Consider the following 114826-nt stretch of genomic DNA (forward strand, 5'->3'; position numbering starts at 1 on the left):
GTAAGTTGTGTGTGGATCGCAGAGGGCAGCATGAGCCTCCACATGCTGGGAGTCATGCTGGGAGTGTCATGCACAACAAGCCATGTGATAAGATGCATGGATTGACGGTCTCAAAAGCAGAGGCAACTGAAACTTGTCCTCCGCCACCCGGATTGAGGTAAGTAACCGCGCCACCACGAGGACCTACAAAGTAGTGGGAATTGGGCATTCCAAATTGGGGAATAAAAAATACATGCATCATCTGATACAAGAGTGGGTGACATATGCTGATGTATTGCAGTAAATTTTACTAATTATATATTATAAGTGTATATGCAATGTGTATATGTAAAAAATGCTTTTTACAAGTCATATGATGAACACATTGAACACATTAATCTATTAACATGTCTAGACACTGCCATTGAACTTGAAACATGTCAGTCACATTTTTTTTCAGTCAAGTGTGACATTACATTTGCTTTAGTATAATTTTAGGGCGCATCTGTGATGTGGTTGTTCTTATAAAAATAAAAAAAAAATTAAAAAAAATCACTGAACACCTTGGCAACTGCATAGCAATGCCCCGGCAACCACTCACAACACACAACTCATACACATACTCTAGTTGTCTATGCTGTTGAGCCACTTTCTGTTGTTAATAGGCCCTATATTTGATTCATTTATTGAAGTGATTTTGAATTAGTCAATCAGACTCAAAAATGTTCTTCAACAGGACGTGGAGTGCTGTACTGGCCTACGATTGGCTGGATAAACTCTCTCCCGCCCTCTGTCTGAGTGAATAAGGGATCAGATTCTGTTTTCCTGTCTCCTCTGAGACTCCATCCGTTTGCCAGCCACAGCCAGAATGCTGCATTGGATGAATTTGTAGTAGCACCTCTGTCCAAGGGTGTAGATTAAGCTTGAACGTTGGGGGGGTTGCAGTGTGAAGAATTTACATTTTTCCATTGATCATGGTATAAATAATGGGGGGGGGGTCCCTCTGTCCCTCTGTCCCTCTGACCCTCTCCACTCTAATTCTTGAACTGAGCTTTCCTGAATCATCTAACACTGTGAGAAATGGCCAGCAGTAACAACAAATGAATAGAAAGTATCAGTTTACACTAGCAAATGCCATATATTCACTATGACATCATACTTCCATCTTATGCCGTGCTGACGTTATGTCGGAATTACCATAATTGGATGTTTCATCAACTTTGGGCTCTCTAAGCACTGTGACCTTTTAGAAAGCAGTCTCGTTGAAACATTTTTCACACTGTCACTAATTTTTGTAATTTGTCTACTTACAATGTCCTACAGTGTATGTACATGCATCACGATTTGTCATTTATTTTATTTTTTTATTTTTTGGAAAGTCATAAATTCCCACCACAGTGTTATTTCCAGGAAGTGACCGATCGAGCTTTTTTCAGGTTGATGACGCAAGATGCACAGCAAAAATGGAAATTTTCAAGAAATCTGAATCAACAACAACATACTTAAGCGACACTAAATGCAGACGATTAGCAGCCTGAGACCGACTTTGAAAAGAACGAGTTGGACTCATACAGGCTAGACAGCTCTTACGAGTTACTAGACCGTTTATTTAACCAAAGAACTCGTTCGAAATTAATGAATCAAACCTGTAGGCAGAATCGAAAGTCAGCTTTTCGGTCATGTCCAACTCAAACAAAACCGAATGAGCCGGTCCAGATAAGTCTGACTAGTGAGCTGTTGATACTATGAGCATGCGTGAACCAAGGACTTGAACGAGTCTGGGGTGAAATGTAAGTTTCATTAATAACAAACAAGATGTACTGTACATATGCTTTTGACTAGTTTTATTAAATAAAAGGTTTTTTTTAAACATGCAAAAACGTTTCAGATCAAGATTTAAGTCCTTTCTTTACTCTAAATCTCCACTTTCACTTTCACCTTTACATCTGAAAGTCACATGTGGTGCCTGTTTAGTTTCACTTTCACATCTGAAAGTGAAAGGTAAAGTGGAGATTTAGAGTAAAAAAAGGACTTAAAATTTTTCTGTTTCTCACCCACATCTATAATATTGCTTCTGAAGACATGGATTTACTTTTACAGTATACTGACTTTGTGTTTTTTGGACCTACAAAGGTCTGATCACCATTCAATTGCATCGTATGGACCTACAGCGCTGAGATATTTTTCTAAAAATCTTCATTTGTGTTCTGCTGAAAAAAGAAAGTCATACACATCTGGGATGGCATGAGGGTGAGTAAATAAGAGAACTTTCATTTTTGGTGAACTATCCCTTTAAGTTCACATTATAACACATTGTACACATAAATGCAAAATAAGTTATGCTAAAAAATAAATATCCACATTTCTCAGTAGAATCGATTTACTTTCATACATTATGGTTACTAAGCCAAATTTTGTTTTTTCAGTGCATTTACGAAATTCATGAATTTGATTGAGTTCGAAACTCATTTAACCACTGTGACATCATGTAAAAACTGCCAAAACTAATTTTAACTTGTCAATTCTGCTTTTCACTCAAATTGTTATGCTGATAATATAATTTCAAATGAAATAAAACTGTATTAAATGAGAAAAATGCTAAATAGAAACATTTTCACAGGTGGACTCATATGTTTGCACCTAACTGTATTTCTGTTCGATATGCCATTTTATTATATCTGGTGCACTTTCTTTGTTCTTAAATATTTTGCAAGTGCATATATAGGTGATTTTTTTGTAGTGATTTATTTATTTATTTATTTTGCCTTCAACAACAACTTAGCCACACATGGATCCATTTTGGTGTCATGAATGTTGCCATAGAAATGAACACTTTCTGAGGACATGGAGAGCTTTGAGTAGAATCTCTTAAGTACAGTAATTCCTACATGATGAGAACCCTGCAGAGTTTTTGTTACTAAATACAGACTAAACCTCTCATTATAGTGCAAACATCTGTCTGTTTCACACTTTCTTTAATCTGACCCATATTCGTTGAGTCTCTCCTGCTGTTGCATTATTTCAGTGAGGGGGGTCATTCTGAAGCCAATGTGGGTTTTACGTCCTGATTGGTTCTGTGATAGTATATGATTCTCCTGATTGGCCGGCTGAGTGAAATTAGGCTTTTTGATTGGTTCTTTGTGTGACTGGCCCAGGATATACCAGATTATGTACAATCTGCGCAAATCCTCCCCTCCAACCCTGGATCTGTTCATTGGCAACAGGAAAAACTAAAAGCAGTGCTGATCTCCATCTATCCACTAATGGACCATCAGTCCAATCCATCTGAGAGAATGAGTTTTCCATTTGTATCTCATTAAAGAACTGTCATTGTGCTCCACTGATGCTCCCAGTTTTAACCCATTGCCATGTCTATAACATACAGCAATCCACGGTTATTAATGGTGCTGGCTTAGGCAATCATCACTAGTAGCCTAATATTGCTCTTCCTAAAAAAAATTCAAAACTTTGCTGTGTCATTCATCCTGCACCAGTTGTGCATTGGACATGCATGATACCTCAAAACATATAGATTGTTGAGAAGAGGTGTGCTATAACTTTAGGCAATCACACTTAGGATATTTGCCTGGTCCTGGCAGACATTAAAACATGTGGAAAAAATACAACAGACTTGCATTGAAGGAGGGAACCGACCCAGAGACCAGAATATCAGAGAGACTTGGGCCAGTGAGCAACCACACCCAAAACACTGTAGCATCAACATTGCATCACCCTGTCAACAACTCACAATACCCTTCTTGCCTCATAACCGCAAATGTAAAAATCTAGTTTGAACAAAGCTGTTTGAATGATGGCAAACCAGAATGACCAATATTTTAACTATGTAGCCTATAGATCAGAGGTGCCCTAACTAGGTCCTAAAAACAGATAGCTGCAAGTTTTTTAATAACCATAAGATACAATGCCATATTTTGGCAGGTTATTAATCATAATCATATTTTGGAGTCAACTAAATTAATAGGCCTCTCAATTTGCAGAAATGTGTGTCGTAGCTTTTATTTCCTTTCATAATGGAATGCATTCAGCCTTTATCCATCGCCTCTTAAGAAGCAAAAGTACAATTCAAGTTTTTGATATCACAACAGGAAAACAGTTTTTATGTCAAATAAAAATAGGCTAAATGAATTAACTATGCAAAAAACATTTTACACCATTGTTTAATTAAATAATCCTATTACATTTGGCAGTCCCAATAAATGGTAATACTGCGTGAAATCCAGGACCATGTGTAGCTCTATGATAAGAAATATCATTAATATCTTCTTTGTCACAAAACAAAACAATGTCCTACTTGATAGTATTACCTCATGCCATTGTATCTTCATCTCTCCAAAACTGCACAGAACTACCATGTGTTCAATGTGAGGAGATGCGCTGTTCTTAAAGAGACAGTAACCATATTTTAAGTGACCCTTACATTTAGTCCTTTAGCAGACTTTTTATCCAAAGTGACTTATAAATGAGAAAGAGACACAACATACGTAAAAATTATATTGAAGTCAATGATGTGCATTGTGGGAGGACCCCACATATAGGACACTTGATGATTTTAATTTTAGAGTTCTGTGTGTTTTGCAGTATTAATATTTAATTTTAAAATAATACAGTTTGATATATACAATGTTTACTTCTGGCCCACTGCCCTCAATCAAGTTTGATTTTTGGCCCTACATAGGAAAAAGTTTGGGCACCTCTGGTATAGATGCATATGGTATTAGGATTACATTCAGTACATACACATCACTTGCAAACTTGTGGTTTATTCTTCAAAAAAAAAAAAAAAACATTTAATGGAAAACATATTTTGAATAATACCTTTTTCTGCCTTGTATTAGTTCAAGAGAAATGTTGTGAAATTTAGTAATGAATGATTAATTGGATGTTTCTTGTTTTAAAATGATCAAACGCCTCTTTGAAAAGAGAGTCACTCTTGCAGCAATTTGTGATTTATTCTTGCAAGCAAGAGAGTGTTTGTGTAGCCGGTTGATTTAAAATATTTCATTTTGTTTTGAACAATTTGATATGTCGTAATAATATGTTGTGTATGGAGTTAACTTCAGCAAAACTTGTTGATAATGTATGGGTTATTTATATTTTATTTTTCTATGGTTCCTTTTGGAGGTTCCTTCTGGTTGTTGTAGGTGGGTCTGTTATTAGTGGCAAACTCTAGGATGCTATACCCCTTCCTCACACGCTTTTGTTATCAGAAGCATGGTGGATGTTAACAGGTTAAGCTGTGCTAGTTTTGCTCTCATGTATATCTTGCATTTACTATTCATTTAACATGTAATCGCTATTTAATTGTGCTTATGATGCTATAATATTGTGCGTAAGCTCTTAACATTGAAATGCACAAATTTATTCAGCAAACTTTTGATTTGAATAGCGCTTTTTAATCATGCTATTTTTAGCATCTCATTTTCACGTGTATTTTTCCATGCAGGGATGAGAGAGTAGCTTTGCCAGTGTGGGTGTGTGCTAATTCTGCTTCATGCTACTTTTGTCAAAGGTATGTTGGTTCAGTTTACCTTTATTTAATCTGTTTGGTTGATTTATTCTCTGTGAACTTGGTTTAATAGTTCAGCACGAGTGTAACCTAGCTGTGACTAGGCCATGTTATGCTTTGTCATTCTATAAGCTAATGTGCTTTGTGTAAGAGAGCATGATTTATACATACAAATGCGTACGGTGTCATGAATTTAATACAATCTAATGTATATTTTTCATAAATTGTTTATTTTGCAAACCTTTCATAGAAACATCCAGGTTACATTTTGTGAATTCTTTTTGTATTTGCATATATACATTTAAAGTACACTGTGATGCTTTCGTGATCAGAAGCATGGTGGGTGTTAATGGGGGATGAGAGAGTAGCTTTGCCAATGTGTGTGTTTGTGCTAATTCTGCTTCATGCTACTTTGGTCAAAGGAAAAAATCCAAGTCTTCAATCATCCCCATCCGAGGTGTGGCTGTGTCTCTATGTTGTTCCATGGTTGCCACTTGGGGTCTGCTACATTAGCATATTAATAAGGATGCAAATGAATCATTTCCTGTGCTCTGCCTCACCTTTGATTAGACTTCTGCTGGCTTTTCAAGTGCATTGAACAAGCAGCATTAAGAAACATAAGACATGACTTGCACAAAAAAGCTTTGATTAAAAGCACAACATTGATAAAAGGTCCACTAAAAGATAAAACAAAAATTAAATTAAAAAAAAGTGCCACCAATGGTGTTATAACATCAACAAATATTTATTGGAGTAGTTTACCCCAAAAAAATCTATTCTGTCAACATTTACCCTCATGACTTTCCAAACATGTATGACTTTATTTCCTAAGTGTAACACCAAAGGTGAAATGTTGACAAGTGTAATGGTCACTGGTTTTCTATATAATGAAAGTGTATAAACATTTGGCATTCGAGCACCAAAAATAACAAAAGATCACCACTGAAAACATCATTAAAGAAGTCCATACATCTCATGCTCTAAATTCAAAGTCCACGTTATTTGATGCAAATTTTCCTCTTCACACTAGCTCTCGAATCTCATTCGGAACTGCACCCAAGACTTTCACCCACTGTTGCACTTGTATATATGGTTGAGTGACAATAAAGTGATTTGATTTGATTGATTTGATTCCTAGTGGTCAATCATCATTGAGGTCAAATCTGGTGTGACGCTGCATAGGCAAATACATTTATGGTGCTTTAGTCATTTTTGGAGCTTGACAGCCCCAGTCCCCATTAATTTTCATTGTATGGAAAAGTGCTGCCTGCCTCCTTTTTTTATTGTTTGGGTAAAAAATTCATGTAAATTACTCATGGATTGTGAATTCTCCTACTAATGGTGCCAGAACTGTCAACAAAGGTTTAATTTCTCATGACCAACACAAACGCATTGACACCATGTGACACAAAAGCCATCACTAACAATCCAGACAATCTAATGAAATCAGTTCATCATGAGGAAAAGCAAGAGAGAAATCTAACATAAAAAGAGAACAGAGAGAGTTGGGGGAAAGTTTGCATCAAATATTGATGCTCTTTTTTATGGTAGCATCTGCTGTATGGTGTGTACATTAAATATTAAAATGCAGCAAGAGAGAACCCCTGGAAGGAGAAAAAGAAAGAGAGACAGCAGAAATACACATATACTCAGTTGTAGTGTGCACTGTGAACGATTACCTCAAACAGGCCTGTCTAAATGAGAACCACCAAGAACAGCAAAGGAATGGATTTCTGGTGATAAAGGTCTCGATACAGTGTTGACCAAGGGCTAGAGCTGAAGATCTCTGGAGGGATTTTGAGATGTGGTTCACCCCTTATATAAATCACTCTTAACACGAAGTTTGTCAAATACAGTAGACGCCATGGGAACTCTGGTTTCACACCATTATCTCTGACCCCAGTTAAGCACACTGCTGTATTGCTTTTTTAGTAGTTTAAAGTTTGTAGCTGACATGGAGTCATGACTAAACCCTCCAAGACCCAGACCAATACCAAACCCTCTAAAAACCCATACCAAGACTAGACCCAGGGCTTAGAATCAGACCAAGATATCTCTTTATAGTATAGCTGGAGTCAAGACCAGGCCCTCCAAGACCCTGACTAATTTCAGACCCTCTAAAATCCACACCAAATCCAGACCCCCTGAAACCAAGACCAGTACCAGACTCTCTTGCACCCAGACCAATACTAGAGCAGTAATGGTGGAGATCCAGTCCTAGAGATCCCTTTCTAGCAGAGTTGGGAGTCAAGGCCTGAAACCTCCAAGACCCAGAGCAATATCAGACTCCCAAAGACCAAAACTAATCCTCTCAAGGCTGAGATCTCGACCAAGAGATCTGTTTCTAGGAGAGTTGCTGTCAAAACCCAGACCAATACCAGACCAATATGGACCACTGCTGTGAAAGATATCAAAGCAAAAACACATACTTTATGGAAAATGCAAGGTTATACTGTATGTCATGCTGTATACCAGATTCCTCTCGGAACAGCTTGTGGTTGCAAACTCAAGGACTCAAGGGCTCAGTAGTGGTTTTGTCTGATCGGGTAGGACAATAATTCTCTAAGTCCATTTGGTATCAGACCTAAAACCTTTATGATCATTCTAGATCTCCAGACTATGCTGGTTGGCAAAGTAGAGATTTGTAAGATGTTTGGGAGACTGTGGAAGGCTAATAATGTACAATTTAATTTGTTCCTAAAGAAATTCTGTTTTGGAGTTTAGCTCTGTCTGTTTTATGGTGTGTGTGTATAGACCTTAGTCAAGGTAGACCCATTTTTAATTTTACGCAAGTGAAAACGAGGTTTTGAAGGATACACAGATGTACAGTCCATTCAAAAGGTTGTTTAGTTGTGTACCTTAGTGTTGATGGCTCAAAAAAAAAAAAAAAAATGTTACCTAAGACCTTAAGCATGACATATTGAACAGACTACTTCTATATCTTGCAGCCTCATTTTTATTTGCATAAAAAAATGACAGGTTTTCACAATCGTTTTGGCTCATTTTTGGAAACAGTCTTAACATTCTCTAAACTGTAAGTGCAATTGTCACAACTGTTTTATGGGACATCACAACTCTACTACATGCCTACAAAATGTAGTAATTCACCCAAAACATTTAATTCATGCTTCAATACCTAGTTATTGTGTCAGTAAATTGGCCAGTGCCACCAAAATGAAAAGTGTTTTTTTTTTTGTCATCGTGTGAGCCATACTGGTCAAACTGTTTAAATGTTTTTTCACCATGGTAGTCAACCCTGGAAATGTTTGTTATATACAAATTTCATTTTTGTTCTACTTTTTTGTTGACACTGACTGCTTACTGTACTACACAAGAATGGCTGTTTTGTCTTGCTGAATGCTATTGTGTATCACACTGAGCTTTTAGATACTGATTTCAACAGTAGGTAAAAGTTTACTGGGAAAATTCAATACTGTACAATATTGTTGTACACAGAAAAAAGATATGAACATTTATATGTATACAGTAAATTTATTTTGTAGCAATGTGTTACATATAAACAGAATATTCACATTTGCATGTCCATTTTTACACATTTCTTACATGTAAAGTCATATATAGTGAACAGAACATAACACTACAAGTTCCCATCTTCTTGGTGGACATCCTGTCGCTCTTGCTGGTCTGGCCAGAGATCTAGCAGACATCACAAACATTCCATTTCATAGATATTTATGGATTATACATGTATGTCTGACAGATTTTGATAATTAAATGGATAATTTTGCATGTGATGGCTCACACGATGAAAGAATGTTTAGAAGCTGTGAAGAGTATGACAATTTCACTGAGAATCAACTCATCAATTTTGATCAGCAAACCATGTGCATTTAGTTACTGTGCAAACTGTAGACAATTGTACTTACTCTTTTCCACACATGTGCCAAAACACGGGCAGTTTGCTTAAATTAATAAGAAATTCAAATCTGGTGTGAACAAGAAACTAATTGTTCAGAGATTTGAATTAATTGTTTAGAAAAAAATAATTCTCATTCGAGAATTGAGCCATAGTGATTGAGAAAACTGTAATATGCTGTAGCTCTAGTAGAGTATGGAGCTAGCAATGCCAAAGGACATTGGTTTGATTCCCAGGGAACATGCATACTGAAAAAATATACAGTATAGCTTTAATGCACTGTAAGTTGTTTGGGTAAAAGCGCCTGCCATGCATAAATTAATAAAAATGTCTACCCTGACTATAGTCTTTTCCACAATGTAAGTTTTGGAAAAACACATGAAAGTTTATCTCTACATATATGGTGCTAATTAATCCCAGCACAAACTCTGGGGGAGGACAGAGAAATCCTAATCATGTTAGACTCAACTCAACTTCATTAATGCAGACATTCAAACTCTGATCACATACTTGCACTATTCCCCTTAGACACAGCAGCAGTTCAAAGAGGACAAAAGAAAAGTTCTTTCTGTAACTGGAAGATTTCCCTTCATCTTTCGGTTTTCTCTCTCTCTCTCTTTCTGCCTCCAAGTTCTACTTCTTCATGACACCCACCTTCCTCCATCATTCCTTCCTGTTTTTTCTGCAATCTCCTCATTCTCCCACCTCTGTCCCCCCACCAGACCAAGAGAGACATTTCTAAAAGTGTTGGAGTCCAGACCGGACCCTCCAAGACCCAGACTAATAGGCAGACCCCCATAGACCTCGGCCAAGACTACACTCTCGAGGCTGAGATCCAGATCCAGAGTGGTGTCAAGACTAGACTCTCCAAAACACAGACTAATACCAGACCCTATAAACACTAGACCAAGACCAAGATTATTACCAGACTAAAAGCCAGACATCCAGAGACCTAGACCAGGACTAGACCCCTTGATGCTTAGATCCAAACCAAGAGATCCATTTTTAGTAGAGTGGTGTCAAGACCAGACCTCCAAGAACCAGACCAACAGCCAAACCCCCAGAGACCCAGACCAAGACTAGACCCCTTGATGCTGAGATACAAACTAAGAGATTGATTTCAAGCAGAGTGGTTTCAAGACCTGACAATCTCAGATCAATACCATACCCACCCTTAGACCTCAACCCAGGCCAATAGCTAGAACCCCAAAGACCCAGACCAAAACCAGACCCCTCAAGGTTGAGATCCAGACTAAGGGATTTATTTCTAGCAGATTGGTGTCAAGACCAGAACCTCCAAAACCCAGACTCAGACCATTAGCCACACCTCCAAAGACCCACACTAGGCCCCTCAAGGCTGAAATCCAGATCATGAGAACCATTTCTAACATACAGCAACTGGAGTCAAAATCAGACCTTCCAAAACCCAGACAAAGACTAGACCTCTAAAGGCTGAGATCCAGACTATGAGATCTATTTTTAAAGCAGAGTGCGTTCAAGACCAGAATGTGCAAGACCGAGAACCAGACCAATAGCCAGAGCCCCACAGAACCAGACCGAAACCATACCCCTTGAGGCTGAAATCCAAATTATGAGAGCCATGTCTAGCAGAGTTATAGTCAAGACCAGACACTCTAAGACCCAGACACCCAATAACCAGGCAAATAGCCAGACCCCCAAAGACCCTGACCAAGGCTTGACCCCTTGAAGCTAAAACCAGATCAATGGATCTCTTTCCAATACACCCACCTTCCCTCTTGCATTCCTTCCTGTCTGTCTGTGCTCCTGTCTCTCCACAATCTCCTTGTCATCCCCCTTCTTGCCCCCTCCCTCTCTTTGCCACTCTGTTCCATTACTCTAATGAGCAGTTGAGCAGTGTCACTAAATTATTTAATGATCATGGGAGGAATTTTGTATTCTCTCTCACCTCAGTCTTGGAATACACTCTTGCTCTCTTTAGCATATCCTATCCTGAAGCACTCAAAACAGGGAGGAAATCTGAGGATAAATAAACCATTTGCTCATTTCGCTTTGTGAAATGAGTTTTTGACAATGTTCTCTTCCTCTTGGTCGTTCTGAAACAGAGAGTGACTGTGAACGTTAATGTTTGTCCATGAGCAAGAATGAAGAGATAAATGAATCCATCATTCCACTGTGATCTGGTTTGATCGGATTTGGAGATGCACAAGGATAGAGATTGCTCAAGGGATGTGTGTGTGTGTTAGTCTGTTAATGTGATTGCATTTTGTTTCCTCTGGAATTCTGTTTTCATGTTTTTCCAAATGCAAACAGGCAATCATGCAAATGCACAGACGTGTGCACAGAACCACATAAACTAGAAACAACTGAAATTTATTTATTTTTTTAAATCTAAATTAATTATTTATTTCTTCCAGAGAGACATTTCTGAGGGAAAATCACGTGACTGAATCTCTCTTCACTGAAAATCTGATCAAGATGACATACGCCTCTCTCTCTCACATAGACACAAACAATAGAATGAATATAAATGTTCAAATCCTACAACACCTCTGGACCATCGATCTCTGAGGGTGTAATACACCAACACACTAAATCTCTCTCTCTCTCTCTCTCTCTCTCTCTCTCTCTCTCTCTCTCTCTCTCTCTCTTTCTTTTGGTTTTCTTTGACAGTTTCTAACACTGTTTTTCTACATTCAGAATCTACATTGTTTCATACAACATTGATTTAGAAATGATATAGTGCATATTAAAATGTTCTCCCCTTTTAGGACTATATAAGGGGAAAAAATCATGTGTTTGGCTGAGACCATTGTACCAAACTTAATTAAACACACATAGCCTATGTAAGTCTCAGCTTTTTCTTACAGAAAAGAACTATGATATTACCATAAATTGTACCTTTGAAAACCATCACAGTAATACCGTGCTATAAGACAATACCTATCTATCGTTGCACAACAGTATTTTTTTTAATGTTCCTTGAAGTACCTATCTAGCTATCTACAGTGGCTATCACTATTTTTTTTAACTATCTATCGTTCTAGCTATCATTCTACAGTACCTATCGTTTTAGCATTCCAGCTATCATTTCATTCTATCTAGCTATTGTTTTAGCTTTCATTCTTGCTATCTAGCTATAATTCTAGCTATCATTTTAGCTACCAATCTGGGTATCTATCTAGATATCATTCTAGCTATCTATCATTCTACAGCATCTATCTAGCTATTGTTCTACCTATCTAGCTATCGTTCTAGCTATCATTCTAGCTATCTATCGCTCTATCTATTGCTCTATTATTTTAGCTATCATTATATCTGTTGTTGTATGGTTCTATCGTTCAAGCTACGTATCATTCTCTTGTTCTCTCTATCCTTCTATCTGTCATTCTATCTATCGTTTATCTATCTGTCCTTCTCTTTCTCCCATTTTCTTTTCTCACGCACATAGATTTAGCAAAAGCTGATCATTATAATATGTGAAGGATCTGCCCTGCATTTGGAAATATGACCCTCAATGAGCTACTGGGTTTTACTCTCGCAGACTTCAGAAGGATCATTATCAGGAAAATGAGTTATGGCTTTTACAGAATATCGTGTGGAATGGTCTCCATCAATCCTTTAATCTAAATCCGGCTTTATTTCCTAGTCTGGGCAGAGAGTTTCATGTTAACAAATCTGAGAAAATGTAATTACCCACGGCTCTAAGAGAGAGAGATAATGAGCTATGTAAAACACACACACACACACACACACACACACACACACACACACACACACACACACACACACACACACACACACACTAATTACACAATCAGGCCATTTCTCACCCTCTTCCCCTATTATTTTTAACCCATCAGGCTTTTTCTTATTTTCTCATAATAGCATATCCTAAATCAACACCACTCATATGAATCAAGGGTAATTTAAGGCTCATATGCCAAATGACACTGGGAGGAAAGAGAATGAAAAGGAGAAAACATAGTGAGCTGGCTACTTAGACAGCATTTTCTGGCTTCATGGGTGTGCTTCCAAAGTGTTGGCGACATGCTAATCTTAGAGTCTATTACAATCAAGTGTTAGAAGATGTTTGTGGGGTTTCTTGTGCACTTCATGTTAGAAGTGTTATTTGTGCTGTTAGTGAAGGACTGTTAATGGAGTTACTCTGCATGAAGTTTCAAAACAATCACTTACTTTGTTCCATTTGAGTTAGGAATGCTGCCTGAGAAGGTTGCTAACTATGTTGGCAGCAAGGTTGCACACTTGATTTTGAAACAGAACTGGATAAATTTCCTCTCTTAGGCATCTCCATTTGACTGTCTTTGCCTGCAATATGATTCACAGGGAACTTGTATAAGTGAGAGAAAGAGATAGATATGGAGAGAGATTTAGTGGCGTATTGGAGAATAACACTGTGAGAAACGGATGGACCGGAGGTGCTAGCGGAGGAGGACATTTATATTCATTCCATTTGTGTGTGTGTGTGTGAGAGAGTGGAAGAAAATGGATGTGTGGGCAGTGTCTTTCAACACTCTGTGAAGGTTGTGTTTGTGGCTTTCGCCAAATATTAAATAATTTGTTTTAAAAGCATCTTTAAAAGTCCTGCATTGTTTAGGGCAGTGTTAATTTTTTCACAGTTTTTTGTTTTAGTTATAGTTTTAGTCTTTTGATGAAAATGTCCTTTAAATTTAGTCAATATTTTGTCATGTCATATTCATTAGTTTTAGACAGTTTTACTCTGATGAAAATACCATTTTATATTAGTCAGTATATTTTATTATTATATGAAAATATTTTAGTTGTCATTAAGGTGCAAAATGACAAACGTGTCAAACTGTCACAGAATAATATTTAATATCAATATTCAAACATTTAGAAACACATATAGGGTACAATGGGGCAAAAGGCACACCTTAAGGAAAATTTGCTTTTTTCTGGTCACGTGTATCAAGATTGAAAAAAATACTTTTCTTTTTTATAGAATATTTTTAGAGCAGAATAATTTGTGTGAAAAGAAATAATTACAGAAGGTTGTTTTCATTAAAATTCTTTTTTTTAAACAGGCGGCGAGGGGGCCTTTTACCCCACACTTGGGCCTCTGGGGGGTTTATAGTGATACCTTGTAGATATAGGGGCAAAAGTCATAGTGCGAAATTTGTCAACTCATGCAAATACTTTTGAGACAGCAAGATGCTTTTTGAGTTAAAATTAAGAAAATGCTTATTCAAAATATCCACTTCAAAAAAGGATGCACTATTTCCTGTTCATTTCAATCACATTTTATAACATCTTAAGTAATGTATAATCAAATTCATATCTCTTGTGATTGGATGAGTATATGTGAGCCCACTTTGAACATTCTTTATAACAAATCTATTCCCCCCACTGAAGAAAAACAATGTGTTTACTGTAATAGGGGCCTTTATCCCTATTATTTGCCCCAAATGCTATCCTTTCACTTAATGGACAGTTATTGAAAAACTTTTGATTTAATCACCTTGAACAAAACTGAAAATTACAAATGACTATTTTGTCTAAAAATAAATGCGATTATTAGCTACAATAATATGCAGAAGTTTAAAAACTATTTAATATTAGATCAAATTACCTCAAAATCAACTTTTAGACATTACATGCAATACTTTAATGGACCAGGATAATTTTGCAATGTATAGTGACAAAAAGGTGTTTAGGAAAGTGCTGTGGTAGTTTTTGTTGCTATTTAGTGTTTTGGGAGAAAATCAAATCAAATATACCTTTCACCGCAGGAGCAAACATAGGCCTATAGCCTAACAGATACAACAACATACAATGTGAAAACTCAGAAACTGATCTCCAGAAATAATGGCATACAATGACTGAAGTATTAGCTACTTTCACTGTATTCTGAACGCTTCATAGTTTAGAGACATATTCATTTTCGTGTTTTAGCCTGATTAGTAGATTGCATCGCGTGTAGCGCATTTTTACAGAAACCGCATATTCACAACGCAGTGTTACGTGTTCTTTCTAGCGCATAATATAACTCAAGTACACCTGTTCATTCACTTTATTGTCTGGCCAGCCACCAGATGTAATTTGTAATATTACATACATGTTGCGTATGTAGTGTTTAATCTCATGAATACGTAACTAGGATGCGTTTGAGTGAGATAACCCGTTTTAAAGTGCTTCATAATGCCGACCGTGTTTAACTCTTTCTGTTAACGCAGTTCAATCGGGGAAATCGCTAACATACTGGATTATTGGACTATATTAATTCATTCTTTCTAGAAGTTTTTTCTTCTGTTTGTGCGCTTTCTTACAGTGTTATTTTTCACTCGTCATATTTTCGTCAACAGTATGCTTAAATTAAATCGTTTACTTCTCGTCATGATGCTATTTTCATCTCGTCTTCGTTATCGTAATCAAAAAACCCTTTGTCAACCAACATTTTCATCAGTATTTTCGTTGATGAGATTAACACTGGTTTAGGGTTGTGTTTATGACTAATGAATAGCATAAAGCTGTAATAAACTGCAATAAAAAAAAATCTGTACTCAACAGAATGCCCTTCTTCTGACCTCTGCTTTGGTTGGAGAGGTCAAGCTGAAAATTCAGCCTCATCTCACAGTAAAATCGGAAAGAGCAGGTCGACTTTTCTTTAGCAAAAAAAATGGTACATGCTGACCGAAATTTAAATCACTGCCCCCAGTGGCCAAAGCGGTAAGTGTTGTGGGGCATATAGGCACATGTGAACTCCATATATGTCCAGTAGAGGACACCAAATGCTAGTTGTGAAGCGAGATCTTTTCAGCTATACAGGATTTGTATACTTTACCCACCAACCCAAACCTAAACCTAACCATTAGTGGAGAAAATATGAAATGTTACGGGGAAAAGAGCGACCTCCGAGTCATGCTCAACAATGAATAAGTGAACGCGATTACTTCCTGGTTTCAACATGGATACGAGCACAGGTCTCTCACGCTGCTGAAACAATGCACTGCTGGTCGAGCCACGTGGTAAGGTAACACCCTGAAACTGATGCAAAAATGTCTGGTGGGAAATGCCGCATGTCAGTGAGTCGGCATACTGTTGCCGATCCTAGGGTATTGGAACTTTAGGAAACAGCATGCTGACTGATAGGATTGTATAATATCTTTTAATTAATTAATTAATATCCATTTTAATTGTGTGGAAAATGCTGGTTCTGTTCAAAATCAATTTCAAAATGCATTTTCAAATATGTTTGGGAGCAAAAGTGTGCCGTCTTTTTTGTACATTATAGTATCAACATGCAGTAACACAGTGACATAGTAAGTGATGTATGTAGTCAAGAAATCAGACACCCTCCCCTCAACTAAATCCGATCACAGTCACAGGAAATGCATTTAAAATGCCTTTGAAAACTGGGTATAAATAGGACCTTATACAGACTTCAGTTCATTGCTTTTTTAACCTGTCTTGTCTGTTCTTTTCCCTCATTTTCCTTCAGTTCTGTCATTGTGAACTTCCTGTCTGACCCTCTGTTGTGTCACCATGCTTACAGCTCCACAACTTCTGCAACAGAACAGAAAGTTCAGATTTTATATATCCTTTTTACAGCAGTGAAAAGACCTCAGGATCATAGGATTTTCCTGCTGACTCATTTTCATTCTCTTTTATTCTTTCTTGCCCTCTCTTCTCTTTCTACGACATTTTCCCAGTGCTAATATTATAGAGCAATATCCTTTCATACTTCAGAATGAGAAAAAGAAAGGAATTGAAACATTTATTCCACTATCTCTCAGAGCAGGACTTTTGAAATGAGACATTGATGGTTTGTAGGTGTAATAGTGAGATACCACCACAGTTCTAGCTTTAAGGGCTGTAGATCTGCAAGATATTAATCAACATGGTGTCTCATATAAATGAATATAAAAATAAAGATATCTCATTGTGGAGATGGGGGCGTGGTCAAGCGATGTTCTGTGGAGAGCGAGGCCGGGAGAGGAAAGTGGTAAGGATTGACACCTGGGGAAAATTATCTCTAACAGCTGTTTTGTGTTGCAGTGAGAGCTGGAGAGAGATGTAAGGGCAGTCCAGACCGCCGGCAGGGGGAGAAGTGACATGCGTTGGATGTGTGTGTGTGTGTTTTTATGTGGACATTTTGGTTTCACTGATAAGTGCTATAAAAGTAAAAGACCAGAGAAGGTGGAAATTCGTTTGCTCCCGCTTCCTCATTTCTGGAGAGTCAAGAACCTGTTACACTCCTGTTAATACAGCAACATGTTCAAACAGACTAGATTGTTTTTCAAAATATGAATATGTATTAAGTCTTCATTGACGTTCGAAAATCTGAGGCCACATTGAAAATCAGAAATTCAAAATCTAATTTTAAATGGAAATAAATGGAAATATATATATATATTTCCATTTAAAATTAGATTTCGAATTTCTGATTTTCAATGTGGCCTCAGACTTTCGAATGTCAATGAAGACTTAATACATATTCAGGGAATACACACTTAATTATGAAATTTAAGCAATGTAATGATGAAAAAGAGTTAATAAAAAGAAAACTAATTAAACAAGATGCTAAAACAGAAAAAAGAGAAGTGTATTTCACTAAAGAATCCGAGGGTACAAAATAAAATTGAAAATAAGACAAAACGGGCATAGACAAGCAGGTGCCTAAAAAACAAGAAGAGAGTGAATAAAATGACAGAAGGTGAAGAGAGAGAGATGAACTGATACTGGGGTGTAAGCTATAGATATACACCCAGAGGGTTATATCCAAAACCACAGGTACATGTGTGACTGCATGAGGTAAACTGAATATGTGTATGAGCGAGAGAGTGTGATTTATTTATTTATATATGGCTCATAGTTTTGGACTTCCTTTCTCTGGCTCACGTTTGTTAAGAAACCTGTCCAGACAGACAACCAGACCGCTGCATGCTCGAATTTGGCAGTGCGATAGGCTCGACTTCCTGCAGTAAGCTCAGGGAGAACAGCAGTTATCCGGAACAGAGCAGACAGAGGTCAATGGTTATGATGGAATAAATAGACATCACTGGAAGAGCACAGCAAAAGAACAGAGAAAGGAGGGGCAGCTGGCATTGAACCAATGAGCGAGAACCTGTTTAGAAGCTTGGGTAATGCGGGATAAGACAGATTAGTGATGTGAGGATGTTACTTACTCTGTTACTTGATTTTAATTGTCATTTACATTTATTCATATAGCAAATGCTTTTATCCAAAGTGACTTGCAAAATAAGTGAAAGCACAAGCTATATATCATAAAGGAGCCAACAATATTAGGAATGCTGCAATATCAGCCTGGTCTCAAAGAAGCACGTTACTATACCTTCATTTTTTCAAGATGACTTTTACATGACTTGTTGAATGTATCGTTGCAGTTTCCTGGTACAATGAGCACTAGAGGTGCTAAAAAAAAAAATTCTGTAGTGTATTACTTGTAAGGAGGCACATTTGAACATTTGCATTAAATAACCTACATTTATAACTTGTTCGAGCGTGATTAAATTGTGCAGTAGCTCAAATAATAGAGTGTTGCACTTGCGTTAAGCGAGTTGACGTGGACCAAAATTGTCATAGATATACCACCACAAAATGATGTGGTTACTTTAGCAATTGCATTTTTCATCTCGCATTTGATTTATGACACTACAGTTTAGGTTTAAGTTTAGGGTAGGGAGGCAGGTTTTCGTTAGAGCATTTACCTTAAAGGGACAGTTCACCCAAAAATTCTCTCATCACTTACTCATCCTCGTGCCATCTCAGATGTGTATGAATTTCTTTATACTGCAGAACACAAATGAAGATCTTTAGAAGAATATTTCAGCTCTGTATGATCATGCAATGATGCATACAATGCAAGCAAATGGTTTCCAGAAATGTGAAGCTCCAAAAAGCATATAAAGGCAGCATAAAAGTAATCCACATGACTTCAGTGGTTTAATTCATGTCTTCTGAAACAAGACGACAAGTGTTAGGGAGAAGCAGATCAGTATTTAAGTCATCTTTAACTATAAATCTTCACTTGCAGACAGTTCTCCTATGCATGTTCATGCGAGAACATAATCTCATTTTTCTGTTAATACTTTTGTGTATTATTTGAGCTGTGAAGTTGTTTAAATCTGTGTTTTTACGTCGAGTAAATGTTAGTAAGCTATTTTTTTTTATACTTTATTTTAGTTTTTTCATTAAAGAAATACATGCATGTACAATACCTCAAGTACAGTTGCGAAGATAAGTCCTGTTCATCTGACCAATCTAAACAATATAATTGTACATGCTTATTGCATCAAATGCTAACAATGTATTGTAAACAGAATAGTTGATAGTCTCACCCCTTCATGTCTGTGTGTGTGCATTGTGGCTGTTTTTTTAGATTTTATATAATAAATAATGAAAACAAATCTGTGATTTTTAGTGTTTCCCATTCATTTCCTATGGTGGTCACTTTTGACTTGGAACAGTAAAAGTGTAACTCTTTTTTTTTTTTCAACCACAGACTGATAGTCAACTCCAATTTCTTTGTGTGTGTTCAGATATCAAATGGACAAAAAGTCACCAAGTCTCGTACCCATCAGATAAAGGAAACCGGTTTTATTGGAGAAACAAAATGTATTTTTGGTCAAAAATGGCCGAACAGTTTATGAGGGTTAAGAGTGACCTCGCTACCTGTTGATGTGTACTCTGTCTCCAAGTTTGTTACTAGAATGTCAATTTCAATTAGTTTAACTCTATCTTGTCTACTCTTCGCTGTTTGATATGCCTTCATCATCTCCCAAAGCACTGAATCAGATGCATCGCCTTTATCATTATTTTCTGAAAAGACTGCAATTTTTTTTGATAGATATTCACAAAATTTGACATCGTTCAATAGCATATTATCACATTTCCAAGCGTTACTGCCTCTGCTCAATTTAATTTTCAAATTAAGAGAAACTGGGGCATGGTCAGATAACAGCCTTGTATGATACTGTGTTGAAACTACATATTGTAATAGCCTTGAATCTATTAAGAAAAAAACAATTCTTGAATATGTTTTGTGGACTGAAGAATAATATGAAAAATAATGGTCAGTGGGATGCATTGCCCTCCAGCTATCTACCAGATTTAGCTTCTGCATATAATTATTCAGGGCAGCAGTCAATTTACTTGCATTTAGCACACAATTATAATCACCTGCCATGATGAAATGCGAATGTGTAAAGTCTGGTATGATTTACTCTCTGAAAGAATGAAGGATCGTCAATATTAGGACCATATAAATTCACTAGAGTAATGGATAATGAGTTTATCTCCCCATATACAATCAAATACCTGCCATACCTATCATTAGTAGTTTGCTTATGTTTGAAGGGAACCGTCTTTTTAATCAGTATTGCTACTCCTCTAGCTTTGGTAGTGTAATTTGACTGGTAAACTTGAGACATCCATGGAGCTTTTATACTTAATCTCGCTGTAGCTTTAGCATGCCTTTCTTGAAGAAAAACTATCTCTGCATCCAACTTCTTGAGATGAGCGTAAACCTTTCCTCTTTTCATCGGGCTATTAAGTCCACACACATTCCAACTTAACAACTTCAGTGTGCTGTCACCATGAGCATTTACTATGCTACTCATTGTTTAATATAAAACTTAATTTGCCTTTTGTACATTAAACATCCCAACTCAAACTTAAAATATTTAGCCTTCCCATAACCTGCAAACCTTGTGAACTAGAACAAAGTCCATTTTCCCACCCTCCTCCCCCCAACTTTTGCATCCCATACTACCATTATGGATGCACTCCTACAACAAATTAATCAGAATCAGAATCAGCTTTATTGCCAAGTATGCTTACACATACAAGGAATTTGTCTTGGTGACAGAAGCTTCCAGTGCACAAGCAATACAACAAGTTGAATATATAAACACAAATTACTTCTTTAGTTGCCCCCGCAGTCAAACGCCTTAACTTCTTTATTTGACCAGTTTTCCACTGTGTTGTGTAAATATGTTTCAACCTGTTCGGATGAATCAAAGACCTTGTTTCCTTGTCCCTCATGGTCACAATGAACTTGGAAGGAAAACGGAATCCGCATCTTACTTCATGCTCCGTGCATTTCTTTCATATCGTTTCAAACATTTGTCTCTGTTTTAAGATGTCAACAGCAAGGTCCAGGAATATGCGTATGACTTTGCCATCATACTGCAGGGATTTCGAGTTTGCCAGGTGCAGAATGCGTTCTTTCACTTGATAATGATGAACTCGGACAATAAGAGCCAGAGACCGGCCGTCTTTCGGAGGCTGTAATGATCGGTGTGCCCTGTCATCTTGAATTGGTCTGTCGAAATTCTCTTCACCCTACACCTGTGCCAGAATTTTCATCACAAACTCAGTAGGTTTACCATTTTCAGCTCATTCCTTTATGCCAATGATTCGAATGTTTTGTCATCGGGACCTTTATTCTAAATCACAGGTCTTTTCTTTGAGCCTCTCACATTTGTTCTCCAAATGCACACACCGTTTCTCCAGTGATTCGATGTGGGTTTCATGAATTTTTTTTTTGCCTCTGTCATGGCTACTGTATTGAGAATACTAGCGAATGATGCATTCAAGTCTGATAGAGTAGATGATAGGACCTCTAACTTTTTATCAAAAGAACTGCTCAGTTTCGTTATGGCCTCCATAATATCTGTGTTTGTCGGCACTTCTGCATTTATGCTAGTTTGATTAGCCGATGGCTCCTTGAGAGTGTTCGTTGTACTTTCATCCCCTTCCATCCTCGACTTTTCTGCTTTCTTTTGTCTTGTCGGCATTTTGCAGGATGGGCAGAATGAACAAATTTGTGATTTCTAAATGTAAGGAATGTTAATTTAAAATATTGGAGATTAGTGGAGAGCTGTTGAAAACACGCTTACTCCATTCAGTACCAGAACCATGAGGCCAAGCTACTTTATTTTGTACTGAACCCAGAATGTTCCTTTTAAGATCAATATTGGGGTTGTTCAAATGATGATAATGTAATGTAAGCCCTTTCAACCCACACACACAATCTGTAGGGTTCAGAGTCCACACACACACACACACACACACACACACACACACACACAAATAAACCTCATCACACGGGACAAGTTGTATAAAAAAAAATTAGCTGATATTTTCCGCCTCTGTAGATTGATAAACCCATTTGCAGGAAATGGAAATTTTATTAGATTCTCATCAATTAATTTTGTCAGCGACAACCACACTCACACACACACACACACACACACACACGTACCTGTATAGAGGAATGTAGATACTCTCACCTCATTATGTGAGGTGTGTGTGAGAGAGTTCACTCTATTCCTCAGGTCTCATATGAACAGATGGAGTTCACTGATTATTCATAGCCACAGATGGATGTGTCTGTCACTTTAAGAGAAGAAAAAGAGAATTGTGTGTGTGTTTAGATGCAGAGCACTCCTTTGGTGAGGTGATGAGATTTGAGGTGAAACCGTTATTAATAAAACAAAAAGGGAATTTGCAGACACACAGAAAGAGAAAGATGGAGATATATTCAAAATAAGGCACAATTTTGTGACAATTAAGCTATCAATATGATAAATTTATTATTATGATTTCAATAACGCAATAGGATGTTTTTATACTGTTTAAAATTAATTTCTTTAATTTTTGTCAAGCCAACGTAATGTGGATAGCATAGTTTATCTAATTTGGTCTTGGAAGAATTTAATGAAAAATATTTGAGTTCTTGACTTTGACTTTGGTATCTTGGTAAATCTGAGCACAATTTGAGACATTGATGAGATCTCTTCTCAAACCTTCGACTAACGCCGTTTCCATTAAATCTCCACTGAATCTCATCGCTCTGTATATTCAGATAGTATGCAGGGATGACAGGTGTGTATTGTGCAGTGTCATCTCAGGTCATGGCTTTAATCCTGATGTGGCATCAACATCCTTCATATTTCAGCTGCTCTCATCTGCTCTCTGCTGTGAGCCAGAAATCCCTCTCAACAGGTACGCGAGGGTCTCAATCTGGAAAGCCGTTGAATAATAAGGAGACCAGGTGTTACTCAGGCAGCAGTCTGGCAAAAACCATCATGCCGAGATTAGTCTGCCTGACATCTGGTGACGTGCACGCGTGTGTGACAATGGGCTGAATCCCAGTTCACACAGATCTACTAGAAAAGTATGAAAAGTATGTAGTACACTGGCAATGAGTAAAGTATATCTTTCTTTGAGATAAGCCAGTACGCTAGGGTGAGTAACGATGACACAATTGTAATTTTTGGGTGAACTTTCCCTTTAACATAAAATAAAGATTGTTGCCATTGCTGGGAAATGAAAGAAATGCAAAGAAGGAAGTAAGAGAGCGAGTGATAGAGGTAAAGAGAGTGGCAAATAGAAAAGCAGATTCTTTGCCCTCTTTGAGATGCAGATTGATTCAATCCAAATTACAGCATATTGTTTCACACACAGAGTGCCTGTTTTTTCACTCTGTATTGTTCAATCTCTTTCACAGATCGAGCTGCTCAGAATAGAAACAGTCATTTATTCATCGATTGAAACATTAAATGAGAGAGAGAAAGGGAAAGGGGGTGGGGAGGAAGAGCGGATAACAGGACGGACAGCTTACAGGGGGAAAATACATGAAAGGAGAGAAAGAGGGAGGGGTTCAGGAAACAGGAGGATTTAAGAGAGAGAAGGGATGGGACGAATTAGCAAATTGAAGATTTATCATTCTTCTTTTGAGATAGACCGTAAAGACCCATATGAGACAGATAAGAGCTATCTAAATAGGAAACGCAAGAGTAGAGGAGAGAGAGAGAATTGACACTTGACTTTTTAGAGCTCATTGCAGAAAGAGAGCTAGAGATATGAAGGTTTTCAATTCAGAATGCAGAATGCTTTTTTTTTATTTATTTTTTTATCATATTTTTATTTGGGTAGAGGGGTTATTAGTCTTAAGCAGACAGCTTACAGTACAAACTAAACCAGCTGAAGACCAATTTGGCCAGGTTTGGTGAACAGCTTGAGCAGCTTAAACCATCTATGGCCATCAAACCATTCTGGAGACCATTGTCTAACTCTGCTGAAAAAAAATAAAAAAATAAACCCAGCTTAATCCAGTTTAAAACTGCTTTTCTGTCTTTAGATTATTTGCTGGTTTAAGAGGGGTTAGGGGGGTTTGCAGCTTGTTGATCAGCTAAACCTGCTGAAGACCAGCAACCCATACTGGGACCAATGCCCAACTCAGCCTAAACTGGTTTATATTCTCAGTTTGTCTCCCAACATGGTCAGACTGGTCTCAATTTAAACCTTCTGAGAGCAGCAACCAATACTGGAGACCATTGTCCAACCCTGCTTAAAAACAGCTTAATCCAGCCTAAGATGCTCTTCTGGTCTTAGCTTGCCTCTGAGCCTGGTCAGACTGGTCTAATTTGCTGGTTTTAGAGGGGTTTAGATGGATTTGAAGCTTGTTGATCAGCTAATTCAGCAGAAGACCAGCTTGGCTAGGCTGGTAGACCAACTGAGCCAGCTTAAACCATCTAAGACCAGCAACCCATACTGGAGACCAATACCCAACCCTGCATTAAAAACAGCTTAAACTGCTTTTATTGTCAGTTTATTTCCCAGCCTGTTCAGGCTGGTCTGGTTTGATGGCTTAAGAGGGGTTTTGGGGGTTACTGTAAGTGTGGTTTTCCAGCATATTCACCAACTAAAACAGCCCAAGACCAGCTTGGCCATGCTGGGAGATCAGTTGGAGCATCTTAAACCATCTAAGACCAGCAAGACCAGTGTCTAACCTTGCTGGGGGAAAAAACAGCTTAAAACCAACCTAAGCTGGTCTGGTCTGCTGTATTTTTTTAAAGGGTTTTGAGCAGTTTGGAGGGGTTTTTCAGCTTGTTGACCACCTAAACTAGCCGAAGACCAGCTTGGCCAGGCTGGGAGACCAACTGAGCCAGCTTAAACCATCTAAGACAAGCAACCCATACTGGAAACCCTATGGAAAAAAACAGCTTAAACCAGCCTTAACTGGTTTACGGTCTCAGTTTGTCTCCCAGCCTGGTCAGGCAGGTCTGGTTTGTTGGTTTTAGAGGTGTTTTAGGGGTTTAGAGGGGTTTCCAGCATGTTGACCAACTAAAAGAGCACAAGACCAGCTTGGCCATGCTGAGACACCAGTTGGAGCAGCTTAAACTATCATACTGAAGACCACTGTCGAAACTTGCTGGGGAAAAAAACAGCTTAAACTAGCCTAAGCTGGTTTCTAGTCTTATCTTGTCTCTCAGCCTGGTCAAGATGGTCTGGTCTGCTGGTTTTATAGGGGTTTAGAGGGGTTTTCCAGCATATTGACCAGCTAAAACAGCCCAAGACCAGCTTGGCCAGGCTGGGTGACCATTTGGAGCAGCTTAAACCATCTAAAACCAGCAAATTATCTTAGGCTGGTTCAAGATGTTTATGTCTGTTTGACAGCAGGGGATGATTTTTGCAAACCTTTGGGCAGAACATACACTCAAAGATCAATCCCAAGTGATGACATCAGGTTATAGAACCCCGGTTTATTGGTAAGAATCAATGTATTGCAAATACAACACACGTCCAGCTAAGCGCAAAAAGAATAAGAGCTGATATTAGCTTTATAAGACAGTATAATTGTTATAATGTCTACAATCCATATCAGACTGCTCAATGATTTTTCTATAGTTTAATATTCATATTTTAGACATACGCTATACTGTCTTAGAGACATTTTACATTCTGAAATCGTAATGGACTTTTTTTTTAGTTTGTGAGAAAAATGTGGCTTCCTAATGCCATCAAAATAAAAAAAGGACACTGAAGCATCACCCAAGCAGACAGTACTATATTACAAAAAAAGAAAGAAAAAAAAAACCTCAAACTATCTATACATCTAAAAAATCAAGAATGGGAGTTAAGAAACAAGCCACTCAAAACAAATGATATAAACAAGCATTTTTTTTTTTAAATTCCCATGTTTACCCACCAAACCTGTAAACTCCTTTCCGCGATATGTGCCCGTATACAACCTCCTCCCCCCAACCCTGATCCCATATAAGTCAGATGTACAGCATCATACAGGTAAACATTCCTTTGAGCACTCCTGCGCACATAGAAACTGTTCATGCAATATGAAAAAAATTATTTCACAAGAAATCACTAGAAGACACAAATCAGCATAAGATTCGACCTGAACCATCTGTTGTTAACACCTTGCACATTTGTTACGGACATGGTGTATCGTAGCAACTATGATGCCGATGTACGTCTATTTACAAACACAACAAGTGTGTATCGTTAGCTTGAAGGGTGATACTCTCACCGGAGAATGCTTAAAGACAACATTAATCAGTGTTCGCACCCTTTTTCCTTCCGTAATGTGACATTTTTCAGAGTGAAAAATTATCAATGAGAAAAATATAGGGCAGGACTTGATTTTATCTATTGCGAATTGACTTGATCATAAAAAAAGTTACATTCCAGAAAGGAGCTAAGTGGATGAAAAAGTAAAAGAGCATGGCGACATCACTTGCAAAGGAAAGCCGTTTCAGAGGTGGAGCAAGTTATTTACAAAGACATAAATTTTTTTCTTCAGATTAAAATGCACAGAATTGCTCACAATAAGACCAGGAATGTACTGTATATTATAATAAAGTAAAAAGGGGCAATTTTGATTCCATGTTGACTTTAAAGGCTCATTTAGACTGCCCCAACAAACGGCGACTTAATTAACATTCTGATCAAACAAAACCCAACAATCATTGGAAGTTGGTGTTTGTTAGGGCAGTGTGGACTCTCCAACACGGTCTCATGACAACTCGTAATATTTCGTGCAAGATGGTGAAATCGTGAGATATCGTATGACTTGGATCGAAGAAAAAGATACCACTTTTATTCCCATAGAGACTAACAAATTAGCTAATAGTATTTCCAATCGAAACAATAAAGGCATCAAATTTTAGCAACCCTCCTATTCAGCACTTTTTTTATACAGTACTTATACTTTATTTAAGAAAGGAAATGTCAGTGAGCAAATTTGGTTACTCATTCCTTATTTATTTATGCAATACAAATAATTGATGTATGTTAATAACCTGTAAAACTCTTCCCTCGTCTCGGTCAAAACCTGTCTTCCGTGGAACGCAAAAGTAATTTTCCTATTAAAATCATGGTTTTGGGTAAAGGGGGTTATACTTTATGGTTAGGTTTAGGTTTGGGTTAGAAGTTAAACTTAGGGAAAATCCTAATAACATTGTTCATTGTTTAGTTTGTTTTTCTCTATTGTAGTAAAAGTCGTTCGTTTTTGCACGAGCCAACCCTTACGATTTCTTAAGATTTTGCCAACTCGCACTAGTATTTCAATTAGTCATCAGATCAGGTTGGGATTTTTCACCTAAAGGGATAGTTCACCCAAAAAGAAAATTTTCTTATCCTCATGTTGCCATTTTACTTTCTTCCATGAAACACTAAAGGAGATTTTAGGCTAAATGTATGGCTCAGTCACCATTCAATTACAATACATATGCAATAAAAAAATAAATGGCAATTACAGGAATATTACCATCTCTAGGCCTGCAGCAGGTCTCCACGTGCCTGGGTCGCCCGTCTCAGGGGCGCTTCGAAGCCTTCCTCGGGTTCTTGGCGGCTGCCCGTGAGACGGGTGGCGTCTGCTTCCTGCGGGTGGCTCCATGCCGGTTCAATACAAGCCAAGCTCAATCGATAGCATTTGTGGCATAATATTGGTCACCACAAATATTTATTTTGACTTGCCCCTCCTTTGCTTTAAAAAAAGCAAAAATCTGGGTTACAGTGAGGCACTTAAAATAGAAGTAAATTGGGGGCAATTTTTGAATGCTAAAATACTCACTGTTTCAAAAGTATAGCCACAAGACATTAACATTATAGGTGTTAACATGATTTTAGTGTGATAAAATCGCTTACTAACCTTTTCTGTGTAAAGTTATAGCCAATTTTATAGCTTCATAGCCATGATGATGTAATGTCAACAAACCCTAAAACCTTTCAAATGACTGTAAAAATGAACTATTTAAACAACTTTACAGCTCAAATAATACATGAGTTTTAACAGAAGAATTAATGTAAGTTCTTTAATAAAATTATAAGCTTCATATTTCTGCCTTTAAACCCTCCAAAAATTGGCCCCATTCACTTCCATTATAAGTGCCTCACTGTAACCTCGATTTTTGCGTTTTTTCAAGAGAAAGAGGGACGAGTCGGTACACATTTCTATGGTAATCAATATTATGCCATAAGTGCTGTCGATTGAGCTAAACTTGTATTGAACCCAGAATATTCCTAATGTGCTACCTAATATCTCATTTTGTGTTTCACATAAGAAAAAATGACATTCAGAACAACATGATGGTGAGTAAATGATGACATTTAAATTTTTGGGTGAACTATCTCTTTAATAGCACGCTTTGGTCTGATCTCAGGTGCTACATTAATCATTATTAAATATCATGATATGGTGTGACCATGTCTAGAGAAGTTAATCGCAGAGAAGTTCAAGTAAAATCTCACGAGAGTCCTTTGAACAACAACAGAGCTATCAACAGTCAGCGCCTTCAGCCAATCAAGTTTTTTAAATTTGATTTTCATTATCGAAAGAATTTAGCTCTGCAAAGCACAAATAAGTTGGGCTCATGATATAGCACAGACTGCAGTAGCTGTCCATGTGAATTTGCCGAGTCAAGCACCAACGATTTTCCTGCACACGCTCGGTTAATGAGGAATGGGATGAGCATTCCATGTTGGCTCCTAGTCCGTAACTCATTTCCCATCCCCCACTACAATGCACAGGAAGCATAGACAAATGTCTTAAGTGCTACTGGAAAACATCAGATTGGAAAATCATCTACAAAGGAAAGTTTTTATGTATAAAAGAAAGGCGTGGCTTCATTTATCTGTTGTTGTTTTTGGCATTCCGTTCATTGTTTGGATATTTTATCTTTCATTCTTATGTCTATAGTTCCATAAATTAAATTTTTCCATTCAGCATAACTTTTTTAAAACAATCTGTTGAAGAACATTCCCAAAGACTGTTTTTGGGTTCAGTTTTTCATTCCTCTTTGAGATCCTCCAAACTAATTCCCAATCTGTCCATCAACGTTGGTTCTTGGACATTTCCCATCATTACATCCACTCTCCATGGTTACAGCTGCTCGGAGCGGATGACATGGAAAAGAGTGACGTTGTAGAGCACCTGGTGTCCATTGTTCCAGGCATATAGTGCGCGATCTCTTGGATTGTAGTCCAGCATCGAGATATGCGAGTACTTGTTTTGCAGAACAATATCAATGTACTCGTACGTCGAGGAGTTGGTGTGGTAGGCGTAGTAGACTTTTGTCCCTCCTGAGTAGCCGTTGGTCACGTACAACGTCCCGCAAATCATAAACGACTCCCCCGCACTGCGCCTCGGGTGATTGGTCGTCCAGGTCTGGATGACGTGTAGGGTTATCGGGTGGAGCTTGCTGATGACAATGTTGCCTGCATTCTGATTGGTGGCATACACGGCCCAGAGCCCGCCCTCGTCCACCATGAGGTCGATGTCAGAGTGTCCACCCCAGGCATAGTGGTAGGTGTTGCTGTAGCCGGCGTTGTCCAGACGCTGAGACTTACTGATGGTTGACGTCTTGAAGTCAAATTTTATGATCATGTTACTCTGGAATTTGTTGAAATAGATGGAGCCGTTGTAGACCACCTGACCGGTTCCAGACCAGGGGTGTGGCAGCCGATGAGAAGTGAAATTATCAGAGATCATGAAGTCGGCCATGGACTTGTACTCCCGCACGAAGCGGTTGTTATGGTAGCCGTCCATGTACCACACCTGAATAAAAGAGAGAGTAAGCAATTAATTTACTGTATATACATGACTGAAAAATAAAATGAGAAACATTCCTGATAGCACCTGTTGAGTGTTTGGTCTGTCAGATTTTACTACGACATTTAGCAGATAATTACGAGACATTTATGATTTCGAATGTATTATACGTTAATCTGTTAAAGTTTTTAAGATGATTGCAAGATGTTTGTGTACAATAATTATTGTTCGAATTGAATTAGCCAAATTGCTCACGCCTGAATTAAAATTTGAATTTGAATCACAGTTTGAGCAATGTTTTGCCCACACCCACATTGGTTTTCGACCATTGAAAATTGGTCAAATGTAACAATTTACATATGTAGCCTTGCTGAGTGCCCCCTATCTCTAAGATTTAACCATATAATGTAAAGATAAAGATACAAAAAGGAAAGTTTGTTCTGAACCATATTCTAAAAGGATATTAAGATATATTTAACACTTAGTTATAGGCATTCCAACTTTGGAAAAACAACATAAATGTATGATGATGTTGATGTAGTGACACTAGGGGTCACTCTTAGGAGCCCCAAACACCTCTGAATATGAAAAAAGGCAAATAGAAATTGGCGAGTGGAATTTGCATGCCACTCCCCCGAACATACGGGTATAAAAGGAGCTGGCTCGCAACCACTCATTCAGATTTTCTCTTCGGAGCCGAGCGGTTGTGTTCAGCGAGCTGAATTACTTTGCTGATCAATTCACCTCGAAAAGCTGTTGGATTTACAGCGCATTACAGCGGCTTCTCCCCCTCTTGCACTGGTGAAGTGCAGAGAACGCCCCTGGGCGCTTCAGCAGATAAAAGAGTATATTCTTCCTGCTGAAAGAGTATATTTTCACTTCTAAAAGAGTGGCATTAACAGAGAGCGTCTTTTTTAAAGAGACCTCTTCGTTTGTGTGTATTTCTTGGTTGCAGTTACAACCTCTCCGCTTCCGATGGCCACGATCGCGGTCTTATGTGCATGGGTGCTGCCCACGCGGTGACAACATTCGTGGACGGGTCATGTTCTCACTGCGAGAGCGTGACCATGGCAACGTTGCGGTCGCGGTTTTTCCTTTGTTAGAGGCCATGTCGGTTAGCACTGGGGGCGATTTGGGGACCCCAATGGGAGCCACTCCGCCGGGTAACTCCCCACGGACCTCCCATTCCCCAGTACGCTCGTTTGCCCTGCTGGGATGAGACCGCTGGCTCGTCTCAGGGCAAGTTCACGATCTCGTTTCGGCGCTTGTGAAGTGGATGAGCTCTCGATTGCAGCATCGGAGATAGCAGACGCCACCCGTCTCACGGCCGGCCTCCAAGAACCCGAGGAAGGCTTCGAAGCGCCCCTGAGACGGGCGACCCAGGGACGTGGAGACCTGCTGCAGGCCTAGAGATGGTAAGCAGACCACTCCATCCCCCGGTGGAGAGCCGGGAGGAGAATCCTTTGCCTTTTTGTTGATTTGCCGCATGCCCGAAGGGCTGCAGCACCTACACCTTCAGAAAAGGAGCAGTTTCCTCATTCCCTGGGTCACATATCCAGTGCTCACGGCTGTCGTTATCACGACCACCGGCCACCGTTGTCTTATGGCAGGTATGGCGCTCCAGGGGAGGCCCCCCCACCCCTGCGCACCCAGCTGTGGCACAAACACGCCCACACCAGGTTGGTTCCTCTACTAGGAGTGTGGTGGCCTCCTGGGCCCTGACCAATGGCACCTCTTTGGCAGACATCTGCAGAGCAGTGGGCTGGGCAACACCCAACACCTTTGTGAGGTTCTACAATCTCTGGGTTGAGCCGGTCTCGTCCCGTATATTGTCAGGTACGAGCAGGTGCGTTCCGGGACAGCTGGCCGGGTGTACCGTTTGCGCGTAGCGCCTTTCCCCTCCCCTGAAATGAAGACGTGCGCTTTTGACTCCCAGTCGTGTTCACAAGTTGTGATCCCTGGATGACTTTCCTCCTTAGCCCTGTGGCAGACGAGTTTGCGGAGAAACTTGCTGCCGGTCCAGTACATGTGCTAACTAAGCCCTGTACTGGGGTAGGTGCTCTTCCGTGGGCAGAGGTTCCTCTGCCCCCGGTCACCGTGTTTGTAGAGCTCCTCCCCCTTTGGGTAGGACCTACCATGTGACGTATTTCCACTCTAAATGCCCCCCCAACCCCCCCGGGATGTGGTCTCTGCGGTGTCTTCCCCTTGGGAGTGACACCCCCCCGGCGTAGACACTTATGGCCCCCAGCCGTTAAACAAAATTCCACTCTTTTGGGGATTAACAATAGGAAAAGAGGCCACAGCTGGGCTAGCCTGTCCCTATTTGTTGGGCAAGTTGACTTGTTCCCAAAGGACCATTCGACGCTCATAAGAGCGCTGGGGGAGGTTACGTGACGGCCTGGTGCGTTGGCTACAAGGCACACAGCGGTCTGCCCATCTCACACCGCCAGTTCACATAATACAGTTCAGTTTATTGTGGCGTTTCGTATAGGGACCCCTAGTGTCACTACATCGACACAACGTCGAGTGAGTGACAGATAGGGAATGTCCTGGTTACTTCCGTAACTTCCGTTCCCTGATGGAGGGAATGAGACATTGTGTCCCTCTTGCTACAATACTGAACTACCCGCTGAAATGGCCGGAACCTTGTCTCGGCTCCTCAGCACAAAACCTGAATGAGTGGTTGCGAGCCAGCTCCTTTTATACCCATATGTTCGGGGGAGTGGCATGCAAATTCCACTCGCCAATTCCCATTGGCCTTTTTTCAAAATCAGAGGTGTTTAGGGCTCCCAAGAGTGACCCCTAGTGTCACTACATCGACACAACGTCTCGTTCCCTCCATCAGGGAATGGAGGTTACGAAAGTAACCAGGACGTTATCATGTACTGTAACTACCAAACTTCCCAAACTTTCAATGTTCAATCAAAGTAGGTCAAGTTGCTCTTTATTTTCACCATGCTTGCATCTGAAATGTTGTCTTTTGGCATGAGTTTGTCAGCACAGCAGGACATGTTCGGTAAACTACAGCCCAGCATCACTGAAGGCTTAATTAAATTAGACTCTGGAGATGTCCATCCTGCCCTGACTGTGGCAGAACACAGTCTGTGAAAATTGACTGCTGGGATGTTGCCTTGTGCCAGGCATTATGAACCCTGTGGGGATAATTCCAGATCATTCCGGATAAAAGCCGACTCTGTGTGGTGAATTCCCAGCATGACTGGGGCTTCTGTCTCCCAGTAAGGGAGGGGTAAAGAGAGAATGGAAGGGTAGAAGCCATGCTCATGGAATTTTCCAGAGTGTTCCATCCCAGCAGGATATCTGTGTGCTCTCTATAGGAGGCACACAACAGTAAACAATATCTACTGTACATACCAACATAAACACACTCAAACTTCTACCTCCTTCTTCAATTTTAAACATGTAGAACACGATTTAACTCTTTTTTTTAAGTCTATAGTTGTTCACAGTACAAATGCAATTCAAGAAAAAAAATTTGCATTTCGTTTTTAACAATACAAATTGTTTCCAAAGCAACTATACCAAATACATGCTTAATAACCCAACAATGTATAAGGTCATGTAAATGCCTTTATTTCCTTTATCTTAGGTCATTACTTAAGGTCATTAACGGTTTAAACAAAAAAGATCGGCACATGTAGATTTTTGCCCATTACCCGTTTTTGCGTTGCATGTTTACACCTTTTACCGGCATTCTTACTGGCTGATCAAATGTCCTGTTTGCATATTTTTTTATGTTTTGATGTCAAAAGCAGAGGAAAAAAAACAGACGATTTAAAAATGTCATGATATTGCAATTTCCTTGCATTGTTGAATTTTTTCAATAAGTGATTCATGGCTGTTATCAGTGATTTGGTGTGCAAGTTACCACACTAAATGGCAAAGAAAAAGGCCTTGAGATGGTAAGAGAACAAGGAGCTGAAAACTAGGGAGGATCCAATACCCAACTGGGGAAATCCATTGTCCTCTGGTCAACACTACAACCAAATGGCATAATAACACCATAAAGAGAGATTTTTAAAAGTAGTTCAAAATGATACTGTAACATTTTCAGGTATAAGGTGTTCAGGGCAAGCTTTAAGGTCTTTTACAAGCTCTGTCTCTGAACAAAGAGGTCTGCTACACACAAAATATTATTAAGAATAAAATTATGTTCTTATTTTCTGACTTTCTTTTTCTTAAAAAAGTTAAGAAAATGTGGTTTCCCGAAAAGACTTCATAAAGGAATCTTCCAGGTTTATTACAAGTTAAGCTCCTTGACAGCATTTGTGTCATAAAATTGATAACCACAAAAATGAATTTTTACTTGCTCCTCCTTTACTTAAAAAAAAGCAAAAATCTGGGTTCTAAAGAGGCACTTACAATGGAAGTGAATGGGGGTCAATCCGCAAACATTACAATACACACTGTTTCAAAAGTACAGCTACAAGATGTAAACAATAAATGTTTTAAAATGATTTTAGTGTGATAAAATCACTTGCTAACCTTTTCTGTGTAAAGTTATCCACCTTTTCCCTACGTCCCATGATGCTTAGCGCGAAATGTGTGCGTTACTTCCATTATCAAGTAAGCACAGTTGTTGTTGCAGCGTATGTCCATTCATTCTTTTGTTGCGGTGTTGGTATTTTAAGAAGAGGGTGTCTGATTTCATGATGACATCCATCAATCACTATGTCATTGTGTTACTGAACAATAAGAAACTGCAAAAAATTCATACAGACAAAGAAAATGCGAACAAAACTGGCATGCTGTTTCTCCCAGATGCTGTTGGAATTTAACCTAAGCACAAACGAAATATCTCAAGAAAAATGATCCATTGTTTTAGTGGAGTACCTGTGTTAGTTCAGCGTCAGATGTGTGTGCTTGTCATCTTGTCACCCTACATGTTGATATCAGACAGACACACTTAGGAAGAGCTGTGAAGTTCTCGTCTCGTTCAAGTTGTCCGATCGGACAGTAATTTCCGTTTAAATCTACACGTAAGTTTAAACTTTTGTTTGGCAGGCCGCGGGTGATTGACAGGTGAAAGATGGTGCTTCACTGCCATCTGGGACACATCAGGACGGCTTTTAAATGTGATGTGACCACATGCTTTTTTGACTACCTCTGTTTGTGTTTTTTGTGATCCAATCACAAAAAGTTTTGCACCCCGTTTACAACTATATTTAACGCAGACCATTTGCGATCAGATCATCCGAAATGCATCTTAATACCAGCTGTAAACAGGGTCTATAATGACTACAGCTAGAGTTAGCGAATGCTATAGAATGACCTCCGGTGGAAGTTCTGGTCAGTTTTTCATGTACCGTATAACTTCAGGTTTACGTTGGGTTCGGGTGTGCGATTAAAGTTTGGCAAATGCTATTTGCACCCTGGTGCAAATAATGGTATACACTATTTACACCCCAGTGCAAATTGTGGCAGATATTAATTGCACCCCAACCCTGGTGCAAATAATGGTAGATACTAATTGCACCCTGGTGCAAATAGTTTCAGATACTATTTGCACCCATATTTAAATTCTAACATACAGGCTGGGCATCACTACAGTGTGTTTATTTAGAGTCCCACAGACCACACTACATTAACCTCTACCCCTAAACCTAACCTTACCTATACTTTAGAAAAAATAGCCTAGGTTTTACTACAGTAACCATGGTTTCACGCGGGAATGAGTGCGATCGACAGACCCCGCCTCTGGATCAAACCCTTCTCTGCACTCCCCGAAATTCACTGTGACCAAATCACTGCGATGAAATCAACATTTATATTAATTTTTATCTATTATTTTAAGTAGTATTAAATGAAATATTAAGAGTGGAAACAGGAAATCTAATGGGAAAAAGAATGAGACAAAAGGCGGATTCGAACCGCAGTCGCTAGGACAACAGTACACATTCACACACCAACTAACCAGTAGATGTCCCTGCAGTGGCGTGGGGCACTGCAGCAACATCTACTGTTTAGTTTGTCGTATATTTCTGTGGTTCCACCAGACTATTGGGGTGCAATTAACTGCACTGTGTGGCAGATACTATTTACACTGGAGTGCAAATAGACACGTTTTTCGATGGTAAAATTTGGTATTTAAATGTTTTTATTTAATCCCAGCTTAATATGCAGAGTCAACTAATTAAACCATTTGTAGGTTAGTTTCATCTAATAGTGTAACTGTGGTGCTAAACATTATTCTGTTTGCATGACCTGTTCAGACAAACACAACAACGTTGGCTCAACAAATGGCATGAGTTTGGGGCAGGACTATCTGTACAGCAAGAGTCTGAAGGGAAACTTTTCTGGAATCTGTTTAACAAAACTCATTAAGTTTACATGCACTTTAAATGTTTGATTTCAGTCAGACTTAAACAATAACTTGTCAATTTAAAGAGTTATGTAAACAATTTTGTCTGATTTTTGCAAAGTCGAACTAACCTAGATAGTGAGATTGTAGCTTGGTTTTGTCCAGCATTTACAGTATAAATGTTAATTGAACCACAGTTGACCTCGACCTCCGCTTGCTCCAAAAGAGAGCAGTGATGTGCAACATGTATTTATCCCAGTGTATTTGATGTCCTTCCTTTAAATACTCTATTACGTGTTGTGCCATGTATACAAGACAGCAGCTTGACTACACAAACACCTGCTTTGGCTCGATTACAACTGAGTATGTAAATGTACTGACTGATTATTTTTGCAATTCCGTTTGGTGAAGCTAGTGGCATAGAAATTACACACTTCAGCTTTAAAATTTGACCGATCAACACTGATTTGGCCAAGTTAGGGCTTCACCTTAACACATGCAGATCTAGAATGAGCTGATGTATCTCTGCTCGATATCTCTGCCAAAGCTGGTTATCTTTCTGAGCCAAACACCACTGTGAGATATTTTTCATTGTTCTCTCCTACACATACATGCGTGCCACACACATTCTCTATTTCCACGCTCTGTCTGTCTCGCACATACAGCCTACGTTCTCATCAATCTTTTAGATAAGTGCCTCCAACCCAAAGTATGAGAAAAACACATCGAGAGGGAGGGGACTTTGGCGGGGGAACCCAGGGCCTGTGAGTGTGAAGGAAGAGTTGTGTATTCACTAGCTAGATTTATAAATGCTGTATCATTTGTATGGTTTCTTTGTGTTTTGACTAAATTGTTGAAGGCATCATTTTAATGGTTGGATTGGATTGCAGGGTCGTTTAGTTTGTCGAACATCTAGAATGAGGGTTTGTAGAGGGTTTTAGTATCTTCTAGTTTGCTTGAGAAGGGTTTGAATTTATGAGTGTGTTTGTAGTTGTACTGGAGTATTTGTCCGGTGGTATTGTTATGTGGTCTTTCCACATTCAAATAGATAGAAGCTGTATTTGCATGACTGGCAATAGCTGTCCTGGACGTTGTCAATATGGCCACCTGTGTCCAGAAAAGACTTTGACAAACAACCCATCTGGTAAAACAACTCTATTCCAACTAAGGAAATTCTGCTTGCACAGAAACTTCTTGCAGCACTACCAAAGGAATATGCAGCATGCAGAGCTAGGATGCCAACTTCTAATTACTAATTTGTCATTTAGCAGACACTTTCATGCAAAACAACTTGCAGTGCATTTATTACAGGAACATCTCCCAGAGCAACCTAGGGTTAAGTGCTATGCTTAAGGGCACAATGGTGATGAATCAAAGTTCATGAATGAATCCTTGTTGGGTTTGAACCTACAACCTTTTGGATAACAGCCTGGGACTTTAACACCACCACATTTAACTATATAAAGGTCAATAGGCACAATCCTCTAGGGTATCTTACGTTAATCTTTTCGCAGGTGACCACAAACTGTAACATCATCAAAGACCCTACAACCATCATTCAGTCTCTTCACACTCGCACAAATGTCTGCTTAATGGTACCGAAAAGTTATATCAACGACATGACTAAGAAATAGGGATGCACCGATACCACTTTTTCTCTTCTGATCCGATTCCAATATCAGAAATCTCAGTATTGGCCGATACCGATCCCAAGCCGATACCAATGTTAATTTTTTGCATAATCAGTTTAGAATATCTTTACATTATTGTGTGGAACTAATTGGGAGTACTCTTTAATATGTAAAGAAACACAAACCTCTAACTACACATTATTTCAATATAAATGTATAGCTTATTAAGAAACACTTTATTATTAACTAGTATACTGGATAATGTAGCAGCAAAATTAACAGTAATTCCAGTCTTCAAGTCTTCAGAAGAAAAGAACCCAGTGTTTTATTTTTGCCTTTTTTTTTTTTTTTTTTCTTGCATCTGGACTTTAAAGGATTCATATCTCTTTTTTGTTCAATTTAGTTGTAAGACATCAGTCCACTTTTCATTCACACAGTTATTTTTTGGAACCCATTCAACTTAAATATTGTTATAAATTGTATCAAATATTAATTATGACAATAATAATAATAATAATAATAATAATAAATAGTTTTTAATATTATTATTATTGACTTTTAATTGTAATTTTAAATAAACCCTCACGCTTTTAATTTGACATTCTAAACACTCCAGGAAGTCCTGTATGTGTCTGTTTGTAGGCAAGTTCACAGTAGTTTAATTCGCTTCTTATTCAAATTCTGGTAAAATGCACCTCCGGTGCCGTTCTAAATGCATATTATAAGTGAACCGAACTATTGAGCATCTACATCTGAGATACTGTTCTTGAGTAGTGCTCAAATATTGCGCACCGCTGTGAAGGCTAAAAATAGCCACGTGTGCATCACCAGTCTGTGCTTGAGTTTGTGTCAACAGAGCAGCACCATTCACTAACACGCTGGTGCTGCGCATACTATATATTTACTTATTAAACACAGATTTTGTGATTCACAGAGCTATCGCGCATCTTCAAGTGGCTTTGAATAAAATGCACGAGTCATATGAACTGCTTTAATGGTGTTTTTATGGTTCTTTTATGTCATTTTTGGAGCTTGACAGTAACGAACATGATTAACACACAGTATCGGATTTGGATCAGGCTCGTCGGACCAATACCCAATCCGTCTAAAAGCTTCAGAATCAGAGCCGATACCGATCCAGGTATCGGATCGGTGCATCCCTACTAAGAAACTGCTTTACTCTCAGGCTATCATTCCAGGGAAGAGTGGAAAATTATTTGGACTTGCTTATTTCTCCTTAGTGCAGGTTTTCACAGCCTTTTGAAGTGGTACTACACTTCTAGATGGAGATACTTTTGGTTATGAATTACCACAGACTGTGTATGATGAGATGGGTCACTGGCACCAGCGCAGGAAAGAGTTCTGAAGTGTGGGGGTGGGGGCAGCAGAATGTGCTGATTGTGACGTCATCACCACAGCATTCCGCAGTCAATATGGACAATTTATAAAATAAATAAATACAAAAAAATAATATGGCCAATTTATTCTAGACCAGCTTTCAAGATTGTAAAAATCACAGTGACTGACTAGTTATTTATCAACATACACAGTTCGAATGCTGACATAATCTAATTAAAGAGATTCAAATCTGCTGCCAAGCTGATACAGAGAGAGACTGGCTGTACATTTGTCATTACATTCACAGTTCACCCATACATTTAATTCTGGATACTTCTAGTGGTTCAACTTGTGTATGGGTCCCTCTTTTTTTATGTATCTATTCAATTGTTTGATAATCTTTTATTGTTTGTGTCTGCGTTCAACAACGTTACACGAGCACAATATGCCCTGTTTTTTTTAAAGCAGCATATTGCATTCGACATTGTGTGACTTTTAGAGGTAAGAGATAAAGTTATTTCCTCATCCCCAATAACAGGATACAAAGCAATATTTGTTCATTATCCTACTTTGACTAATTCTGCTGACTATAAGACTGATCTTCGATATCAGTCTTGTCTTACTGTGAATTAAGTCAAATTTCCCTCTTGATAAAAGAATAACACGAAACCCACACAGGTTTTAAAACAGTTATTTTACTTGATAAGCTTGATAACATTGTGCAAAGAATATATGGCCATTCTACGACTATCATATAAGTCATATAATGCAAGTTATAACTACTTACATAAACATCTGGACTTGTGTATAACGGAACATCTCCTTATGGTTCTACACGCGTCTACAAACAACATAGAATGGCAGTGACAACTAGCCAGTGCGCCCTCATCCACTTTCATTCATTTCTGGCTTTTTTTATTCAGGTTCCGGGGCTTTTGTAGATCGGTGGTTGGATGGATCGATCAGACATCTGCATTGTTTCACTTTTCTTGGTGCAAAGGACAAAATGGTACGTTTACCTATTTAAATGAATACCAGATGCTAAAACTACATCGAATTATAGTCCTTACCAGGAAAAATACTTTAATGTCTGTTATTGTTTATGCTTGAGGACTTGCTATTGGCTGTTCTCACTGCATAATTAATAAGGTACATCTGTGCAGGTTGTGCGGACTGTTTGGGGGTGTTATTAATTAACATTTAAAAGTTATTGGGGGTTATAGTTATGTTTTAAGTTGCGTTTAATGTTAATTAAGTCGTTTTATGTTATGAAATGGGTTTATTTTTTAAGTACCCTGGGTGAGATTAGTATTCCTTTGAGTTAGGTGTGATTTTGTTTTAATAAATAGTAGCTATGTCAAGGTTTGTCAAGCTCTGAAGCAAGTGAGCAAAGTCATTTAAAGTCACTGATTTGAGTGGTTTGTAACAGTATTCACTGGTGACGCTTGCTGATAGAATCACATTATTTTTTCCAGTACGATGCATGCTGAAAAGCATTGGTTTGAAACAAATGCTTCGTTAACGCTACGAATCTTATAAAGATGCTCGTCTTAAGTGCCCATAACCTGTTTGGACCTGTTAATTGCTTGAGTGAGACTTCAGTTTGATCATTATTTTCTATCAAGAACATCATAGCAATGACTCAAAGCAGCAAGTAGTCACTTCTATTTAGTCAATTCCCATGCTATACTAATTTTAATGCATACGCCAGAAGTGTACATATTTTTATGTCAGCCGAAATTCAGTTGTGGTGTAGGCTAAAAGTGGGAGGGCCAGTTCTGGCACCCCTGGTCACTGGTATTCATATGAATGGGTGAAATCGTAAAGCTGAATATGACAGCTGTAGGAATGGAAGACCTGCCTTGCAGTTAAAAGAGCCAGTCATCTTTTTGATAGGAGAGTTTGCTTGACAGTTTACTCATTGAATGTGCATCTAGACCATCCTGAAAGATTATGTTGGTTTTGAGTGAACTGAACTCATGAAGCACAATTTATAATACGATTGACATCATATTTTATTGCTGATTTAAAATGTGCTATTGCTTGTTATCTTGACCAACCATTTTCAAGATTCTGGTCTTTCATTTTTCAAGCAGATAGGAGCTGGACTTCCATCTTTGATATAACTTTGCACAGATAGGGTTAGTAAGCATTCGCGCCTGTTTTGTGTAAATGTTATGGTTATACTTTTCAAACAATGTGATATTTGCATAAGAGGTCAACCTATAGTCTATTTTTCCGATACCGCTAACTAATGTGGTGGAAAAGGCCGATAACCGATTAATGGACCGATAGTTTTTTAAAATCTATTTATAGAATGTTAAAAATATATATAATTCTTAGTCTTTCCTTACTATGACGGGCACAGAAAAAGACGTAGTTAGTTGTTCATCAGAAATCAGAAAGATTTAGCGCATTGGACTTTTATCTATAAAAAGTCACACCCGGGACACTTATTTTGAAATTACAGAGACTTGGCCCCGTTACAATGCTCTATGTATAAGTATTAACTAAATTAAGGTTTTTATAGCATATCTATCCATATATATATATCACCAGTTGAGGTTTAGTGAGGAATATGGATGAATATTGTCAATGATGAAAGATTTATATACAACAAATCCCCACGAGGTGTCAGTGATTGTTTTTATTTCACCTTTAGAGACCGCTGTTATATTGTAGAACCAAGCCATTCTAACTGAAGAATCCTCCAGCACCGACCACACAGGAACAATAAAAAATAATAATACCTGCAACTGCCGGCATAGAATTTTGCTGATAACCGATAGTTCCAAAAAGTATTTATCGGCACTGATCGATATATATTGATATATTTTGAATCGATAAAACTGATATATCTGTCTTCTCTAGTCTGCATATTTAAAATGTTTATTCGCTGTGCTTGCTTGATAGGCTTACATCAATACAGTAAAAGTGAATGGTGACCGAGACTAACGTTCTGCCTAAAATCTCCTTTTGTGTGCCACGGGATGTGTTTGAAACAACATCAAAATAACCAGAATATTCCTTTAATATGTCATGTAAGACTCTCTTGAAATATTTGTACTTGTCCCACTTGAAATGCAACTGTCAATTTTGGGCATATTTTTATATCTTTAGATGCCTTATTTTCTCAAATGGTGTCGGAAGGAAGTGCAAACATTCTACTTTTGCAAGTCAATGAAAATATGGAACCTGTGCACATGATGTGACTGGTTCCCAAGTGTGTGTATTTTTGCATTTGTGTATGACGGCTCAGCCCTGAGGTTTGTTTTTCAGTGTTATGTCTTTCTTTGTGATGTTGCAACGTGTTTATAAAGCAGTTGCCGACAGCTATGTGCTTGCGGGTTTGACTGCAGGCATAAAACACACAGCGGCATTCCTCAATCTGCATGTTAATGAGCGTCCTGCATATTTGTGTCCTACAGGAGGAAGTTACTCTTTAGAGTTTATCTATAACCTGTATTTTAAAAACCAGACACCACTTAACTCAACACATCCACTTGATCAGGAACATTTCAAAAGCATTATATTAATCAGTTGTTGGAATCAAGAAATTAAGAGAACACTCTTAAAAATGTATGTTCTTCAATGGTTCTTCGGTTCAACAGAGAACCTAATCTTATCAAGTACCATTTTTTGCTATGCTATCTACACTAGGGTTCTTGAGTTGACTATATGGTTCTTTGGAGAATAAAAAAGCTCTTGTTACATTATTGTTTTAATGATCAGTGTATTTGTTTCTGGGTTCTTTAAAGCATTAGTATATTTATTGAGAGTTTTCTTGAGAGGAACTTGAGAATAGAAAGGTAATTGTGGAACTTATAAGAGTGTGTATCAGTAAGTGGGGTCCAAAAGTCCACATTGAAATGTTGTTATTCAAAATCAAAACCTGGAAATAAGCAGAAATCATTTTTTTGCCATAAAATGAATTAGAAATATGTACAATTCTGCATTATTTGTAGGTCATTAATCAAATAAGCAAATGCAAAATAGAAGTATTTTCACCAGTGTTCTTAGATTTTTAGGCCCCACTATACAGTATACACAGGTGTGTGTGTTGGATTACACTCACCCTAGTGTCTCCTTCAGGAGCGAGTGGATCGGTCATCCAGGATCCGAACCGTGACCCAGATGTTTTAATAGTGATTGCATCACTGATGCCCGTCAGCGTCCCACATGCTGCAGAACACAAAACACACATTTAACAACACACACACATACACTCATATACCTACTGTTTTATACCTACTACACCCATTGTCGTATTCACGCACATGCACAACTTAATGAGCTCAGTGATTTAATGCTGTAATTTTATGATGTGTCTGAATTAGTCTTAATTACTATGTTAATTTATACTTTGGAATGAAGGTTCTGCTTAAAAGATTTTAATTGAGTCACACTGAGCTTCATGACATTCCAGTTTTAACTCTCAAAGTAAACACAAATGGGTGTTTGCAACCCATTTTAGTTAGGATTTTCAAAATGTAGAAAAATGTGGGATCGGGACTTAATTTTATCTATAAAAAAATGATTAGATCATGACAAGTGGTCTCGATATGACAGGTGGTAGGAAGGGAGGGGCTGAAAAAAGGGAAGTATTGGCAACGTCAGCTGAAAAAAGTAATTTCAGAGGTGGAGAAAGTTATTACATTTTGATGAAAGTTCTTTGTAATAGTAAGCATGATGAATTGTTTGATCATAAGACCAGTAAAGTTTATTATGAAAGTAAATAGTTTTGATTTTAATGAATGAATTCTGAATAATTTTACACTCAGTTTATAGTGTTTTTCTGACACTACACTCAAAGCGCTTTACATAGAGATGTCATGTTTACTTATAATAATACAAATGGGGCAAAGCTGGTGAATGTAGCTAGCTTCATTTATAATATATGAACATATATGAGCTTATATCATGTCTTCTGTGAAAGACAGAAAACATGTTATACGAATACAATGTTAGATAAATGTCTGAACTGATGGTATTTGACGTTCCATGGTATTTGATTGCGAGAGCAATAAAACGGTAGTGGGGTTTTTTTCTGTGCTTTCCTCCCCCCATCAAACACACACACACACACACACACACACACACACACAGAGATTAACACACTCAGCTATAATCTTGAGTCTGGAGGGAGATGCAGGACTAAATTATTATGGTTCTTTATTTAGACTAAAGCCTTATTTCACACATAATGCAGACACCACTGTCACACATCTGTAACAAAATACATAACCACACAAAAGAAAAAATAACAATTTATCATGTGTTATTAGTGATTATCGTTGTTATATAACATGTGTTGTTTAATTTTGCATGAGCACATGAAAATAGCATTTGTGGTATCACATTCGCACATGTGAAACACTTATGATATGTTCCGAAATCACACAAAAACTTGATTTTTAAGCAAAATGTGAGTGATGCCTGTGCAAAACTCATCCCCAAAATGCTAGGGTGTTCTGGGAGGTTGCCAGTGGGATTTCATCCATAGGCAAAAATGGTAAAAACAACTGGTTAGAAAAGTAAAAGCCCACCTCACTTCAACAAATCGCACAATTTGTGGCATAATTCAGTCTTTAACGTGCTAAAATTAAATATTTAAGGTAAAGCATGAGCAATAGTGATAGTAGGTGAATTTCATGTGTTTTTTCTGTAAAGGTAGATTTCTATTTACCAGATAAGACAGAAGGATGAAGCCCCAGTGTGTGTTTGAAACAGAAAAATAAATCAAGCCATTTTAAAAGCAATATTGATTGTACAGTAAAGTTGGCCCAGATTTCTCTTGCAAAAACTCAGAGTGAAGCAGAGAGAAAGAGAGTGTTTGCAGAAACAGAGAGTCCCAGAAGAAAATTGTAATTGCTTGGAGGTTTCTCTTTTTCACAGCTCACAAGACTTCAGGGAGTTCTCGGTTATCTGTGTCATTCAATTCTATGTTAAAATATTTTTTCCTATCCCAGCGTAATATGCAAAGAGTAGTAAGCAGTTTCCCTGAAAAGTGTAAACACTGTGACACTGTGGCAGTATCAAAACATTGCGTCCCGTCCAGCCCAACATAGTTTGGGGTGACCTGTTTTCTGATCAATGTTAGATGAAACAATAAAATTAAAACAAATGAGACCTACAGTATAATGAATGTGGATACCAGATCATTTCTTAGAAGAATTTGATAAGACATTTTTCAGTTCATATTGAGACTTTGGTATCTTGGCAAATCTGAGCACATTTTGAGAAATTCTTGAGATCTTTTCTAAAAACTAAAGAGGTAATTTGGTCTCAATTTAATCCCATCACTGTCTAGAAGAAACAACTGATTCATTCATTTGTTCCACCACATTGAAATCATTCTTATGTCCATTTTTACTGGAAGTAATTAAGAGTGTGTGAATGATGCAGGCCGGCTCATACCTATAGTTTTATAGGATGATGATATTTTAGACAGTCCAGGTCAACTTGCATACTTGGGGTGTTGCTAAATCTGGCAAAGCCTCCTTTTGCCAATGTCCTTTGTGCCAACAGAAAAGTGGTTTATAAATTAAGTACATAGAGTTTTTTTTTAAAATTTATTTTTATTATTATTATTTTAAAAATGCAAATATTTTCGTTATTGTGGTAGGGTAGGGGTTTGTCTCTAATAATCATAATTAGCTTTATTTGTAAACCATAGAAAGCTGTACATTATGCTAAACATGATTTACCCAAGTAGGGTGTGTACCTTGATCAACCTCCAATTTATTTATTTATTTTATTTTATTTTTTTTTTTGGCTATTCGCCTAAAGTCCATCTAGTTTTTTGTAGAATGAACAGGAAGAAGAAAACACATGAAATCCAATTTTCACAATTGAGACTTTTTGTTAATGTGTCTCAGCCTTGAACAGTCAGATCAGATTGCATGTGAGGTTTTTTTCGTCATTTGTTGTGCGATGGGTAGTTACGTTATTGTCTGGAATAAATATGTTCAGATTTGGAAACTGCCTCAAGAAAATATTAATCAATGGCAAAACATACTGTACAGTATATAGCTAAAATCTATCACAAAAGTGTATCTTTGCATCATTACTATGACTAGCATAAACGACTGCAGAAAAACAAATCTTGGGCCTTATTCCAGGAAATCTTCTTGAGAAACAAATTAAGAAAGTTCTTAGGGTAAATGATAAGAATGTTCTTTAGTGCATTTTATGAAGAACAATCATATGAACATTCTTTTCAGAAATACAAATACTACTTCAATTAAAAACGTCTTAAGTTTGAAAATAAGAAGCAAAAAGTAGAATGTTTTGTGAATCCAGAAAAAGTAAGTGCAAATCACACCTGCAGTGTGAACCAAGCCTTTGGTAATGGGACAACAATCCTATCAATCAGATTTCAGATTTTAGTAATGGGGTTAGCGATAAGTTTGGGCTATAATTGTTTGATGGAAAAGTTGTTCCAGAACCAACAAAAGGATTCTGATCTAAGAACATGTCCTGCTTGGTTTTATCACGTCTTGCATGTTTACTAATTGACACCGCACTGTTGATAATCCATCACATTTAGAGTGTGTATGATGCAGGCCAGTTTATACCCAATGTTACTATGACTGTTGGTATATTAGGAAGTCCAACAGCTTTTGGCATACTTGGGTAGTGGTCTTTGCACTGCATGTTAACTGTCCTTGTAGCTAAATCTGACAAACCACTTTTTTGGCAATGTCCTCAAACAGAAAGGTGGTTTGTAAATCAAGTAAATGTTTTGTTTTTAATCTAAAAAAGCAGAAAGTCGTCTTTTAGGTGTTCCTTTGGGGGTTTTGGTAAGTCTGTACTAATCTTTATTTGTATAGAACCAAAAAGTCAATGTTAATGTGTGTATGTGTCATACCGAGTTTCTGCATGCATGCACGTAGCCTCTCCTCTAGGCTAACCACACGGGAGTGCAGGTCGTCGTAGTCGTACGCTCCCATCTCCTGTTGAAGGAGGCCCAGGCTGGCCGTCAAGTTCTGCACCTCCTCTTTAAACTGCTGAACAAGCTGGGCATCTGCTTTGTACTCCTCGAGTACGGGAATCAATGGACGCAGCTCTGCCATTTTTGCCTTTATGGCCTGAAAATACCCAATAAAGTATGCTCAGATGCAAAGTGAGCCTCCCAGAATGGTGGAAAAGTTGGAATGACAAAGTGTCATCCAGTTCTTCTGGAGGAAGGACAGTCTGTGTGAGCCCTGGTCACTGTCTACAGTGATATGAACAGTCTGGATGTTGTTTACTGGTGAAGATGAGGGTGTATGCAATGCATCAGCCTTTGTGTGTTGATATGTCCACTACTTTTAATTAAGGTTCTAAAAAGGGCTTTACAGCCTGATGCCATTGGAGAACATTTTAAAGGGTGTTCAATGGAGTTTAGGTCTGGGCTTTATGTAGACCAGTCAAGTTCTTTAACACCAAATTATTTTTGGGCATCATTTTATGCACAGGGACATTGTCATGCTGTAAAGGAAAAGATTTGTCCCATTCTACTTAAAATGTTTGTCTACAAAGACTGCAAGACTGTATAGCTTTGTGCACTTGTTAGTAATGGATGTACTTGAAATAGCCAAACCAGTAAATTAGAGGGGGGTTTCCTCATACTTTTTTTTTCATGTATGTTGTGGTGATTAAAAATAAAAAACCTGTAGGGCTTCAGTTATCCTCTGCTAAGAGATGATACATTAAAAAATAAATAAAACAAATAATACGATTTGAATAACTTTTTTAAATCTCCAGAGTACTAAATAGTTAACTCAAGAACCCTAAAGAGCGAAAATGGTTCTTGATTAGAAGGTTCTTGATTTGCTGAACCAAAGAACCATTGAAGAACCTTAATTTTTAAGGGTGTATGTTGAATGTAAGTGCTTGGTGTGTGTGCTTGTAGAGCCAGTGAGAGACCAGAGGCCAAACTGCAGTAAATCTTCTGAGATTCGTATATTAATTATATATTTACATACATTTATCGACGAAATGAAGCGCTCTGAACACGGTCAACAATTGGGAAAAGACTTTATTAGTTATCGTTTAGAATGCAACAGGACACATGCTAAAATTACAAATCACATACAACAATGTGGTATAAAGATTTAATTGTTTACTTCAAACGCATATTACTCCAATAACCAAAGATTCATATTGACAAATAATAATAAAAACTAAAAAAACTAAAGCAGTTCTAGCAAAGTTGATAATATTAATGCTAATAATAATAATAATAGCAATATCAATATAACTAAATAATAATGTAGATCATATAAATAAAACGTAACAATTCTTTGAAGTAGCATGCAGGAGGGGATCTGATTGGTGGTTGGATAAGGAAGGGGGAGGAGAGTTTCTTACAGCTAATGTCGAATAGAATATGATCGTGACATAAACAGCGTGACTGACGCCCACTTCAGCCAATCGTGGGTTAGACCTGCCTCTTCTGGCCTCTGGCTCTCCTATCATGTCTTTATAGTTAGCCCTGCAAGCAAGAAACAACACACTCAGCACAGGGAGCTAACTCACTAAACTATCTAACACATTCACTTGCTCTCATAGACTCGCACATACAGTCTCACATGCTCGCACGCACACTGTCGTGTTACAAAGTGCAAACAATATTACATTCCATGCATGCGTCAGGTAGTATGCAAAGTGTGAGCCATGGGGTGTTTCAAAAGGGACCAAATTCGTACGATACATTATGGAAGTCAAAACATGCAGAACTTTTTGTTATTAGGGGTTCAAGCACCAAATATTGCTGGAAACCTATTGTATTTGCACTGATTACTTATTATTCTTTTTCATATTCTTTTTCTGCCTTAAAAGTGTCTGGGTGTCAGAGACCATAAGTCATAGAGACTTAGGCAGTACTTTTTCAAACTCATCCTACGCCGTTTGTATGATTCACACAAAACTTTGCATACATCATCAACACAGCCTCCTCAAAAAATGTTTAAACATTTTTTGTCAAAGCACTTTGAAGTAACAATCCAATAAATTGTTTGACCGTGGCCCATATTCACTTATCAACCTATTTCTTCTAAATGTACAGTCCAAACTTAATGAAACTTTGTAGACATTGACACCAAATTTCAAATTCTGCCAATGGGGGGTGCTGTGTCATGTCCTAATACAGGTATATCCTTAAAATATCGGTTGGATAAATCAACAAAATGGCCTCAGCATCCAATCACATTTCAGCAACTAAATATTTCAATTGAGAACAGCTGCTAAATATTAATTTGGCTTAAACATACAGGGTGTCGAAATGAGGCTGCGTAACAAGTTTTGTGAGAATTGGCCCCAAGGTGGCGCTAAAATAAGCTAATTTACGATTTTGCTAATAACTCCATAATGGTAAGGGCTTAAATTTTTGTATTTCCTCTTGCATTTACTTTGTCGGATTCATACAAAGTTTGGCATGTATCATCTAGAGATGCTCTTGACAACAAGTTATCAAAAGAAATTGTATTCATTTAATTAGAAGATATGAGCCAATGACCTGTAATGACTAATTGGCTTGTATCTTTTGAGAACAATGTCCACACTTAACAAAACTTGGTACACATGGACATCAGTATCTTCTGAGGGCGCATGCCAAATTTCATAAATTTGAGAAGCTGGGGGGCGCTATAACTTAAGAAAATCCTAATTGTGCAACTGTGATTAAAGTTAAATTTTCAAAAACAAAACAACTGTTTCCACAGAATCTATTCTTTCAAATTTGGCTATTTTGGTCATGTTTTCTTCCCCTGGCCTCGATAATTGCCACTTGCATCTATATATATATATATATATTTTTTTTACTCTGTAGTTTGTTTTGTATTTTACATTTTGTTTTTATTATTAAGAATTAGCTTTAATTTTCATAATATTCTTGATGGCCAAATTAAATGGTTTTGTAATATTAAATATATTTTATATACATATTTTTCTACAATATTGCATTTGAACAAATGTTTACTTTATTACATTATTATTATCTGAATAAACATTCAGATTGAATGAAACAGGTCTGCACAATTAGAAATGGTCACATAAGTATTTACAGGTATGCATGCATGAAATCTGTAGAGTGTGTCAGTTTGTGAGTGAGTGTGTGTTTGTGTCTGGCCATATGGACAGTTTCTGTTCTGTTTATCAGCTGCATCTTTAGAATAAAGATAATTTTGTCAAGAATGCATTAATGCAAAATGTAGGTATTGTTTGTTTGAAATGTGTAGGTATAGTTTGTGTATAGGTACCTTGTATTGCTTGGCAATGTTTTGTTTGTGGTTTTCTTCCACCTGTCTGAATTTGGTCTCCAGACCACGGAGTTGATCTTCCATCTTAACGACATACTGCAGGTCCCTCTGGGTCCGCTGGTCCAATACTTGGATTGACTGTGTCATGTTCTGCACCTATCAAAATGACACAAACACACAGAGATGCCAAAGATATAAATGTGTAAAAATATCCAGTGCCATGCATTTTAACTGTCTTTAAGTAAAACACATTTGTTTTTTAATGAATGGCTTTTAGAAGACTTGTGAGATCATCTACGGTTATTCCACAACTACTAATAATTTGATCCCTTGTGGTTGTCCCTGGTTGCATCATTGTCTTTAACAGGAAAAACTGATTATATTTCTGGAACATGTTTGCCTTGGTGCCAACCATGTTCCAGAGGAACTCATTTACTCTCTGTGTGTGAGTGAGTGAGTGAGTGAGTGTGTGTGTGTGTGTGTGTGTGTGTGTGTGTGTGTGTGTGTGTACATGTTTATACTACATTGTGGTAAATTGTATTGCTGTCAATGAACTGTGTGGTTGGGCTCATCCCTCCAGGTCACTTTGATCTCTGTAGGGATTCCGTTGTCATGAATTCGGCGTCTATGGCAATGTTACGTTAAACGGGAATGTGTTGCTCAAGGGTGACCTGGCAGATTGTGATGGGTCATGAGGTCCATGGTCACTTAGCTACTATGATTCAGGAGCAGTCATCACGATTACCTTCTCCAGTAGCTGGCGGAGTTGTTTGGTGCGGGCATCTCTCGAGCACATGGTCTGCTGAGGTGCAACAACTGTACACACACACCTGCCCTCGCTGTCCTGAGCTGAGCTGTACACCTGCCAGGACTCCTCTGGGTTAGCGGGTAACACCTGGCGAGGAGAGAAAGACAGAGACAGAGAGAATGGATCTGGTTAGAGACAGTATTGCAGGAGACAGACTACTCATAGTACGGCTGCACGATTATGACTTAAATTCTAATTGTTGATTATTTCCCTTTCTATTGTAATAGAGCGCAACAGTCTGGTTCCGGAAGTAAAAATCCCATTTAAACTTTAAAGACAGATCTACTGTAAACTCCGATGTTGTTCATCGATGGTGTATATGCTTCTCTTGTAGCCATCAGTCCACGTTATTTCAACTTAATTTATTTTTTAGAAATCGTGTTTAATAGCAGAATTCCTGGTGAAGAACTACACTAACCATGAATCCTAATGAGAAATGCTCAACCAATCAGAGAATTGATGTCAACAAAGCATGCCAAAAGACATTTGATTTTATGTCTGATCTTACCAAACATTACAGCTTCATTGTCAACTGAGGTTTGTGGTTTAATTTATAATCCCACACTCACTGACATAAAAAACTCATACAGGTGACACAAGATTACATAAAGCCCCATCTGCTGCCTTGTCAGGCTACGCCCCTCTTCCCACCAACCATTACATCTACTACCACTTCACCCAGGAAGACAAACATTAATCCCATAGACCTTATTCACGCTAGAGCCATCTTTGATTTTTAATGGGAATGACAACGAGGCTGTGAGGGATAGACTTACAGTCTCTTCAATAAGCTGTACTCAGTACTGCAGTTAAAAGTGTTTCTGGATCATTACATGGACAAAACATTGATAAAATATCTGTCCAAGAACATTCCGTTTACAAAGAACTCCAGACAACAAGAGTTGTGGAAAATCAGACGTGCTTTATACCGTTCGTGCCACTGAAGAGACTGTAAGTCTATCCCTCACAGTCTCGTTGTCATTCCCATTAAAAATCAAAGATGGCTCTAGCATGAAAAAGATCTATTCATCCACACACACACACACACACATACACAGAGATTATGGACCTTCTCCTGTTCAACTGCATGCCGGACATAAACTACTGTTGAGTGTGTCATAGCTCCAATCACAGCCTGTCTGTAGTCCTTTAAGAATTAAACACACATGTTGGACTGATTCACTTGTGCAGGTCAGGATAGTCACAAATCATTTAAAAAAAAATCTCCAAATCCATCCATCCAACCATCCATCCATCGTGACTATTACAATACAGCCATCAAACCATAATTTAATTGTTCAAAACAATCAGATTCTAATTGACACCAACAACTACTTGTATATTGTTTGACAGAATTGGCATCCTATTAAAAAAAAAAAAAAAAAAATCAGCTTTCACCTTCAAATACACATGGTTCTTTTGTCCATAAATTATAGTAAGATACAATACAAACAAAGCGTATTTCCAAGCAGCTCTACAGAACAAGTTATTAATTTCGAACAACACTTCATTTAGCACGAGTGACCAAATAATTTCACTAATGTAAGGGGGCGTTCACACAGGACGCTTTTTTTTTCGTTATTTTTACCTGTTTTTTTTTTTTTTTTCACGCGCGTCAGACGAACGTCTTTGACGTTTTAGCGTTTTTCAAAACTGCTAAAAACGCGTTTCTTTCCATTGCGCTCTGTTTTTGAACGCAATTACGTGTCCTATTTGAACACCCCTAGCTTAAAAACAGCTGGACAAAGTGCAACGGCATAGAACAGAACGGAAGGCTGATCGTATGGTGTCTATACACGCGCTTTCTGTTAAATTCTGGTGTATTCTTTCTAGCTCATTTCAAACGCGTTCTGTGTGAACGCCTCCTTGGGGCCGTTCGGACCGAACGCGTTCTTGAACTAATAAAGTTACACGCAACGCAATAAAACATAAGTTGTCTCAAAACGTTTGTTCAAAATGTTTTTACGAGTAGCAGTTCTTTTTAACTTGATAGGACGTCTAAAAAACGCGGCGCTCCTGTGTGAGCCCCTGGGGGGAAAATAGCGAAACGCGGCGTAATGATGAAAAAACGTGCGTTTGGTGCATGCAAGAAACCGATTGGAAAAACAGCGCGGACATACGCCAAAACACGTCCGGTGTGAACGGCCCCTTGTAATGTACAAAAACGCGTGTCGTTTCGTCGCTTCGAGACGCACAGAAAGATAAAGAATATTGCGTAATATTAAATACTGAATATCTGAACTTTTCATCTGAATTTTGAGACTTACTCCTATACTCCGGTCCGGATAGCCGCCCTGCGCCGCGGTCAGTTTGGTGGTGTTGAGCCCCACTAGTGATGGCAAAGTCTGGGACATCCAGTTGGTGATCATGGCCATCGTGCTGAGCACCACACCGATCTTCAGCAATGGCACCGACATCTCTGCTCTCTGCGTTTGACCCCAACTTTCATTATTCTACACGCGCCACCGGGGAACCGTAACGGCGAGCATTGCTGCCCGTGAACGCCTCGTGCATCACTATCACCTTCATTAACATCATCTCCTCTAACGGTCCCGGTTCAGACGGTCTCATGTTGATCATCTTGACGCTTTTTGGATGTTGAACAAAGTCCTGTGGGGTTGCAGTGATGAAAACCAGCCAGAAACCGAGATAACCGGACTGTCTGCGCGCGCTGGTGTCGTCTGGCGATTTACCCGTTATCTGTGCCGCTTTGATGTGCGTTCACGCCCTTTTTAGTCTGCCTTCCACGCGCAAGTGAATTACTCGGGACAGCTACAACCGAGCACACTGACTGCTCTCCGTGGATGAGAAACAAGGCGGCGCCACGCGCCCCTATATGAAGGCGAGCGTGATGTCAAGAGCCCCCTGTGCTCACGAGACGCCCCTCGCGCGCCACCGGGGACATGCACTTGGCAACGGATCGCTTCAATGGGCCGATGCTGTCACAGCCACCACGCGCCCGGGAGGGTTGAAAAACTCCCCCGTCCAAATCAACGCGAGTGAATAATGATCACGCGCAGGTGACATTACCTACTTGATGTTAATTTAACAACCTTGTCAGCATGTTAAGTCACTGTCACTGAAATAATAGCCTACCATTCATAAACTCCCGTAGGACACTAGAGGACATACATCACCATAAAGGGCTGAGGGAAAAGGACACCATAAAGGTCCTATTTGGTGGAAAAGACTTTACTGCAACCTTACAGGTGTTTTAATATTTGCATATATTTTAATATATGGGTCATTCCTGTTATGCAATACCATCAGAACCATGTAAAAAAGTACAAATGAATATGATTGTGTTCCATTTTACTGTATGTCAGTATTGCATAGTAAAAGTGTAGCCTATTCCAGTCTTTCAGAAATAGAATATGCTTTGGACACGTAAACTTTATTCATTATAGTTTTTATTTACACAGGGTCATAGGAAAATTAACAAGATACCTAACCGGATAGAAATAAATACATTTGATAGTGATATTTTCATCTCTTTTCAGCCATCTTTTGAATTTTTATATCATCATATTGACTTCTGTAATTTTATCTGACAGTATTGAAGGTTTTAGAAGTGAGGCAAACCTCACACACCCACCCACCCACCCACCCACACACACACACACACACACACACACACACACACACACACACACACACACACACACATTTTAGAAGTTAGTGAATAGCACCCATGGACATTATTTAAAATGTACGTGTGATAAAAGATAAATAACAACAAAAGAAAAAAACAAAAAACAAAAATGATGACATTCTTAAAATAATCAGTTTAATATTTTTCTTAATCCATAAAACATATGGGGACATACTGCAGCATATTAGCACTAACCCATATGCCCTTGAGCTCCGAATATCACAAACAGATTGTTTGAGTAATGTAGCTTATATTACCTAATGTATAAGAAACAAATATAGTTTGTAACAGAAAGGAAGCGCCCTGTATTAGGGCAGACATCCAGAGTGCGTCTCTTCATAGATGCATTACCTCTGTTCTGAATGACTCGAGCGCCACCGTGTTGCAGTCGGTGGTACTGTAATGCATTTCCAACGATCACTAACAGGTGCTGTAAGAAAACGTCATCCAGTACTGGCCCTGTTACAGAATGAGTAGTGGATAATTGGAAAAAGCCTTGGCTTCAACCATGCAAATCCTGTATCCCCAATAAAGTCAGAAAAATACACCTTAAAATCTTACACGGAATATACCCTACTAATGACATCACCTCTAAAGTTAGTAATGTTAATTTGAATTGCAACTTTTGTAAAGTGAATCTTGAGTCAGCAGACCATCTTTTTGTGTGTGTGTGTGTGTGTACCCTTACTTCAGAATTATGGGTTGAATTAATTATGAAGTTGTTGCATTAAAAACTGGACAAGAGTTCACTAACTTTATGTGATGTAATATGTTACTTTTCTCATCATAATCATAATATAGAATATATAATAAATGTAATAATATTATTAGCAAAGTATTTTATTCATAAATGTAAATTCTTATCAGCTGTACCAAAGTTTGATTTTTTTTTTTTTTTTTTTTTTTTTTTTTTTGCATTGACTTATTTAATATTGGCTCTCAGAACACTGAAGAAAAAAAAGTGTCAAAATTGTCAAACTGTATGACAAATTATTAAAATTAGTCTTAATTCATTTGTAATTCTATAACCTTTTTAGTAGTTATTTATCTTTGCCTTTTTTTTTTCTCCTTTCTATTTCAATGTCATCCAGTGTTTTTATTTTTATTATTGTTGGGAATAATTGGTGTTTGTATTTGTAAGACTCTGTAAACCTGTCATCTTCACACAAAAAAAAAAAAAAAAAAAAAATGAGTAGTGGATAGTCTCACGCATCAGTGGTTTTACATACTCAGACGTGTCTGTGAGTAGAATCGTGACACAGTAAAATGTGCAAAACGTCATTAGACGTGCATACGTCATAATATCAAAAATAACCTACATAATTTGAAATAGTCACTATTTACTCCAGGGTTTTTCTCAGAATTGTCTATTTATGAAAGTAAATTTTAGTACAACTTGATTCCACTGTTGTCTGTTATTTCTATCCATCCATCCATCCATCCATCCATCCATCGTATCTGTCTGTCTGTCTGTCCGGTTCTACAGGGGTGCTAAGCACCCTCAAACGAACCTTAGAGCACCCTCAAACGAACCTTAGAGCACCCTCAATTGCAGACCAGGGCAAACTACTGCCCGCGGGTTGATTTATCATGAAAGTTTTTTATTAGAGCTTTCATTTATCTGGCTTTGGGACCCATAGCGCATCCACAAGCTTTTAATATGCTCAAGGTTGCCAGATAATACCCCAAGCATAGATTTACACTTGCACAAATAGGAAATATTTCACCTTATGTCATACTTAATTTATGCAATCTGGCAACCATGCATGCGTGTGCCAGCTTTCTCTCTCCTCTTCGAAAAAATAAAATAAAATACTTAGCGCTCAACAGTGCAATATTCTGCTCAAAGAAAAGTGTGACGCAGCCACTCCATGTCCATTCGTGAAACAGCGTGTGCTGTTAGTGCCAAGTCTGCGAGCAAACCTTTTCAGTGATGAACTTTAGTAAAATCCCAATAGATCTTCGCATCAGGAGACACGCGAGTAAAACCAAGTGAGAGAGTAATATGTTTGTTCTTTGTGTTATATGTGAAATTCTGAAGTCTCTCACACCTGTATGTGAATGTTACTCTGGCACTAATCATTTATCAGTGTCATGCAGCCTGTTTTATTCAGTGGTGTGCTGAATGGGATGCCAAACAAACCACTGAAAAGACCATCATGACCCATGAGTGTGTAAATGGGTTGATAATGTTTTCAGAATAAAACAAGTAAACGGGTCCACTTTGCGGCAAACTTTAAAATAAGCTTTTAGAATCTATTATTTCCGAATATTTTATTTTACTATTAAACCAGACTCCTGATGTAGAGTGTTAAATTTAATACTAAATTACCACTGCCTGAAGTATGGTAAAATAAACCATTAATAATTATACTCAGCTTCTATACATGATAGAAAAATAGCAGCAAAACTTCAAGCAATCACAGAATGGTCCCATCAGTCTGTATGCACTTCAGAAAATTGTGCATCATTCATACTTCTGGGCTTAAAAGATATAACTATGCAGAATTTTTTATCTTCTCTCTTCCATGTTCTACTTAACGGCTAATGTGGCCCCTGTACCAAAATAACTGCACACCCCTGCTCAGTTGAATATGTAAGACTACTACTGTAAATTGTCAAGCAGATTTCCTTGAATCCCAGCAAACACAAAAATGTCTGCATTTTGTGAACACACAAAATGCTGCATCAATGTATTTCCTAATCTGCAGGCGCAGCATTTTGCTGTCATTTTCAGCGACAGATCATGTGAGAAAAATGTTTTGTACATGAAAAACTGTTCTTTACGTTGTTTTAGTAGAATTTAAACATGATTTTTATCTATTAAAAAATGTGTAATTACGATACATCTCCACTTTATACAGAGCACCCCCACTATTTTCAGAAGCACCCTCAGTGATTTTCATCTGGAACTGGGCCTGTATATAAATGTAATATAAAAATAACTTATTATATTAATATGTAATTTTTAAATAAGATATACTATTATATCGAGATGAGATCGCCGGCTCGTCTCAGGGCGGGTTCGACATCTCGTCTGGCGCCCCGGAGGATGATGAGTTATCGAGCGCAGCATCGGAGAGCGGGTTCGTCCCGTCTGACGCTGAGGCTTCGGCTGGGCTTCCTCCTTCGGGAACGGTCGCCCAGTCTCAGGCCGACGCGGAAATGATGGACATGCTTTCCCGGGCAGCCGCGAGCGTCGGGCTAGAGTGGAACCCTCCACTCTCCCCTGAACCCTCGCGGCTCGACGATTGGTTCCTGGGCCCCCGTTCCTTTCTTCCCGGAAGTGCATGAGGAGCTGACAAGGTCGTGGGAGGCACCTTTTACTGCCCGGTCCTGATCTTTCAGCTCCCCCGCTCTCGCACACAGGGACCTCGTGCTTCGACACATCAGCCGACTGGGGCTTCGGGTCAACTGGGAAAAGAGCAAGCTCTTCCTGGTTCAGAGCATCTCTTTTCTCGGTCTAGAGTTGGATGACAGCGAGACAGCGAGATCCTGCGGGGTTACGAGCCCACTCTACCAGGAGTGTGGCGGCCTCCTGGGCCCTGGCCAGTGGCGCCTCTTTGGCAGACATCTGCAGAGCAGCAGGCTGGGCAACACCTTTGCAAGTTTCTACAATCTCCAGGTTGAGTCGGTTTCATCCCGTGTAGGCACAAGCAGGTAAGTTCTGGGACAGCTGGCTGCGTGTACTGCTTGTGCATTCCCGAAGACGTGCGCTCTTGACTCCCAATAGTGTTCACAGACTGTGATCCCTGGATGACTTCCTCCTTAGCCCTGTGGCAGTCGAGTTTGCGTAGAAACTCGCTGCCGGCTCAGTGAGTGCGCTGGTAAGGCCCTGTACTGAGGTAGGTGCTCCGCATGCGGTGGTTCCCCATAGGTAACCCCATGTGTTATATCTTCCGTAAAATCGTTTCCCTCTTGGTAAACTACGTCTTCCTTGAGCAGAGAGCGCTCTGCTCCGGTCGCCATGCTTGTAGAAACCCCCTTCTCTGGGCAGGGTGTGGTCTCCGCTGTGTCTTCCTCTTGGGAGTGACACCCCCTGATGTTACCTCCATCAGGGAACGGAGGTTACGAAAGTAACCAGGACGTTTTCAATCACAGCCTTCATGTGTCTTGGCATGCTCTCTACCAGTCTTTCACATTGCTGTTGGGTGACTTTATGCCACTCCTGGCACAAATATTCAAGCAGATCGGCTTTGTTTCATGGCATGTAGCCATTCATCTTCCTCTTGATCCCATTCCAGAGGTTTTCAATGGGGTTCAGGTGAATATAAACTTGTTTTCTTTGCATTATTCAAGGTCTGAAAACACTGCATTTTTGTTATTTTGACCAGTTGTCATTTTCTGCAAATACTTGCTCTAAATGACAGTATTTTTATTTGGAATTTGGGAGAAATGTTGTCAGTAGTTTATAGAATAAAACTAAAATGTTCAAATGTATAAATAGTAAATCCAGAGAAACTGATAATTTTGCAGTGTCTCTTAATTATTTCCAGAGCTGTATATACAGAATATATATATACAGTATACATATTTAATACATACAGTATTATTATTATTGTTACATTGGTGTAGAAATCAATGTATCATAACTGAGAGGAACATGTCCCTCCACTTTTTGGGACATAATCATTACTTTTCAAGAAATATTTATATAAACTTTTTTTTTTGCATAGCAGTTTTAAAATATAGCCTAAGAGTGTAACTTGATTTAAAGAGCAGAAGCTTTGTGGTTGTTTCATAAATAAACCAGTTTAGTCCAAAATAAACTGCTACTTTAGATACAAACATGAATATGTCAAATGTTCGGTTCTTTACACACATTGACCTTTGAGACCGTGAGAGATGCTGAGAGAGAGACAGAGAGTATAGAGTGCGTGTCAGTCATCCAGTTGTGTCTCTGTCAGCATATCCAACCTCACTTTAATAAAACATCACACAAAAAAACATCTAAAACACTGAATCTAGGGCATATATTCTTTCCGGGCCTGTCACTGCTTATTACACACACATTTTTGTTTGGTTGATCCAATCTTTCTGTACTGGCTTTAAATGTATTCTGGACGGGACATAGTCGACATTTTAGGTAACATCAGGCTACCACACTACTCTATGGTTGCATTTTGTTTGTAAAGAGAGAGAGACATAAAAAAGAGATGGAGTGGATGAATGATGAAGCCATAGACATAGAAGGTCACTTCAGCAAAAATCACCCTGGGTTAGAGCTTGTTTGGCCTTGAGCTATCTGTCTGTGTATGTGTGCAATGAACAATGCAACTCGAATCACAAAGGCTGCTTGTTTTTATTTCGAGAGATTGATGAGCATATCAAAGCAGATTGTAGAATGATGTTTTGCATAAATATAGCACTTGGTCCATTACAGATCCATTATAAAATGTTGTTTGTGTGTGGGTGTGTATGATGTTGTGCTGACCCTGTGTTACAGCCTTGGACTTGTGTCTGGCAAATGGACATATTACAAATTAGTGACCTTGGGAGGTTGTTCATAATTTCTGATGCAACATTTGTACTTACTCTGACCTGGACCTTATTAATTATATACAGCTTACTGTAGCTTTACTCATTGTTTTTGCTAAAATCTGAATGAAATTTGATCAAATGTAGTAGTTATGAAACTCAGTTTTACTAAAGTAAAGTTTTTGGCTAATGCATTAAGTAATCAAACTTGGTGCCAAATGACTGTTTAATTAATTAGTTTATGCAACACCATGAATTTATTATTGAGGTTTATTAACTATTTCTCCATTATTTGCATTATACAAAGTCAGAATGGGGAGATTTCCAGTAACTAATGTTTTAAATGTCAGACTGTCCTCAAATGTAATCTTCACAGCCTTATCTCTTGAAAATACATTCACTGTGGCAGCATATTTGCAAAGTTCCAAGGTGAAATGTCCACCATGTGGTGCTAAAAGGGAGTTAAATGTTCTCCCAAACAAATAATCTTTTAAGGTTAATGCTCTATTGAGTTTTAACCTAACCCTCTCTACCCTAAACCTGAAACCTAAACCCAACCGATAGCGTCATAAAAAGCAAATGTGAGATGAAAAATGTAACTGCTGTGGCGCTTCTATTTCAGCTTACGTGTTGACTTGTGCACTCTTCAGGACTCGTACCCCCAGTCCTTTTCATCGCAAGCGCAATGCTCTGTCAGTTGAGCTGCTGTGCAATTTGATGGCACTCAAACAAGCTTGTAAATGTAGTTGATTATGTAATGCAAACAAGATATGCATTTTAGTAAGTGTTTAGATGTCATAAGATAGCATTGTGTGAGGATCAGGGCGAAAAGTAAGTGTTTATGAACAGATAATCTGCTATTTTACTTGTGATTTGTGTGAAAGAGAATAAAAGTCATTGTAGTTGTAGTGCCTCTAGTGTTCATTTCACCAGGAAACTGCTGCAAAATGTACAAAGAGCCAAATGTAGGTATAGTAACGTGATTCTAAGTCTATGTTCAGACTGCAGGCAAATCAGATTTTTTCTCAAATCAGATCTTTTCAGGCAGACTGTCCGCACTATTAATTGCAAGTGATCAAATCAGATTTGCGCGTTCAGACATAACCAACCTATCTGCATGGGTTGCTTTGGTAATGACGCAGGCGTACCCACGTGACGATGCTTTCAAAACAGATGCGGGAAAAATGGAGGTGCATCCTAATAAAATGGCGTTTTCCAAATAAGCGCCCTGTCCAGTCGTGGTGCAGAACTCCTCTGTAGCACAAGATAAACTCAGCGACGGAGGAGACTGGTAAATATTGTGATGTTCTGTGCTGCAGTCACCGATTTTTGACGTCATCGTTGTGTGTCGTGTTAAGAGTGACGCAAAAGACCATTTGAAATCCAATTTGAGCAGCCTGAGTGTCCCGACTGAGACGCATCTGAAAAAATCAGATTTCAATTGCATTTGAAACCACCTCCCGATGTGGTTTGAATCAGATTCGGAAAAATCAGATTTCACGTGGTTTTTTGCTGTCCAGACTATCAAAAACTCGGATTTTTAGTGGCAGTCTGAACAAGGCCTATGAGACCAGGTTCAACACACAACAGGCACAATAGTTTTATAAACCATCTATTGTGTCAGGTGCTCACATAGCTACTGCTATTAATTTTGAAACAAGATTTGCAGTAAATGGATGATATGAATGTTTTATAGCTACATTCTCTACAGCAACAGCAATCAATTTTCCTATCATCAACGAGAGAACAGCAAAACTGAAATCTTTAGCCGGGATCACCTTTAACACTGTTCTTTTTTTTCCTTTTCTTTTTAATCATTTTTAATAATTCAAGGCTGTGCAATTCCTGCAGCCTCCAGCAAAACGATAATACCCTGGATATTACGAGCGCTGGATGGTGATGGTTGGTTCAGAATGTACCAGCAGAAACCATCTGAGCTCTCGGTCAGAACTGTGGCAGCAGTTACTCATCTGTAATAGTCTACAGTAAAGCTTTCAGCTTCAGGCTGTGTATGAAAACCTCCAACACGATATGAGTACTTTATCAATCATGCTGAACAGCAATGCTAGAGACCTCCCAACTAACGGTTCTACAGTGTAGACGGTCTGCAGAGAAGGAAAATAAATTTTTTCATAAGTTTTATGGCAGAAACTTCAAACGATCTGTCTTTGGCCCTGGTGCTTGTGATGTGCTGCAGCCGTGTTTGGAAAAAGCCGTGCTGTTCGAAAATTTACTCTTGCCTACCCCTGTGTTTCTCCAAGCAGTCTGATTCCTGCTGTGCTCACTGGTACATTTTAGAGTCTGTAGTGGATATATTGCAGCATCTAATCATAGGGATTTACTCTGAGATTCTGTGGTTTGGGAATTTAGTTTGGTGCCCTATTAAAAATATAGTAATGTGAAACTAGATTTTTCCATTATCTGAACAAAATAGATGCTTGCCTGCACAAAAATTGCCGGCACTAGTGAAAATGCTACTGGAATCATTACTTACCGTGCTCAACACCGTTTGGCCTGATGGTGGAAAAGCTCTTTTTGATATAGAACAGAAGGGTTCTGAAAGTAAAAATCACATTCAGAATGTATAAACCTTAGGAGTTTTTACTGTAGAAGTAGGGCTGCACGATTATGACAAAAATTTTAAATGTCGATTATTTCCCTTGATCATTATTGATTTTGATTAATAAAATTGACATTAAAATACTTATTTTGTGTCGGGCAAATGCAAGCAACATTCTTTATGTAGGCTACACTTCCAAAAACAAGCTAAGAAATGTTCATTAATCACATCATTGCTTGATTATTTTTTCGATTAACTGTCCAGCCCTATGTAGAAGTTAGAAGTTGTGTTTATTATTCTTTGCTTTTAATGTCAAAATATAAACTGACATACATATTTATTAGTTCAGCGCAGATGACACAAAGACACCACAAAGTCGTATTTACTGTACCAGTGGGAAACTGGATTTTCTATAAAGCCCCGACTTTCCAAGTTTGGGACGTGTCGATTTACAGTAAAAATAATGGCAGAAGCAAATTGTTGATAGTAATTATTTAGTTTTATATGTATATTTTGACTATACAGCTTAGTTTCTATACTTTTTTGTACTGTAAATGAAGAATAACAATAAAGTTTGCCAGAAAATAAGACTCGTGTGTCTGGTTAATGAAGCAACAAGCTTGTGCAACAAAACTACATTTCCTATCATTACATGTGACCTCACAAGAATGATAAAATAGATAATTACAGTAAAACATTAATTACACACCTATTTTGCATTTTGTTTGCTTTGATGCTTAAAAGCTTCCTGTCTTTGCCAGTAAATAATAAAGAGAGAAAGAAATAGCAAAATGGGTCTGTTCTTTCTGACTAAAATCACTTGTTCGCACCTCACATCGTAATTACGATCTCTTACCTCGTAAGTAAGAACTTTCCTGGAGGACTTGAACACACCACTTGATCTGGCTTGAGTCCCTCCTTAAAGATATTTTGGCTTTTTTATTATCTTTATTATCTATAAATTGTAAGTCTTGTTGCTTAGAAAAGTAACAGCACACCTCTCCTCAAAAAGCTTCGTGATTTAAAGGGGTCATGACATGCCTTTTATATTTTTAATATGTTCCTTGAGGTTCACTTTTAATAGTAGTCAAGTTTTTTGCACAAAATCATTTTTCACCCTCATTCCGACCCTCTGTCAGAAACACTTTTGGTGCTGCTTCTCCTTTAAGACTTGATAGTAAATGTCCACTGCTCACCGCAACTGGGTGGGGCTACAGAAGTGATGAGGTAAAGTAGGCATTGATGTATGGTGACCAGATTCCTGCTTGTGGAGAATGGGACAGCCCCCTCCCAGCAAAAATGAAATTGACGTATCCATACCTAGTCGCAGATCAATGCGAAGTAGAGGGTGCATCCACATCTGTAACTGTTGTCACCTTGTACTTTTCGCAGGCAGCGAGTTCTCTCAGTGTGCGCTTCTCTTTCAAGAGTTTATCGTAAGATGCAGAGCAGTCCAGTCCAAAATTAAAATGTACGAAAAGCATTGCCTTCATGACTGTTACACTGAGTCGAGATTTATCTGGTGTTCATGCTGCGTTCATTAATGAGAACACACGCTCCACAGATGCAGATGTCCCAGGCAGGCATAAAACAAACTCCACGACCTTGGCTAAGACTCCAAAGTTGACGAAAAACATCTGTCCATCTCTCATACATGGCCGTCTTGTTCATGTTCCACTCAGTGATGTGACAAGTGACAATGTTTTTCGCGCAAGCCCATTCATCAAAGAGCGTGGTTTCGTCAATTAAAGTGAGAGCGGGGATTCTGGAGTAGAAGTGTTCGAGGCTGCTCTGAATGCCTTTCCACTCTGGGATGTCTCTCAGTAGGACCCACTCAAGTTTTTCTGTGTTCTCCAATGAGCGGCTCCAATTTTGGAGGTAATCCAACGATGCTGAATAAAAGTTTCTCACTGCACAATAGAAATCATCCACTAGCATGTCACCAGCTTCAACCAGGGCAACCAACTGCTTTTTCATGTCAGAGGGTATGAATGATTCCTCCAGCCTGGCCTGTAAGACTTTTCTCAGGTTATGAATTTGCAAAGCAACTTCTATGGCTGATATGTGGTCTTGCTCTACTATCTCCAGTGCACTGTTAAAAGTAGCTGTTTGCTTGAGTGCGAAGCCAATCCAAAGTTTAGTGCAAGGATTGCTGAAAATGTCTCTTAGACACTTTGAGCATTTTTCTAGAGAAAGAAAGTATGCACGCACACCATTGAAAATGTGTATTATTCTTTCATGAGCTGGACCAAGAGAGAGGAAACATGTGTTGCCATGCTGCAGTAATTTCTGATAGTCCAGCTGTACAAAAGCGTGTATGTTGCATATGACAGCTTCAGATTTGGTGCAGGCAGAAGAAAATTTTGGATAATAAAATTTTTTGATCAATTTCGCAGTGCAGTCAGCCGACCGTAAACTATGGCCGTGCACAGTAGAATGATAAGCAAAAAATCCTTCATTTACATGCACCTTGACAGATTCGGAACTTAGGAAATTCTGAAAATCGCTAACACTTGGTGTGGCACACTTACTTTTAGCAGCATCCACAAATTTTTTGTATGAACATGCTGCACGATGTCGGTGCAGCCTCCATGGGCGATGGAAAAGCGAGTTCCACAAATCTCACACCTCATTTTGCTAGGCTCTGTCTGTGACTCCTATTTAAGAAATGTAAACTCTTTCTGAAGATCCTCATTAAATGTACATGCACGCTTCCTTGACATTGTTCCAGCCGCAATTTCATCTGTGTGCTCTTTAAAACTGACTCTTCAATCAGTGAATACTTAGCAATAAAGCTCTTTCTGATTCTGATTCTGAGTATGACATCACAATGTGGAGGAAGTTGAGAACGAGTCGTTTTGGCAGCTTGGTTTCAACAAATGTTCTTTTTAATAATAGGGATTTAAAAAAATATATATATAAATAAGTATAATAAATAGTAACAGTGATGCTTGCTTTAGCAAACGCCATTAATGACAGTTTACTTCTGTGTCCTCGTGTGCACCTGTTCTCTATCTCTCTTTCATGCTGCCTTACTCACACAATAAAGATATACAATAAATATAATAAACACACAGACACACACTCGCCCTTTTACAGTTCATATGCAGCAGGATAATATGATGGACAACACTGGTACAAAGATTAAGTGTGTGTTTGTGCTGATGATGGATCTGTCTTGCAACCTGTTGGAGATTTTAAAAAGTGTGTCTGTGTGTGTGTGTGTGTGTGTGTGTGTGTGTGTGTGTTTATGTGTGTGTGTGAGTGAGTGATTTATGGATTGTTACAGAGAAACACTGAGTGTCATGGGATTGTAAAATGCCAGCAAATAAACAACAGCTTGTACTGTTTCCCTTTCACACACACACACACACACAGTCTCTCTTCATCTCCCTGTCATACACAAAACCAGACACAATCGATTAAATGCACAAACGTTACTAATATGATAACTCTCTTCCACAGGCTTGATTATTCTCTTGTGCGAGACTCCGTTCATGACCTTTATCTCCATGAAGGTGATAAGACCATAGAAGACACATATCTGCACCGTGGTAATCAGGAGTAATCTCATTCATTCTGTAGCTTGGGGAGCCAAACATTTAGAATGAGAATACATTATCTATTTTCCTCTCTCTCTCCCTTGCTCTCTCATTCTCTCATTAATGGAGGTTTGAATAGATTCAACATTTGGACTTAGGTTACATTCTGAAATACAATTAGAACATTAACACAAATTGAAAAGACAGTAAGAGCACCACTGGGACCACAAGTGGTGATACTCATCTCCTCCTTGAAACAAGGGGCTGTTGCATATGCCTGAAAATATCTGTAAAACAAACTCAACACCTTCTTCAAATCAGTGGTGTTTTGCATTATTATCACAAGCCAGCTCGGGACAAATTTGATACTTGATTCTTAATGTATTATATTTATACAGTAGATATGAAAGGCCCTCCAGACACAACATTGGTTGGATCGATTTGAATCCAATAGCTGGTTGGAACATACAGTATCTAGGACAAGGGAATTATGGTGTTCTAACTTGCATTCTGGCCTAAATAATTTTTCTGACTTAAAATTATATTAATTAAAATTAGAATACTACACTTTAGACCCTGTTCTTTCCAACAATCTTAGACTGTAAACATTTCAATGCAAGTTTAGCAGTGTAGGTGTTCTGAAAGTGTAGACTGAGTTTAAGTGGTGTTTAAGTATTGACCATTTCAAGGACTGTTCGTTGGTTTAAGGAAGTGACATTTTTGTTGCTTGAACATTTCCTACTATTTGTCAAACTCTTTCAAAACAGCAGCAGGAGGCACTTCCTTCAAAGTGACTTTAACACAATTAACATTACTAACGTTAACACGATTGCCATAAAATGTAATTATTAAAATGTGGACTATGTTGTTCGGTGGCTGGATGCTCCCTGGATGCCTGGAACTACCGGAAATTAAAGTGTTTAGATCTTCGAAAAAGCAACCCCAAATGGACGCATGAACCGCTGCAATGAAGCGAGATGGCTGGATACGTGCAGTACTAACAACTGTAGCACACATCTTGTCTCTGGTATCTGAGCAAGGTTTATGCCAGCTAATTGTAAGTTTCATTGATTATAATAGGAGCGATTCAATATTCCCAATCTCTCCACTGAGGAAATAACTATGATCATCTAAACTACGATACAGTTTCATCGCCTCTCCTTGTAGATGTGCTCAGTATCAACAACATGTCTGGATAAGTCACTTCAGGTAAAAGTTTGATGTTCTTTGAGAAAATATGTAATCTCAGAGCCTTATTTAAAGGATCCGGTAATGATACTGGAAGTGTTCCCAGGCCAGTAGCATTCTATTTCCTTTGTTATTGTGTACATACTTGAAATGGTCTATAGGAGATGTTCGGTAAGCGGTGTTTAGGTATATGTTGTGTTCAGTAAGTGTGTTTAGGTGGTGTTCTGTAAGTGGTGTTTCGATATCGGAGGTGTTCTGTAAGTGGTGTTTAGGTACAGGAGGTGTTTAGTAAGTGTTGTTTTGAGAAAAGAGCTTGGGTGGTACTTAGATCTTGGAGGTGATCTTAGATATTTAGCAGTTGTTCTGTTAGTGGTGTTTAGATATCGGAGGTGCTCAGTGAAACGTTTTTAGATGGTGTTCTGTAAGTAGTGTTTTGTGAACTAAGTTTAAGAGCTGTTTTGTAAGTACTATTTAGATATTGGAGGTGTTCAGTACGTGGTGTTTAGGTGGTGTTCAGATATTGGAGGTGCTCAGAGAAAAGTGTTTAGATGGTGTTCTGTAAGTAGTGTTTTGAGAACTGAGTTTAGGTGGTGTTCTGTAAGTGGTGTTTCGATATCGGAGGTGTTTGGTAAGTGGTGTTTAGGTACAGGAGGTGTTCAATAAGTGGTGTTTAGGTATAGGAGGTGTTTAGTAAGTGTTGTTTTGAGAAAAGAGCTTGGGTGGTGCTTAGATATTAGAAGTGCTCTTAGATATTTAGGAGTTGTTCTGTTAGTGGTGTTTAGATATCGGAGGTGCTCAGTGAAAAGTTTTTAGATGGTGTTCTTTAAGTAGTGTTTTGTGAACTAAGTTTAGGTGCTGTTCTGTAAGTACTGTTTAGATATTGGAGGTGTTCAGTAAGTGGTGTTTAGGTGGTGTTCAGATATTGGAGGTGCTCAGAGAAAAGTGTTTAGATGGTGTTCTGTAAGTAGTGTTTTGTGAACTGAGTTTAGGTGGTGTTCTGATATTGGAGGTGCTCAGAGAAAAGTGTGTAGATGGTTTTCTGTAAGTAGTTTTGTGAACTGAGTTTAGGTGGTGTTCTGATATCGGAGGTGCTCAGTTAAAATTTTTAGATAGTGTTTTGTAAGTAGTGTTTTCTGAACTAAGTTTAGGTGCTGTTCTGTAAGTAGTATTTAGATGTGTTCAGTATGTGGTGTTTAGGTGGTGTTTTGTGAACTGAGTATATGGTGCTCAGGTATTGGAGGTGCTCAGAGAAAAGTGTTTAGATGGTGTTCTGTAAGTTGTGTTTTGAGAACTGAGTTTAGGTGGTGTTCTAAGTGGTGTTTAAGTATAGGTGTTCAGTAAGAGGTGTTTAGGTGGTGTTTTGTGAACTGTGCATATGGTATTCTGTAAGTGGTGTTTAGGTATAGGAGGCATTTAGTAAGTGTTTAGGTGTAGGACATGTTCCATGAGTGGTATTTAGGTGGTGTTCAGTGAGTGGTCTTAGGTGTTTTGTCTGTAATAGGTTGTCGTGAAACAGGTCTCGTCCCTGTATTTCTGTTTGAGTTATTGTGGTGGCCATTATGTCCGTCAATAAAGAATCTATGCAAAAATAACAACACAATAAAAACAGAACTCAAATGCACACAGTGACTCATCTCAAACCATCTTATACACAACACTGGAAGCCACAAGTAAACAAATTGAAACCCAGTTAAATTTGCACACCTTAATTATCAAAGAATAGCAATTTCCGTAAAGTTTGTGAGATGGAATTGAGAGTGCTTCATTTGAATCCAGATCAATGCATTTTTAAGGGACTTTGTTTTGCCATGAATTTGCACATTTGAACTCCTATGGTTTTTCGTGTTTATTTAACTAGAGGTAATAAATGTATGTTTATGCGTAATATGCTTTAATAAATCTTTTTATCTCCTTTGTTTGGATGTGAACGTTGTTTATAAGATACGTGTCATTTCACTGAATCTCAGTAGACTTCTGTTTACTGTGTGGGAGTTGATGTTTGTTGAGTGTGAGTTTGAAAGCTTAATTGTCTCTTATTGTTATAAAATGCCAGCGTTCATTTCACTGTGTCAGTGTTTGCAGCCTCATTGTGCAAGTCATCCTCTAACCTGGGTAAAGTTGAGCAAAATGCCAGATTGTCACAGATTCAATGGGCTGTAAATCTCAGAGATGAGAAGATGAACAGAGCCACACGGAGGTAATTGATGTGTTTGGCAGAGTCAGTTTGAGATTTACTTGCGCGCACATGCCGAGTAAGCATGCTGCCCCACTGCGAGCCTAATGCAACATTTATACAGGCTGTACGGTTCAAATGCTCATCCTTTCCGATCAATATGAAAATACATGCAACACAGAGATGCTGGTTAAGTAATAACTGAAGCGTGAAGAGTGCTGCTTGCATATGCAGCAGCCAAGAACACTGCATTGGGTATTGTAAGAATGGCCAAACAGGTCTTGTTTTCTCCAGAGTAAAGCTCCAGTTTGTTTTCAAGATGTTCTTTTTGGTAACACTTTACATTGCTGTGGCTATGTTACTAGGAGCATAGCAACCATTATTGGTAGTGGTGCCTATGACCCCCTCCCCCTGACCCCCTCACCCCCAACCCCTATTATTTTTAGTAATGTGTAATTTCTCATGTGCAATTGCTGCTCCACTGAATAATAACAAACAAAATAAATATAGTGCTTTAGCATTACTTAGCACACAGCAGGAGACTATTGCTAGGTGTCACACTTTTTTTCTAGTAAGTATTCCTCAGGGTGGGATATTTTATGAATAGAGTCAACATTTGAATAGACAAATACATTAAAGTCTTGTCTACAAAATAATAATAGTAATAATAATAATAATAATAATAATAAAAAACTAAATTATTTTTTTTTACCAAATTGTATAGCTAATGTAACACACTTGTCACACTATGTGGGGTAAGTTGTCACAGTGGGAACCAGCCATTAAATAGCCTATTATAGCAACAACTTAAATTTAAGACAGTTTTTGAACTAGGTGTTTGAAATCAACATGCAAAACCACTGCTAGAGAAAACAAGACTTTATGCAATGTGTTTTTGACCCAAAACCTCATAGTTACTGACATTGAGATAACTTCCCAGTGTGACAACCTGCCCCGGTCTTTCCTACGAATCTAAATATACTGTAATATGAAAGTGAAGCGTGACCTGCCTTTTTGAATCTATACGTTCAATGCACAGGGTCTATATTGCTGTAAATATGTACGTAAATAATGGGCTTTGCTTGCAACTTGGACGCGCACAGATTGTTTCGCTTGTTTGTTGTCTGCTGTCATGATGCTTAACAGTGGACTCTCCATATCACACAGCGTGTAATCCTATCCATTAATCTCTTTACACGAATCTCGCTAATTCACCAGTCTAATATGTGTTAGATTTGTGTGTGGGAGGTAAAGATGGCGATAGACCTACTTGCGTGAGTTCCGTGCCCATCAGCACCAGCACGATGAGACTCAAGAGCTTGTTCACGCGCTGCATCTCGCGCCTCCGCTCGCTCGGGCTCGCTCTCGCATGCAGATCCGGTCCGGTTCCTCGTTAAGACCCGCTCGTTGCTCCACTCTCCTCTGTCGCCGGTCTTCCCCGGTCTCGCTCTCTCTCACTCTCTCTCTCTCTTCTCAGCAACGGAATGACAGAGAAACACAAATCGGTCTCGCGCAGCCGTCTCTGGGCATCTCGCGAACGGAGCGTCTCGTGCCTCCCGTTTTCTCCCTATCTATGCGTCGTGCTGCCTCCTAAAGACTCCGGTATGGATGCGAGGCGTCACACTGGGAGGTCTGATAGCTCAAAACACCCAAAGTTTGAATGTATCTCTCTCGCTGCAAGGCGGAAAGGTTGTGGGAGCGCGAGCTGGAGCTGTCCAAGGTATTGAAACCGGATATGACATGGCGCGCGTGGGAAATTCAACACACGGATGCGCGAGAGAACGAGCTAATTGGTCGAAACTATGCTAGGCGTCAAAATAACCAAGTTTGTGGGAAGATTTTTATCTTCCTACCGCATTTAAAACAAAAAAATATTTAAGATAGTGTTCCGACACTAAGAAGTTCAATTTTTTTACAATTTTCTGAGGAAAATGTGTGTGGAAAATGTAGGGAGTTTTTAGCACATTGCAATGCGGTTGCTAATATGTTGTTATGGGTGATTGCTCGGGCGTTGCTAGGGTGTTCTGCATACTAGCCCAAGTCAAAAGAGTCCCTTCCAAGTTTCTATGTTCAATAGATATGGATCGGATCCCTCCTTCAATGCAGGGTCGTAGGTTCTAGGGGGGATGGGGGTCGGTATACAATGATCAATGGAAACATGTAAGTGCTTCATACTGCAACCCTCCTCATGGTGCATTTCTTTTTTTTTTCATCCCCTTTTTCTCCCCAATTTGGAATGCCCAATTCCCACTACTTAGTAGGTCCTCGTGGTGGCGCGGTTACTCACCTCAATCCGGGTGGTGGAGGACAAGTCTTAGTTGCCTCCGATTCTGAGACTGTCAATCTGTGCATCTTATCACGTGGCTCGTTGTGCATGACACCGCGGTGACTCACAGCATGTGGAGGCTCATGCTACTCTCCGCGATCCACGCATAACTTACCACGCACCCCATTGAGAGCGAGAACCACTAATTATGACCACGAGGAGGTTACCCCATGTGACTCTACCCTCCCTAGCAACCGGACCAATTTGGTTGCTTAGGAGACCTGGCTGGAGTCACTCAGTACACCATGGATTCGAACTCGCGACTCCAGGGGTGGTAGTCAACATCAATACTCGCTGAGCTACTCAGGCCCCCCAGCTGGTGCATTTCTAATGGGCTATGAAGATGGAAGACTTCGTCTGGCTAAATAAACTCATGTCTTTGTGACTGTAGAACAGATCTACATGAGGTAAAATATTTTTATGTGAGAAGTCCATACATCTTGCGTGATTAGACAAGCCTTGCTATCAATTGTGATCCCTGAGATAGCTTATTTCCTGCCAAAAATGTTGGGTGAAGTCACCATTTAAACATTTGGTAGTATATTAATTTAATTAATTATAAATTGATTGCAGGTTCTGTTGCTGAGCAACACGTCTGCTCTCTGGATCAACTCTTTAGTATATTGGTTGTACAAAGATCCTAAAGTACATTTTTCATTCATACCCAGTGAAGAATCAGTAAATTCAAGGTGAATATGTCAATGTTTAACAACACCTTGTGACCCGTAAAAGACCTTGTAAACTGCAGAGGACCTGTTTTTCCTGCTGGGACTTCCTGTGGTGTACTTTAATGTCATTTTGTTTTTACATGGCTCATTGTGTTGTTGCAGTACATCAGAAGCCAAGAAGTCTTTTGGCTATTGGCTTAAAGTCTGGTCCACTATATCGCTTATTCTGGCCAACAACCACTCACTTAGACAGGAGGAGACTGTCTGACCAACATGTAAAGTGACCAACACAGTTCATTTTGTTTTATACATGTTGTTTAGGGATGGGTAAATATGAAATGATACCACAATAATTAATTGTTGTGGAAAAACTCTAAAGCATGGCACGTCAATCTCAATGAGTCTTGATACAAAAATATACCAAAGAAATTATTTATTTATTTAGCAATTATTACGATCAATTAGAGATTTTTATCTGTCCAAAAGTAATGATTATTTTAAAGGCAGAAAACAAAGGAGAATCCAATCCTGCTGACTATATCTAGTTTTCTTGCTACTGTATCCGCAATTTTTGCTTTGTTTAAAAAACAAAACGATGGGCAGGTCGAAATTATATACGGTATATGGTAATCAATGTTATGGCACAAATGCTGTTGATTGATTTGAACTTGTAGTGAACCCGGTGCATTCCTTTTAATTATTGAAACACCCTCATGTATTTTTATTGAAAATTTTCAGAAGTTATAACTTCAGGAAACATGATTTTGGGAACCATTTTACCTTAACCTCGTGCAACCCCGCATCCTCATGCGCGTAAATTATGCTTTGTCTTCGCTATATGCTATGCATAATATCATTTCATGTAAGCCAACTGATCTCTGATCAGGACACTCTGAGTGGTCATTAAAGGGTTAAAATTTAGAGGTCATGTGACAAAACAACATGGCGCCGATCACAGCGGAGTTTGTCTTTGGGAGAAATGCCAAAAAAACTACATCTGGTAAGAAATCTCAATACGTTTTTACATTAAAACCACTGATATACTAATGGAACTGGATCGCTGATGCAACGTTAAACTGCCAGCAGGAGGTGAAGCCACCGGAAGTGTTTGAGCAGTCATATTAGTTTGCCCAACCTCTCATAGAGTGTCAATGACTGACAGGAGAAAATACCCCCTTTTACCGTGTCCAACCTGCAGACACGATAGTTGCATTTCTCCCTCTAGTGACATTCATGTTTAATGTTTCATTTGCATGTTATGGATAATATTCGTTATGAGGGAGAAGATATATGCGGATTGTGGTGTCATAGCATTCAGTCTATCAGTGTAGCACAACCAAAGAATCACCAAAGGATGTGGGGAAACTGTCCACAAGTTGAAATGTAAGTAGGAAAAGCTGTAATATCTGCTTGTTTAGGGTGATAATACGTAAAAAAAGTCAGACCGGGATTTCTAAATCGCCTTAAATGCCCAGGATTTGCTTGTTTTCACATTGAAGTGCTCTCTGTAGTCAGTTTAATTCATTGTCCTCCAGTTGAACCCGTATAAGTTTAATTTTAACCAGCTATGCTTTGCATGTCTCCCTCAATCTTAGGGGCTGCTGTGTGCGTGATAGAGGGAGCAAGAGCGCACAATGTTATTCAAGTGACCTTGAGAACAAGGCACTTTTTGATAAAAACATAAAACATGTAACTCTGAACAAACACTTCGATTATCATAATAAATAAGTCTGAAAATGTCTGTTTGTATCTTACCTCAGTTTCAGTGAACTTGTTTACATTCAGCTGAATTGTTCGCTGATGAAGTTTGTTAGAGGTGGATACTGTTTGATTTACGGTATATATGCTCGGGCTTTCAAGAAACAGGAAAAATTCCCGACTTTAAATAAATAAATAATTACATGTGTAGGACATTTGTGTTGTAGGGATGTACATGCAGATTTCAGATATAATATCGGTGATTGATTGACTAATGTTTACTCGCTGAAATGGGATGATCTCCTATTAAGACAATAGGGGCATTGGAATGTTTGGGCATAGCAATATATATATATATATATATATATATATATATATATATATATATATCAGTGATTGAAACCTATTTGAGTCAAAAGACTAGAGTCTCTACTTTCATCCGATATGCCATTTTGAAAATCAATTAATCAATTTATCGCGAAACGGCATGCTGTAAAACAATGATAGCAGACGAGGACTGTAGGGCTATTTTTGCCTTAGAAATCCTATATTCACTGTGCATTATCACATTATCAATGGTTACATTCAAAAGATGGAAAATGTTGCATTCAGAGGCTTTATATGGAGTTAGGATGAAAATAAGGTGCATTTCAAATTGTTCTGAGACCAGTGTAGAAAGACAGCACACTGGAGGTTAAGTCATTCGCTAAATAGGGAGCAAGGGAGCATCCTATAGCTTTCCTATGCAGCTAAGTGCATACACTCCAAACTTCCAGTCAAAAGTTCAGTTTCAGGCTGCAGATGATGTTTGGACCACTCAACATGGTTGGCAGACATGGGACAATGGTGATCAGTACATAGATTCAGAATTTATAATGCTACATTTTATTTTTGCATGGTTGGCAGTGATAGGGTGATGCTGGCCATTACTTTGAATCAGAATTAATTATGCTAATTTTGGATTAGTAAAATTCTTGAACACTGGCTATCACTTGTTTGCTTGACTGTGCAAAGAGAGAACATTGAGATTTTGTTGAAAAAAAACATTGTAACATAAAAGTCAAATAATTTTTATTTCAATCGTTTTTTTATTTGTGCTTTTCCCAATACAAATTGTTCCAAAGCAGCTTTACAGAAAATCAGCTGTAATGTCTGTACTTTGTAACATCTCAAAAACATGAATAACCAACACTCCTGGAAACATAATAAACAATTTGAGTTAGTCCCGCTGTCCCCATTTGAGGACATCAGTTTTCATGAAAAGCACATTTTTTGCATGTTTATTAGGGGCTACTAGTTACAAATCAAAAAAGAAAATGAAAATTGCACACAGCAGTCGTGCACGGGTCTCAGGAGGTTAAATGGGAGTGGTAGCCGTTAACTTTCTGTAAGGATGGCTATTATTCATTCACCTGTTTTGACATGATTTCTCACTCTGATAGGGGAAAACTGTAATGATCTCTCTCTGTTGCTCTAAAAGATTTACTAAAACCGATTTTTCCCTGCAGAAATATCAATATAAGCTCTCTTTGAACTAACAATCTCAGATCTTTCTGCATTGCTGCAGTTTATTCTGTCTTGGTCGTGCACTAGACACAGGGAATAGGGCTTGTCTCAGTGCTATTATATTTATACGACTCTCTGTGTATGTGGCAATCTCCGGGGTGGGAATGTTTCTCGTGGGAACAGAACCTAATTGGTTTCATCTCAACAGGCTGTTTTATGAACAATAGTGGTTGTAAAATATCTTTATGCGTGTGTGTTTTCGTACTCTGTTAGAAGCATTGATCAAGCTGAGAAACTGCAAATAGGATTCTTTAATGGAGTGAAAAAGGGAGGCTGAATTTAATTTCTGCAGTGCACATATGCGGTCTATTTCTCCTTAAACTCATAGGAGTATTTTTGTCTGTTCTGAAACCTGCCCTAATTTTCCCTTATAAAAATTTGCCATGGCTTTGCCACAATAACCATAGTTTAACCAAGGTATTTGTAGTAAAACCATAAAAGTAACCATGATTACTATAGTCGATATTTCTGCAATATTACTATAGTAAACCATGGTTAATTATCGCAAAGGTTATAACAGTAGCGTGACAACATTATATTAAGCAAAAATGTATACTTAATATACACTAATAAACTAGAAAACACCTTATTTTATATAACTGAATATAAATGTAGTGATAAACAGCAGCAATACTCTAAGGGGCCTATTTTAAGAGTACTAGCGCTAAGTGCAGCGGTATGCTTTAAGTCATAAGCACAAAGTCAATGGGCATGGCCATGAAGTTTTGGTATTTTTGTATATACTCCTTTTGCAAGAACTTACTATGACAACAGGTGGAAATATGCCAATACAAATTAGATCATAAATACAATTATAAATAATAATAATAATAATAGTAATAAAAAAAAAAAACTAAAAAAACATGACCTCTAGATAGTTTAACACAAATCTCATAAAGTTTAGTTTCATAAAAAGGCTACGACAGTGATTGTCAGAGACTTAATTTGATGTTCCACTATATTTTCAGAGTTTGGATATGAACTTTATTACCACCTGCTGCTGGAGTCCAAACTGCAAATATAGGAAATAAGTTTAGACTTTGCACTGAAAACAGACCTGCTTTTAAAACGTCTTCACGCAACAACCTATTTCTCAGGAAAATAGCAAATTGCGCTTTGCACCACTTCATTTACATACAATACACTCACAGTTTGCGCGCATACACCCACAGATAGCGTGAACACTCCCACCCATGCTTATTAGCGCTTTGTGCTGACATGAAAACTGCGCTAACAATTAGCACTCTCACAAAAACTGGATAAGACGTAGCGCACGGTCGTTGTACGTGCTGAGCCCTAAATATTTTGCTTCAAAAAAAAGAAGAAATAAAAGAAGGCAAAGTCCTTTTAAGGATGCGGGGGCTCAAGTGAATCATTTATGTGAACTAGTTCATTTACATGAACTGTTCAAGAGAACTCAGTGAACACCAAATGAAAGAGAGAAAATGGTTAAAATCCTTAAAATGCTGCCTCTTTAGGCAGCTCACTAGGTTTTGAAACAGAGCACATCTGTGTCAGTGAATGCTTTATGTAACGTCATTAAATTACAGTGTGTATGTGTTTGTGAATGCATGCGTACAGGCGTGTTATTGTTAGTGTGTATGTATGTGTGTGTGCTTGCGGGATGCAGTGTATGCCCTATTTCCCATTTTGTGTTTATGCTTTCTGAAGTCGTCAGTTTCACCTCGCTTTCTCTTTCTTATTCCATCTCTTTAATTTAATTTGACTGTAACCAACAGACATTATGTAACAAGAAAGTCTTTGATGCCATTCTAAATTGGTCACACACAGACAGACATTCCCACCCACAAAGTGTGTCACTCCTTCTTCTACAAGACGTTTGAAGATTAATTTTCATCAATTTAGACAGAGACAAAGCGGGAGAGACTGCATTCGGAATGAGGCATTATTCTCTATGGAACGCTGCTCAAAAACCTGAAGCAGTATGGAAAGACATTACAAATTCATTGTGTCATCAGCAAGTAAACTTACAGAGGGCTAGGTCTGTTCAGAATGGCACACAGCCTACTGTTTTTGAAAGCAGAATAAATTATGTATACCATTGCAGTATGCAAATTTTCTGTATACATGGAATTCCCACATTCCTTGTCAAATCAACAAATTTCAGAAACTTCCCCAAATGAAATGTTTGATTCTGTTAATAATGCCATCAGTCCATATTTACTGAGTAATAAATTACTTTTAAAGGGCAGGTCAAAATGACAATTTTAGCCTATGATTTGATGCACATTAGATTTTTTGACCATTTGAAATGTGTCAAATGTAAAGATTTAACAATTTATGCATGGAGCCACATATAAATATACCAAAAGGAAATTTGTTCTGAACAAGAATTTAAAAGAATATTAAGATATTTTTAATACTTCTGGAGTAACAGGCACTTTAACTTTGAAAATAGTGTTTTTTCATTAAATTTGTGGACTCACACCATTGGCATATAATGCAACAAGGGTGCTGAAGTCAACCAAGTTTTGTAATAGATCTACCTATTTCTGTGTAAAAATAAAATGATCAAGCTGCCATCTTTCTAAGTTTTTTTATTATACATTTTTTATATTTTTTTTTACCTGTATTTTTGCTCCAAAATCATAAGCAGAAATTGTCATTTTGACCCCTTTCTACAAAATAATGGATTTTTTCCATAAATATTGATCCATTAAATTTAATATTTTGGCTTTGATCATCATTTAAGTATTTATTTCACAAGTAAAAATGATCAAAAACGAAATTTTGAGCTGGGGCCCACTGGTTGAGTTGATTAAGACAGTAGGTCAGCAGCTAGTAACCACCTAGCAATGCTCTAATACCCACCCAGAATACCCTAGCAACCACAGAGCAACATGCTAATAATTACTCAGAACTCCTTAGCAACCGCATAGAAATGACTTGGCAACCACTCAGAATACCCTAGCATCATGGCAGTGAGTTTTGCACAGGCAAGCACCATTCACATTTTCGTTTGAAAATGTGAAAATCCAATTACTGAGAATGTTGTTGGTTTCTAGGATGGTTGCTAATTTTAGGGGGTATATACAGTATACCCGAGGCATCATTGAAGGAATGGTGCTCATGTTAATATGCCTAGAGATCAAATTATTTTTGCACTAGTTGGAATTGTGTTCCCAGAAGAAAACTGTTATGAATTCAGCTGTGGCTGTCATGGCTTAATTTACTTCCTCAGATTTAAAAATATCACTAATTATGGTTTGACAGACATCATGCGACGGATGACCTAGTTAGTGTTAACATAAACTCGTTTAAAACAGGCAAAAGCAGTTTTGAAGAGCTGGACAGAATGAGGAACAGAAGAAAATGGAGCTGTTTAGTCATGATGTCAATTTATAGGCCAACCTGCAAGGCCAATTCACCATGGGTTCCCTCTGGAAATTCCTATGGGATTTTGTCAATAGGGTTTTCAATTGATGAGCACATATGGTCTGTGGTTAACATGACTTTCACATTTTGTTCTACAGTAAAAATTTCTCACATACCAAAATAAACTTATGTTGCTAAAGTACATAAAGACTACAGTGGTTGTCCAATTCACCAAGCAAATAAACTCACATATTTGTGGTATTTGAAGTCCTGATTTTGAAACTTGTTAGCAACTTACACTTTTTATGTAGTTAAACAATACATTTAAAGTTAACCACAGACCTCATTTTAAACCTAATTCAAAAACGCTATTCTAAAACCCATAGGAAATTCCTATGATTTGACAATGCCAATTCTCTTCCTGGTTTTAGGACTTGAACAGCTTGGTAGACATTGTGTAAAAGAACACAATGTTTCCTCACTCTCGAAACAGAACAAGAGAGAGAATGTTCATAATTGCATCAGTATGCTCTCTGTTTTGAGTCTTGACATTTAAGAGAAGATCAGTCCTCCCTTTTAAAATATAATCTCAGCGCTCATCTCACTCTACACACACATACACACACACTACACAAACAAATACCGACATAGCATTTCACCCACATGCCAGAGCTTATCACTGTCCATAAACAGATCAATAAGAAGATCGATATACAAACATTCACACACAAGAGCACAAACACTCCCACCCATAGGACAAAGTCTGTACAACCAACAAAAACACAGCTCTGATTAGATCCAGCAGGCTGTTCAAATATCAGCCAACTCAGGCTTAGTACTGAACAACAAGCACACCCACACACACTTACTTAGATATAAATGGTGACCAGTGCTGCCAGGGTCGCTGTTTTCACACCCAATCGACGCCCAATTAATGCAAGTCTTGTTAAAACAATTCATATACAACACTGATGTCACATGACCTTTCAATGTTGCATGTTTAATTCTGCAAGTGGCCCCTGTTATTAATTCGAAAATAATTATAATAATTATTAAATTAATATGTTTTTTTGTTTTGTTTTTTACCAATTTTGTGTTAAAATGCTTTTTTTATTTTATTTTATATATATATTTTTTTTTTATTTGGCAGTTGAACCTGATATCATGACTGATATAGCTTTCGATTTAGTAGTCACACTAGGAAGTCAAGAATTTGAGCATTCCATGCAATGTAATATGCTCTATACTGCACATTTTGGCAAATGTAGTAAGTCATATGGGTATTCCATGCATGCAAAAAATTCACATACTGTGCACAGTAAACATACTGCAAAAACAGAATTAGTAGTATGGTAGTATGCCATTGAAAACAGTCCCAAAAAATTTATTAAGAGGGATACTGAACATGCATTTTAAGGTCCTGGGTGGGACACTTTAAGATTTGGTTATTTTTAGCTTCTTTTCAGAAGAAGAGAATCAGAATGAGCTTTATTGCCAAGTATTCTTACACATACAAGGAATTTGTCTTGGTGACAGGAGCTTCCAGTGTACAATCATACAAAAACAATACAAAAAGAGCAGCAAGACATAGATAATAATAAAAAATAAAAATAAATAATTATACACATAGGTACAGACACACACATACATACACACATACACATGGGTAGTGCAAATCTAATACAATCTGTTATGTACAGTGTAAATACAAATCTGTTATGTACAGTGCAAATGTTTTTTTTGTTTTTTTGTTTTTCTTCAGAGGAATGAAATGACAGAGGAGGTTGGATGTGTTGGATAAATATAAGAAAGACTAAACTGTGTATTGCACATAGTTATTGCTCAATGGGGCAATTTAACTGTTCATGAGATGGATAACCTGAGGGAAAAAAAACTCTTCCTGTGCCTGACAGTTCTGGTGCTCAGAGCTCTGAAGCGTCAGCCAGAAGGCAACAGTTCAAAAAGGTAATGGGCAGGGTGAGTGGGGCCTGAGTGATTTTTCCAGCCTTTCTCCTCACTCTGGAAGTGTATAGTTCTTGGGGGGGGTGGGGGGTGCAGGGGGCAACCAATAATCCTCTCAGCAGTCCGAACTGTCCTTTGTAGTCTTCTGATATCTGATTTCATAGCTGAACCAAACCAGACAGTTACTGAAGCGCAGAGGACAGACTCAATGACTGCTGAGTAAAACTGTATCAGCAGCTCCTGTGGCAGGTTGAATTTCCTCAACTGGCGAAGGAAGTACAACCTCTGCTGGGCCTTTTTCATAGTGGAGTCAATGTGTGTCTCCCACTTCAGGTCCTGTGAGATGGAGGTGCCCAGGAATCTGAATGACTCCACTGCTGCCACAGTGCTGTTTAGAATGGTGAGGGGGGTCAGTGTTGGGGTGTTCCTCCTAAAGTCCACAATCATCTCCACCGTTTTGAGCGTGTTCAGCTCAAGGTTGTTTTGACTGCACCAGACAGCCAGCTGTTCAACCTCCCTTCTGTATACAGACTCATCGTTATCTTGAATGAGGCCGATGACAGTGGTGTCGTCTGCAAACTTCAGGAGCTTGACAGAGGGTTCCTTGGTGATGCAGTCACTGGTGTAGAGGGAGAAGAGTAGTGGAGAGAGCACACATCCCTGGGGGGCACTAGTTCTGATTGTTCAGGTGCTGGAAGTGAATTTCCCCTGTCTCACAAGCTGCTGCCTGTCCATCAGAAAGCTGGTAATCCACTGACAGATAGACAAAGGTACAGAGAGTTGGTGTAATTTATTCTGGAGGTGGGTTTCAAGCAGAGTTTGGACTCCTTAGTTTTTTTTATTTTTTTTTATTTAAAGTTAATTATACAGTAATTGCAATTGACTAACCCTATAATAAAACATTAGAATTTAAACAGAAACAATATTTGTTTTGTTTATGGGTCCATTTTCAATTGTCCTCAAATATTTCCAAAGGGAGGTTTAGTCACAGTTAGCTCACTTTTGGGAAAATTTTTGTGCGACTTCAAGTTCATAAAATGTTTTTAAAGAGTGTTTAATTGACAAATACCCGGTAACAAATAACCTACAATCTTTCAGCAAAATCTACCAATCTGAGAATTGCTGTTACCATGGAAACAGGGATTGCAACAAAATTGTTCAATAGTGACATCCACTACCATAAAGCATTGCGGTTGCGGAAAACATAATCGTGTCTCCCTCTCAAGCAACTTATATATTTTTATATTTATTTAAATATTTTGCAGTAATAGATATTTTCGATTTAAAACTATTGATAATTAATCATTTGACAATAAGTAATTGATTGTATTTTGTGAGGTCCTGTCTTTTTTCAATTAATTAATTAATTTAGTTTATAAATGTATTATTATTATTATTATTATTTTATTATTATAATTTTTGTATATATATATATATATATATATATATATATATATATATATATATATATATATATATATATATATATATATATATATTTATTTATTTTATTTTTATTTGTAATGTTGTGATTCATTTCAGACCTGGATGGTTTGGTTCAAGGCTTAGAACTCTGATCGAAGGATTTTTTTTAATGCTTATGGAAATAATGAAATTTGTCCCTTCAACAAGAACTCACATTGTTCTCACATTGGGGGCCTGGGTAGCTCATTGGAAAAGATTCTGGCTACCACCCCTGGTGTTCGCCAGTTCGAATACCAGGGTGTGCTGAGTGACTCCAGCCAGGTCTCCTTAGCAACCAAATTGGCCCGGTTGCTAGGGAGGGTTGAACCACATGGGGTAACCTCCGTGTGGTCACTATAATGTGGTTCATTCTCGGTGGGGCGCGTGGTGAATTGGGCGTGGATACCGCGGTGGATGGCGTGAAGCCTCCACACGCGCTATGTCTCCGTGGCAACGTGCTCAACAAGCCACATTATATGATACGTGGGTTGACGGTCTCAGACACGGAGGCAGCTGGGATTCGTCCTCCGCCACCCGGATTGAGGTGAATCACTACGTGACCACGAGGACTTAAAAGCGCATTGGGAATTGGGCATTCCAAATTGGGTGAAAAAAGGGGGAAAATTCCACACAAAAAAAAAGAAAAAAAAAAGAAACTGTTCTCACATTTATGTTGCAGTTACAAGTCCTCCTGATACACTGCCAATTCCTAATTATTGTAGATAATGATTTAAATGATTGCTTTGAACTTAAAAAAGACTTATAGCTTAAGCTGCCAGAGAGCATTGATCATTTTAATTGTTTGGTGCAGGCTTCCTTCTGGCTTCCAAGATACTCGTTATTTTATTCCTACTCAGGTAGAAATACAGGTGCTGGCACTTTCCACAAATAGGGCACACATTTGGTGTCCCATCATCTAAAATAATCATTCATTATATATGCACAAATACTGTACACTAATTTGTCAAGCAAGCATTCATCCCTGTTAACAAAACTGATCAAACAAAAATGATTAAAAAATGTAATTATATACGTTGTATTTAATTACCAAATGTGACTTTTTTGTAAATGTCATTACTATTATACTTATTGCTAAACAATAACACTCAAACAAATCAGATTTTTAATTTTCAGACATTTTGGAAAAAGGGTTAAAAATATGGCAAACTTCATATAATTTTAAACAGCTCATATAATAATTAGTTTGACATTTACTGAAACTCAAGCACTATCTTGCACTGAACCTTGTTTGGAAATAACAAAAAATTGACTTATTGTGCCCTATTGAATCAGACACCTCTGGATATGTCAGCCAAAAATCTAGCCAGTGAGCAGAACCGTGTTTGTTGTAGGGTGGTCATCAGTTGCATTCAGAGCTGATTATCATCAGAAGACATTACATGGTCTGGGCATGGCATACTTGACCTTGGTGATTACAAGAGGCTGCAACTGCCTCAGGAGAGCATAATACATCTGACGAGATCTTAATGAGGCCATTCACCTTGTCAGAATGCTAGTAATGTAATCCCTGACACAGAGCTGAGAATAACATTCACACACGCACACACTCAGCTAGACTCCCAATCAGTGAGATCTGTCATTTTCGGGGGTAACAAAATGAGTGGTGTGCTGACACCAACACTCTACTGTCATGTGGCCCTCATACACCCAAGGATTCGTGATGATCTAGAATGTTCAGCATCTATTTTTGCCCACCGGTACCTTCATCTCTAGCTGAGCCCATCATCAAACTGCACACAGCTGAAGGATTCAGTGCAAAATATCCATGCAAAATTTTACTTCTCAGTTTCTGAACAATATATGAAATATGGTATGAAGAAAACAGTAAATACAATTTTAAAGCATTTACAATTTACGATATATGCAAAATACAATTTAATTGCACTATATGAGTTCAGATTTTGGGAGCTGGATTTATCTTTCCAGAATCTAATTTTCATTTGTCAATCTTGCCCTACATACGACACTCTCTTCCTTTGTCTCACTCTATTTTTAGCTGTTCTGTCTCTCTCTTGTGTTACTCCTCTGTCACACTTTCTACACCAAGTTTTTCCTCCCCATCTTTCACTGTTCCTCCCTCCTACAGAATTTCCTCTTCATAGTTGCTTCCTTTTTCTAATTCTCTTCCTATACTTTGTTTTCTTCTCCATATGAAAGAAAATGTCTTTCTTTCTTTCCTTCCTCTCTCTCTCTCTCTCTCTCTCTCTCTCTCTCTCTCTCTCTCTCTCTCTCTCTCTCTCTCTCTCTCTCTCTCTCTCTCTCTCTTTCCTTCCTTCTTTCCTTCCTTCATTGGGTACCAAAAGGTGTTTTATATTTACCCAAGGAAGTACCCACTTGCAAAGCAAAATGGCAGCTTTTCAATTGCAGCATATACAAAGACTTTTGACTGGTTCAGTGGACCCAAACTGGAAAGCTGTAGCCTTTGCTATCTTGCGGGGCTTTGAAAGGTTGGGACTTGATAAACCCTTGTTTTGGATGGATCCTAAAAGGATAAACCTCTCTAGCTGCCAATTTTTTAGCATAATTTGTTTAAGGTCTGGGCCTTGTTTAAAGTACAAAGAGCAAGCAACACAATTTCCCTATGTTGGTTGTTGCAAGAACCCCTAATTTATGGTTCATGTTTGAATATATCACATGAGGGGCCCTTTCCAGCACAGAAGGCTCGCTTCTTAATACAGGGCTAATAACACTTGGACAACCACTACAGATAACAGGAACAGGTTTAAATAATGCAGAGGTATTAGCTAGACATTAAAAGGTGAGGTCAACCAGCATAGTGGCTAAACTCCTTGATATGTGGAGGTCCTTTCTCATAATAAAAGAAATCAAACTGCTATATGATTGTTCAGTAGGTTTAATGAATTCAAACTGTGATGATCCCAATCCTAATATGTCTTTATTACCCAATTTTGGTGTGTGTGTAGGTGTCATTTGTATGCTGATAAATTGATATTCATGGGTCTGAATCCAGTATCAGGAAAGGTTTTGTATAAAAATTTTGTTAAATCTCTGAATAAAAACATTCTAGACAACAAGGTTGATACGCCCTGGCACACTGTCCTTGGAATGGGGGACAGTGTGAAACCAGAGTGGAGAGCTTTTTATAAATCACCATTATCCAAGAAAGTTGGAGATATACAGTGGAGAATTTTACATGGTTCTATCGCAGTTAACGCTTTTGTTTCAGTGTTAAACCCTAGCGTTAGCCAAGAGTGTCCTTTCTATCCACAGAGAGAAACTGTGTTTCACGCTTTTATGCATTGTGTTAGATTAAAACCTCTATTTACTGTATTACAGAAATGATTTCATCATTTTAATGAGGTGTTTCAATGGAGATTTTTATTGGTGGGTTCAAATATGTTCGGAGACACCGTTTTCGATGTCAGTTGTTGAATTTTTTGCTAGGCCAAGCTAAAATGGCAATTTATGCTAGCTGGAAAAGAAAGGTTGAACAAAATGTAATCTGTAATCCTGAAATGGTTTTTTCAAGTCTTGTAAAATTCAGAATCTTTACTGACTTCAGATAATATAAATCTATGAAAGACTTTCTGTCGTTTGAATTGACATGGTGTTTTAAGGGAGCTTTGTGTGAGATAATTGATGGTTACTTAATGGTGTTTTTTGTTTTGTTTTATATATGTGACTTTAGATCTACCCTTGTGTTGGCTATTTATCTGAATTTGTGACTGGATAAGGTTTTGTATGTAATAGATACTGTAATAAAGGTATTTTGAAATTCTTTCCTTCCTTTCCATCCTTCCTTCCTCACAAAAATATTTTTGTCATGTGTCAGTACATGGAGTTACAACAATTAAAGAAATAATTATGTTTGACTTCCTAGCTACTGTATATTTCTGAAAGTACATTTAAAAGCTAGCTATTTGTTTCGTCAAACCCAACTTTTACTTTAATTTGTCATATGGCAAATGTTGCATTTTTGACCCTGCGTGAGTATCATTTTAGGATATTTTTTTTTTTAATTACTTCAAACTTATTTCTGCAGAAATGTAAACAATCATTGGCTAATTTTTTATGTGCTTTAATCATGGTTGATTGCTTGAAAATCAACTAATCTACATCTGCTCCATTTTCCAAATTCTTCACAAAGTAACTTCAGTTTAAAATAAAAAATAAATAAATTGCAAGATATTCAAAACAAAAACAATGATTGTGCTTTTTTCTGTTTGAGATCTTCAGTGTCTTATATTAGACTGCAGCAGCTACAGTATAATAACCCTCTGATGACTTCAAAAGTGCTCGACTGCAATGTGAAATTTCTCACCCGTTGCAGTTTTCTCAGAATTACATAACATGTCAAGTTTGATGACAGAGGCTTCCATTTTAAACTAGATATTAAAATTTTCTGAAGAAAAAAGTCTGAGTGTTGCAAAACTTGCTACCACAATGCTGGAATATTTTGAGTGGTTGCCACAGAGTTGCTGTACGGCTATACAACACACCTCTTCTCAACAAGCAACACAATTTGTTTAATATTTAGGATTATGAGTTTGATTATATCCCTAATGCTAAGTGCAAGAAATAATAATGGTGATGCTTGCCTGAGCAAGCACTACTATTAAGAAAGAGAAGGCAAAAACAATACAGGCTTTCCTGAGGGTCGTTTGCTCTGACCCCCTGGTAAACGTATTCGACTTGTTTATTTGAGTTGGAAAGAAGTGGGAATTGCCCTTGGCCACTGGCTACAAAAATCCAGTTGTAATTTATTTGGATTTTTGTTCAATAGCCATTAAAGAAAACTAATTTAAGGATCTCTAGCAAGTATGGATTCAAGATTGTGGCTGATCTCATCTTTGTTTCACAGCACAAGGGCAGAGAGAGGAGTTTTTAGATGAAAACAGAGAAGTGAAGCTGTGATTAATTTTTTCTGTTGCTCAACAAGCATGCTTTAGTCTCCCATAGGAAGATCACATATTGTAATCTCAATTATTTCTCCTGAACAAAACTGAGATTAAATAGAATGTAAAGGGAGTATTTTGCTTAAAGGGATAGTTTACCGCAAAATGTAAGTTCTGTCATCATTTACTCACACTTATGTTGTTCCAAATCGCATGACTTTCTTCTGTTTTTTTTTTTTTTTTTTTTTTTTTTTTATAAAGTTAATGGTGATTGAGGCTTACATTCTGCCTAGAAAGAAATTCATATGGGTTTTGAACACATGTGAGTGAGTAAAGAATTTTCATTTTTGGGTGAACTGTCAGTTGAAGTGTCCTGTTTCTTAGATGTTTCTCTTGAGGGAAGACCCCAGTAATCTCACATGCGTCTGCTCTAGAGTTTCAGAAGAGATCTGACCAATGTCTCAAATTGTGCTCAAAGTTTGCAATCAAAAGTCAGTGATTTTAAATGTGAAGTCTGATATTTGTTTATCAAATTCAAGGGTATATTATCTGAGCTATGCTATACACATTCATTTTAATCTCCTGAGACCTGAGTGACTACTGTGCGCATTTTCAATTTCCCTTTTTGATTTGTAACTAGTAGCCCCTAATAAACAAGAAAAAAATTCTAGAGCAAATAGATTTCCTAAAAATGTATTTCCACATATGTGGACACCGGGACTATGTTGTGAAATTAATTTGTTTATTATGTTTCCAGCAGTGTTGGTTATTCATGTTTTTGAGACGTTACAGACATTACAGCTGATTTTCTATAGAGCTGAATAAATTATTCTTATTCAAAGTAATGGCCGACATCTTCCCAACCATGTTAAAAAATTGTTGTTTTAAATGTGCATTATAAAATTCTGAATCTATGTTCTGATTGTCCCATGTCTGCCAAACATGTTGAGTGGTCCAAACATCATCTGCAGCCTGAAATTAAACTTTTTGGATTTTAAGAGTGTATGCACTTGGGGGTCTGGGTAGCTCAGCGAGTACTGACGCTGACTACCACCCCTGGAGTCGCAAGTTCAAATCCAGGGTGTGCTGAGTGACACCAGCCAGGTCTCCTAAGCAACCAAATTGGCCCGGTTGCTAGGGAGGGAAGAGTCACATGGGGTAACCTCCTCGTGGTCATAATTAGTGGTTCTCACTCTCAATGGGGCGCTTGGTAAGTTGTGCGTGGATCGCGGAGAGGAGCATGAGCCTCCACATGCGGAGTCTCCACGGTGTCATGCACAGCAAGCCACGTGATAAGATGTGCAGACTGACGGTCTCAGAAGGAGGCAACTGAGACTTGTCCTCCACCACCCGGATTGAGGTGAGTAACCGCACCACCACGAGGACCTACTAAGTAGTGGGAATTGGGCATTCCAAATTGGGGAGAAAAAGGATAAAAAAAATAAATAAAACAAGAGTGTATGCACTTAGTTGCAAAGAAAGCTATAGGATGCTCCCTTGCTCTCTACTTATTGAATGACTTAACCTCCACTATGCTGTCTATCTGCACTGGTCTCAGAACAGTTTGAAATGCACCTTATTTTCATCCTAACTCCAATTAAAGCCTCTGAAAGCTAAATTTTTCAGCTTTTGAATGAATCCATTGATTCTCAATGTGAAAATGCAGTAAACATATATGAATGTGTTTACTAATGTTAATGAATAGAACCGTATTGTACAGTGAAATCAAAATAAAAAATAACATAATTTAGATTAAAATGAAGCAAAATGACCCACAGATGTGTAAATGCTGAAAGTTTTTGTCAAAATAACATGTTTTTTCAACTTTTGAGGGAATAAGTTCCCAATTTCCACATATGTGGACTTCATGTTTATCAGTGCGCTAGCACGCAAAAAATTTATGAATTTTTTAAAGTGGCATATCTAACAAATCTAGAAACTCTTCTCTTTACAAACAAACAGGTTTCAATGAAAAAACGTAAAGAGGTTTCTTACCAGAGGCACTTTTGTTGGCACAGCACCCGTAGGAGCGTTTCATGGAAATCGATGTCATGTTGTTGTGTCACGTGACTCAGTGCGGCAGAAGTTTAACCCTTAAATGAGAGTGCAGAGTGTTGTGAACAGTATTCAGTTGGTTAAAATGTATTTTAATTATGCGTTGCATATAGCGAAGTCAAAATGCAATGTCCACACATGTGGACGCGGGGTCGCACAAGGTTAAAGCTCAATATTTTTATTATTATTAAACAATTATTAAACAATGTTGGAAAAACATCTGAGACAAAGTAGATACTCCATTAAGTCTCTTAAGCTATAGAGCAGCAGCCGAACAATACATTTTTCCAAATCAGCGCAGGCATAACACAGCTTATTTGTATGTGTGTGTGTGTGTGTGTGTGTGTGTGTGTGTGTGTGTGTGTGTGTCTGTCTGTCTGTCTGTGTGTGTGTGTGTGTGTGATACACTCAGAATCAGGCTGCTACATGCAGTATTGATGCCTGGGGTGTATGTAGGTCAATGATGGTTTCCGAGTAATGGAGAGAGAGAGACTTTGTGAAAAAAATTAAAAAAACCATAGAGTGAAGCATGATGAAACTTTAAGGGCAGGAAGTGGATGTATTGGAAAGTCTTTAGGCATTACACTGATTTGGTTTGAGGGGAGGGCTGTATGTGCTTATGCTGTGGATGAGTGTGTGTGTGTGTGTGTGTGTGTGTGTGTGTGTGTGTGTGTGTGCGTGTGTGTGTACATGTTTATACTACATTGTGGGGACATTTGGAATTTGACATTTGACAGCTGACATTAGGATAGTAAAACCTGAGATCACGTACATTGTGGGGACCAGCCAGCGGTCCCCACGAGGGAAATGGCTTATTAAACATACTAAAAGATGTTTTTTTTGAAAATGTAAAAATGCAAAAAGGTTTCTATGAGGGTTAGGTTTAGGGGTAGAGTTAGGGGATAGAAATTATCATTAGATCTGTATAAAATCCAAAAAATGCATGGAAGTCTATGGAAAGTCCCCACAATGATATAAAAACGTAGTATGATTGTGTGTGTGTGTGTGTGTGTGTGTGTGTGTGTGTGTGTGTGTGTGTGTATACTTTGAGTGTAGTGTGTTTGATTGTAGAGAAAATTAGACACCTTTCTCTGCTCAGGGGATTCAGATGCTCAGGTTGCCAGATCTTCACTCTTCTCTTAATTACTCACAGAGCCACATTGAAGGGTTGCCAGATTGTTTAGGGTGGAAGCCGTCAGGCCCAGGGAGGGTTTATGTGAATGAGTTGTCATGTTGAGATGTCAGGAAGTGTCTGCAGGGATTCTTAGATACAGAGAGCCAAGTGATATCAGGAGGAAATAGAACTGTGTTTGTTTGTGTGTGTGACACAGTGTCTATTCTGCAAACAACACAACACATTACAGCGCGAAAATACTGCTTTCCCTGATAACAATGGATCTTCGCTCTTAATAGATTTCTCTACATGTAAGGTTGCAAATGTTCGTTCCTTTTGTCCAGTATGGGCATGTCCCAAAAATGCACTTAACATGAATTCATGAGAATTCGCTTATGTGCTATTATAGTGTCACTGTCTGTTTATGAAGTGCTGAATTGTCACCTAGAATCGCTCATCACTGCAACTTCATTACAGTTTTTTTCACCTATAGCTTTATAAATAAATTCACCTTGCTAATGTTTTACTAAATTAATCATTATTTTGTGCAGAATGTTTTAAATCAAACTACATGAAATGCATATTATTCAAATTAATTGCAATTAATTCAATAAATACAGTATTTGCTTAGAAAGCCCCCTCAAATAACAATAATTCAATAAATAATGATTAAATTATATATATATATATATATAATAGATATTATAAAAATATTCATATAGATAATTAAAATGCATTACATTATTGTGGCAGACAAGTAAAACATTGATATGACAATACAAAAAGGGGCTTTAGAAGGCAATATATTGTTGAATATAAGCCTATCTCTGGCCTACAGTCCACAGCAATCCATTTTACAATTGAATTTTTTTAGTCTGTCTGAAAGGGCTTTTTTAAATGGGAAGTTCACCCAAAAATAACAATTCTCTCGTCATTTACTCACCCTCATGCCATCCCAGATGCGTATGAGTTTCTTTATTCAGCAGAACACAAACACCAAGTTTTTTAGAAAAATATTTCAGCTCTGTTGGTCCATACAATGCAACTGAATGGTGATCAGACCTTGTAGCTCCAAAAATCACATAAAGGAAACATAAAAGTAATCCATATGACCTCAGAGAACTGTTGCCAAATCACCAGATGCATCGTTGAATTAATATAAAAGTGTTTGAAAAACTGTAATTTGTATGTTACATTTAATTGTGAACATAAGCAATACTGACCCTCAAATTAGTCTTTTTACATTTGACTTTGGACCTTGTGTGTCTGTGATGGCTTGCGTCACATATTAAGTGCATGTAAAGCGCAGAACGCAAGACGAATATCATTAACTTTTTAATGCAGGAAAAACCCTGGACAAACCAAAATGCTGCCAAACACTGGATTTGAAAGAGGAAGGCAGATTTTAATGAGTCTTCAACTCATCCATGCTGTGGCATAGAAATAGTTTAATTCTATCTCAGCGATAAATCATAATAACTGCGCTATCTAATGACTGTTTTTCAAGTACTAGATCGATTTGGTTAAGAGAAAGTTTTTCCCATGACCATAAAATTAATGTTGATTTATGTAAACGATATCAATATTTGTTGCATGAATACAATAGCATGAGGAAACATATTGCAGTACTTTAATATGTCAATTTTTCACCCCACTTCTAATGATTACTAACGAGCATTCATAGATTTACAGCAATTTTCAAGTACTACTTAAGTTACGATGCTTTGCGAAAACTTCTGTAATTCTAAGATGATTTGAAAAATAATTTCTATGATCAGTTTAGGCTTACAATTCTTTTGGGAAACATACTTTATGCAAGTATGCAAACACAGATGCAAATGTTTGGCATTGTACAAATGTGTGTGTGTGTGTATGTGTGTGTGTTCATTCTCTTGGCTGTTATTGGCCAAATTGATTTAGTGGAACAAGAAAAAAGATATTTAGTAAACAGGCATCCACTAGTTCTGCCCCAAACCTTAATGAACTGCCTACCTAGATGGCATTTTGAGGGTATTAGGGAATATTCACAACATGAAGACTGTTCCAAACAGTAGCTAGCAAAATGATACTGCCTACTAAGAAAAATTGGTTCTGTTCCCAAAACTAGTGACTTAGTGATAATGTCAAATTAAGTAGCTGGCTCCTGAGGCAGCTTCCTAACCATCAAAGAAACTCATAAGTTACTGATTTGAATTGCTCTATAGGCAGCTACTCAAATAGCAGATAACAACTTGACAGTCTAATTAGTGTAAAAATACATAGCATAAACAAATATAGGGTAAAATAATCTTTTTATTATTATTATTACACTGAACTGTCTTAATTGATACTGCCCAGTATTAAATGAAATATCTGTTTATTTATAATCAGCATTTCACTTGCTGGAGCTGTAAAAGTTTGTTTTGTGTCAAATGGAGTGTCGGACAGTTAATCTCTTAGCCATGATACATTCCTCTTGCTGTATATTAATTTGTTTCGGACAGTTAGAAACACACACACAGACACACCAGCACACTGATTGAGCAATGGGTGAAATCAATACTAGTTCATTCATTCTGTCCACAAGGAAACAGATCAATATGGCACAGAACATATTACACCTGTGGAGTGGGAAGCACATACATACACACACACACACACACACATCTCTAACTCTGTATGTATTTCTAACTTTATCCATTTGATATGTGTCAAGCTGTTTATTTTGTGTCCATAGCTTCCCCGCTTGAAAGGGATTAACACAATAACAAGGAGATTTCAAACTGGATTTCACTCTTCATTTATTCCGATTAAAGATGGTTAAAGTTGGGAGTCGCGTGGCACCATGCGAGGGTCGGACATGTGAACAGCGAGCTCTGTGCACTTTGCTAGTTTTAACACTTTTTATGTCATAAACCAGTGTGATTCGATACACTCAGATTCTTGACTGTTCTAGGAAGACAATAAGTCAAAGAATTCAAAATCCTCAGTCTCTGGAGACATTAAAAGACACTTTCGTGCTCAAGCTGAAGCCTCTGAGCAAAAGGCCGAAAGCCAGGTACTCAATTTGGACAGTGTAGTGAAAGAGATTCAGTGTCAACTGGTGAACATGTCGGCAATGCTGGTGAAGGTCATTGCTGACTTGGTGGATCTTGCTGTAATATGTCGATCGATCAATGACATGGAGACGAAATTCACTGAGATGGTTACAAGAGTGTTGGATGTTGAGAAGCGGATCGATTATCTGGAGTCATCGGAGAGGAAATTAGCTGCTAATCTGCTAGTGACCAAGACAGACTTGGAGCGTGTCTGGGAAAAGTTGGAAGACCTTGAGGATCGTAACCAGCAAAACAACATCCGAATTGTTGGAATTGCTGAGGACGAAGAAGGCCAAGATACGGTGAAATTCCTAGACGGGCTCTTCCCGAGTCTGCATGACATAACAGGCCACAAGCTGGAAATAGAGCGAGCTCACAGGCTCAGAGATCCACAGAGGGAGACAGGCCTTGATCAATTCTGGTCAAATTTGTGAGATCATCCAATAAAGATCTTGTGTTACGTGAGGCGAGGAGTAAAGGAAGGCTTTCTTGGAAGAACCACAACATTTTCTTGTTCCCTGACTTTGTGAATTTGACAAGAGAGAAACGTGATCGATTCAAGGAATGCAAGAAACTCTTACATCAACGGAAGGTCACTTTTGCACTGATGTTCCTGGCAAAATTGAGAATAGATACTAAGGATGGCCACAAAATATTTACATGCCCACAGCAAGCAATGTCCTTCATAAAGTCAGTGGAATGAGTAGGTCATTGTGTAATACTCTGTATGCAGCCGAGTGGCCTGACTCACTGAACATTTACTTGACTGTCCGAGGAAACTGAGTGCCTTCTTTGTTTCTTTTTGTGCTGGTTCCGCCTAGCAGCTGGAGTTTTTATTTTTTTGGGGATAACAATCTTTCGGGACAGTTTGTGGTTGAATCTGCACGTTCTTTGTGCTTATGCCTCCTATTGGTTGGAGTTTGTTCTGTGGAATATTTATTGCAAAACGTTGGAGTGATTAGGGCATCTGTTGCACTCATGTACCAGCCGAGTGGGCCTGACTCACTGAACATTCACCTGACTGTCCGAGGAAACTGGGTGCCTATTTGGTTTGTTTTTGTGCTGGTTCTGCCTAGCGGCTGGAGTTTGTTTTGTGGAGGAACACACCTTCGGAACAGTTATGTGGAAGAATCTACACATTATTTGTGCTTATGCCTCCTATTGGCTGGAGTTTGTTTTATAGATTATTTTCTGTTGTATAATTCTGTCTCACAAAATTTGTATAGAAGCACCAGACTTGAGCAATTCGATGGGAAAGTTGTCGTGGGGGCTCTCATAGGCGTACATGGACTGTTTGAGTTTAGAGGGATGCAGGCCGGTTGGTGCTGTCGTGCGTGAGGTTAATGCACACGTTTTTCTTTTTTCTATGTTTTTTGTTCAGGGGGAAGTTCGGGGTTTGATTGTTGCACTAATGTTGGAATGTGGTCGTTATAATTTTATTTTTGACACACAATCCATTTTTTCTATTATGTCAAAATGTCAAATGTAACATATCAGTGGATTGTCTCTCTCCACGTGGAATGTGAATGGGTTGGGGCACCCCATAAAAAGAAGGAAGGTTATTTCTTTTCTGAAGCGTAAGAAATATGATATAGTGTTTCTTCAAGAAACACATATTTCCCCGCAGGAAGCTGAAAACTTTGAGAGGATATGGGGTGGACATGTTTTCTTTTGTGCTGGCTCAACTAAGAGCAGGGGAGTCATTACATTGACAAGTAAGCATCTATAATTCAAATGTCTCAAACAGATTCAAGATAAATTAGGAAGAGTCATTATTGTTTTAGCAGAAATCAGGAGCAAAGGTTGATTTTGGCTAATATTCACACACCTGACGCTGATGATCAGGGCTTTTTTATAGATCTTGAAGGGATGTTGTAAGCCGCTGGCACCCCTCATGATATAACATTGGGAGGAGACTTTAATCTTTTGATGGACTCAGTCCTTAATAAAAGTGAAGCAAAACTGTGTAAGCCCCCTAGAGCAACATTGGCCATTCACAGGATGTGTAAAAATCTTGGTCTTACAGATATTTGGAGACTTTTGAACCCATCTGGTAGGGACTATACATTTTTTTCATCAGTCCATGAGATTTATTCTAGAATAGATGTTTTTGGTTTGCTTTTAATCTAAGTCCCTCATTTCATCTGTTGTTGATTGTTCAATTGGAAACATTTTAGTCTCAGATCAGGCCCTGGTGAGTTTAGAGGTGTTGGCACATACGGAGAAAAAGAAATAATATAGTTGGCACTTTAATGTATCCCTTTTGCAAAATCCTGAATTCCAACAAATGCTAAAGGCTGAAAACAGTGTCTATATGGAGACCAACTGGTCCTCAGTATCCTCTGTGGGCGTGGCTTGGGAGGCACCTAAGGCGTTTCTTAGGGGTTGGATCATACAGTATGCCTCATTCACCAAAAAATCCAAAGCACAGGAAATCGTGGAGTTGGAAGGGAATATTAAAAGTGCCGAGGCAGAGCTGATGTGCCGAATGTCATCTGATGGCCTCAGAGAATAGACCCGATTGAAATATAGATATAATACTATTTCGTTGTGGAAGGTTGAGTTTTGCCTAAATTATGTATTAATAAGTCCCCTTTCTGCTGGTCAGAGTGGATTGTGAGGGGGGTTACTACACTCTGTGACCTATGTGAGAGTGGAGTGTTGAGATCTTTTGAAAATTTGGGATTTCTGGGATTCCCAGATCTCAGTTCTATAGGTATTTACAGCTGTGCCACCTGCTCTGTATTGTTTTTGCAAGTAGCATACACCCCCCTAAAGCGGCAGATACTCTGGGAGAGGTGATTACTGATTTTAGAAAAGATCATGAGGCATCAGTGTATTACTCCCTGCTAATTCAGAGTCTGGGGGTTGGAGCTTTAACTTCTATCAAGAGATTATGGGAGAAAGATTTAAACTTGGTATTGGAGGAGGAAGTGTGGACTAGGATTCTAAAAAATATCAAGTCTGCATCTAGAGATGCAAGGGTGCGCCTTATGCAATTCAAGTTCTTACATAGATTCTGTTGGACCCCCTCTAGATTGTATAGGCTTGGTCTTAAAGACAGACCCACCTGCTGGCGATGCCAATCAGAAGATGGAGACACAACCCATGTTTTTTGGTGGTGTGTCAAGATCTAAGAATTTTGGTTGAAGATTCAGAGTTTTATGTGTGACGTTTTGGGCACTCAAATTTCATTTTGCCCCAGACTCTGAATTTTGGGCGAGGGGGCGGTCATAAATTTGAGGGATAAACACATATGATTGTGATTATGATTGGCAGGCAAATTATTTTAAGGGGATGGAAGTCAGAAGGCTGGGGGGGGGGGGGGGGTCCAAATTTGTTTGATAGGAAATGGGGCAAGTGTTTAGTGTTTTTGGGGGACTCTCGGGGAGGGGCTGTTGGAGAGAGTAGTTTAGTTGTAATTATATATGATCATTATATTTTTATATTTTTTCTTTTCTTTTCTTTTTTGTGTGTGTGTGTGTGTGTGTGTGTGTGTGTGTGTATTCTTATTTGTGACCACAGGGGTGTTCCTTGGGGGTCAGGTTGGGGCTGGTGATTGGGTAGGGGTAATTGTGGGGGTTAAATGTTAAATGTTGATTCAGTGTTTATATGTTGTGTTTTTTCTTTGTTATATGTCCATGAAACAATACAAAATGTTAATTGAAAGATGGTTAAAGTTGACAAGATGATGAAAGATGAAAGCAAAAGAGTGATGAAAGTTGAAAAACCTTTGAACTGAAACAAAGGTATTTTCCTATAAATAAAATGATTATCAAACAGAATTTCTATTCTCAATACCGACATGAATTTAGGCTTAATATAAAGTAATCTATGAAATGTGTAATTTAACTGTAAATATTTTAAGCCATATCAGCGCATTTATACTAAAGAACCAGATTAAATTACATTCAGACTTTTTAACATTCAGCAATAACTTCTCATCATTGACATTTGCTATACTGTTCACCAATAAACATTTTTTAATTGCAAATGCAACAAACATTCAGTGCTTAAAACAGTAAACTATTAAATAGTTAACATATCAAACATAAACAGCTCCATTAGGTCTCATGAACAGTAGGTCACGCTCTAAAATTAACTATGCAACTGTTGTAATTTAATGTCGGTAAGCAGCCTTTATAATTCACCAAACTAAGGCTATTAACATAGTTCAAGTCCTCACAGGCTGCCACTCTGGAATCTGATGATGTGTTAGGTTTAGCACACTTTGTCTGTGACAGATGCCAAAGGTTTCACGGAAAGGTTTTTGTGTCAGCTCTGCCTCACACACACACACTGGTCGGATGGATTTCTTTTCTCATACTTTTTCTGGTGCTGTTCTGCGGAGAGCGCTGATTGGTTAAGAACTCAGCTTTGCTTTGTATCAGTTCTTTAATAGTTACACTTTGCTTGAATTTGCTTAATATTGATTAGTTATTTATTTTAGATTTTGATGAATTAATTGACCAGAATTTTTTCAGTTTGACTTGACACCTCCCACTCGATCTTCCTGTGGAATACTAGGAGATTGCAATGCTTCGAAGGCACACTGCTTAGTCACCATAGGTGCTTCCAGATTGAGATGTTTCACTGACTCGACTACCCATTTGTTCCTCAACAGGTAGTAAGATGACCAGCTGCCTGATGTCTCTCTGAAGGATAGTGGCTGGGATCTTTTTCCATCCACCAGATGTTGGATTGTTTGTTTTTGCTTTCAGGGTTATTGTTACAGGAACAGGGTAGCTGGGGAAGGTTCTGACATTAACATCCCTCACGATGCCTTTGCGATCTGGGTTGGTACTGATTACTCTGCCAAGCTTGAATTGCCCCCTGAGAGCATTCTGATCGGCTAACCAGACAATATCCCCAATTGCGACATTCCTGTGCACAGTGTGCCACTTGCTCCTTAACTAGTTGGGACCTGCGAGCTGACTCCAGCGTCTCCAGAACTTATCCACTACTGACTGCATTTTTTGGAGATGTTTCAATGGGTGCTTGAAAATTTAAAGTTATTGCTCTAGTGAACCTGATTTGGCCAGGCTGGATGTATTCTTCAAAGAGTTTGATCGCATCTTCTCTGAGACCATCTGAGAGTGTGGTGTCCCACATCTCTTTGACTAGAACCTTTTCGCTCTTTGCTTCTTGTTAAGCTCTGCGAACCAGAATTGCTCCCTTTTGCTTAGCTGGAGTTACTAGGCCTACTGGATCATACACCCCTGACACTTGACTCAGCAGCTCTCTTCGTATCAGTGGGTTTGGTGTTTGGACTTTGACATGCTCCTGTAAGAGATCTTGGCCAAGTCGCATCTTTTTCCTCCTCTTCGAGAAGTTGATTGACGTCATGACATAGAGCTTGTCTTCCTCTACAATGTAACCCAGGCCGAGCACCTTGTTGTCATCGTCATGCATTTGGTTTGGTAGGACTATTGTCCTTGTTTTGGTTTCAACGGGCTTGTCCTCAGACTCTACCCTCCCACTCTGGCCTGATAAGACCCACGGCTTGAGTCGAAACCCTCCGGCTTTCAGGATCAGCTCAATGTTTACCACTATGGACTTCAGCTGTTGAAGGTCATTGTGGGATGTGAGAATATCATCGACGTAGCTGTCGTGTTGGAGTACCCGACATACCTCTTCAAGGTGGGTGAAGGATGGTAGATTGGCAGTTTCGCGCATTGCCAGCTGTGCAATGCACCCTGCTGGTTTATCTCCAATTTTGACTCTTGTGATTACGTATTCCCCCAGCTTCTCGTCCACAGAGTCTTGCCAGAGGAATCTGTGGAGGTGCATTTCACAATCTTCCAACCAAACTGAATTGTACATTTTCTTGATGTCTCCCAACGCAGCATACACTCCACCCCTGAATCTCAGAAGGACAGCACGTATCTGTGATTGTGCTTTTGGACAACTTGATTGCAACCCCTCTGTCGAGCATGTCATGCACTTGAGCGCTATAACCTTCCATTCAGGCTCTTTGGTTTTTTTCTCTGCTCTCAGGAATGCAGCCTCAACTGCACTTCTATTGTTTGGCAAGGAAGCGGGATCCTCTAACCAAGGATATTTAGCATGCCAATGCAGTTCTTTGCTATGGTTGTCCTCTGTGACATAGGTGAGGCCTTCTCTTACTACCTCGAGTTCTCTTTCCTCTGCAAGAGTAATTTAAAGAGCTGGCAGTTTCCGCAGCGGCAACTTTGGCTCACATGCTGAGCCGATAGAATCCCACCTCCAACACTCTAGGAAGTCCCAGTTGCTGGTTAAAATGCTTGACTCATGGAACTCGATGACTTTCCTGTTTGGTGGAAGGTTCGGGATTTCCTGTGTGAGTTCTTCATATTTTACAGCTGCTGTTCTCATCGACTGTGCAAAGTGTGTTTTGGACATGTGGGCTGATACAGCGACCTCCTTGAAGAGCTCAAGATGAGCCCCTCCGACCGTCTTTCGCAGCGGTCCATCCCACAGCACAAGGTCTCAGATGACTCGTATCCTCTGAGGACCTTCTCGATGGCTTATGAGCAAATCAATTTCTTGAGGTCTCGCAAGTTCATCAAGAGGTATGTCTTGAAAGAATTTTTGCAGTTGCTTAGGTGACACTGTTTTGTGAACATCAGCAATGCTCTCTAATACATAGCAAACCAATTGGTGTGATCTTAGAGTACCCTGGGGAGTACTTACTTGGACCTTTAGAAGATACCGCTTGGTCTTGACATGAATCTACATCCCTCTGACCCCATGGACAACGAAAGTGATTTTCTCACTTCTGAGGTTCAGATAGCTTGCAGCACTATGGGTTATGTAATTAATGTCTGATGCCAAATCAATCAATGTCCCGATTTCCTGTCCAGCATTGGCTGTTACATTTAGGAGGATCATGATTATAGGCAATTCAGGTAATCCACTTTCTTCTAGTAAGCCCGGCTGATCTTTGGTCGTGTTGAACATGCTCGCTGCATTTGGCATTGTTGTGCCAAGTATGGTGAAAGTTTTTTGAGAAAATCCTCTTGATCTTGAGTATATTTCTTCCTACCTTTGTCCTTTTCTGGACCAAATCTGCTCTTCTTCTGAACAGTACTGCCTTTCTTTGACTCAGCATTTAGGCATAAATAGTAGTGATGCTCAGGAGAGTGCTCTTCCTTTCAGTCCTGGTTTTTGCATAGACAGGCAGGTTTGCAGAACGAGTGGTTGTGGACCTCAAGGCACTTTTCACAAGCCCCCAGGTTTCTTACTGCTGCCTTCTTCTCTGCTAACCTTAGCGATCAAAACTGTTTGCAAAAGAAAAGCTTCCCTCTGTGCTTGGCATTACCGCAGACTACACACCCTGCTTGGTTGTTGCCTGACTTGGTGGTTTTAGTTCTAGCATATCTTGGTTCGGTTCTTAATTCTCTTCTATTCAGCTCCTCATCTCTTAGCTGTTCGAGCTGCCCGTAGATGCTCTCTTCTGAATCTTTTTGACCTCCCTGGAGCCGGTGTTTTTGGAGTGCTTCCCAGTCCTTTTTTCACCTGTGAAAGTCTCTTTTGTTGCCGGCAAATTTGGGGAGAGCTGTGGGTTTTAATTTAATGGTTGCCATGGGGTAGTTGGAGATATTTGGTGTAGGTGCTACTCTTTCAGCGTCTTCCTCTCATCTCTCCTGAATGAAATCAGCCTTTCTTGAAACTAACCTGGTGATGTGGAGTTCGAGCCCTCTTAGGCATTTTCAAAGGTTACTTTGAAAATCTGGTGGGACCCACTGTTGCCACCAGCTGTGCAGGTCTTTTGCAGTCTTTAACAGAGTTTGAAGGTGAATGAACATGAAGTCATATGCCTCATGATTGCCATCTGGAACTACTGCTGCATCACGCTCACATTCAGCTTCGGTAGCCTGGACTGCTGTTGACAGTTCGATATCCCCATAGTTGACCCAGAGAGTTTCCTAAAGAAGACCTTAGGTTTCCCTTAGTTCGACTCAAACTCATTTGCAGTCTTTTCAAGGTCAGCTTTTTGCTGTTCAGTTAACACAACTGACTTTTCTGCACCCAGCTCCGCCTCTAATTCTGTGATGACTCCAGCCTCGAGGTCGTCATTAGCTTTCATGACTTTCTCGGCTTGCATTGTAAGTTTATTTAAACTGTCTTGGAGATCTTCCTCTACCATGTCTTTATAGGCCCTGGATAGAGTGTTGACCAGTCGCGTTAATTATCTTTTTGCTGTCGTCCTTTCCGCTTTAAGCTGCTCAAGTGACTTCTTGATCGCCTGCTCGGCCATGGTTAACTTTCAGTTCAGTAGGTAGTATAATTTTTTAATTATGTTTTGTTGTTTTGCTCATTTGTTTTGCCTTCCTTTTCAGACTTGACTTGGTGAATGCAGAAGGCCTTTAGGAGACTGCTTTGCTGCTCCAGCTCGGTTTTCTACATTTGTCTTGGATCTCCAGCTTTCTACTGGTTCTCTGGTTTTTCACTATCAAGCTGTTTATTTTATGTGCATAGCTTCCCCGCTTGAAAGGGATTAACACATCAACAAGGAGATTTCAAACTGGATTTCACTCTTCATTATTCTGATTAAAGATGGTTAAAGTTGACAAGATGATGAAAGATGAAAGTGATGAAACAGAATTACTGTTCTCAATTCTGACATGAATTTAGGCTCACTTTAATATCGATTCATTATTTATTTTAGATTTTGATGAATTAATTGACCAGGATTTTTCCAGTTTGACTTGACAATATGACTTTTTATTTATTTCCTTTATAAATATCAAGGTTAGATTCGGCTTTGCTATTTTTCAAGGTGCATTTTAAGAAATGTCATTCCCATAGGATTGAACTGCCCACAGTTACCTTAGTTTACACCCAAATACCATTATTACTACAGTTACTACTGTAAAATCATAATAACTTGAAATGTTATCTCTTTCAAACAAGAGTCAGAAGCTTTCAGAAGCTTTCTGGGATTTAAAGGAATAGTTCACCCAAAAATGAAAATTATCTCATAATTTACTCACCCTCATTCCATCCCAGAGGTGAATTACTTTCTTTCTTCTGCAGAACTTAAATTAAGATTTTTAGAAAAATACCTCAGCTCTGTAGGTCCATACAATGCAAGTGAATGGTGATCAGACCTTTGTAGCTCAAAAAATCACATAAAGGAATCATAGAAATAATCCATATGAATCCAGTGTTTAAATCAATATCTTCAGAAGCAATATAATAGGTGTGGGTGAAAAACAGAACAATTTTAAGTCATTTTTTACTTTAATTCTCACTTTCAGATGTGAAAGTGAAATTAAACAGGCACCACATGTGACTTTCAGATGTAAAAGTGAAAGTGGAGATTTTGAGTAAAAAAAGAACTAAAATTTTGATATACTTCTCACCCACGTCTATTTTATTGCTTCTGAAGATATGGATTTAACCACTGGAGTCTTATGGATTACTTTTATGTTTCCTTTATGTGATTTTTGGAGCTATAAATGTCTGATCATCATTTACTTGCATTGTGATGACTTACAGAGGTGAGATATTCTTCTGAAAGTCTTTGTTTGTGTTCTGCTGAAGATAGAAATTCAAACACATCTGGGATGGTATGAGGGTGAGTAAATTATGAGAGAATTTTCATTTTTGAGTGAACTATCCCTTTAATTTATTTTTGTAACAGTAACTTTTTACCTCCGTTTTGTTATAGTAAACTATTGTCACTATAGTATTTTGTTGGAAACAATGTTGTTTTTATTTATTTTTGTAAGGAGCTTCACCTATTTCTAATAAAAATGGACCATAGTACAGTATCCGTTAAAATGCTATAGGGTCATTCCGTGTCAACTCAACCAGAAATCCCCAGGTCCAGTTTCTTTTTTTTTTTTTTTTTTTTTTTTTTTTTCTGGTGAAAGAAATACATAAATGATATTAAAGCCTAAATATTCAGTGCCATGGAGCAGTATTCACTGAGTAATCCATCATTTTGAAATGGGGGGTTAAAATGACAATTATTGCTTATGATTTTGAAGCAAAACTGCATGTAAAAAAATAAATTAAAAAACTTAGAAAGGTGGCAGCAACATTATTTTTACACAGAGATGGGGAGGTCAGTCTCCAAAATCAGTTGACTTCAGCACCCCTTGTTGCATTATGTATTAATGTGTGGTGTGAGTCCAAAAATAGAAAAACAAAAACAAAAAAACAAATATATATATATATATATATATATATATATATATATATATATATATATATTTGTGTTGTTTTTCCAGAATTGGAGTGCCTATAACTCCACAAGTATTAAAGATATCTTAATATCCCTTTAGATTCTGGTAAAGAAGAAGAGATATATGCCTTTAAATAGTTAAATTTGACACATTTTCAATATTCGAAAGGCAAACGTGGGTCACATGGTATGATGCTAGTTTTTCTTGTCCAATAAAACAATGGTCTGAATTTCAAATAATGTTGAAACGAGAAATGTCTTTATCTTTCTGGAGAAAAAAAATATTAACAAAATCTAAAAATTCAGCCAAGGAAATTTTATTACAATAAAACTGTCAAAAAAGAAATGAAACAGAATAATAGTGTTTAAAAGAAGAACTCATATTATTTCATTGTTATTTTAAAGTACTGTTGTAACAGTGACAAAAGTAACTATGGGATTTTGGTGGCCCGTGGAAGGAATACTAATTGATTTGTAGTAATGTGTTTAAAGTGCTTTGAACATCTTAGTTCTAAAATGTGTAAATTGTTTTAAATATACTTTTGCCCCCATTTATCAAATTCATCTCTGACAGTGATCCCATACATCACCTGGACACTATTGTGTCAAGGGTGTGAACCGTGAATATAGTCAGTCTGTTTTCTCTGCGCTCCGCTGGGATTTACCTCCGTTAGCAAATCAGTGTGACACTATCACACACACACACACATATGTTGGTGCGCTGGCTATCAATATGAGGACTCTCCATAGACATAATGATTTTTATACTGTACGAACTATAGATTCTATCCCCTAACCCTAAACCTAACCCTCACAAAAAACTTTCTGCATTTTTACATTTCCAAAAAAAATTTGTCCTCATAAACCACATTTATAGCATGATACCCTTGTAATTACCAGTTTGTAACCTAAAGAAATTTTCTTGTATACCACCCAAACCTGCCCACACACACACACACACACACACACAGCTGTCCTTAAGAGTTAATAGTATAACTCTGTGTGACATGTCTCCCAAAATGTGTGAAATTATTCAAATCACTCAAACCAAACATGGCAGTGTGAAACACACGGTCACACCAGCTGCAGAACATACAGCCACCTACACACCAACACACAGTCTAACAAGCCCTAACACACACACACACACACAGTCTCTAAAGATTCCTATCTCACCATGCACTCTGAGACAGCAACAGGAATTGGTGCAGAGTGACGCAAACCATTTTTACCTCCAGTTTATTTAATGCCACATTTCATTCTCTGTTTTGTTCGAGTTAGAAATAGTGTTTCTGTTTAGGTTCATTTCTAGTTTTTTAGCCATGGATCTAGTCGTCAAGTCATTTTTATATGAATAGTGCTTTTCATAACAGTTTTCGTTTCAAAGCTGCTGTACAGGAAATTATACAATAACAGAAAATAAAGCTATAATGTATAAATCATCATTGTGTGATTTGATAAAAATGTAATTGTAGATTTTGCCTTAATAAGTAAATAATATTTGTATTTAGACCCCTCAGTGAGCAAGCCAAATGGCTATCTCCACAAAGCTATGCTGAAATTCAGTACAGCACTCTTGCCTTTGTGATATTTCATAATTAAAAAACGGAACTTAATTTTTTTTAAGAATGTAGTCATATGTGTTTAGTTTCCCAGAGGAATATAATATTTTGAGGCATCAGTTATATTTCATTTATGGGTCAATGACGTGACGCTCTTTTTTTTTCTGGATCTATTAAGTTATTCCATAATATGTTAAAAATGTAATTCACGCTAAAACAGTTACTGAAATAAACCTCTACTAAGATGAAAAAGTTTTACATTTCAGTTCAAAGTCATTTTGATAATTTTTTGCACGGCAAAGTTTTTCTTCGTTCTTCGCTCACTGCCAAAAAGTAGTACAAAACAGATGAGCAGTGGTATACTGTTTGTGAACATTCAGACACCAGCCACACTGCTGTGGGAGGCATTTAGAGAAGCATTTAAATAGAAGGATGCTCAAGACTACATGTAAAACCTGAACTAATGTGAAATTAAAATGTGTTATCTATGACTTCATGACTTCATTCTATGATCAGAGTTCACACAAGATCAGTAAAGTAAGCTGTTTTAACCACACGATGATGATTTAAAGTAGATAAAGTGTCATTTGTAATGTTTACATTCTGCATTCAAGGCACTAATTTGCTAACACACTATACGCGGGCATGATATGCGCCAATACACTGTTATTTGTATTTTATGATGACACTTATAGAATGATGATAAGAGAGGCATATCTCACTTTGGGCAGATGTGTGAAGGGATTTCGGCTGCAGACGGCACGAGAGTGAAGCAGCATATCAAACAACATAGTATTTGAGTAGATTCGATTCCTTTTGTAGAATAATTAAACAAAAAATCACAATATGTTCTTGGAAAATGTCTCTATGTGAACGATCATACAGATGTTGCAAGTTTGCACCAGCATGTTATTTAATAATTTATAAGCAGTGTTGGATAACGTTACTTTTAAAAGTAACTCGTTAGGATATTGCATTACTCCTTAAAAAAGTAACGTAATTAATTGACTTTTTTTTTATTTTTATGGAAAGTAAAGCGTTACGTTTGCGTTATTTTTGCATTATTTTTTTTTTCTCACAGCCACTTTCTCTTCTGCTATACATTCCATACAAATAAGCCATGCATTCCATACAAGAGACATTACAGGTCACGCTAGCTAATGTACAACACTCATGTCAAAACAACAGATATTTAGAAAGTAGGTCACGTCATATTTATAATAAAGAATCAACAACATGAATATGCATGATCTGTTTTTCCATCAACATGGCAGTTCACATGAATAATGAAGAATAACCACTGTCTTACCTAAAGCAGCAAAGTCCAACACTTGAACTTGCATTATATACTGGATGTCATCATGTGCGGTGCCCATCGACAATGCCAGAATCAACTTAAGATGTTTTTCAAAAGTCAGGATAAAATCCAGTGGGGAATGCCAGCCTAACATGTTCAAGGAATGTGTTTGGTAATAAAATAATATTTTTCACTTAAATCATCTCAGTGCACGCTTGTTTTGAGTTGATCCACGGTGCGTACAGATGCCACTGGTTGATCGCATACAACTTCAAAGGCGAATGTTGATACAACTTGATTGGAATCGTTTTTAATGCTACCAAATTTCATAAAAACTTTTTTATGTTTGTTTCTTATAAAACAAAAATTGTACATCTTTTTAGAAACTAAAACATTTTCTTTGCGTACACAACCGATGTAGAACATTGCTCGGAGCCACTGATCCAGAGTCAGCTTTTCTCGTCCCATTCTCCCAGTTACGGGGAGCTGTGACACGGAGCAGTTCGACTGCATAAGTCAGTGAATTTCACCCTGTGTATCATGTCATGGCCAGTGGAAGACTAGTCTTATAATCCCTCTGCCTAAACGCGTTTACTGATTTTTTAATGCAATGTGTTAACACATGAATCAATCGCGTTTCACTCAACCGAATGTTGACCTCATATTACTCTAAAACACGCAATTTTCCCGGCTTGAGTTGATTGACAGGCGATGTCTGTATCTAAAAGGTGACTGGCTCTTTTACCTGCAAGGCGGGACTTCCTTTCTTCATCCATTGACTGTTGGGTGCTAGAGTTTCTTGGTTAGGCGTTCCAATTTCTCCCAGACATTTAAATAAAAGTGACACGTCTCTCTCTGCTAAATAGTCTCTGGCCTCACACTCTACAGAACCATAATGCCCATCATGCATTACATCTCCTCCTGATTTCTCGCAATACAGGGAAAGTAGAGGTGTACAAAAGCAATGCGTTACTTTATTTTAAAAAGTAACTCCGATATTATGGTCTAAAATAAAAAAAATTTGCGTTACTTTACTCGCTACTCAAAAAAAGTAATCTGATTAAGTAATGCGCATTGCTTGTAACGTGTTACCCCAACACTGTTTATGAGTACAGTTTAAGAGAAGCAGGAGAGTTCAGCAAAGGTGTCCAGTTGTTCTTTTAAGATCAATGCTGTCTAAAGCCATCTTTACACTGCAAAGGTGGAACAGAAGCTGCATCTGAAGTGGCATTTAGGTGTATTTACACAGACATAAATGCATGTACACAGCGATTACAATTGCATAAGTAATGTTATGAGATTTAAGTTTTAAATATAAAATTATGAATATATAAATATGTAATGAATGAAAATATGAAGTTATACTTTCAAATATGAAACTAAATAACAAAATATGTTCTTTATCATGACAACATCAAAGTTTTAGGCTGCTCTGATGCTGCATTTTATTTAAACAGAAACAAAGTAGCATCAGAACTGCCTTTGATATTAGGGGCTGAGGTGGGTCAGAGCAGGCAAAATGTAGTCTACCTTTTGCATCTTTACACATAATTTTGAGCAGGCACAGAGCAGGCTTCTCAGCTGTGTAAAGACAGGGGTCAAGGTGTCTGATCAAGGGTCCGGGGTCTTTGTCAAAAGCGACTAGTGCATTCAAGGTACACATTATTTTTCACTGTGTGATATCTGGGAATCAAACCCATGACCTCGGCATTGTTAACGCAATAATCTACGTTCCTATGGTCCTACAGGTTAGGATCAGGTTTTGGGTATCACACTATATACCCTTTCAGCTTCAGTCTGTAGACTTTAAAGGTGCAGTATGTAAGAACCCTTGTTATTAATGACACCTGTGGCTATTAAGTGAACTGCAGCCAGCTACCTGTTGCTACCTGTGCCTCATGCACACACTCAATAGGGACGCGAGCGAGCGAGCATCGACCAAAACAATGACGTAATGTACAAAGAGACTGAACGTGATTCACTGACATCAAGCTGACAGATGAGGTAGCATAATTAAAATGACACAGTTATGATTGTTTTACTACAAACTTTGAGAATGTATATTATATTTGACTCTCCAGTGCTGGAACAGGGCTAAAACAAAGTGTGGATGACTATGCGAGACTGTAGTTTGAAGAAATCACTTTTCTTTGCATGATACATTGACTGCATTTATACGATAGCGTTAGCTAGCTAGCCAACTTTATCAATAGCTGTTAGCTAAATTTGGTGGATGATGACAGTAGCTGTTTATAAAATAGACTGTACATTATAAATATGTTGACACAATTCAGTATTGATGTGATTCTATCACAACTGTCATTTTGATATATCGATGCGCTATAGTTTTATAATAATAGAATGTATATATTTTCTGTATAACCAAGTTATGTTACACTAATGAATGGGTCTTTCTGCATTATCTTGAACACTGTCTAGCATTCATTTCATGTGTTATTGTAGTTTACCTTGCTGAATAATTACAGATTAACATTGTTTATGACAGATACTGTGCAGGCAAGATCAAGTTAGCTAAAGTTACACAGATCAATCCTTATGGCACTATATTTCACATGCTTTGCAGTTATGTAAGTTTACCTGTCCAATAAGAAGAACGGCAATTCAGGGTCGGTCTTGATCCCCAAAACCGAACGAAGGTCCCTCCAGGAATCAAATGCCCTGACGATGTTCACTCTAGTTTTCGCTCGACCAAGATCATGTCCCCACTTAGCCAGACAGGATTCAGTAGATAAATGTGTTTTGTTTTGTTTTTTTTTTTTTTTTTTTTGGCATACTCAGAGTTTGTGTAGAAGTTGGTGTTGTGCTGTGAGCCGGACGTTTGCTGGATTCCATCTCTAAGATAACGTTACCTAGTGTTGCAGACAGTTGTTGCTGCTGAATAGCGGAAGAGAAGCACTGAGGCAAGGCTCTCGGGAGCGCACATAAACGTCACATCCTTTGGATTTTCCCAGCAAAAGCGACCCGCTCCCTTCGCATGAAAATCAGCCTACAGGCTTTAATAGGCAACCTAGGAAGTCCGGGAAGGACTCATTTTTTAAGTTGCGTTACAAGCCGTTCACACATTGGCAAAAAAAAAGTTGAATATTACATGAAAATTGTTACATATTGCACCTTTAAGCATGTCATAGTAACGAGCCGATCTCAGAGCTACACTCTTTGTTTTTTTACTTAAAAATATACCTCCAAAATATTTATTCCACATCACTGCATGACATGTATGTTTTCAATATGCATCTTTTTATAAAGAACAGCAAGCAAAGAGAGAGAGAGAAAGAAGTGCCTTAAAGTTTTCTATAGTTTCAAGCTCCTTCAGCTGAGTCTATTTTAAACAGCAGTCTTTTATCATTTCGCAGGCTCATATTACTGATCAAATAGCGAGAAGTGACAAAGAGAAGAAGAAGAGCAGAAACATAAAAGAAAACTTCTAGCTTGTATGGCGCCCTGGGTGAAACCCTGGATGGGGGTTGTGGGTGGTTGGAAATGAGATGGCTGGTGAAGTTCAGGGCACCATGCCCATGCCTAAATCCGCCCCTGTGATAGAGAGATTGTTTTTGAAATGCAGGTGGAATTGCGTTACTGTTAGGGAAAATGTTATAGAGTGTTGATCGTGAATGTCAGGAGGATTTCGTAAGTCCATATGTGTGAGTTTGTGTTTGAGTCCTGCTCATTAGTACTGAGGTTTAAGTATTAACCTGTCAGGACAGACAGAAGAGATTGAAAGTACTGTATTAATAAGGAGAAGCAGATAAAAATAGAGAGATTGATGGATGGATGGAAAAAATTGGAGGATAAAATAGTGGGAGTTGGAAAGGGGGAATATTAACTAAAGCTACCTTTTAAAAGGGAGTGGAGATAAGAAATAATAGACATTTTCAGAACGGAAATTTGCTTAACATTTTTAAGTCCCCAGATGCTCTTCTGCACACAGACACTGTATTGCCAGGTACCTGTTCATCATTCTAATTTTTAAGGGATTTTACATGTATATTTTATATGTAAAATTATCCTTTCACAAGCTAATCAAAAATGAATACGTGAGATTTAAATTTTTTAATTTTTTAAATTCCCAACTTTTATCCTCAATCATAATAAATTGCAATGAATTGCATAAATCAATATTAGCTGAGAAAGGCCCTTAAATAAATATACTTCAAAAGGATAAAAATTATTTCAAAGAATTATTAATATATTGCATAATAAATGCAACTTAAGATTGAAAATATATTGCACTAGTGTTGCAGATGTCTAAAGCATTAATACAAAAAGTAGCTTTAGCAGTCAATATATTGTTTGTTTTATTCCAAGGAACAAGCCCACAGTCAACAGCAATCCATTTTGCAATTGAGTTTGTCATCTGTTCTCTTCTCACAGGATGCGTTCTTGTGTTTGGTCTGCGCTATTTTAAATTTTCGGTTTATGTGCATCAAACAGACAATTTTGGAGCATCTCATTGGTATTCAACGTCATAAATGCAGCATTTTTAGGATGCTGTGTCAAGTTTACAGTAGTTGAAACTTTAAAACTTGCCTTTCGAGATCCCTGCATACTGTTGTGTTTTGTCCAGCTGTCAAGCATGCGTCCTGTGTGAGCAGCTCTCATTCTGTGCCTGCACTGCTTGTGAGGTTTGACGAGGCGCCTTCACTACCCCATGCTGAGGCGGCTCAAGCTTGATTTGCTCTGATGGTAGGAAAATACATACTTATGGAATATACGTACAGATCAGGGAGCATGATTAATTATGTTTTTTTTTTTTTTACTTTTTTAAAATATAATTAATTGCACTAAATTAACGCGTTAAATTGACAGCCCTGAAAATGTCTTCATTTTTTAATTTATTTATTTATTTTAATTTGTTTTATTATTAATTTGTTTGATTACTTACAGTAAATACAAGTTTTATACAAGTTAATCTCAATCGACAGCGCAAAAATTGTGACTCGTCTCTTTCTTTTTTTTTTTTTTATATACAATAGTAAATGGGGCCAACCCATTAATGTTAAAATACACACTGTAAAGTATAATGAGACGTAACCAAAATGTGTTTTAACATGATTTTTAGTGTGATAAAATCGCTTATAAATTATATCCATTTTACAGCTTCGTTTCCATGGTGAAGTAATGCCATACCCTAACTTTAAAACTACCATTTTGGGGGGCCTGGGTAGCTCAGCGAGTATTGACGCTGACTACCACCCCTGGAGTCGCGTGTTCGAATCCAGGGCGTGCTGAGTGACTCCAGCCAGGTCTCCTAAGCAACCAAATTGGCCCGGTTGCTAGGGAGGGTAGAGTCACATGGAGTAACCTCCTCGGGTCATTATAATGTGTGGTTCTTGCTCTCTGTGGGGCGTGTGGTGAGTTGTGCGTGGATGCCGCGGAGAATAGCGTGTGCCTCCACATGCGCTACATCTCCGCGGTTGTGCGCTCAACAAGCCAAGTGATAAGATGTACGGATTGACAGTCTCAGATGCGGAGGCAACTGAGATTCATCCTCCGCCACCCGGATTGAGGCAAGTCACTACGCCACCACAAGGACTTAAAGCGCACTGGGTATTGGGCATTCCAAATTGGGGAGAAAAATAAAAAAAATATTAAAAATATAAAAAGATAATAATAATAAAAAAAAAACTAAAATTTTAAACAACATTTCAGCTCAAATAAAACACAAATGTTAACAGAAGAAAAGTGCTTTTGTAAGTGCTTTTATAAAATGATAAGCTTCGCATTTCTGCCTTTAAATCCTCAAAAAACTGGCCCTGTTCACTTCCATTGTAAGTGCCTAGATTTTAGCTGATTATTTTATTGTAACATCATTTATTGCTTTTTTAAATATATTTATTTTTAAGAAAAGCAGGGATGTGTTGAAATAATGTTTTGTGGTTATTAACATTGTGGCAAAAAATGCTGTTGATTGAGCTTAACTTGTATTAGACCCGAAATATTCCTTTACAGTAATAAAAACAATGAAACAGCTTTCATTTTGAACAGCTTTTTCAGCCTATCTTCTCCAACCACCTAGAGACCAATTTTCACAATCCAATCAATTGAATGGATTAAATCAGCTCTCACCCTTTTTGTCTCATGGAATAAATCCATCACATTACAGAAGTTAAATGGGTTGGAAATAGGGCTGCACAATTAATCGGAAACATAATCCTGATTAGAATTACGGCTTCTGCAATGAACTGATCTTGACAAGTGTCAATTACAGCATTCTATTTAGATCTACTCCTGACAAACAGAACACTCCCATTGTAATATAACAACGTAATAGCAATGAAGTAATTAAGGAAAACAGTTCTCCGTTGGATGGGAGTGTAGTCTAAGAATATGGTTTGCATTTGCCCCACACAAAATCAAATATATATGGGAAATTTTATGAATCAAAATTAATAATCATTATTACAATATCAAGGGAAATAATCGACAATTATTATTTTTGATATAATCATGCAGCCCTAGTTGCAAATGTTGTTTCATCTTAATTTCAAATGAATTTAGCAGATTTTCTGTCATTTCAGTGTCTATTACAGAATGTGCTGCTTCATGGGCCACATAGAAACATGGTTTTCACATATGTTGAAACCAAACTGTTAAAATCCCTCTAAATGTAATTAAGATGTAAACAATCTATCTTTTACTTGAATCAACAATATATATGTCACTTAGGTGTGGTGAAGGTTAGTTGAGGGCACATCCAAAGATCTCTTTCTTTGTCTTTTCTCCCTATGCTTCTTTCTATTAAAGCTAGTGTGTCTCATTCCAGAGGCTCAGCTGCAATAAAGATCCATGTAATCCCCCTATCTATTTAATTCCATCTATTCCTCTCCTCGTGTTGAAGTGGAATACACGGTCAGCATCACCATCTGGGTGTGCTACGGATCAGGTGGCTGTTTGCTACGATTAAACGTCTTCAAATCTTCTGGCTGCTCTTCTCAGAGCAAACAAACAGATAGAGAGAGAGGAGAAGTGGAAGGGTGTGAAGCTTGATGTTCGATTCTAATTCAAATGGTTCTCTTGAATCAGTTAGTTTTGATTGATTGGTTGAACCGATTTACAAATCATAAAAACTCATCGTAAACTCATGAGCTACATCGGAAGGCCCAAATAGAATTTGCAAATTTTTATTTTATTTTATTTTATTTTTTACATTTTCTGCACTGATTGTGGGGCCATGGCTCCAGATTCTTCAACCTGATTGACCTTTTTACATTCACTCGCTTGTTAGCAACTTTAGAAAAAGAACAAGTAAAAAAACGCAGCACTGTCCCACCTCAACCCATTCCGTCAGGTAATTTCAAATTTGTTTGACAGTTTTCCACTGTGTTTGAGAGCTGTGATTAAGACAGCCTTCACCTACGCTCTCTTCTTCTGATGATGCAATTTTGCCTAGATGCAATGAGCCTTCGGTTTTTATCCTGAGATCTTTCACTCTAGAAGGAGCAATTGTCGTACGACATGACAGGAACAGGAGAAGGAAG

At 38.2% G+C, this 114826-nt stretch overlaps 1 protein-coding gene across 3 annotated transcripts; it reads right to left on the reverse strand.

Annotated features, from left to right (window-relative positions):
* Positions 1-25887: 25887 nt before the first annotated feature.
* Positions 25888-71865, reverse strand: olfm1b (olfactomedin 1b). Of its 3 annotated transcripts, none has more exons than XM_051681143.1 (6): positions 71422-71865; positions 51496-51645; positions 50751-50906; positions 47378-47597; positions 43583-43689; positions 25888-30225 (listed from the first exon to the last, which is right to left on the reverse strand). In XM_051681143.1, the coding sequence occupies exons 1-6, from the start codon at positions 71485-71487 to the stop codon at positions 29551-29553; spliced, it is 1374 nt and encodes a 457-aa protein (XP_051537103.1). In that variant the 5' UTR covers positions 71488-71865; the 3' UTR covers positions 25888-29550. The 3 variants fall into 3 exon arrangements, with proteins under 3 accessions (XP_051537103.1, XP_051537104.1, XP_051537102.1); XM_051681144.1 differs by lacking the exon at positions 71422-71865 and adding an exon at positions 63183-63203; XM_051681142.1 differs by lacking the exon at positions 71422-71865 and adding an exon at positions 53826-55070.
* Between the last annotated feature and the right edge of the window lie 42961 nt (positions 71866-114826).

This window comes from Myxocyprinus asiaticus, chromosome 40, assembly GCF_019703515.2.
Source record: "Myxocyprinus asiaticus isolate MX2 ecotype Aquarium Trade chromosome 40, UBuf_Myxa_2, whole genome shotgun sequence".
NCBI lineage: Eukaryota > Metazoa > Chordata > Actinopteri > Cypriniformes > Catostomidae > Myxocyprinus > Myxocyprinus asiaticus.

Coding starts and splice junctions, on each gene's coding strand:
- olfm1b (XM_051681142.1), bottom strand. CDS start 53,975: ATGTCGGTGCCATTGCTGAAGATCGGTGTGGTGCTCAGCACGATGGCC. Junction 51,646..53,825: donor ATCCGGACCGGAGTATAGGA/GTAAGTCTCAAA, acceptor TCTCCTCGCCAG/GTGTTACCCGCTAACCCAGA. Junction 43,690..47,377: donor TGCATGCATGCAGAAACTCG/GTATGACACATA, acceptor TGTGTTCTGCAG/CATGTGGGACGCTGACGGGC.